The sequence below is a fragment of the Centruroides vittatus genome, unplaced genomic scaffold, assembly GCF_030686945.1.
Source record: "Centruroides vittatus isolate TY-2023 unplaced genomic scaffold, ASM3068694v2 scaffold_324, whole genome shotgun sequence".
NCBI classification, from domain to species: domain Eukaryota; kingdom Metazoa; phylum Arthropoda; class Arachnida; order Scorpiones; family Buthidae; genus Centruroides; species Centruroides vittatus.
The window spans coordinates 3,922,519-4,066,697 of NW_027122701.1; the positions used below are offsets into that span (position 1 = coordinate 3,922,519).

Consider the following 144,179-nt stretch of genomic DNA (forward strand, 5'->3'; position numbering starts at 1 on the left):
GATGAAGCTTACATATTTCTTACAGTCAGCAAACACAAATGTATATAGAGAAGCGATGATATGTTGTATCAGTTGGTGTGCTAAGAAGCAAAGGTAGCATTATGAATTAAACAATTTGTGCTCTGTAAAGGATTCCATAAGACATTAAGGTAAATAGTCAGCTATCTTAATATATAAGATAGCTGACTATTTACCTGCTTTTGCTTTAATGGTAGAGTGGACATTCCTTATCCAGTGTGTTATGTTCATGTTTAGCTAGGCCGCTCCTCAAACAATTCGCACATTTAGGCTTTTCATTTTTCTTTGTACCTGTACATGTCTTAAACAAATGATCACCACCACAATGGCTACAAACTTTCTTCGGTGATGGGCAACTTGCCGCCAAGTGTCCAAAAACAAGACATTTGTAGCACTGTCGTACAGATTCAGTATCTATTGATAAGTAGTTTTTGAAGTTAATTATAGGCTAATTAATTTTATGTTGATATTGCTATAAATCCCCGCTAACTCTGACCAAGAGCGGGATGATTACCTGAATTTGCGAAAGTCCGATTTAGTGGGACGACATAGACAACGAGGGTAGAGAGATATACAGTACAGTAATTTATTACGATTTACCCTAAACAAGTTTTACTGAGCTTTATTACAGGAAATAAGTTTTAAAAAATTCATGGCCAATGTACAGTATCGCAAAGACTGCAGTAATTGAGCGGAGTAAAAATTGATTTATTAACATAATTATACAATTTTTATGAAATATGTGAAAAAAGTTGTTAAATAAAAATCTAGATTCAGTATCTTACTTTAAGTATAGTCCGAACCTATCCGATGTTGAAATTTTTCTCCATTGCGTGTCGCTTCGCGTTGAATTTTCGTCGATTTTAAGCCTAACGAAAATTTTTATAATAATAATCGAGGCTATTGTATCGTTAAAAATGATTTATTTTGTACAAACAAAGTAAATATATTGAAAAATATAAAAATTATACTTTAGAAGTCAATCTAGTATCAAAAAAGCTCGATTCAGCACGACAGTCCAACTGGAAAGCGTTCGGATAAACGACTCTACTGTAATGCAACTCGGCAAAACCGGAATTATGAAATTCGATTTATGGGCTGTGGTCCGATTGCCGGTTATAAGTTTGTCGCACGTATATGTCAATCGAGTTTCTGATTACTGTCAATTTACATCGATCTTTAAGATTTTTTTTATTTTGATCTTTGCGGCGAGAGTTTAAAATGCAAGGCCTGAGGCTGCACAAGTGCGTGTTTTTATCGGTTATGATTTTGGGGATGTATGTCCTCCTCGAACCTGCATGTTTTAAACTGTTTTATAAAAGTATGTGGCTCTATATACTTAGTGTAGAATATTATATAAATTACCAATCAAAAGTAGAATATGAATGAAGATTTGTCCTTTGTTTATATAGGCCGAAAACATCACTAACACGTCTTTCTTTTAGACTCCACGTCATCACTAATCACTATCACTTAATATCTAATAATACAGTCTGAACGACGGCCGGATGGCCGAGTTGTCAAGGTGACAGTCTACAGCTCTGGGGGGCGGAAACGACTCCGGATGGTTCGAAAAATACCCAGAAATTTTTCAGGGGGGTGGTCCGTTTGAATATGTCGGGCCCCGTCTCTCATCACCTGGCCGAACTCATAATGGGCTTGCTAAAAAGACGACGCCTTCTTAGTGCCCACAGGACAAAGAATTGGGGGGAAAAAAATAATAATAATACAGTCTGAACTCTCGTCATCCTGCATTTACCTATTTTATTTGTCAACTTCTAACTCCTCGTCCTCCAATTACCTCTAAGTTATGTGTCTCTAAATAGTTGGTATTTCCTCGTTTTCCTTAACAGCCTATATTTGAGATAGAGATAATCGTGTCATATCTTGATTGGATCAAACTTAATGAAAATTTTACTGGATATTGGCATTTACAATTTTTTACAAAAATCTCTATTCTCAAAATCAAGCCTTTTGCCTTTTTATAATAATATAAAAGTTATTTTTAAAAACATCTCATAACAGGCGGTGCAACACAATTTTAACTTTGATAATGAGTCTTGGTATTTCTTAATATAACATTTCAGCAACGTGTCGCATAAGCTGCTGAATATTTTTGGGTTTTTTTTTTTCATTACGTTGCTGGAAATAACCATTATTTAGATCCAGAGCCGGCACAGGAGTATTTTACGCCCCTAGAAAAAGAAAATTTAGGCGCCCCATATATTGCTTATATACAGTATATATGAGGAGCTGATTTCCAAAAGATGCCAAAATTATTCTGCCAAAATGTATGTATATTTGTGATACTTTATTTTCATATTTATGTCGTTTATTTGTATTATTCTCACCCGATGGATTTGTAAAACTTCACATATCATATACTTATTTCTGGAGGCAATAACTTTCTTGTCCCATCAAGTAAGCGTCGAGTAAGTCCGACCGTGCCATTGTTCAGAACGCACCCTGATTGATAGAAAAGTAAAGACGACGATTGAGAGGATATAAGAACGAGGAAAACAGCCATCTTTTTCCTCGGGTTTTTCATCTATTCAGATCTTACCATTGAGCAGACTGTGGAGAACGTTGAAGGAGGACTAGTGAACAAGGAGAGAATACGTGCGGGAACAGGAAGAAAAGAATTCTGTATCCCTAGGATCGCACACCACTAAGATATATATTGAAGGCCGGATGGCCGAGCGGTCAAGGTGGTAGCCTACCGCTCTGGGGGACCCGGGATCGAATCCGAACGGGTCGAAAAATCCCCAGGAATTTTTCGGGGGTGGTCCGTTCGGATATGTCGGGCCCCGTCCCTCACCACCCGGCAGCCCCATTGTGGGCCTGGCCGAACCCATAATGGGCCTACTAAAAGAGGCCCTCTTAGTGCCCACAGGGCGGAAAGAGTTAAAAAAAAAAAAAAAAAAAAAAAAAAAAAAAAAAGATATATATTGAAAGGATCGGCTTCTTTTTTTTCTTTTTTTTTAAATAGCATTTCGAAGACTGTTCCAAAATAGTGAAAAGGAGACTAAAATTACGGTACAGTCAGTCTTCACGCGTTTAGTATTGTTTATATGGAAACACTCGTAACACTCGGAGATGAAGGACGGGCAGTGAGTTTTTTTTTAACTCTTTCCGCCCTGTGGGCAACTAAGAGGGCCTCTTTTAGAAGGCCCATTATGGGTTCGGCCAGGCCCACAATGGGGCGACTGGGTGGTGAGGGACGGGGCCCGACATATCCGAACGGACCACTCCCGAAAAATTCCTGGGAATTATTCGACCCGTTCGGATTCTATCCCAGGTCCCCCAGAGCGGTAGGCTGCCACCTTGACCGCTCGGCCATCCGGCCCTGACCTTTACATTATTGACGATTAGGTCTACATTTAAAAAAATTTAATTAACTTAAATTTAAAAAACAAAAACAAAGGAATCAGATTACGCATTAATTAATGTAATAGGTTACCTTTTTCATTTCTAACTTTCCTTTCAGTGGGCACTAAGAGGCCTTTTTTCATACAAATTATGGGTTTGGCTAAGCAAACGGGGTGAGGGATGGAGTCCGACTTATCTGAGAACATCTCAGAAAAAATTTCCGAGGTTACTCCTCCGAATTAAATTCCAGATTTCTCAGAGCAATAGATTGATGATTTATTATTATTATTATTATTTTTAAACATACTCTAACGTCAATTTAGAATATTATCGTTGTTACTTTAAATCTAGATATAAATGATTTAAAATTAACTTATCTGACAAGTAGTATACCAGACTGAAGGAGGGAAAAACTATAACCTATCCTCACTCTCTTATATTTCATTATTAGGAAATATATAAAACTTTGAAAATAGCTCTTTAAAGTATTAATATCATTTATTTAAGCACAAGTAATATATAATACTTGTTAGAAAAATTAGCACAAATTGTACTTGCAACGTATAATAGCATTGGTTGAAAATTGAACGTAGATACAATATGTACTCAAAACTAACATTTTTACATAATTTTACTTTCCTGGTTACTATAGAATATAAATAGCAGGGAAAGTATGACGATGGAATAAATTTTGACGCTCCTTTTTATATTTCTCGACATTTGTCCCAAAAATATAAAAAAAAAAAAACTCCGTAATAAAATTTTGTGTGTGGTATTGACGCTTATAACAATTTAAAATACAAACATTGCTTCTTAATAAAATCTCATAACAAACGGTGCCACACACAATTTTATCTTTGAGCTAGTATCTTAGCCATGATGTCACACGATCCAATGTTTGTTAGCCATTGCAGTAGACGGCCGGATGGCCAAGCGGTCAAAGTGGCAGCCTACCGTTCTGGGAGACCCGGGAACAAATCCGGACGGGTCGAAAAATCCCCAGGAATTTTTCGGTAGGTGGTCCGGCCGAATATGTCGGTCCCCGTCCCTCACCACCCGGCCGCCCCATTTGGGCCTGGCCGAACCCATAATGTGCCTGCTAAAAGAGGCCCTCTTAGTGCCCACAGGGCAGAAAGAGTTCTTGAAAAATGTCAATGACTAGCTAGATTATATACCTCCATCTGCTGCAATGGCTTTTTTTAAAACTCTTTCGCCCTGTGGTCATTAAGAGGGCCTCTTTTAACAAGTCCATTATGGGTTCGGCCAGGCCCATAATAGGGCGGCTGGGTGGTGAAGCACGAGGCCCGACATCAACATTCCCGAAAAATTCCTACGAGTATACGTTAAATCCATATAAAAAATTCGACTTAACTGCGATTTAAAATAAAATTTCAATGCTGATTATTGAATTTTAATATTAATTGTAGTTTTAACAGATAAAAAAGTTACTGTTTGAATCTGTTTCTTTAAATTTTACATTAGATGCTTAAAATCTAATTTCTTTAAAATAAATCAAATTTATTAGCGCCGTCTTGTAAATAATTATTAAATTAACATATCCTTTCTTCATCCATTTTTTGGGGCACTAAGAGGGGCTTTTTTCAACCCAATCGTGGATTCGTCCAGGCTTATAATGGGTGACAGGGTGGTGAGGGACGAGGCCTGACATCAGAGAGAAACCACTCTTCAAAAATTTTTGGAGTTTTTTCGACCATCCAGATTCGGTTTTGGATCCCTTTGTGCATGACGAAAAGTGATCTTTGTGCAACAAAAAAAAAACCCAACCAACCAACCGAGAACAGTAGGCTAATGCGTAAACCGTCTTGTTGGCTATTTGAGGAAATTAAAGCATTAGGGGGTTACCTCACTGTGACATCACGTCCCTCACCACATTTGTGTGAGGGACGTGGTGTTATCCCATTGTGAACCTATCGAATCTACGTGGATAATTAAGGCCCTGTTAATGCCCACTGGGCAAAAATATTCGGTTTGATGGAATACGACAGTGCAACACGCGGGCGATCTGCCAAGGAAGGATGCCTTCCGTGAGGATTTTCTATGGAAACTGACTCCTAATTAGGTGTTAGACACGTGAAGAAAAGCGGAAAACTCTACTTGGCCAGCCCGTTGGTGAGGTGTGAAATCAATCAACTACTAGAGTTCAGTCGTTCTATCCACTCGGCCACTAGTGCCAAGGCAAAAAGAGACAAAAAATGAAAGTACTTACTTCCTTTGTAAGTTATAATTTCTCTTTGAATTACATAAATATTTATGTAAATTTTTGGATAAAATACTGTATGTGAATAATATTCAATTTGCTAATTTAAATATTTATATCGTTAAGAAATTAATTCGAATTAAATATTAAAAATGTACTTAATTTAAAAGTTTGTAATTCACATAATCCAAATTTTTAAAAATATATTAACGATTATATATGATTCATATCTTTTACAGTATAAATAATTAATTAAGAAAACTTTTAGGTGTGAGAATCTTTATTAATGTTATTATTTAAATTATATATTTAATTAATTCAATCAATGATTATTTTATTAAATTAAATTCTTATGTACGATATAAATAATTCAAATTTATTTTGTGAAGAAAAAATGAAATTATACAGCAATTGTTCTTTTTCTTCATTGGTTTAATATTACACATTGGTTAATAATAAGGTTATTATTATTATTTTTTGTGTACGAAAAAATCTTCGAACCTTGTTTTTAAATAGGACACAGCTGCTACAAATTGGCACGAACTTTGTTTATGAATGAGTTATATAAAATGCTTTTGAAAAATTTCGGGTCTTGCTAGATTTATTTTGCAATAAAATGAAATATAAATAATTATGATTTTGTGTTATTTTATTTTCTTTATTTATATATTGATGCTGGCATAAATATATAAATTGTTATTGAAGTTAATAATATAATATTAATATTAATTAAAATATTTATTAAATTATAAGCGAATATTTTACATTCTCGTGCTTTTACTTTGAAACAAATATACTATTTATATAGGCCTATTTATTAAAAATTCATCTATAAATTATTCATCTATATTCTATATTTTTCAGTTTTATATTGTTGAATTAATTTAAAAACATCTGATTTTCTACTCTATATAAACTGTTATAGTTATCGATAAGAAATATTGATTTAGCAATTCTATACAACAGGCCAAAAAAATGTTATAGATAATAAATATAATAATGCATTATTTGTAATTATATTCATATTCCAGACAGCCAATCAGATAAATTTTTCTCAGTTTGCATTACAATCAAACCTGTGAAGAACGGTCATTGACTGGAACAAAACAGACCGTTGTTTGAAGATTATTTTGTATTCATTCTAAAGCAAAAAAGTTTCTGGAAAAAGGCCCTCTGTTTAGAGGTGACGGTTGCCGGAAGGTAGCCGTTATTGGAGATTCGACTTTCGATTGGATTTTTATCGTCTAATAAAATAAATTAAAAGTGAAAGTATTTAGAATGATTTATTTCACAGAAACAACTTTTTAATTATATATTAACATAATTATTGAACCGAAACTGTAATATAATTTTGTAATTTTGTTAATAAAGATAAATGTTTAAAATATATTATTTTTGTATTTTAACGTTCTCTTTCTTTCTATTCTCGTTTCATTTTTTTTATCTTTTATTACTTTGTTACATCATAGAAAAATATCTATTTTCAACATACCAAATTAGTTATATTTGGCTAACAACCAATATCTTATAATAACAAAGTAACGCTATCCTATTACGATTACTTAAACAATAATTTGGAATAGGATTTGTTTCGATTATAAACAAATTTTACTTTTCCCGTATGTTAGGTATTTTCTAGATCTCAATTGAAATTAACAAATTAGTAAATTGCATTTATATTAATAATATTGGCCTATATCCAGAGGGGCTTCTCAGTATACGTTATTAATATAAATGCAATATGCCGGGAGGGAGCTGAAATCCGGAAAAATCTTTAAAATTGCTTTTAATTAATAAAGAAACATTCTGTGTATTACATTTGTCCAAAAAATGACAAAAAAGACCCACTTTACTCGGGCTTCATAGAAGCTCTTTCTGCATATACTGTACCGTATTCGCATTAAAATTATTTATTATAATTGGTCTACAAATAATGTTAGTCATTCGTAAAAAAATTCAAACTATATTTTTGAAAGATAAATAGGAGAAGTTACTATATTATTTTAATGTTTATTAAACCGTTTGTTTTGACGCAACTAGTAGAATATTTATTTATGTGCTAAGTCATGTAAGTTACTATTTCCCAACCAAGTGACGTCATTCAAATAGCAAGCGTGTTTTTCCAGCATGTGATCAATTTTAAAATGATATATTATATTATACTTTATTCAGTAAGTGAAATTATACACACGCAAGATTTATGTAATATTTTTCCATCGATTTCGAAATTAATTAATCTGTCTGAAACAATTATAATATAACGAAACGTTCAATTCGTGAATGCATATATTTTACCTTTAGCATGAATCATATCATATTTTGTTTCAAAAATATTGCAGCAAAAGTTAAATATATATATATATATATATTTAACTTTATATATATATAATGTATATAATACATACACATATTAAATATTTTAATATATACGTGTGCAGGCTGATAAGTTTTAGGTCTAACATAGAAGCAAACACCAAACGTGAATGATTATTGCATATTATTCAACATAGTCCTACGTTGCAAAGTTTTTATCTCATTAAAAAATATATTGAAAATTCTAAAAATTTTAAAGTTTGTAGAAGAAAGGACTCTACTATTACTAAACGTATCAAGATTTTTAGTAATGGTTGGTAGAGTCCTAAAGAACTTGAGTAATGGTTAGAATTCAAAACTTTTAAAGAAGTAAAGTTGGAGAACTAAACTTCTTTAGTTCTTTAATTCTTCTTCTACAACTTTAGTTCTTCATCTATCCTCCGTAATGGATGGCCGAGGCGGTTAAGGTGCTATCCTAACGCTCTAATGGACCTCGGATCGAATTCCGGTGAACAACTGCATGAATTTTTGGTGGTAGTCTGTCCCGAATATGTAGGACCCTGTCTCTCGTCACTCGGCCACATTCGTTGTGGACCTGAAAAACTTCTCTTAGTGCCCACGGTGTAGAAAGAATAAAAACAAAAATGCTTTTTGCTTATACGGATAACATAAAAATAGTATTGAAATCTTTTTCATATACTCTTTATTTCTTTAAATTTTGTTGTTTAGGGTTCCGCAAAAGTAATACTCAAACATATGGGTTCAGTAAATGTTAAAAGTTTTATGACCACTAATAGGCCTATAAACTATTTTTAATCGATTGATTTTAAGTGCAAAAGTTACTTCTTAGCTTCAAATTTTAAAAAAATGTTAATATTCCAAGCAATGAAAATTTAAAACAATCTATAAGATCTATCAAACAATCTCGTATTTTTATGCCGGATAGCCTAGTCAGGGCGTCAATCAGTTGCTCTGAGGGACCCGGGATCGATCTGGACGGTTTTGAAAAATTCCAGGAATTTTTAAAACTCGGTAAATCCCAAATACTTCGGATTCCGTCCCTCAGGGGACATCCATTAATTACGTTTACAGTTTTTGAGCCACTTTAGACCCCCCATTTCCCTGTTGTGTACAACAATGTACTTTTTACGACCCCTCCCTTAAACTCTACATGTTTAATGGACGGTCCCTTACCACCCGATCGTTCTCATTGTAGGCTAGGCAGAACCCACGATCAGTATGAAAAAAAACCTTTATTGCACACAGGGAGGAAAGAACTAAACACGAGAAAAATTATTTTCAAGCTATTTATTATAATAATTAATAATCAATAAATTATTTATTGATACATAAATAAACTGATAAATAAATACTTATAAAAGATAATAATCATAACTCGCCCTTATTTATTTTTATTAATAAAAGAAGTGTTTTAATTTGTTAATGTCAGCAATTTTTGAAAATTAATTCGCAATTATTTGAGAAATTTTTGTGTGATGTCATAATTTTTCGAAATATATTGTTACAATATAACTAAATATTACAGAATACAATGACATATTTAAAATATTTTTAAGACTATTGGCTAATTAGAATTGTATATATTATTTCCAGGCATTTAATTCACATTTCAGTAAAATAATTTGATTGGAATTCGGCTACAATAGACTTACTTCATGAAGGAAGGATTTCGATGGTCCGAAAATTTTCACGATTCGTTAATGAAGCGTTTCTCCCTTTAAGACATTTAAATTAAAAACAAAAAAGACGACTGACAGCAATGTTCATGCCTAATCGTTATATTAAATGAAAAATTTTCTACTATTCTTTCCATCTTGTATTCATTATTAATTATAGACGTTACATAAACATATGTACAGTACATGTGCTTATGTATATTATTTTTAGCCTTTCATCTATCTAATATAAATTTTGGTTTTTCGATACGATACAGAAATGTAGAACAGCATTTATTTTAAATTGTTTTCGCCTCGTGGGCATCTAAAATGGCCTTTTTTTTTTTTTGTGGTAAACTCATCATGGACTCATTTGGCCCCACAACGGAACAGCTGAGTGATGAAGATGGACAACTTCCGGAGGTTTTTTCGAGCTGTACGAATTCGCTCCCAGCTCCCCTAGAGTGGTAGGTATCTCACCTTAACCGTTCGGCCATCCAACCGTTTAACATGTAGCTATATTGAACATTACACATACCAACTTAATCTAGCCTATATATATATAATAAAACTGAATACTAATATATTCTATTCTCGTAACATCTGTGTAAAAACTTAAAATATTATTATAGTAAAAAATTAATTCTGATGATAATAATTATTTATTATTAAAAATTATTTATTAAATCTCATTTCTACAAAAACTAATAAAATACCATATTTCTTAATCCGACAATAGATTATCTATAATTAATGATGATAATGCAGAGGAAAAACACGTTTTTACGAAGGAAAATGTTTGAAGGCATATTTTATTTTTTAAATGTAATCGTTCATAATTAACTATTGCAATTTGTCACAGAGGATGATTCATGTGATTTACTCGATCTTATAATGGAAATATAAGCTTGATACTAATACTATAAACACAAAAAGATTTTTGTTAATAGTTTAATATATGACAAAAACATATATTAAACTATTAGAACCATATACAAGTACTGTAGTTGTATTATGGATATTGGTTTTCGATATTCAAATTCATTTAAAAATAAATAAACATTTTAAGAGGATATATGTTAAATTTCTCTGATAAATCTTACATCATATACCTTGTACAAAATTAAACACTCTGCCTTTATTAATTCTGTCGAAAAAAGTTATCGTGAAAATCACAATTGTGCCTAATACACAATATAATAGAAAAAAGTTGTAAATAAATAGATAAACTATAGCCCTACTGCAATAAAATTTACCAAAATAAAAAATGGTTGTCTTTTTCAAATTTACAACTTTGATACTTGAAATACCAAGAATAAGATGTAACTGTTATCATTGGTGTCCGCAGAGAGGGAAACGGGGCACTTGCCCTCCCTGGAATCGAGTAAAATATTCCACAGATTATAATCGTAAAAATCTCGCTAATTTTTACGCATTATGTAACCTTACGCCCTCTACTATGGAACGCTTTGATGCAGTAGCCTATTGTATTCTATACCTAAATGTGAAAAAACCAAAAACGTAAATAAAAATTTATCGATGTAATTATTTGTCTTCAAGCTATGCCCCTGAAAAATTTTCTCACACACCCATAATTGTTACAGTGCTACATTTTTGAATGACACTGTTAACTGTTGTTATTCAAAAATAGTATCTATATGAAAAAGGATATTAGATATTTATTATAGTTATTTTATTTATAATAAGCAAATATTGTTTAAAACTAGAAACTAGCTAAACAGATATTAAAGCGTTCTACAAATCGACGTAAACTTATAAGGGGCGGTTCATTAATTACGTGTACAATTTTTGTGCCATTTTTGATTCCTTCCTCCTTGTTGTGTACAATGATTTAATTTACTTCTGGCAAAACACTCCCCTTCAATTACGCGTGCAATTATTCGTGGACCTCTCGACATTGAAGAAATGACTAAAAAGTTCTGCAAATATTTTCTAACCGATAGTTTATTCATACGACTAGCAAGTAGGCTTGTAAGAACAAATTCGTATGTCACTAATACCATTAAAAAAGTCCAGGTAGAAAATGCCTCGATCCTATCCCTCCCCATCGTGTGTCATGATTTACTTTCCGCGACCCTCCCTCCCTTATACCGTAAATATAATTAATGGACGACCTCTACAGGACTGCATATTTATTTCTATTCATTAATTATTACACTATTTCCAAAAATGATCCGATGCCAAGTTTTCCGGTCTCTGAAGATTTTTTGTGGGTTTTTCGGGTATGAGTATTGTTCTCCATTCCTTATTCATACTGGCCTACTGCACTGTCAACCATTTCCATCTGCAATGGGCTAAATTAAGATCGGCATTATTGGCATCATATACTGATGCTATGCATTAAAAAACAAAAATAATATATTTATTTTTTTAATTAAGTACTATTTTATATTATAACTAGCAGGTAGACCCGGCGTTGCTCGGGCAAAAGTAACGATAGCGAAGATTAAGATTATTACGTTATAGTCAACCTTACCCGTTTTCACAGAATGCAAGAATTGGGTCCCCTGTTTCCAGACTAATTAGAGAATTTTTAGGTGGGTCTAAAAATATTTCGATTTCCCGCAAAAACGAAAAAAAACTGCATCTGCGTCTTGCACGTCGCTTTCGCTTTCTCTTAACACTTCCATTGTTGATGGAAATGTTAAGACTTAATCCTGTCCCTCTCTCCCGTGGGGAGGAATTTCGAAAAATCCCTTCTTAGTGTGCATTCTCGTGACGTACCCTAACTGTGTACCAAATTTCAACTTTCAACTCCTAACCGTTTGGGCTCTGCGCTGATTATTATTATTATTATTATTATCATCAACTCGTCTCGATTATATATATAGATTGCCCTATTCAAATATATATTTATTATATAAAATAAATGTTTTTTTTTAGTAATGTTTATATATCAATATTTTTATCAAAAATAGATTCAATTTCATCGCTTTCCACGAAATTTACGTAGTACTTCGTTTCGGAATTAAAATAATTTTTAAAACAGTTCTAATTAACAAGAAGCTGAATGTATAAAACACGAATTAAAATTTATCTAACACTATATTTTGAAATGTCTATGAGGTAGCTTTTATTATATAAGTGAGCTGTAAGACAATATTCTTAGTCAGCATAAACTTTCCTCTTTAATTATGTTTAAAGTTTTCAAAAAAGCTGTTTAATATGATTAACATAAACTAGATTCGACATTATTTTTAATTATTAAAATAACTGCACTGTAAAAAGCAGGTTTGTCTTTTACTTAATATTAAGGAAAATAAACTAATTTCGTAAGATTCTAGTTAATTTTTATCTATTATATATTTGTTTGTTTTCCTTTCTGTAGATCTTTATGAATTTAGCAAGCGATAAAAAACACGATTTACCGTATTTACCGTGGATAGACTAAAAATGCCTTTGAAAAAAAATTATATATATTTACCGGAGTACAAGACGCACCCTATTTTCAGGCCCTATCTTTTGGGGGAAGTGCGTCTTATACGCTGAAAAATATGGCAATTTTTTTAATCATTTACAATATATCATTATTTTTATAGATGCGAAAGTTATTAATGTAACAGATTAATAATAGATCGAAGGTTGACACGCCATTATTTTGAATGAGAATGCTTTGGATAGTTGCCAGTCTTGGACGTGAACACTATGAATGAGACTTAAAGTATTTCCAGAGGTGCGATAGATGCGTATTTGTGAAAGGTCACGAATGTTTACTCACTGTTAGTCATTCATCTAGTAGAAATTTTAATAATGTATTAAATTACACATTATTATAATCGTTGTAGATTAATCATTAAAGAGCACAGATTATTTAAAATCAAATTTATTTGATCGTTTATATCCATTCATAATGACAGTTTTTTGTTAGAATTTGAATATAAAATAAAATCTTTTTTAAATAAAATAATAAAATTATACATAATTTTAATAATAATAATAATAATTTCATTATAATTAATAATAATAAATAATAATTTTATTATAAATAATTTCCTTATAAATTTCACGAATGCGGACGGAGTTTATTTTGGTACTGTGTTATGAAGTATTATGTTTCTAAAGTAAGCACAACTAAAATTAGTGTCATCTTCAATGTTTCTCTGATAACAAATAAAAAAATGTTCTTTAATTAGTTCAATACGAAAACTTTTCGGTAAGCTATTTTGTTTTATTTTTAATTTACTATAAATTGTATACGCAATTGAATCGGTTTACATAATAAAAATGCTTTAAGACCATCAAAATTAGAGAATATGTTAGATATTAAAAATTAAATATAAGTTAATATGTAATTTTTAATATGAATAAATATTAATATAGTAATATAAATTTAAAAATTAAATATAATATATAATTTTTAATACGAATATTTTACTTTAATGAAAAACAGTTTGATATTTTATCTTTTATTAATTTTTTTAATTAGCACAGATAACATGAATATAAAAAGAATCGCAGAATATGACATACTAATCAATCTTTGACAATAAAAATTGATTATAAAAACTATAGACAATGGATAATTTATTTTAAAATGTTTAGTTTAAAACTCTATTAATTTATTTTCATCCTTTTTTAAAGCAATTTTTGTTAGTCTTACTGTAGTTTGAATTAGTCAGCTAAATACTGCAGTACAGTTCCTACGTAGCGCTTTAAGAACTAGAGGGGCCATCTCGTAGCACGTGAATTGTATTTAACTTCATTACAACATTTTGTATCTCTTTCCATCCTGTGGCCACTATTTTTTCCAGGTCCATCGTGGGTTTTACCGGGCCGAAAGTCGGGATGACTGGATAGTAACGAGAGAAATATCCAGGGCAGATCATGGATATTTTCTGAGGTTCTTGACCGAGACTCGAACTTGATTCCCCAGAGTGGCATAATGTAAAGGCTACAAAATACCTTTGCTTTAAAATTGTTATTCTTAAAAAAAGAAAAATATTAAAGCGAATCTCAGAAGGAGCGTTTGTTCCTTCTGCTCTTTCCCTATGGGCGTCCCTAATCCAGGGTCTAATGTGTCTTTTACGACCTATTAAAATGTGTTAGACCTGGCTTATGAAAATAAGAAAGTACTTCTGTATGAAAGGAATGTTAAAAAGGGATGTTGTTTTTTTCAGCTAATTCAGACTAGAATTTTCGATATAAAAAATACTGTCTTAATTTTATTAATATAAGAACAGCGTTATACAGTATCAACAAAGACTGGTGTTTCTTGATAATGTACAGTGTAATTTATTTGTTGATAATGTAAATTTCTTTAAAAATTCTTTACTTTTAAATACTATGATACGTTTCTTGTCTAGTCTTGGTATAAACTTGTAAGTACTATGTCGGTCTTTCTTTATTACTACATTTATGACACTGTCACTCGACACAAGACCATCCTTAGAAAATCACTTTATTTCCAAAAAGAATGCATTTCAGACCTTAAGTCTCTCATCAGCTTTTTATAATGTTAATATTTATGAAATTGATACTACACAAGTGATTTTTAAGGCTGGTCTTGTGTCGAGTGACGGTATAATAAGTCTTGTAATAAAGGCCGACATAGCGCTTACAAGTTTATCTTTACTTTTAATATGTAAATATAAATATCAGGGGCACATTGGCGTTGTTCATGATCATATGCTAATTAATAAATAATAATATTAATTTTATGTTTTACACGTAAGCTTTTTTGTAGCTATTGATTTATAATAAAAAAACAACATTTGTTTCAACGATATTTACGTTTTAAGCAAAAATAAATAGAAGAATTCACTAAAAAATAGTTCAGTAATTAATAATCTGCACTAAATACTCTAAATATCCGAAAAATAGTTTTGTATGAAACATAATGGATAATGGGAGTAAGTATATTAAAATTAATTAGATAAAATTTAAAATTTTTACAAAGTTTCAAATTGCTGCTTACATAACTTTAATAAATAATTATAATTTTTCATTGTAGCAATTAATGAATGAAAGCAGTATAGTGATTTGATAAATTATTTTGTGATTTATTTATTAATAATATTTATTATTAATTAAGGTTATTGAATAACTTTCAGTTTTTTAAAAGTTTTGCAAGAAAACAGAATTTTTAAATACTTGTAACTTTTCATTTGTTTTTATATACTTTTGACGGTAATCATTTTTATTCTCTTATTAATTACTTTCTCTAAATGAATATTACTGAAGGAAATAGGTTAGAATGAATTTAGGCTATTTGAATGAAAAGTATATGGATTGTACTGTACATATACAGCACAGTATATACTGCATAGTATGTACTGTATACACAATCGAACCTCCAATACCTATATACTGTATTACTTTTCAAAACATAGTGAATTATAAATAATACGAATCACGGGTATTATTGAATGTTTACATTGAGAAAAATTTAATTTTTATGTGAGAATGAATTAGTTTAAATAAAAATCTAATACAAGTACATGGCCGGCGTTATTTACATTTAATAAATATAAAAAATATAAATACGACTTTACAAAGATAAAACTTTGCATTTTGTCCTTCCTTTTCGCCTAAAAATTAATTAGTTTTTGACATTTAATTATGTCAAATATTTTAGTCATTACATCCACGTTTTAAATATTTAACAATAAATCAATAGCAATAAATTGCATAATATTTATTTTGTAAAACATTATAAAAATATTGAATCAGCTCTCAAATTTTATGCTTGCTGTAATGTAGAAATTTTCGTGTAGTACCTAAGAAAACAATCTATATACTATTCTCATATACAGGGTGGGCCAGCGAAAACGAAACGGCAGAGTGTTCGTGTTCGTCCAAGCAAAGCGCTCGGACAGGTCGATTTTACTCTCGAGGGGACATCTTTTGCAATAAAGTTTTTGCAATTCTGAATACAAAAGACAACAAAAAATTTTAAAAACTCATTTATTTTGTATTAACTAAACAAACATTTATTTCGAAAAAAAATGTTTGTTTAGTTAATATTCAGAATGGCAAAAACTTTATTGCAAAAGATGTCCCCTCGAGAGTAAAATCGACCTGTCCGAGCGCTTTGCTTGGACGAACACGAACACTCTGCCGTTTCGTTTTCGCAGGCCCACCCTGTATACATATATTGTACATTAAAGTTATATTATCTAATATAAACAGAATATTAATGTTATAAAGTTTTAAATTTTTATATATTCATAATAACTTATGATAATGAACTCGAGAAAATCGTAATCATGATGACATAAACTTATTTTTTAAAAATTCCATAAAATTATTTATAATGAAGATGCTTAATATATCACAAAAAAGTAAGTTCTCAAATAAAAAAAATTAATATATTCCTGCAAAACATTAAATGAGTGAAATAAATGGAAAAAAGGGTTTGGGATGCTGGGATAAGGCAATGCAACACATTGGCGAACTGCTAAGGGGATGTCTCCCGAGAAAACTTTATTCGGGAAACTGGCCCATATTTAAGTGTTAGACACTTGAAGAAAATTTGGTAAATTCTACACGGTCAGCCCGTTGGTGAGACATGAACCCTCAACCAACTACTAATGTTCAGTGGTTTCATCAGCTCGGCCATTAGTGGGCCTAAAAAAAAAAAAAAAAAAAAGTAAATTCGCTCTTTGTCAGAGTATATTGAAACTACAGTTCTAATTTAATAACTATAAGGGAGATAATTTTTAAAAAGTTTACAAAAATTATAAATTAGCCTACACTCTCAATGTTTTGAACATCAGATTTACAATTTTTTAAAACAAAAGATTATTGTAATTGGAATGCAATTGCATCATAATATATACTTTATATTGATAGGCTTTAAGTTCGCTGATTCATGCGAATGAACTAAGCATTACCTTAACGAAAAAACAAAACAAGAGAATTGCACTTGTCATGTAACAACGTATGTTTTTTACATTTATAATTTCGAATACTATAGGATTTAGTTGGGACACTTATTATTGCCGAATTGTAATTATGATTTAGTTATAGGCTATTTTAAAAAAAGTTCGAAATGCAGATACAAAATATTTATTCCAAAATTATGATTTTTACGGTTGATTAATGAACACGATCCAGCTCCAGCGCAATTATACTCATTTTGACCAAGCCTGACTCTCAATAGGATTAGCCAACTTGCATATGGGGTGGAAAACGATACACCTACCCATGGGCGTTTGCAAAGGGGGCAAACAGGGCACTTGTCCCTCGCTGGGATGGAGTAAAAAATTCCACAAATTATTATAATCGTAAAAGTGATTGAGATGTGAAACTTTGATAATGGGATACTTCGATGCAATACTGTATTCTATAATCTACTTGTAAAACCCACAAAAAAATAATTAAATAAAAATTTATTGATATAATTATGTCTCTTAAGTTTTGGCTCTCCCCTGAGATATTTTCCGCAGATGAATACTATGGGTAGGAGCATGGACAATATAATTTTATCCAATAAATTTTTGGAATTGGATTAGGTCCGAACCAGATCCTCAGGATGTAGGTTGACGGTGGTAGACTTATAGCGTGATTTTACAAATTGACTGTTAACTTAAATGCGATTTTGATTACGGTACAGATAGTGATATGTAATCTGTTACGAGCGTTCAAAATAAACTTTTCTTGATGAGTTCTTTACGATTCGTTCGTAAGTGATCAACAAACAACTAACAAGTAAGTTACGCATTTAGTCACACTATTCATTTTTCACAGCACACAGCACTTAGGCTTAATTGGCTCTGTACAAAATGATCTTTACATTAGTGAATAATATATTATAATGTATTTTAAAAACTGACATTTTATCCGCTAAATTATACGAACTCGTACAAACGCGTTCGTCATTCGTTATCAACTATACTGTGCCATGCACAAGACACGTCTCATTGGACAAAATACATTTCAACGAACGACATGATTCGGAGAACACAATAAACTATGCTGAACGAAATGAGCTATTAGTTTGTTAAATCGAAAATTCATTAAATTTATCACTATTTCACTATTGAAATGTTGTTTTAAACTGTAATATAGATTTTCAGAAATTATTATGTAACATTTTAAATTCTAATTACTCATTAAGAACATTTTTCTTAAATATATATATTTAAGATTTCCGTTTTGTGGGCATGAAGAGGGCCTTTTACTATGTTCATTGTGGGTTTGGCCGGGTGGTGAGAGACGAGGCCTAGATATAACCTGAGCAGATCACTCCTGAAAAATTCCTGAGGTTTTCAACCGTTCGGATTCGATCTCGGATCTCTCAGAGCGGGAGGTTGACGCCTTAACTGTCCCGATCATCGGACTGTCGCTGTTCCTGGAATATAAACTCAATATAGGTTGCTAGTGCTTCCAAATTTTTTATAGATTATATTGAAGTTTTGTATTGGTTTCATTTGCATTTATAACCAACTAATATCAGATTCGATTCCAGTTTTTCAACATGCCATTCAAATTACACGTTACTCGTTAATTTACATCGTAGCGATCTTCGAGCGTTTTAATTATCATAAACTATTCTTATTACTGTAATTTAAACTTGTCTCGTCTACTAGCACTTTATCAATTAACAAGACTTATTATACTAGATTTATGGATGCAGCAATTAGGTCTTACAGATCAGAAATAATATTGTTTCTTTAAATCAACTATTCTTATTACTGTAGTTTGCACCTGTTTTGTAACAAATCTTAAAAATCGCTTTTTCTTTAATATGTTTTTCTCTATATTTCGTTTCATATTCTCACTAAAATAAATTTTGTTATATTATTCTCAGCACGCATGAAAAACTTTCCAGTTTTTCGGTTTAATTTAAATTTGAGAAAAATCTCAATTGACCCAGAGATAAATTGAGGTTTCTAGTAAGTTTGAAGAATATTTAAATACAGCATCTCATGTAATTAATACATTATATCTATTGACCCATTACCATACTGGTCCAATGAAATTTTTATCTGTTCTTATTAGATTACTCTGCATGACGGCCGGATGGCCGAGCGGTAAAGGTGGCAGCCTACCGCGCTGGGGGACCCGGGATCGAATCCGAACGGGTCGAATAATCCCCAGGAATTTTTCGGGGGATGGTCCGTTCGGATATGTCGGGCCCCGTCCCTCACCACCCGGTCGCCCCATTGTGGGCCTGGCCGAACCCATAATGGGCCTACTAAAAAAGGCCCTCTTAGTGCCCACAGGGTGGAAAGAGTTAAAAAAAAAAAAAAAGATTACTCTGCATAGAATCCAATCAAATTCCAATTAGATTTAATTGATTCTGCTCAAAACTAACCTGATTTGAAAATCTACGATTCTAGTCGAGCTCATAGCAGAAATTTCGGTGATGACTGAAGCAGTTAACTCTTTAAACACGAAGTCGGCCTAAATCGGCTTAAGATGTCATCCTACCGCTTTGCGGTTCGGGGATCGAATCCAGACAAGCAGCTTCCAAGCAGCAATCAAGCAAGAGATTTTTCATAGGCATTCTGTCCTGGATATGTCGGACTTCGGCCTTCCCCATTGAGGATTGGATGAGATAGGACAACTTAAGACATGGGCGATATTCCAAGTGACTGCATTCTATAGGAAACCGGCCCCTATTTAGGTGTTAGACACGTGAAGGAAACCTGGAAAACTCCACGCGGCCAGTCCGTTGGTGAGGTGTAGTCCGCTATCGACTATCAGTGTTCAACGATTTTATCCATTAGGCCATTAGTGGATGCTTCTTTAGTGGGCCTGAACGCACTCACGATGGGTATGGAAAAAGATTCTCTAGGTGCATACAGGTCAGAAAGATTATAAAATATATACTGTATGCATATATATACATATATATCATATAGGCAGATAGCATAGTGCAGAAATGAATGCGTAACAATTTAAATTTACTATATATAATTATAATTTTGATAAAGGATGACCGATCCTAATATAAATTAATCTGACATTTTCTTAAAAATTATTTTTTACTATTTACTCTTGAAATGAGATGATTTTTTAATTCTGTATGCAAGTCTCCATAGAATTTATGTATCTTACAAGAAAGAGTTTGGCTCGTAACCAAAAATTTCACATTTTATTTGGAATATATCCCAGACTTACTACCTCTACTCTTGGACCTATCTTAATTAGTAAATAAATTTAGATAAAACATGAACAAGTGTCAGTTTTTTTTTTCTAATTAGAAAACAATGTTTGGAAATTAGGATTATCCAATTTATAAAATTGAAAAAAATAAAAATAAATATAGGAAAAATTCAACTTGGAAACAGAAACGTAAGACAGCATGGATTATCTTATTCTTTCCGATCAATGTTTTTGGTTGGTTGGCCAAGGCGGTTAACCTAACTGTAGAGGATCCCGGATCGATTTATGGCGAGCAATCCAGAGACTTTTTTGGGCGGTCTGTCCCGGATTTATAGGGCCCCGTTCCTATCATCCGTCCCTCGTTGTGTGCCTGGTTAAATTCACGATGTGCTTGATTAAAAAGCACTCTTGTTGCCCACGGGGTACAGAGGGCTTTTATTTGGGTTTGCGTATATATATATATACATATATACTTTATATATATACATATATATAGTATATATATACATAAAGGGCGCGTTTTTTTATGCAGCGCTCGAGAAGCGCTTTACAGCTAATCCTCTGAAACCCGTTTCTAAATGGCCAACGCTGCTCGTGACGTCATTTCGCTACACTTTCGCTGCATAAAAAAACGCGCCCATACATACACAAACCCAAATAAATAACTTGATAATTGGAAACAGAATCCGGACAAGAATTAACTAATTTTTATTCAAACAAACAAAATATAGTTGTTTTATTAAAATTGATTTAAAAAAATTTTATTAAATTGAATTTAAAAAGTTTTTTTTTACATTTTTTTTGCCAAGTTATTATTTTGAAAAATATGACAAAAAGTAAGATTTAATTTTACGATGAAATAATTTCTAAATATTAATCAGTTAATTGATAAATTGTAAAATTGTTTAATTTCTACTAGCGATCATATTTTAAAAACATTTTAAAATATGATCGCTAGTAAAAATAGATAAAAATATTTTAAAAATATTTTAAAATATGATAATACATCTCAAAGCCCGATGATATGTTAATAAACCAACAAACGCCTAAATAATCGGGCTATTATATGGCTATTTTAAATTAAACATTCTTGAAACGATGTTGTTATTTTTTTTAAGCGAGATTTTTACAGTAGGTGGCGTAAAGGTCTGTCTCCAAGGAGATAACAGAAACGACGACGGACGATAACACTCGACTGCGAAGTCTGAGCTGTACTTCTATTAGACATTTTATAAAATCTCTTTTAAGCTATCGAAAACAAAAACATATACAATGAGTTATACGTAAATCGCCGAAATTTTTATATCGTAAGTAAATTATTTAAATATTTAAGCATTGAGTTTCATTAACCCTAAATGATCACTCAATGTTACTAAATTTATATATCGATCTTTAAAAAAAAAACATTTAAAATGATATTTTTTGGATGCATAATACACTCAAAAGCGACATTTGTGCCGTTTTGATGACTAGTAATACAAACAAATCATGTTTGATATCAAATATTTGTCGACTGCGATTAAATATCGATCTTCTTCTGACTTTTGTTCGTTTTTCTCTTTCGAGATTTTCGTTTTTAATGAAGAATGTTCGTTTGGATACATCTTACGATTCGAAGATCTGTCGATGGATGCTTCTGTCAGGAACCGATTTGTGCAGCCAGCATGCAACACCAATTGCAGTAAAAGTATGTTGGATTTTATTCAATTTATTCACATTTCCTATAATGTTATTGTTTATATTTATGCAGAAATTTACATATAAACCTTGTTATAGAAATTAAATTTATATAAAAGATTAATAAAAGGGCTAGGATGATAAATATATTTAAAAATTGATGAAATAATTGAAGAATACACTAAAATAAAGTAAAATATATAAAAGAATTTCTACTCTTGTCATCAATAAAGCTATGTGACTTTTTTGTGCCTAGATGTCTTAAATAGTTACAAAATTTGCAACTTATACAGTTTTTATAACTATTTGTATGATTTTTAGTGTCTAGATGTCTTAGCCTAAGTTAAAACACACAAAGTTATAAGTTATAACTAAGGTTAGGACATCTAGACTCTAAAAATCATATAAATAGTTATAAAAATCATAACTTATATGATTTTTAGCATGTAGATGTCCTAGCTCTAGTAATCAACATTTAAAGCTATATTATAAGGACTACATTAATTAAAAGAGAATAAAATATTTTAAAAACAATATTAAAATTTTTGATGTAAATTAGAATTAATATATATTATTTCCAATATACGAGTAATAAAATAAACATTATAAAATTTTTTTTATGGATTTAAATTTAACATAATAAGAAATACATAGTTATTAATATTTGTTACGTATTGGTATTTAATCATTTTAATGATTTTGTTTTTGTTTTTAATCAAATAAGTTATTTAATGTTTCTTTATTTTCAATTAATAGATCTGTAATATTAAATTTAGTAAGATGAATCAAACTAATAACAGTAATATATAAATAATTTCAACACAAAACTTGGATATTCATTAGAATCTACTTACCGTAAATACTTTTGGTTTTGCATATACTGATAACGTTAAGCAGAATAATTAAATTAGTGAAAATTCTGGTTTTATTGACTGACATTAAATCAAAAAATATTTAAATAAAAGATTTATTAATTATTACTATTAATGCAACAATGATTATTATTGTCTTAATTATTAGCTTAGATGTTTTCAAATATGCTAATTTTAATAACATTAAATGAGTGATAACAATATTCATGAATACAATAAGCAGATTCTACTGTATTTATATTATAATTCTTGCATTTAGTTGTTATACCTGAATAACTTTATATAATCTGCATTATATTAACAAAATCTTGTTTTATATTCTCATTATGAATACACTTCACAAATATATTGAAAAGAAAAATTTATTTTGATAATTCAATCATTGAAACATTGATTTTTGTAGTTTTTCCTTTTTATTAGTATTCAATTTATTATAAATGACTTTTCATTAATCACAATGAAGAGAAACAGGAGATAATTGATTATATAAGCACCCTTATACTATAAATATTACAATTCTTCTATACACTTTCATTGAAATACATTTATATAGTTTCTTTATTTTCATATAATAATACCTATGTATGTAGAGAATAGATATAATACTTGTTTATCCATCAGTTTAGCATTTAAAAAATCTTAGTTCAAAACAAATGTTTTTAATTATATGAAATTATAAATTAAGTTAAAATGCAAATTGTATATATCTTATTATATGGATAAATTCAGTAATTGCTTTGCAAATGTTTATTGTATTAAAATAATACATAATATTTATTATTTCCAAACAAAATCTGATATTAATGAATCTTCAAAATCCAAAAAACTTAGTCAGTTTCAAAATTATAATTATATTTTATGGAAAATGACTGATTGTAAATTAGATAACAGAACTAAAAATGTTTAAATCGTCAATTCTGTATAGTATAAAAGTATTAGAAATTAAGATTATTTACAGCTCATTTTATGAATCTTTGCCAGGCTATAAAAATGCATGGTAGCAAGGACCAGTCTGTTTACTTAGTAAACAGAAAGAATTTCTTGACAAGTCTTTGACAAAAATTACTGTAAATTACCAAAAAAAAGGGGCTCTTGAATTTTTTAAAACTTTCAGAGTGCCACCCAAGTACCATGCATTTCTCAACCAAGATATGTGAAACAATCTGTACAGAATAGAAGGAAAGAGAGAGGGGAAAAATAACAATGGAATAAAAAGTTTATATCAGTATTAAAAAAAACTATTTTCTTAATTAAGTATTGATAGTATTGAATTTCAGATATAGGCTACTTCATAAACTGTACAGAATACTCTACAAGACACTACTAAAAAGCTGTTAAAAGTGATAAAATATTTTGAGAACAAGTGAGCTGATCAGATGAAAATGAGTTCACTTATTTATATTAGAAAATGTCATTAAAACATAAATGCAAAAAGAGAAGTCTAAATTTAAGATATCTGTAGTCACTTAAACTCAAAATCTTTTCTATATATCATACTTTATATCTTTCATTTTATCATATTCAAAGAGAATACTATTAATGACAGTGTATATATATATATTATATATATTTTATTCAAGAAGTTTTTATATAGAAGGAAAAATTAATGTATTATTTTAAAAAATGATAAAATATATAAAATTTAAAAGACTTTTAAAATTTATTATTATTTTTCAGGAATACAGTGAAACCTGCTAATGTGACCACTGAAGGGACCAGCTTAAAGTGTTACCTTACACAGGTAGTACCTTATGCAAGGGGCACATTAGTAGGTTTCATTGTATTTAGAAAATATAACTAAATTAAAATAATTAAAATATAAAAAGAAGCATTGTATTTCATAAATAAAAATATTGTTAAAATATGAATATTACATATAAGTGAAAAGTTTAATTCATTTTTAAAATATTTTCTTAGTTTGTTTCTTTCAAGTAAACTATTTTTTGATGTGACAGTTTCATAGCTTGAACAAATTATTGAAGTGAAACAATCTATGCAACCTATGCATGTTTATAAATCACATAAAAACAAATAGCATTATAAGTTATGATAAAAGTTAAAATTAAGTTAAAAACTATCATATATGTGAAATTTCTATTTATGCAAATTAAAGTATCTAATAATTAATAAATATAAACAAGTTAACAGTGGTGGATCAAGCACCTTGAGGCCCCAAGTGCAAACCTAGTTTTAAGACCTCTTGTTTTGAATACTAAGTAATGCTATTTCATCAATTTATTACTTAATAAGAAAAATACTAATCAATCAATTTTAATATTTGTGCTATGATTCTAATAATTGACTAAAATGCAGTGGATTTTACTATTTTGAAATGGTCAGGCTGTAGATTGTAACAACCAGTGCTTACTGAATTTAACATAAACAATAATATAATATGTGACTATTTACTTTATAACATTTTCTTTACAAAAATGTGACACTAACAACAACAAACATAAGCAGTTAAGAACTTTTCTATTTGTTCTCACAGTTTGCAATTTGCAAGAAAGATCAATTGTGCTTATTTGACTGAATAGTAGGTATGGTACAAAGAATGCACAAAGGATTTTTAATCATTATTTATTAGTTATGATATTTTTTCAAGTTGGAAAAGAAAATTTTATTGGTCAATTATTAAATAGTAAAAAATTTTACTATATTGTTTGTCATTCAACAAACAGCAAATAGTCTAGATAAAGATGGTATCTGTGTCTGAGGTTCACAGAATGCATGTCTTCTTTTGAATTTGTTAACTGTTTGAGGTCCCTGACAATTTGAGGCTCAAAGCATACATTTCCTGTGTCTGTATAATGATCTACCATTGCAAGTTTACTATTGAATAGAATATTTGAAAATAAAAGAGTATCTGTTAACAACATATTGAATATATAACCAGCCTGATAATTTAAATAACAAACATCCATATTCTTTATCAGACTACTTATGTCTAATTAATTATTAAGTAATTTAGTTGAGGGATAATTAAGCTGCCATCTTGTGTTAAATTTAATAATTAGGAATAAATAATTTAGAATATTCTGGAAGAAAAAATTAGTTTGATGCAGGACTTGAGCAGATGTGCTACCAGTTATGCTACTCAGATTTTCATCTAATCTTCACTTTCAGAACAATGAAGTAGTTTAGATATAACCATACTGGTCACTTACAGCTTATTTACGTATGTAATATTAATATGCTAGTATTGTGATATTTAGTGATTTTTTAACGTAAACCCTCCTTCAACTCTATGTTAACGTATAGATTGCAGTTTTTGAGATCAAAGGTTATTGTATTATGTTCATGAATATCAGTCAAACCAGTATAATGAGATTTTTCTATTATCTATATTTTTGATTTTTTAGTTATGATTATTTAAATTACTAGAAGAGAAAAGAAAATTTTAATCATTTTAATTTCTCAGAATTAACTTTCACATTAGTATTTTTATATATGTATATGTATATATTAAATAGTAGTTATTTGCTTTTTTCTTTATGTGATTTCTGGACAAAACATTAAATGGCAAGATATGATATATTATACTATTAAATTATTTTACTGTAAAAATATAATAAAATATTTTTATCTATAGTTATTATAGTTATTTAAAATTTAAAAACAATCTCTATTAGTGTAAGCAGTTTCCTTTAATTTTATTAGAAATTGAATTTAATTAAATTTAGTCCAGTAAATAATAAAATTATTTGTCTATTCATGAGCTTTTTCACAATAATTTAAGAGACTACAGTATATACAGATACTTTTACTGATATTATTTAATTCAAACTCTATATATACATCAAGAATATATCATATGAAATAATTCAAATGTGATTTAACTGTATCTAATATATTGTCTGTCTGTCTGTCTCTCTCTCCTCTCTCTCTCTCTCTCTCCTCTCTCTCTCTCTCTCTCTCCTCTCTCTCTCTCTTCTCTCTTCTCTCTCTACATCTTCATCAACAGATCAATATGATATATGTCACAAAAAATAAAAAATATGGCAAGCATGTTAATAACTTAATTAAATTTTTTTCATATAGATATATACAGTCAAACTTAAATATAGCATCTTCTTAAATAGTTTCACTCTCATAAAGTTCTAATGAATACTTGTGAATGGACTTTTTCAATAAATATTAAATAAGGAACCCTTCAGTACTTGTGAATTATTAAGTGTATAATATTTCATTGTAAGTGAAATTGCTTTAACTAAATTATATGATTTTCAAACTTAAACTTCTATATAGATTTTATTACTATTTATAATTATTATTGTTTAAGGTACTTTGCTTTAGTGCTCTATTCAATTTTGTGTCAATTTCAGAGGCAATCAAATGGTTGAACTAAATTGAAGTTTGACTATATGTGAATGGCTGATTTTATTTGATTTTTCTATGTGTTTTTTTGAATATTACTGTACTGCTAATAAATATTCAAATCTTACGTTTTCCATCAAGTTCAGTAATTTACATGTGATATAAAGTTATATATACACAAATTTATTTTTCTTTTTGTTTCTAAACTAATTTTATGGATAGACAAACTAGTCATTTATCTATTGAATAAGCATAGTCAAATTTCTAATGAAATTAAAAATAAATTGTGAATAGACCATTATATTTATTATCACAGATAAATAATAAGTTTAATCATTTATTGTCACAATGTCATTTTCTGAATTAATTTTATATTTTTTTTATTAAATTTTTGAAAATCATACAGTTTTATTGAAAATTTTATCAAAGTTTATACTCAGTTGTTCAAGAGAAGAATATATAATATTAAACTAATAGCTTAGAGATATTTAGAATTTGTTTCTACAATTTTTATATTTTTGATTTAAAAGAAAAAAGATTCAGAAAAGTACAGTTGTAAATCTCTGCTCTTTTGAAATAATTTGATAATAAAAATAACTCCTATATCAATCAAAGTTTCATAGAATTATAGACTTACATCTGTCTTCTTTGAAGCTTTTTGATTGATTTAGAAATTATTTCTGTTACATTAATATTTTCAAAGATTTAAATTTTTTAATTTTATAATTTGTAAAAACAATTCTTTTTCTTAGTATTTTCATTCAAATTGATCTGATAAAGTAACTTGTATAGTTTTCCATTTCACTGTTATCTGCTTTTACAATTTTTTCTATTACAAAAGTAATAGATTTGAAACAAAATTCATACAACACACATTTGAATAACAAAATAACTTGCGAAATTTCTTACATTATGTTTATCTTTATCGAATATTTTCTAGTCAATTTGATGACTATGCAGCTTTAAAAATAACAAAAAATTTCATAAAGTATTTTCTTTTATTGAAGCTTAAAATTATTTGGTTTGTTTAAAATATCATTTAAATTTCATTTATATTGATTAAAATTAAACAAATAAAAGTATTTAATTATTTTTTTTATTTTGATAAAATAATGTATTAATTTTTTAAAATTAAAAAATGGTTAATTAATTATTTTATTGATGATGTCTTTAAAAAATTAGAATATATTTGACACATTACTGTTATGGAGAAAAAAATACAATAAACTGAATCATTGCATAGTATATTAATTTATTATAGTCAGTTTATGTTTAATAATTGATAAATTAAATCATTTCTAGATGAAATTACATTGTTTTTTTATATTAAAAAATCATATGTATATAATCTATTCATAATACTTAATTTATCCCAAATATTCTGTGAATGATAGTTAATAAGATTTTTAAAAAATCAATATTTTTTCAATTTCTGTCTATTTTTTCTTTGGACTTTTGTGTAAACCATCAATAAATATAAATATTTTAATATATTTGAAATAGAAAATTCTTTTTGCACTTTTATCTTCATGAATGAGAATTTTTTTTTGTGGTGAATATTTGATTTAAATTTTCTACACATTAGTCTGTAATATTATCCTGTAGCATTATATTGGTTTCTAAAAATAAAAATTGCTGTGATGCAAATGCTATAAAAGTTTGAGAATTAAGTTATAAGTTCACTTATCAAGCACTTGATTGGGAATTTAATTACTAGTAATTTTCATAGATTTTATTTAAAATGTCAAAAATCAAATAATATTGCGCACAAAGTTTATATGGTGATTTCAACAGATCAAGTAGTAGTAATTATTACAGGTTTAAATCTGTGGAGATTATCAATTTATTTATATGCATTCTTCACTGAATTTAAGTCTAGTGTGTGTTGGACTATATGTATATATATGTCACTGGCAAGGTCTAAAGAATCAGCAGTTCTAGAACTGCCAACAGTGTTTCACACATTGACCAAAATGAAGTTTTATTTTGGACTTTGCCTGAAAACAAATTAGGCAAACTTAAGATTGTCTAAGGAGGTCTTGGTAATGTCTGAATTTGGTATTTTTGTTTGCACATTGCCTACTTTACCAGGCAATGTGCAAACACTACTTTATAAAATGTGATATTGAAGAATGAACCTTACTTATAAAAATACTTACATGTGTGACTGCAGGGTCGGCACCTCTTTGATTCCTTGTCAGGACTGACACCACCATGTCTTCCGGACACAGAAATTTTGATGGCTGTTACATTAGTTTTTGCGCGAGAGGCCATGTCGTTGGCTTTCAGACTCGGAATGGAGGCAGGTGAAGACCTGGAAGAAGTACACTCTACAAGATAGCATTTAACAAAATACCCATTTATTAATCGATATTATTTACACAGTTTTTATTGTCATTACAGACCAAAAAGGGTGCTTAGCACAACTGCTAAAGATGGATATATCTTATAAAGGGAAGGGGAAGCTTATCATGACCCTGACTGAGAGAGAGAGCTCACATTCACTTGCAAGACAATAAATACCTTAAATCAGGCGTGGCCAACAGTTTTTGCCCCCGAGCCGAATTGGAAAGAAAACAAAATATTAAAATTAAAAAAACGTTAAATACAAAAATGATTCATTTAAGTTAAATAAATGTTTAAACATATTAGTATTATATTTCTGTCAAAGCACACGAATTACTAAGTTAAATTGATTATCACCTGTATATCTTGAATTAATGTCTAACGTACATTATTTTATGATAAATATTAATATTTTAAATTTATCATGTTTTTTAATTCTGGCACTATCACACAGATGAATACAAAAGTTGTAAATCTCTACAATGGAATTTTTTTAAAAAATAAAGAAATATCGTGAATCCATTCGACCAATTATTGGAAGTTAAGTAACTAATATTGAAAGATTAATTGCAGACTGCATAAATTCATTAAGTGGGCCGGATCCGGCCCGTGGGCTGTATCTTGGCATGCCTGCCTTAAACACTTCTTGGTCCTATGACGTTATGACATACCGATGTCCGTTGGTGGGAATCTCAGCAATTTGGTCTAGAGGGAGATATCCTTTCAGCTTATCCTTCTTCTGTTAGTTCGGTGAGGCGGCAATTGGTGACGACTGGAACACACAGTTAGGGTAGGGTTGCTGATGACTCTTTGTGATTGCCATCACCCCCCTCCTGGCAGTGCAATGTGGAACCAGGGCATGTACTGATTTTGTACATAATAAATGATATTGACTGACTGACTGTCATCATCCCCTCCTTTTTTATTAGGGGGCTCCTCCTGAGTTTTTCCCATGACTTGGTTAAAGATTTTTAGTACTTTGGGACCAATAGTCAAATATTCACTCGTTGGTTCCAGGTGACACATTCAATGTATCATTTTCAACAAGGAAATAAGTCCGTGGGAAACAGTTTTAATTGTCTTTAACACTTTTTTTCCATTTTGTCTTCTTAAATTTTTCTCTCGAAAAACAAAAATTAAACAAACTATTTTCACCAATTTCAGCTCTCATGCATGTCAGTAAATGGAGAACAAACAAAATTTCAATGCCTTATTAAAACATATGAATAACTTATTCTAACACTTACTTATTAGCACCAGAGTTTGAATTATGGCATTAAAAATTACATAGCTACTTTGCCTCTTTATGTTTGCATGCATTATTGTGCAATGAAAAAATACAATGACATCCAACAAATCTTTGCCCACTGAAAGTGGAATAATGATTGTTAATTTACTTTAGCGAGTATTCTTTGTCAGGAATGTCATCCATTTTTAAAGAGTTTTCTTGGATCTAGTTTCTTGAGAAAAGAGAGGGGATTTTTTTCCCCCCTCAACTTTTCCATCATCAGCTGACTCCAGAACCAGTATTGCGATATTTCTAGCATCCGCTTTTGATTGATCAAAATTTGGTACTGACAGTTACAGATTTACTCACATCAATCTTTGGAAATTTATCAGAAACTGATATAATTTTTTTTGTTTTCTAATGCCAAATATGTTGTAAGCTTATTGTTTTGTTGACATTGCTTTCAGGCTCATAAAAGACACAAAACTGAGCTCTGAACTCTTACCTATAACATATGCAAGACAGCAAGATACCAGCAAAGTGGTTTCTGCAAAATTGGGACCAAATTATAAAAAATACCACCTTTTTTAACTATCCAGCAAACTATTTAATACTGTAAATACTGTTATTATATTTATTGGGACCAAAAAAAAGAGAAAAATTTTCTTCCTTTTCAGATCCAAGAAAACTTTTTAAAAATGGAAGGCATCTCTGACAAAGAGTACTTACTAAAGCCAATTAGCAATCATTATTCCAATTTCACTGGATAAGAATTCGTCAGATGTCATTGTATGAAAAAGTGCATAATGATGATTGTAAACATAAAAAGGCAAAGCAGCTATGTAATTTTTAACGCTGTAATTCAAAATCTTGTACTAGGATAAGTCATTCATATTTTTAGTAGGGCACTAAATTTTTGTTTGTTCCTCTGCTTTTACTGACATAGCAATTCTTATAAGTAAGGTTCATTCTTGAATAAAGTGGTCTACAAAACTCTTTTTTTTTTTTTTAAATCTCATATCTGCTCAGCCCAGTAAAGTAGGCAATGTGCAAACAACAATATCAAATTCTGACATTGCCCAAACCTCTTTAAGCAATCTTAAGTTTGCCTAATTTGTTTTTGGACAATGTGTAAAATGTAGTCAGTAATCTTAATTTTGCTTATGCAATCCTATGATTGCTGATCCTTTGGACCTTATATATGTGTGTATACACATATGTATATTCACACATTCTCGCAAACAATTAATTTGCAAAAAAAAAAAGCCTGAAAAACATATTTCTTGTCATAAATAGAAAATTTTCTATTTTATTTCAATTATATTGTAGAATTTATATTCACTGATATACAATATATCATATTAAATATATATCTAAAATTTTTACATTTTTTAATTTTATTTTTTAAAAGTCATAATTTTTAATATCTTGAATCAGCATTGTAATTTTCATGGCAGTTGTAATAGCAATTGAAATTTTATTTTCTTTGAAATCTGTTTTGCCATAAAAATCAATGAAATGTTTTCTGATGATATACAGTATCTTTTTCCTTTATTTTAAATTGTTTTAACAATGAGAATGATTTAGTAATATTTTATTAGAATTATAAGTTACTTCACATCATTTCCAATTAAGGAAGAGTAAAAGAAAAGATAATTGTTATCATAAAAGAGTATTATACATATAAACAAAAGTGCCAATCCTTTTTCCTTTTCCTTCTGGCTATATTTTGTTATAACTCCTGTTTTAATTTAGATAGAAACTTCTAGTTTTTTCCTATTATTATTTTAAGATAATAAATGGCATAATTCTTAAAAATTATGCCATTCATTAAAGCATACATATTAGTGTCATTGTATTAAATTTGTATCATTAATGCTAAAATAATCATTGGTATGTTGAATAGCAATGTAATTATACAGTACTGGACCAATTATCCAACAATCTTGAGACATGAAATGGTCCAGATTTCTGGATTGTCCAGTTTTCTGGACACGGGCTAAATATATACTTAAAATATAAAATAAACAATGGAATGTAAAGAATAAAATTATATTTAACAAATATAAATTAATATGCTTCTAAAGCAGGGTCTGTTTGATCATAATTAATTCTATTAAAATATAGAATACCATGTATGGTGTAATGATAAAAATTAAATGAAGAAAAGTAACGAATGTAACAAGCAATTATTTATTGTAATTATATGCTGTAGATCAGTGTCATTAGCATATTAAGTGGTAAAAATATGTGATGTTCATTATTATTAAAAATTCAATAAAAATTTAAAGAAATGAATTATTTAATTTCTAATACTTATTCAGGAGTTTGAAAGGTTTTCTTTTTTACTGGATGTTGAATCTATCAGCTAATTTATGAACTATTTGTCTTATCAATAGATTATATTATTTTTTAATAAAGTGAAGTACAACTATTAAATATGCTTTCAATGCTTAAATTTTAAAAGAATATTTCTTTAATAACAAAATTAATTTTTTTATACCAAAAAAAGTAATTTGTATTTTAGAGTAGTGATGATTCAATTTTTCAATCAAATGTATAAAAAAAAAATTGATATTAATTATACTGATTTTAAATGTAAATTTTATTTATTTTCAGAAATTCTACATGAAAATTTCCTATAATGAAACTCTCAAAAGGACAGTCCTACATAAAAAGAAGTAATGAGGTAAATAGTTATTATTATTATGTTTTAAATAAAGAAGTTATTTTTAATTATTTACTTTTTAAAAGTATTCATTAATTATAATTATTTTCTGTTTATTTGGAAAGTCATTGATATGTCTTATTTCAAAAAACTTTCATCTAAAATTAGACTGACTTATAAAAAAAAGGTAATAAATGAATGTATTAATTAATAAAAAAGCATTTTAACATTTTTTTTTGATGGAATTAAGAGTTAATCAAGAGTATCTTATTAATATGATTTGTTATTAACTTAGTAATCATTTTAAAACTTTATTTAAATAAGTGAAAGTACAAGTTGTGTAAAAACTTATATTAATTAATGAAACTATTAGAATCATTCAACATTTAACTTTTTTACTATCCTAAATTGAACATTATACTTGCTTAATTAGGAGATAAATATATCTTAATACAGTATATAAAACATTATAAAATAAATGTAAGCTATTGCTTATTTTAAATTTTAACTTAATGATGGAAAATCATTATATATAAGTTAACTGTATTTTTTGTGGAATATTAAAATGTAGAATTTACTGAAACATGTCTGTTCACAATTATTGTAACATTTATATGGTTTTTATTAAAATATTTTACAGTATAACAAATTTATTTGAAATGCATTTGTGAAAAATTCAAAAATTATGCTAGTGGAAGTAGGGAGTGACTATTCTTTTAGTATATTATTGTTTGTTTCAGTAACATTGTGCAGTTTAGTCATTTTTATTACAAAATTTCAGTGCATTATTACTAACTTATTTTTAACAATTTATTACAATAGATTTACTATTACATTTATTTTCATTATTCTGTTTTTATACATTAATATTTTAATATAAAACATACAATATCATTAAAAAATTTTTTGATGACATTGCATTTTTTTAATATGCAACAGTGTATTAACTCAGTGTGCTATTAGTCCTAGTGGATCTCTTTCTACTATTGTCCTGTAGATTCAAGTAAATCTTAGTTTGACCTGTTTCTCTAATTTCATTTTAGGCTGTATTTATCATGACAACAGAAGAGTGTATTTGAGCATTGACTATATGTATAAATTTATTCATAGGATATAGACAACAATTATTTTTTGTGAATTTTATGTTCAATATACTTTATACTGATACTGGAATCGTTCATTAGTTACTTGGATACAGGGGTCACTGTGGAAAATTTAAAAATATCTCCAACTATTTGCCAGTTTAAAATTTGTTTCATCACTTCAAATTATTTATTGCTACCAGTTTTACTTACTAATTAATGTGGGTGTTGGTAGCCTTATCAGTTTGGTGTCTGGAAAGCAAAAGTAACATGTTAAGCTGTCAGTTAAAAGGAGAGAGCCAGACATTTGGGTCTCCAATTCCTATGAAACCTGGTGAGCACTTAGTCTTAAACACTAACAGTTCTTTGTCCAAATGATAGGACCAACTTCTCAAGCATTTCCCAAAAACAGGTCTCTGAAAATTGAATGATTAGCTTATAAGGCTTTGAACATTTCATGTCTCTGAGTGGCAATGACCAAGTAAATAAGATGCTGATGTGAGTCTGGGCTTGACGAAAAATTTTAGTCAAAAAATTTTTTGTCAAGAAAAATCAGAGATGATGATTAAAACTTTTCCCATAGACTTGTTTCCTTGTTTGAGGTGACACATGTGTCCCCCAGAACTCACAATTGAAATTCAACAATTGGACAGTGGTGTGATGATTCCTGATGAAGTCATGGGAAAAACCCATTAGATACCCCCCAAATACAAAAAGTTTGCCACCCTTTTGAACTGGTGTTCGTGCCCAATTCTATTTCGGATACTGCTCGAGTTATCGCCAATCCTTTACCCTTCTCAAGACATCCAAGACTTCCGAACCACCTGGCAAACCCACAGTACACTGATTCTGAGACTCCAACAAAGGATTGATTTCTACTACTAAGGTATTTACCAATGTGCAACCGATTTGTAAACTCTCTCTCTCAGTTAGGGACTATAATTGATATCTAAAATTAGCACTTTGCTAAGTGACTTCACTACGTACCGAATTGTAAATAGTATCGATAAATAAACGGGTATTGTTAAATTCATAGTAGTGTACACTTCTTCCAGTCGTCTCTCAGGCCATCTTCAGCCTGAATCTAAGTGCCTACAACATGACCACTCGCGTGCAAAAACGAAATTAGCGGCATCAAGGTTTCTGTGTCTGTCCTGACGAACTAGTCATTGCAAACTGGTGTCAATCCTTTGGTCCTGTGATGCCGAAGCATAGAGGGTGCTCTGGCATTGCCATGCTAGATACTGGAGCTAGACAATGTAGTTTTGAACCTTTGGAATTTTAATTTAATTTAATTTTTTTTTTATGTGTAACATTATTATTTTTTGCATTATTAGCATTATTATTACTATTATTATTCCTCACGTTTAAAACTTCTCATAATTTTTAATTTCTTGTTTTATGTCATTTCCTGCTGAGCAAACACAAGCCTCTGTAAATTTAACTCTTTTATGCTGTTAAATAAAATTTTTATTTCTTCATATTTATTTTCAGATAGGTTGATATTGTGATATCTGAAGTGTAACAAACATGAATGCATGAGGAAATTGTCCAAAATATTAACAATTAAAAAAATAATAAAATGCTATGATTATGCTACCCAATTTTCATATCACTTGTCTTTTTCATCCATGTGTAGTAACGTCTGAAGCTTATTCGCTTGTGAAGACATAGTATGTAAAATATGTAAAAATAAATGTGAAGAAGTAAAAGTCTTATTTAACAATGTAAAAGAGTGAATTAAATCTACAGATTTGTTTTATCTAAACAGGATATGATGTCACAATTTTTAATCGCTTGTTTTATAAGCTTGAAACATGAGGAATAATAATGGTGATGATGCAGAAAATAATAATAATAAAACTGAAAAACGGACATAAAAAAAGAAAAACTAAATTAAAATTCCGAAGATTTGAAAATACATTGTCTAGCTCCAGTGTCTAGCATCTTATCTGCTTGGCTATCGCCACTCAGACATGAAACGTTAAAAGGCTTATAAACTAAACACTTAATTTTCAGAGACTGGTTTTTGGGAAATGCTTGAGAAGTTGGTCCTATTATTTGGACAAGGAGCTGTTAGTGTTTAAGACTAAGTGCTCACCAGGTTTCGTAGGAATTGGAGACCTGAATGTCTGACCCTATCATTGTTAGCAATAGGAATTATCTTTGAATAATTTTTTAATGAATAGTTCTGAATAATACATTTGATTACAATGTTAAAACAGTATTTCACAGGTTCTGTCATGTCAAAATTTTTGTTTTAGTCTACTGAAAAAAGATCAAAGTGAAAAAGGTCACCTCAAAAAATTTCCCGAATTTTATGTCGGTTAATAAGAAATCTCCAGTCTGGAAACACTGGGCGGCATTGCACAAAACTGCTTTTGGTTCTCAAAATCACCTGCTTTTCTGTTGAATTTGCCACATGACATCATGAAATCACTAGGTGTGTGGTGCATGGCATTCCCATTGCACAGAAGCTTGACATTTTGCTGTTTTTCCTGAAGTGTGCTTTGTGATTCAATTTCATGTTGAATGTTTGAAAGAAGCAGACTAGGACTTTTATCACCACTTTAATAAAAATATTGCCAAGTGGCAAATTTGGCTTTATGCAGTGCAACTCCTATTGATATGATATAATTCTTGAACATTTCAGTTTAAGCATTTTTTTAGATACAGATAGACCTCTACTTAAATAAATTTGATACCTAAATCCATACTTACATAAAAAGAGTTTTCAGCATAAACAGAATTTTTGAAGTGTGAGGTAGTGGATTTAAGGGTGTGAATTTGGGGGAAAATGCTTAAAAAGAATGTTAAATCATTTGTTTCGAAGTTTAATGTAAACATCCATTGTTAGAAAAACCCTCATCATGGAGAATCAGATTGGATGTCACCTCTTATGTCAACAATCAAGTGGGAAAGTTAACACATAGTTGTGAAATGAAGGCAGTCCATTACGTAACTACTCTTTGAATAATGCAAGTCATCATAAACAACAGACCATCACATGACCCATTTCCCATGATAATGATATAAAAGCTGGAGTCATCGGAAGTTCAGCGCAATTGACTAGAAGTTGTGCTTATCATAGTGGACATTTTAGCCTCCGCATCCCCACTCCTGCCTGAGATGACAATGGATGAGGACTACGATACTTCCATACAGAAACTGATCGTCGCATACAGCTCTCCATCAATGCATAGTGGTATTTTGTTAGCGGTCTGTAAACTCTCTCTCAACGGAAATAGACTTAGCTAGTAGATTAGCCCTTTTCATAAATAATATACATTGTAATCGCATTTTACCGTATAGCCATGTATAGTCCGTATGTGTGTTAGCTTTAGATATTCAATAAATGCGTTGTTTTTATGTTAAAACCTGTCAAACTGTCTGTTATTTCTAATCCAGACACCTATCAACTTACTTGTGACCTCCCCACTCGAAATAGCCCTTCTAAAGCCATCCAACAGACAAAGTGAGCAAGTTCCACCAACTCTACAAGTAAGTGGCATTTAGCGAACATCCCTGTGTCCCCATATTCTCACATTAGTGCTTACACAAAGCAAACAAAGTACTGTACATTAGGTGCAAGTTTGCATAGTCAGGCAAGGTAGGCAGATGCATCGTCTCAGTTCAATATTATTTGTATAATTTTGCTATATTTGTGTTTGAAACAAAAACATTGGCTTTATAAGGATATTCTAAAGCTTGCTACACACTACATTGGATTAGATCAGAATGGTCAGAATTTTTTAATAACAGTATTGAAGTGGAACTCTGCAAACTAATTTGGATCAGATCAGAAAATTTATATGAGATTGGACTGAAATCAGTTTTCAGGGGAGGAATATTTTCACTGATTCAAAATGGTGCACAGACACACTGACAACTTTTTTTTATTGCATTATTCATTGCAAATGTGTCCTTGCTTCTGTTTGCTGGAAATTTTTTGTTGCAATTGATTGTGTTTTGTTTTTATTCAAAATGATTGATGACAAGATAATGCAGTTAATTCAGCAGTACTCAATTATTTACAACATTTCACACAAATATTATTATGACACTATCAGGTAAAAATCTTATGGATATTGCTTTGAAGTGCCAAGCTTATCTTTACCAAAGAGAAACTGCTAAGAAAAAAATTGACTGTTGGTAAATTGTCATAAGTTTTTACTTTGCACAATTTTTTTTTACATTTTAGATGTTTTTGTTTGAATATCAATTGTTTTTTGTTTAATAATTGTATTATTATATCAAGACATAAGACAATAATGTACAATTTGGTTGGCACTTGGCAACCACTGTGGCAATCGTTGAACTCTTACCAAATGCATTGCTGACCAATGTGCTGCTGACTGAATGAGCTGCCAACCAAATGCTTTCAATATTCATTTAGGTTGGCATTGATTGACTGAATGCCAATCAAACATGCTGCTATGACTGAATGCCAATCAAACACCTTTTGATAAAGTTTTAATTTGCATTAATTTGAGCTTTTGTTATTCTGAGTAACAATTTGAATAAAATTTTTGTTTTGATGCAATTTTAGCCTTATAAGATAAAATTAAGCCATAAAACTGAAATAGTTCTATGGGAAACCTTCATGAACTTTGACCTATCAACCTGGAAGTTTTTTGAGCACCTCACTGATAACAAGAAAGACAAGTTTAAAATTTGAGCTTTCTAGACCCAGTAGTTATTTCTTTCGGAGTGTCTACAGTGCCAGATGAAGGAAAAAAAAAGAAAATATAGCTTTTTTGGCTATTTTTGCACTTTTTAATTGCTTATATTTTGGCAACTGCTTTATAGAAATTTTGCACACTACGCAAGAAAACAATTACCTTTTGAACAAGGTATTTGGAATTACTTTAGATGTTTGGGAGGACAGAGAAATTGACCCCTGAAAATCAACAACTCTGATTTCTGTAAATGTAGTCAGTCAGTGACTTTTTTACTTAGCAGGGAGTCACTGGTGTGACTCTTGATATTTACTTTTGATCCTGATATGTGGACAAATTTTGTTTTTTGCTTGTAAGAAGGGTTCTGGTGTGAGCCAATCTGGTGTTGTGTGCAACAAGCTTTCATTTGTGTTCTGATCCAATGTAGTGTGTGACAATCTTAAGGTAGGCTAGGTTAGGCTAGACTACAAATGGGAAATCTGATATAACCAAAATTTGACTTATGTGATGGGTTATGGAATGATCTATTTCCATAACTTGAATACATATAAATTTATTTAGAAATATTTCATATTTAAATAATATATATCATGGACATCATATACAGTGGAGTGTTGTACTTCAAACTTAATTCATTCCAGGAGGTCATTTCAACTTTGAATCAATTTTTTCCATTAGAAATAATGGAAAGTGAATTAATCCATTTCCAGACCCTGAACAATACCTGTTTTGATAAACTTAAAACAGCAAATACACTTAAGGTAAAAATAACATAATTAAATGCCTTAATAATAAATTAAAATATGAAAACTATAAATAAAATATGTAAATAATGTATAATAAAATGAAAACTGCATTTATTGGTAGCACATTATGGACTTCCTCATCTTAACATACATATGTTAAGATTGATTTAATTATAACAGTTGTGAAAGTTAGCATATATATGTGAGATTTTATTCTTTTTTTAGAATCTTACTTTAAACTGGTTATTTCACATTTTGTTTGAATAAAATGAAGTCAAAATGTCTTAGAATAAAAAGCAAATCAGACATATTAAGTTTTATGACTTTCAAATAGGATATAATGCCATACAAACAGTAAAAACAATTGTAATGTCTATGGGGAAGATACTCCTAAACTTCAAATATGCCAAATTTGGTTTAAAATGTCTTATTTGGGAAATTTTTAATTAAAGGATATGAAACATAAAGGGTGCCCAAAAGCTGTTCACAAAGAAAAAAAATCCAGCAATGAGTTCCTTAACTCTCTCAGCAACATTTAAAAGTATGTGTGTGGTGCTATCTGTTATGATATTTTATTATTAACAAGTTTTTATATTTTTAATTATTATAAAAATTCCAAAATGCTTAATTTTGAGGGTAGGGATGTGTTTTATAAAAAAATTTTAAATGCTAATAATGAGTAAAATTGTTTGAAGTCCAACCTTACTCCAGATATGACACATGACCCCCATTATTCCCCATCTCTTTGACCTTTAACCACTAAAATTTATTAGCATCAATTTCCCTAATACTCAAGCCTCCTTGCAAAATTTCAGAAATTTTTGACAAAAGCACAGGAGTTAAGCTTCAAAGAGGGTGGACAAAGTCGTGCCCCACACACGCACACACACACACACGCACACATCAATACATACAGAAAACCTTCTGATGTCATTTTTGGAGACATTTGAACTTAATCAAGTTTAAATACTATAGTTTCTGCCTGCCATCTAATATTTTGTGCATGTGCTGCATATGAGTGTATTTAAGATGATTTGACATCATCTTAAATACTCCACACATCAAATCAAACCAAACTGTGGTTGGCACAGTGAAATTGGGAGGTCCTGCAACATCCTCTGTATAGTCCAAATTGAGCTCCTCATTGGATTTTCATTTATTTAGAGCTTTAAAGAAATTTTTAGTGGAGAAATGTTTTGCATATCAGGAGGGATTGGAAGACATCGTTCTGGACTATTTCAAGCAACAGTACCATGAAAGGGATGTTCAAACTAGTGTCACGCTGGAATAAATGTCTCAACGTTTAAGGAGATTATGTTGAGAAATAAACAAAAGCCTGTAGTTTTGTGAAATGTATTAAATATTTTCTTTAATTATAAATGTTTGTGTAATTTTGGCCTGTACCTTTAATATTGGACTCCCCTCATACAATGAGTAAACAAGATGTCTGGGAGTTTAACATTTTTCACTTAATGAAAAGATTCAAATGTCTTACTAATTAAACAGTTCAAATCTTCTTGTTAAACCTGACACAGACCTATGAAAAGGGATTGAAAACATTCTTTGAAGTAAATTAAAAGTGTTGCTGAAAAAGCATTTAAGGTGTTGTTCAAGCTAAATTAGTTTCAGCCTTTATAGAAATGTTTTTTAATGATAAATCAATTTTCTCATTATAACTATGAAAGTTTTTGTTATGATTTACAGATGATGTTGTAGTACATTAAATTTTCAAATGCGATTCATGTGATTCTAAGTAAAAATAATTGTTTGCACTAAGCTTACTGCCATTTTGAGTTTTAAAAATTGAATTTTTTTAAGATGAGTTAGTCTTGGCATTCATTTTATTCTTCTTTTCTTTGAAAAAAGTTCACACAATTGTCCATTTAGGAAAACCTGGCATAAGTGAATGAATTCAAAACTCATGATGATGATATTTGTTCAGCTCATTGCATTATTTGTCAAACATCCTTTAATGTTAAATACAATGGAATTAAAGCATTTATAAGGCATGCTAATTGTGAGAAGCATTAAAAAAGAAGTGCATTCTCATTTACCTTTCCTCTGGTCATCGTGTCGGCCAACAAAGCATAGTGACCTTAGTGGTTCCAAAGATGGTGACCTTAGATGACATGATGGAATAGTTTTTTTGAGTAATACAGAATTAGCTGTAATTTTTTTTGAGGGTAGTGTTGCAATGTTAACTTTATCTGAAATAAGATTACAAATTTATTTCGTAGTACACAATAAAAGTATGCACATCCACATATAAATGAAGAATTTTCAGGTTTATTTTGAAAGATTGATTCTGGCTTTTTCATTTTTAAGCTTGATGTTTATTAATTTATGTACTGTACATACCATGCTTATAGTGCAAATCATTAATTTTTCTAAAGTAAAATAAACTTTAGAAAGTATTCAAGAGAATTGGAATCGGGAATCATATCAGAATCAGTTTTCAGCAGAATTGGAATTGAGAGAAATCTTGGTATTGTCCCATCACTAATAAATTGTGCTGATCATTTGAATAGAGAATTTTGATGGAAAGCATTAGTGAACAAATACCTAACAGTAATTCAAATTGTACTAGTGACATATTAACAGTGAATGTTGGATGACAGTTAGGTATTTTGTAAAAAAAATGCTGAATTTTCAAGTTTTATTTAATAATTTGAATAATTTTTTGATTCTCTTTCATTTATCTCTGCCAGTCTCATTGTGTCACATTCCAATGTCATATAATCTCTCCCTGCAAAACTTCACTGTCAATGTCAAATGAATCAGTCGTTTTAGCTAGTATCTTTACTCTTGCAGTAGCTTTAGAATATATATCAATGATAAGGCCAAGAAACTATTTATGCCCATTCTTTCTAATAGAGACATTTTATGATTAACAGTATCAAAGGAGATCTAAAGTCCATGAAACCAGCATAAAGTTTTCCAATTGTTTTCTGTAATTTTGATTGAACCAATGCATTTAGTACAAATATTTTGTCTTGAGGAGATCTTGCTCCTGACACAAAATATCATACTTAAGGATCCAATTTTCTAGTCTTTTAATTAATAAAGATGTAAACAGTTTCCCAATTACAGAAACCAAAGATATAGGGCGAGAATTTTTGAGATCATACACATCGCCTTTCTTATATATTGGAACAATTAAAAATTCAATTCATGATACTGGAAAACTAGAATTTCTTTTAATAGAGTTAAAAACCTTCACAATTGCAAAAAGGAACTTTTCTGAAAGACACTAAATATTCTGTTCTAATAAAATCAAGTCCAGTTGAGATACCAGCTTTAAAATGATGGTACATTTCTGCAGTGGCATGCAGTGACATTTGATGATAGGGAAACTGTGCTGGCCCTGGATAGAATTGGAAGCATTATACGATATTTTGGTGTGTAGCATCCACGAGCTATACTAGATGAGAAAATAATGATAAGATTGCTTTTGTATATTTGAATATAAATTCATATATGCATATTCACAATGGAAGCACTGTATTGTCGAATATGGGATAGCTTTCACAGTGAAAATATTTGAATTGTGTAAAGCAGCCAGATTATACGCATTCTAGCATGCACTTTATAGAGCACCAACCTCACGCAGTTCAGAAATTTGTAATAAGATATATAATGAGGTTATAATAAAATATTAATTTTAATTAATTCAAAGTATGTTAAAATATGAAAATAATCACACAATATGTATTTATATTTTAGAAAATACAAGGAAAATGGCATTTCCACAGCTTCCATGGATGGCACACCACTGCTTTTCTGTTAACAGAATGCCAGTTTTTACTTTAATCTGATGTGCAACACCATTCTGCATGTTGCTTGCTAAGACTATCATGTTTAAATATTTAGTCCATGCAACTATACTGGCTTCGACTAGCCCACTTAACTGTTTGTAGAGTACTTGATGTTATATAGTTTTAGGAGGTGTGGGGGCTTACCTCACTGGATGCTGAGGTGTAAGCGAAAATAAACACTGAAACATCACCTGACACTCCATATGTAGTTGTAACGATAGAAGCCTTGACAATGCAGAGCATGGAAAATAGGAAGTATACTGATAATGTTAAAAACTGACTTTTGGAGGCAAATATCCCACAAAAGATCACATGTACAGGTATTGTTCCTTTGAATTTTTTGCTTGTATAGGGGGGTCAACAATTCTGGGGGTGCAAAACCCCTCACTCAGAGCTTGAATCTTACCTGTTGCTGTACATATTGATTGGTGTCTTGTTAACAGAAAAGTACCAAAATAATTAATTGCTCCTTTTATCTCCTCCAATGTGAAATCTGTAAAACATTCTGTTTCTAATGGAAACACTTTATAAACATCCATTGACAATTGTTTAGCAATAATAATTAAAGAATGTTCTTTAGAGAATTTAGCAGAATAAAAATTGAACCATCTTTCCAAGGTAATTCTTAAATTATATAACTCAATGCACTTTTACATTTAAAACTGTTGTTTGCCAAAATTTTTCAGAATTATTGCATGACACCAATCTCCTATTTAAATTCCAAAAATAAGACTGTTTTTTCTTTTGACATAATACTTTATACTCTTTCAAATAGTTTTTATAGAAAGCATAATGTTCTACTGTATTTAACTTTTTGCCTTCTTAAACAATTTTCACAGATTCTTTTCTCATCGTGTAACATTCACTATCTTACCATACATTTCTTATGTGGCTTTTATGAGGAACCGATTTAACATCATGAATTAGTGCTGTCCAGAGATAGAGAATCATTGCTGCTTTAACTATACAATCCACTAGATCATTAGATGTAAGGTTTCCTCTGTATTTTTCTGATAAAACTTTATCTAGTGTAACAGTAAATGAAGATTTAAATTCATCCCTCCATATTGCACATTTACCAAAAAGTTGTCTTTTAGTAGCTCTAGATGATACCAAAGGGATCACTGATAGTAAGACAGGTGAGTGATCAGAACCTATCTCTGATAAAACACACAAGTCATTTATAATATGAGAATATATTTTTTGTGACACTATCACAAAATCAGTTAGAGTGCCTTCCTTAGTTGTATGGTAGGTAAAATTACTTTCTTCATCCCCTGGCAATAAACCATTTAAGCAAACAAGATTATTATCCTCACAAAAATGGTAGAGAATTTTTCCTGTATCATTAACAATGGAGTCTTTTGAAGCTCTCAAAGCAGTTTGCTGACCACTAGTGAAACATGACAAATAATCAGAATGTTCCACTCTAGCATTAAAATCTGTGCATAAGATCAAATTATTTTCATGTAATGAGTAGTTTTCTATAAGCAACAAAATATTCTTGAAATCATCATAATTATTGTTAGACAGAATATATGACACTATTAGCTGAATATTGGTTAAGTCTTCAGTATCTAGTTGTAAAATCAGCACAAACTGTGATTGAAATATCAGTTTAACTTCAGAGACTGCATCTAATCTAAGTCCAACAGTTAATCCACCACTGGGTCTTCCAGGACCCTCACAACTATATGCTACCTGATGATAAATTTTGTAATTATTAGAAAACATTGATTCAATTATGAGAGATGTATGCCATGTTTCTACCAGACAGAACTCATCTGTTCTATATATCAGATTCCAGAAATTAGGAAAGCAATATTTATTATTTAAACTTCTAATGTTATAAAATAGAAGTTTCATATTATCATAATTATCCAAGTACAGAATATATGTCATCCTTGTCATAATACTGTTTATCATTATAAACTATATTACTAAAAAAGATTGTTCTCTATCAATCTGGAAAATTTCACCATTGTAATTACATGTAAATATCTTATCATCTATAATTAATCTGTTATATCACAATTTAACATTTCTAGCTTCTTTTGAACACATTTCTTTACCATAGTCTTAATTTGTTTCTGATAGTTCTTGTATTCATCGAGTAACCATCATTAATGAATATATTTAAAACTTTTAAATTACTAACTTTTTAATATACTTTTAATTTATCTTCAAAACTGATAAACTCACAAATAATTAATCTTTTTCTATTTGGTTTAAATTTTCCAATTCTAGAAGCATGCTAATATTCACATCTGTAACCTTTAAGTTATTGTTAAGAAGTTTCTGAATCTTAAATAAGCTATTGTCTGTTTTATCGTTATCCTCTATGTCTGAGATTACAATATTATTTCTTCTTTTTTTTATCTTCTAACCTCATTAACTTTTCATGCAAATTATTACATATTGCATCAATTTCCGTAATTGATTTGTCATAAATCAATATTAAACAACTCAAAGCCCTATATATATATATATATATATATATAACCAAACAATAACCAAACAATTGCCTTGAATACTTGGGCTATAAATTTGCTTATTTTAATAATTAATACTAAATAATTTGCTACTAGAGGCAGACATTAGGTGCCATTTTTTTTATCTAAATTAATAATTATATTTTTATTAAATAATTTAGTATCATCTGGAAGAAAAGAACTGGCCCAGGCCTGGGCATGAACCTGCAACCTCTGTTTGTTGTGCTTTTCCTAGCTGTCAATGCTAGAAATTGTGTTTGTCCTTAAGTTTTGGACATGTGTATAATTACTATCTATTAAAAGTCAAGACATTTTTTTGGGGGTGCTGCAGTTTTGAAATGTTTATCATGAGCCACCATTGGGAATGACAAAGGCAAATTGCATTAACATGTCAAATAAGGAATTTAAAGTATGCAAAAATTAAAAAATAAATAAAAACTATATTTCTAAAATTTTAAAGATATATACAGTCAAACCTGTTTTTATGCGCTCTTTTTATGTGCGATTTTTATTCGTGCGATTTTTTTAATGCGAATTTTTAATTTGTGCGGTATAGTTGGCGACTAGTCTTGTGCAATTCGTCATGTCTTACGTTGACTTATTATAGCTAAATAAACTTATTATAGCATAAATGCACTTATTACAGTAATATTATTGCATGAATATGCGAAAAATGAAATAATTTACTTTTTAAGTCAACAAAACACCACCTGAACAAAAATATGTAAAACAGACGATAGACCAGACGATGCAGTCAAGCGCTGACATCTGTTGTCAATAAATTCTATTTCGTACGGTTTTGAGTTATTTTCTATGCGAGACTTTTTTTATGCGGTCCCTGTTGACCGCATAAAAAAAATATTTTTTAATTGTGTTGCGAAAACTATTATTTACAGCCATTCGTGAAGTTTCGTGAGATTTTTTTTAATGCGTTTTTTTTAATGCGGTCCCTATCCTTCGCATAAAAACAGGTTTGACTGTATTTTAATTTTGTATTTAATATTAGCATTAAGTATTTTTAAGAAAATATTTATTTTGCAAATAATCCACTATTACCTGTTGATAAGCATATTAGTTCATCAGTTTAGTATTTCAGGTTAGGCCTACTGTTGAGGAGAATGATGTATTTGTTCATTATATTCAGGAGTGGATCTACATAGGGACTAATAGGGCTTAAGCCCTGGGCCCCCAAGTGTCAAGGACCCACAAAAATTGAATTATCATAAATTTTTAATACTTGTTCATTAACCATTAATGAGCACTTATTGTATAGTAAAAATTAGTTACTATAAATTATCATTATTATTATATTATTAATAATATTATTTTTATTAACAAAGAATGGGGCCCCATTAGATTATTTCCCAGGGCCCCATCTAAGTTTTTCGGGGCCCCTAGGCCCTGGAAAACTTAGATCCGCCTCTGACTACATTCAGTTTATAAAAGAATGAAGAAGAGTTTTGTATTTTGTTGGAATATGGTATATTACATTCCTAGCATTTTTCAAAAAAAAAAAAAAATGTAATTATGCTAATTACATTCTTTCTTGGCTCTGATGCAAAATGCCACTAAGTGACATAGCATAACATTCAAAAGCAAATATGTGATGAAAAACTTGTGGAGATAAAACAGAAAAGTACCAATTTTTCTAAAGTTTTTAATTTTTTATTGTTCAACTCATAAAAAATGTCTAACTGTAAAATTTATTACTTTAGTATAATTTTGATAAAAATTTTGGAATTAGAATATGTTAGGTATTACTTAATTTTTCTTATAAATAAACTGAACATTAAAAAATATTTAGAAAAATAGATTTAATTTTTCAAAAGACTCTAGTTGTTATAATAAATTATAGATTGACAGAAAACATGCTATTTTTTCATCATATTTATGATTCAATATTATAAAGTTGCATAAATTGAATCTAATATTAACAATAGACAATTAATTTTTAATTACCTAACTCATTTCACTAGTTCACTTTATTGAAAATAAATAAATAAATTTTTCATACATAGAAAGAAATCTTTTTTTTAGTCACATTTAAAATCGTTTTATATAGCTGATTTGTGTGATCACTTTTAAGTTTATCATGGATAGGAAAACATTATAAAATATGATTAACCAAATGGGATAATGAATAATAAAATTTTTTTTCAGTTAAATAGTAATTATCTTAGCATTTAATAGGTGAAACACTGAACTATATAAAAATCAAACAATTTCTCTCCTTAACATATTTTCTTCTAAAAGAGGCCAAAAATGTAATAGCCTATCTTATTAATGACAAATGCAATTACTACAATCAATAAGGTTAATATATAATATCAACCTAATTAATAGAACTAATCAATATTGTGTCTGTTTTGTTTTTCACAAACAAAGGATTAATATGGAAAAACATATAAGTTAAATATTTGATAGATTATATATATATTATATAATACAGATTATAGTTAACAAAGGTGTTGAGGTTAAACGTGAAAATTGTACAAAACTACTAAAATTTTAGTAGGTTTGTATTTCTAGACTTTTAAGGAAAGAGAAATATTAAAAATGTTAATAATGAAAAACTAAATTTATTAAAACAGATTATAAATAATTTGAAGTAGTTAACTTTTTTTGATATTTTATTTTATAGTTTTTAAAATTTATTATTATTATTATTTTTATTTTTAACTGAATTATATTTAAATTGTAATTTTCATGCTGGATTATTTACTTTAAAGTTTATATATTTAATTAGTTATTTTTGTGTTTTATTATTTTAATTTACTTCAAATTATGTATTTAAGTTTATCTTTGTATTGAAATCTATAATAAATTCTCTCAAAATAGATGATAAATATTGGCTTTTATTTAATAATTTATATTATTAAAACAAATTATCATCAGCATTATTATAAAATATAGAATTGTTTTATTTTCAGAAAACAGAAAATGAAAATGTATATTCAGAAGCTGGTAGTCATTCAGATCGTCCTAATCCTAGAACTATATTATTACAGAGAAATGATGATGAATTTGGATTTACGTTACGACATTTTATTGTATACCCTCCCGCAAACTTACAGGTAGAATTAATATTTGTTTAAAATTCATTAATTTTTTGTAGTGACAATATATTTATTGTACATAATCTTATAAACTTGTAATTATGATAATGAAAATTAGTTATTTTGAATGGATAAATTGATTATTGGTTAATAATAACAAAGTAATATCTTCAAATCTATTAGCTTTTTGAAGTCTGTGTAATAATTATTAGAAATGTTTTTAAACCTTGCCCCATCTTCAATTAGTGGAGAAAAGTTTGAAATTTTGTAGCTTAAATTCTTAGAACAATTTGTCTGACTTTGTGTATAAAATATCATACTTTAATCTTAAAAATAAATAAATGAAGAAATACAAGATGATAGATAAGATAAAATATGGTAAACACAAATTAATTATAAAAAATTCAAAATAAAACCAAACAGAAATGTTTTCCTGTAGAGAATATATGAATAATAAACTACTGTATAGCAACTGCATATATACTTGAAAATGAATATAGTTTTTGTCATTAATTTAGGTAACTTTTTATTACTAATCATTTTTAATTAAAAATGAATAAACTTCAAATAGCTAATAAATGTGAAGATTATTATTTTTAAAAAGATGTCGGGAAAAAATTAGGATTTTAAGTAATCAAGTAAATAAAAAATACCAAGAAAGTAAATATTAATGATTAAAAAGAAACCTTGCTAACTGGCAAAAATGTGTTCATTCAACAAGTACTTTCAGGATGATCTATTGAAAGATCAAGAGTACCCATTAAATAAACATATTTGTGCTAGTTATTAAGGTAAAACAAACCTCATTATAATATGAATAAACCTATTTATGCTAACCGAATAAAGTAATCATTCATTAGCAATAAGTAATAGTTTATATAAAAAATGCCTTAAAATAAATATATAGGAAATTTTTAAAAGTAAAAAACAAATATTTTTTACTTTTAAAAATTATGTTGAAAATTTATTTTAATTTTTAAAACTAATAAATTTCCAATCACATCACATACAAAAAACTTTTTGTAATAGCACAAATGTTGTAATCAAGACATTCTGGTAAATCTTTTTATATTTAAGTGTTACTAAAATGATTTTCATTCTACATATCAATCTGTAGGAAGATTTATATGCAACATTACTTCATTCATAACAAAATGATAACATTACATATTCAAATTAAATATGATAAATTTTTACTTAGAAAACAAAATATATAATAAATGATATGTAAACATTAAATTAAAATTTTTGTAAAAAACAATTATTAGATACTATCAACTTCTAATATTAATCAGAATATGATCTGATGTAATATTACAAGGAAAGATCAATAAATAAGGTAACAAGTGGATTTCTGGACATACCTTTGTTAATAAAAATGTGAAACTAACTTTGCGTATATAGGGGGTATTGTGAGAAGGTGACATTCTTTTGCATCTGGGCAACAGATGATGGTTAAAAATGTTTGCATACTTAGCAAGCATACGATTTCATGTATAGTTTTTATTTATTTATTTATTTTTTCTGTAAATATTGGTAAATTATATATGAATATAAATATGGTTAAGCCTTATGAAGTAAGCCTTATGGTTATGACTTATGAAGTTACAAACTATGAGTTATGAGTTATTTCTACCTAGGAAAAGGAAATGTTTTTGAATAATGTATTGTAGCATCATTAATTATTTTGTGTCAGAATGGTTAACAAAGTGCATCGAAGAAAAGCAGTTCTTTGAAAATAAATTCTTTTGAAGAACTTTTATACTATTTTGTTTTAATTTATATTGTATTTAATGTAAAATGTAATGTATTTTTAATTTTATGTAATTGTCATCTTTGTTTTTATGTAAATTTGTTAATTTTGGGGATAGATATCAACTGTTCTTAAAGACTTTTCTATTTATTTCTAAAAATAAATAAATAAATATGGTATGTAATTGTATAAATATGTTTGTTAATTACAAAATCATTCTTCTAAATTTAAATAATATTTTCAAGAAATGGTAATAGACCTAGAAAAGAATGGTGATTTTTATAAAGAAAACAAAAAAATTTGTATTTTGTCTATTTTTCATCTATTTTGTTGCCTGGATGTCCGGCACCCAGTTAGCAGTACCCACTTGACCATCATCCAGTTATCTGTCGCCCAGTTGATGGTGTCCTAGTTTTAGTACACTCTCCTTATAGCCTGGACCCAGCAACTTCCATCTGTTTGGGTCCATGAAAAAATATATCTATGGACAATGATTTCTGACTGGAGAGAGTGCAATTGGCAGTCATTGCCCAGCTGGAGGGTCTTGACACAAAATTCCTTTTCTATGGAATGGATGCATTGATTACCCAGTAGAACAAAAGTGCTTGGACAAATTTGATGATTATGTAGAAACAGTGTGTGTGCAGAGTTCTGATGCAACCATAACACAAAAGCTAAATTACACCAAGCACAGATTATATGTTTGGCCCTATAGTGTGATGAAATAAAGGTCTTAGAATCTATGGAAGGTCTTTTTAAATTTGAATTCCACTCATGTTCTTTGGAAGTATTCCATTCATTGAACTATTGTAGCCTGAAGCAGGATTCAGGAGGAATCTGAAAATATTCTCAAACATTTTAATAAATTTTCATCACTGACTGGACTGAAGTGAGGTTTGTGGTGTGTTTTGCTAAACTAGCATATGTGCTCATCAAATTTCAGTGGACATTTTGTAATAAAAAATTTCTCTATGTATTACCTTTTCATACATATATGCATGAAAGTGTTTTTGTATTGTTGTTATAATTTTAATTACTGAATGTGAAGACCAAAAAGAAAAAACTAACAAAGTTTAGCATAAAACCAAAAATGAACCACAACCACATCAAACTATAACTTAATGTTTTCTCACCAGGTTGTCTGCCATTGTGTATAATGAGGCTATTATTTAATCTGTCTGCATTTAATGTTTTAATATAATTTTATATATTTAATTTGTAAGTATAATAATTTCAATTGTAAAATTGGAAAAACAGTTGTGAATAGAAAACCATTAGGGGTACTGTACCAATGAATGTTTTGATGAATTTAAAACATTACTTATGGTGTTGGTTGTAGGGATTGCAATCCAGCATTGTTTTGAATCCAGCTGGATTTTTGCTGGATTGAAATCATTCCAGCTGGATCCAGCGCGGATCCAGCGTGGGTGTATTTTTGGTGCAATAAAGTGTTATCTGTCTATCTATCCTGCAATTTATGTTTTTTTTAATGAAATAAAACATTTTTAAAAAATACTTAAGAAGCTTTTATTATTTAGACTGGTCACTATAAATCAGTAAAACTTCTTACACATTTAGGTAGTAAACTTAACTTTGGTTCGGTTTAACACTTGAGATAGAGATAATTAACTTTAAATGTTTAGTTAGATTATAATTATAATGTAATCTTTAAGTTAAATAATAGCAAAGGTAATTCTACTGATTAATTTATATTAATATATTAAAATAATGTAAGGACGGATAATCAGTGGCTAAGTGGCTATCAGTTTTACCAGTTTTCATATATAGGCTCTACATATTAGTCTGTCATTATTTATAAGTATATAAAACTGTGTACTGGAAGTAGAATAAGTTAAATAAACTACACCTTTATCAATCCAGCAAAATTTAATAAAATAATAACGTTTTCAATCGTTTTTAACGATCTTCCTTGGTTACAAAAAAAATAGAACATTAAATATAGAACATAAAATGTGTTCGGAATAAATATAAAAATTAACGGAAAACGCCCAAACGGACAAAATATAGATAAATAAACAAAATAAATAGCGGAAAAATATATACAGGGTGTTTTTTTTAACTGACGGTACTCAGAAACGTCTGTAGAGCAATCTAACAGCCGGACTGTCGCCAAATTTGGGAGAGTGACTAAGGATGACATGGAAAAGAGATAGAATTTAGGTACTACTTTTTTTCTTCGCGGAAGATTCCGCGAAGAAAAAAGTAGTACCTAAATTTGCCGGTAGAGGAGGATTTGGCGCTGTTGTAGCGAAAAAGCTACCAGCACTTCACTGAAGAAAGGGTCATCAGTCGCTTTTTTTCCACTTGCATGGCCGCCTCACTCCCCGGATCTAACCCCATGTTACTTTTTCCTGTGGAGTTACTTAAAGTCCAAGGTCTACCTTGGTAGTGTTCCAAACTTGATGACTTTGAAGGACAATATTTCTCGAACTGTGATGAACATTCCTGCGAACATGTTACGTTCGGCCATAGCGAACACGGTGTTCAGGATGCAATGAGTTGTCCAGCAGGACGGTGATCACATTGAAGAAGGGAGAAGGTTATTTGCTGATTAATTAAACTTTCGTTATTACACTGAAACCGCTGTCTGATTATTCATTCGTGTGTTTGTTAATTGCAGCTGGATTTCATGCAGATTCTTAGCTGTTTTGCTACAACAGCGCCAAATCCACCTCTACCGGCAAATTTGGGTACTACTTTTTTCTTCGCGGAATCTCTTTCCCATGTCGTCCTTAGTCACTCTCCCAAATTTGGCGACAGTCCGGCTGTTAGATTGCTCTACACATGTCTCTTAGTACCGTCAGTTTAAAAAAAACACCCTGTATATAAGATCCAACGAAACCAGCATTGTCTGTTAATAACATTAATTAATGTAAAAGGATCTCCACACGGTAGACAATGAGTTCGCATCTCTATGGTTTATACAACCAGTTGTCATGTGCGCCTTGCAGATTTCCAATCTCTCAAGATGTTTGACCTATTCGTCGTCATTTTTATAATTGCCGCTTGATCCCATTGGACGCTAACATCCTTCTGTCTTGCGTATGATGCCAGCGCAGTCTTGTCAAGGTTCTTACTGATTGTATATTTGTGCTCTTGAGCCTTTGTTTTAAACTGCGCATCGTTGCACCCACATAAACAAGCTTGGAATTGAAACGTTGGTTGTGTAAAGGCATTGAATATATACCCGTTGTTGAATTCCGATCCTCTTTCTTTTTATTGTTTCTTAAAAGTTTGAAAACAGTGGGATTACATCGGTATACAATACGAAAATTATCAGACCTGGCAGTACATCTATGTATCTTGTTTAAAAAAAGGGATGTAATTAAGCACTATTCTTTTTATATTTATTCCAAACACATTTTATGTTTTATAGTTACTGTTGTATTGTTTTGTAACTGAGGAAGATGGTTAAAAGCGATTGAATACGTTATTATTTTATTAAATTTTGCTGGATTGATTAAGGTATAGTTTATTTATAAGTAATTTAATTATTAGTGTTAGTAAAGTAGTGAGAAATTAATTAGTAGCAGTCTAGTAGTTAGCAAAGATGCAACGCGACGACGTAGACTTTTGCGCCATTATTTAGAAAGTTAATTGAGAGAAAGTTAATTAAGTTTTTAATTGAGTATTTGCGGATCCGCAGCGCTGGATCCAGCACCAAGTGTGGGATACAGCAGGCCGAAGAATGCACTGGATCCAGCTGGATTGCTGGATGAGGGATCCAGTAATTGCAATCCCTAGTTGGTTGATATATGAATTGTCCATTTTTTATCAATTAAGTAGAATCATTTGATTTGTGCTTCAAAAGAAATCATTTTACATGATAGAAAGGTTATTTGAGAAATAAATTAGACTTTGCAGTGGAAATATGCAGTTAAATTTGAAAATATTGGATAACAAATTTGATTGAACATAGAAATCATTTTAATACTACAGATAACTTTTTGACTTTGCACATGAGCAAGAAAAATAATGTTTTAAATATAAAGTTAATTTTTTTAAATCAGTTAATAAGTGAACAATAGGTGGTGCTGAGATCAGCATTATCATTTTCATGTCATAGACTTGTTTATACAGTATGTATGTATGTATATATATATATATAATTCTTGAAATTTCTTGAAGTTTTTAATTTGTTGAATGTAAAGATTTATTTTATTTAAATGTCATCTGTCAGAGTGATCTTTTCAAACTGTTCTTAAAACTGTATCAACAAAGCTAAATTCTGTTTAAAGCACTTTAAAAATAATACATTGAGTTTAGGAATGTGGATATTTTCATATTCAGTTGGCCACATAAATGAGGATAAATGTCACTTTAGGACACTCCTATCTTGGTGAAATGGCCATTTAATTGAGGTGGCTATCAAGATGGAGTTTGATTTATATTAAAAATTATGCCTGAAATTCTCTTGCAGTTTTGCAAGAGAATTTCAGGGAGCATCACATAAATGAGGTTTTATTGTATATAGATTATTTATTATAACTGTAAAGATTTGTTTTTATAAATGTTAAAAGTATCTATCCAAAATATATTATCTATAGATACATAAAATTAAATTAGATAAATAACAAAAATTTCAACATTTTTAGAAAGATGTTTTGCAGTTTGAAATAATAATAATAATAATAATAATTGTTTTGTTGTATAAATCAATGTATCTTATGTGATCAAAAAATTGAGAGATTTCTGAACATAAAGAATTTTACTTGATCTAGTTAATTTTAATAAATTTTTTTTTTTTTTTAGAATAGATATTACAAATTATTTTAATCTGCAGTAGAACTTAATTAAGAAGTTTCCCATGTAAAAACAATATTCACTTCATGCTGGGAATGATATATGTGAGAGAAATCATACTTAACTGATGTTAAAAACATGTATGTCTTTGAAAGTACTTGCAATTTTTAATAAATACATGTTTTAACACCTGTTAATTGTGATTTCTCTCCCATATTTCCCATGTAAGAAATTTAATTTCATAAGTCCCAATTTTTTTCCCATAAGGGACATATAAATTTTCCCTTATAGAATGTTTCCATATAAGAAAGTTTCCTGCTTAAGTGGACAGAAATCCTTGTCCATAACTGGAAAATGGACTTGCTTAAGAAGTTTTTAAAGTGCATTCTATTGAAAATTTATATACATTTAATTGCATATGGTAAAAGAAGAAAATATTACATTAGGAAATGCACAAAATTTCATTTATGTTCAAAGTAGCACAACTTTGGGAAACTTTGAACACAAATTTTAAATTTTCTTGCAATTATCTGGTGTCAATGTTTACAACAAACAGTAAGTTCTGACAAGTACTATCACTAATTCTTCAACAAATTTAGTGTATTTGTAGATCTGTGGTTTTGTTTGTGGGAATCATAAAATGTATTTCCTTTTTACATAAGGAAATGGATGAAGCATGCTACATTGACAAATATCTAAATAAATAGTTATTGTATAAGCTAATTCACTGTAATGTAGAACATTGTAAATAAATACAGATTATTTAAAGTTAAGGTATAATATTTTTATTTCTGCTTAAGATTTTTTTAAATAGGCCTCTTGAAAAGCTTCTTAATCAAGTTCTACTGTATTACATTTGTTGTAGTTATAATAGAATGAAATTATTTAATTCTTATAATAATATATAATTAGTTATTCTTTGTTTTTATCATGAATTTAATTTCTTATATTGTATAATTAATTAATTAAAATATTTGATTATTTAATAGGTTTCCCAGTCTAAAGGTCAAGTAGGTGCAGGTTAGTATTTTTTTATATTTGATTTTAATTCTGATTAATTTTTTATTTTCAAATTTCATCAGCTTATTTATGGTTTAGAATCTGTATTGTTACTTTTATTAATCAAACAACTATCATTATTTGATAGTTTTAATAAAATATAATTTTAGATAATTGACATATATTTTTGTGTGATTGATAAAAACTTACAAATACTAAGTATCTATTGTAACTAAAGTGTTTATATTTGGCACTGACTAGATCTCTTTAGTCAGTGTTGAATATATGAGTGTTTACCTAATTGAATTTTCTGCAACCAAATCTGGTATTGTGACATTTCAGAACATGTGGAAGACAATTTCATAAAAAAATGTATGATTATGTTTAATAACATATCTTGGTATGAATCCATTTAATCTTTAAAAATAAAAATAAATTGCATAAGCATGTGTTTTAGCCAAATTCTGGGTATAAAAGTGACAAAACTGTTGAATGCCATTCTTATCAGCTATGATGATCATCTTGCTGGAATATGCATTTATTATGAAGCTGTTTTAGAAAACAACGGCAATGTTGTGGCTTTACTTTAGGAATTTTATTGTTTTAAGACTTTACTCCAAGACTTATTCATTCCACAAGCTCTTTGAAGAATGATTACTTACGTCAAGAAAACTGGTTGCCTGGGAGTTCAACCTGGTCAAAGGTATAAACCTATCACTTTACAAGTCATTGAAGATTTTGCCACAACTGTTGTTGAAGAGTCAATGAATAATGTTGCAGACTCCAGTAGTGCACATGTAATGTCAAGACAGTTGGAGTATCCTAAAGCACAGTATGCAAGGTGATGAGAAAATTAGTGTGTAGTTATCCATATAAGATCAGCCACAACCAGCAGTTTCTTGCCATCAACAGGGAAACCCAGATAAATTTGCATTGACCTTTTTTGCCAGAATAGAAATGGATATGTCATGGCCATGGAAGATCCTTGGAACAATAAGGCACATTTTCACCTCAATGAAATAGTATATATCCTTAATTGTTGCATTTGAGTTTAGGAAAATCCTTGTATTTTCCAGCAGATTCCATTGCACTTTCCTAAAGTTACAATTTGGTATGGATTCATAGTTACATTATCCTTGGACCATTCTTCTTTGAAGAAGCTAGTAGACTTGTAACATGCTCTTTGATGGCTCAGAGATACTGAGAGATGCTTGATGCTTTTGTTGTATACAACTATAACAGTGACAATGCTTTGAGTCAATCACTTTCATACAAGATGGAGCATCTCCACATACAGTTTCTGCAACATTTCATTGATAAGAGTAATAAGTTCTGAATTTCTTCTGCAACCAAAAATCACATGAGAATCAGAGAATAAGGTGGTTACCTTATTCTCTGATTCTCATGTGATTTTTGGTTGTGGGGACACTTAAAAAATGTGGTTTATTGTGGATTTATTGTAAATTTGGCAGCCAGAAAAGACAGTATCATGCTGTATGTGAAAAGCACAGAAGATCAATTATGGTTAGCAGTTGAATACACCATTTGCCTTCAGGTATTGGTGGCCACTTACAGAATGGATATTGCATTGAGCAGTATTCTACACATTACTAAGGTTTCTGTATAGCATATGAGTTTTGAACACAGGTTTATTGTTTACAGTTCCAAAAGTGCCATAGTGGTGAGCTTTGCTGCTAACTTTTTTATGGAAATGTCTTCTGCATGTCCTAAAATGTCACCATACAAGATTTGGTTGCATTTGGACTGAAAAATCTCTCTCTAGACAGCATTGAATGGGACCTTACTAATCTTTTTCATTCAAGTCTTGATTAAAAAACAATGAGAGTCTTTGATAATCACTGTAGATCTCTCTTAATTATTTGTGATATAAAGTCATATATATACTATAATAAATTTATATTATATAATATATAAATTTTTAACCTTATTTCTGAGTAAAATAAACTTTTATTAATTATTTTATAAAAGATGTTTCTAGGAGATAGTCTTTGATTCTTTCCTGATTGTATTGTAGATTGCTTTTCTTTTATTATTTAAAATATCAAAGATGTTAAGATTTTTGACATTGATACATCTTTGATATTTTTTTTTATCTGTAAAATTAGTATATTTAAAAAATATTGATTTTTATAGATGAGTTAATAGAGAAGATGTATTATACTTCTGTAATTAAAATATATAAAATGTATATTGGAAATAGATATGAATATTTATGACAAACAAATGGTTTTCAGTTTCTTCAATGTTCAATACATGAAGAATTATATTTTATTCAATGAAAGAAGAGCTGCCTTATATGGTAAAAGCCTGATGGATTGTAGTGGCTGGGACAAACAATAAAATGCTACAATTTTGTGTTTTTCACCAACAGTTACTTAGAAAACTTTACATGGAAGTTTTAATTTCTTACTGTTTTCTAACATAAACTTATTTAATAATAATATAAATGTTGTACAAAATTTATATTAATTAACATAAAACAAATTTCAATTCAGTAGAGCTAAAAAACAGAAGAGAATAAATTAAAACTGTAATGATGTCATTTTCAATTCCAGTTTTGATTTCTCAGGGAAATGGAGGAAAGGAAATGTTATATTTTTTAAATAAGGTGAAACATTGCACACTCAAGCTAAAGTTATCATCTTAAATACCCTAATTCCTCCACTCTTTAAAATGCATTATGCAAACATAACAAATCATTCATAACAAAACTTCAAAATGTGCTGGTGTATCTCTATTGACAGCCAAAATGATTATCACTAAAAGTAAGAACATTGACTGACAATATTGACAAAATCAGATTAATTAAAAAAAGTTTCAACTTTTAGGAAGAAAAGATCACAAAAAGCTCCAGTTATAGATTTTGATGATTTCTATTTGTCAGTTGTTTATATATAACTATTTCATAAATTTTTAGAGAAGGTAATTATCTGACACTTTCTATTAAAGAAAAGTTAAATGAAAATATTTAATTTGTGGGAGGTAAGTCTTCACTAAATTATATTTTAGCAGAAAAGCTTCAATTAAAATATAGAAAAATAAGTTGTTATTAAAATATACAGAGGGTTGATCACGTTACATAATGTCGAATTAAGAGGCCTATAAAGTAACCTAAATGCCATGGCGTCAGTTTCAGTTATGCTTGATCTGATGGTAATGTTGTGAAACTATAACCATACATCGAAGTTTCCACTGTAGGAAAACTTCTTTGAAGAACATTCATGTCCAAATGGTCCCATTCTTCCTTACAGGCTTTCCATAAGCCTGCCATTGTTTTTGGACGACAGCTTCCCGGAGCTCATTTCAATAGACCAAATGCACAGTAGTCCATTGGAGCTGCGTTGGGTGACTTCACGGGAATGTCATCAAAGGGATGGTATGGTTTCCGTTGCCTGTTCCAATACATGGATGAAATCTCGGGTCGATTTGGAGGTATGACTGGAAGTTTTGTCTTGATGCACCCATACATTTGTTTGGTCATTTCCGTACAAAGCAGGGATCTCTTCACGGTATAGAGGTTTCAGAACATCAAATTAATTTTAACGATTTTTTTTCAACTTTTCTGATGTTTAGTTTATCACAATAACAATAACCCGCAATGACCATAAAGCCTGACGGAAAACTTTCGCGATGTTCCTTGAACCATTTTTGGTATGGTCTCCCATCTGATGGTCTGTAGTAAATTGCCCGCGATTTGTTGCAATTGTTCATGTACACTCATGCTTCATCTAGTGTGACTACAAACTGCCACTTGTTTACCGAAAGATACTTTTAGTACAGTTTTCGGCAGTTGGTCTTTCGTTCTTGGATGTGACGAGAGAGCAGCTTGTGAACTCAATCTTTATGGCGTTTCTCCAGTTTCAAATTGTTGTGAATGATGGCATGAACTGTGGACTGGGCTATTCCAACACTCTGGGCAATACTTTGTTGGGTTTTTGGATTTGAACCACTGATCAGTCATTGCACTTTTGCTATCACCTCTGGCGTGTAGCTTGGGGCATTTCTTTTTCTAGGCTGAATTGAAACACTTGTCGACGATCCTGGCTCTTGCGAATCATTTCTTTTGAGAACTGACTGTATTGCATATCGTGAAATGTTATAACCACGATTTTTGCTCATTTTAATAATTTGAGTCTGCGAATATTTTGCATTGGAAAGCACAGTTACATAACCTGCCAAAAGTCTGAAATTTTAGGTAGCATATTTGCAATAGATAAACCTTACTTATCAAAAGTGAAACTCAGAATATACAGCAGCATGTGGGCCAGTTGCTTTTATTCTACTTCCTATAACTGGAACTATGGGTAATAATGCAAATCGGCATTATGGAACACGATCAATCTTCCGTATTAACCAAGAAACAAGATTTATTAAGTTATGATGAAATTAACTTTCAAAGACATGCTATTTTAAGATCACCTTCATTGTGATTCAAATCCTATAGAATTAATAATATGTGAAAAAATTCATTCAATCAAAAATGTTTCATTTAAACTTACTGATGTGGAGAAATTCACATTATCTGCCACTGAAAGTGTTACAATTTGTAACTGGAGAAATGCAGTGAAACATATATCTAATATTGAACAGATATATTAGGAATTCAATCATTTAATAGAAGAGCATGTTGAGCTATTAATTATCATTTTTGAAGATGAAGAAACCAGTAATAGTGAAGATAAACTCAGAGTTATGGATATTATTGAAACTCCCTAAGCTTGACTGTGGGATTTTTTAAAAGTCCTTTTAATTAAGGATTATTTTAAGTCCTTTTTTAGGACTTAAATGGTTAATAAAGAGTAGCCAAATCACTAAAAGTCTTTTGAAAATAAAATTTGAAACATAAAATCAGAAAAGCATATTAGAAAATCAACACAAAAATAAAAATAAGAAAACTGAAATCTTAACAAAATATTTAATATTAAATATTTAGAGAGTATAGATTTATAATAAGTGTTTAATCAATAGTCAAAACTATAGTAAATAATAGTAATATTTTTGTATAATTTATTTTATAGTTATAATAATTTTGTATATATATTACTATTAAATTCTATAAAAAGTAATATAATATATATATGTATTACTATTTTAAATGTTTTTTGAAATGCTAGCTAAACCCTTCATCTTTTGTTGGACATTAGTGTACACAAGTAAATAAATTACATTAAGACCCTGCTTAATGCTGATTCAATATAATACGGTCTGCTTGAAGCTTAAAAAATGCTCAAAATTTACGCTGATTCAAATTAGCGCAGCATTTCATTGATTCCTATATAATACGATTATTCCTAAACATGAACCAATCAGCAAAAGGTGGCAATTCGTTGTGGTGCTGTACTTCCCTTAGATCTATGTTTGTTTTGTGCGATTTTGGAAAAAATATAACATCATAGATGCCATAGGAAAATCGACTTCTCTTGGCAAGAATTAACGGATAAATACACGAATGAAGTGTGGAAGAAGTTATGGCTGTAGGTATCCAAGAATTCTCAACAATAAGAGCCTATCGCTATAGCATTAGGTTGACCAAATTGTCAACCTAATCAATACAGGACTAGAAGATGTACATGAGCAGGATATTGAGGAGTTACTGCAGGTTTCTGGTGATAACCTTACCAATGACGACCTTCAAGAACAGGAAGAACAAGGAATTTGTGTAGAACTGGAAAATAGTGATTCTGAAAATGAAGAACCCAAAGAATTTCTAGAGATTTCCTTAGTAAAAGTTTGATAATGATAATTGAAATCATTGATCAAATTGTAGCGAATGATCCAGATTTTGAAATGAGTGCAAAAGCAAAATAAGGCATTTTGGATGCAATCTTTTGCTACCAATATTTGCTTAAGGAAAGAAAAGTGACAAATGAAACTACATGACTTTATCACAAAAAAACAAGAATTTCAGAAAAGCCAGGACCTTCATCATAAAAAATGAACTTTACATTTCTGTGTGCATATGTTTGTGTTATTTAACATATATTATTATGCAAATTAATATAACAACAACTTAAAATTGAAGTAAAATTTGTTTATTTTTGGTTGTGTTTTCCCCTTTCTCTATTTACTCTTTGTTAAAATGATCTCATTTAACGCTGTTATGCTTAAAGCTTTGTTGTCTAGGAATGCATCCCCCGCGTTAAGCGGGGTCTTACTGTATTAGTATAATGTGAAAGGATTTTTTCCTTTTTTCAAACATTTGAATTATATTATTCTGTTTTCTGTTCTTGAAAAATATTTATAAAATTGGTATTGAATTAAATCAGAAATAAATGACACCAAATCATAGAAATAAGTTGTCTATTCTAATTCTATATTAAACAGAATCCATCTACTGAAACAATTTTATTAAATCTTTTGTTTTCAGTTGATGCTCACTCTGTCTGTATACATAAATTTTACTTAAAATCAAATTTCTGCCTTAAATATATAGTGACTAAACTTTTTTCAATATTTATATTATTATGATATTTATTGAAAAGGTGTATTATTAATATAATTTATTAATTACACTAAAAATTAATTAGACTAAAAAGTAATTTTTATTATATTTAAAAAAACATTTTAAAATTTAACATATTTTTTCATTATAAGAAGCTCCATGGCAGAAAGATAAAATAGAACCAATGGACACAATATTTGTCAGAGAAGTTAAAGAAGGTAGCCCAGCTCATAAAGCAGGATTAGTTACAGGTGACCGAATTATTACTATAAATGGAGAACCTTTAGCTGGAAAAACATATTCAGAAGTAATTGATCTTATATACAAAAGGTGAATTTCAAAATATATTTGTCAATTAATACTATAAACTTTTTATGTTACACTCAAAATATGTATAGTATATATATGGAATATCTATGACTGTTGAGTCAGAAGACTTAACTCCACCTCCAACTTTGACTCAAAAGAATTTTAAGACTCAGATTTCAACTTGTAGAATTTTAAAATGTTCAATTCCAACTCAGACTCCTTCCTTTAAAGAATAGTTTAAAATATACTTTAATTATATTAACCCAAAATGGAATTTTATCACTGCCAAGTGAATATCAGGTTACTTTTTAATGCATTTTTTAAGTGAATCATCAGACATTCCAGGGATGTTGCTGCAAGAGATGATGTTTCCTACACTAATACTCTTCTGCCAATCCCTATTGCCACTTCACTTAAATTTAAAACTAAACAATGTAAAAAGAGAATATCACCAATAATTGACTAGTAGATGAAACAGAAAACAGGTGCATTGGACTCAAATGCTAGGCTACATAAACAATCATGAGGTAAAGAAGAATAAAATTCAATGCTTGTTCTTGTTCAGACTTTTCTTTTTTATTGAGCATTGTCATGTGTATGCCACTGGTTTGCATATGAGCAAAGAACTGCCATATTGACATGGCAGTCCCTGCACAATAATTTGTTGCTAGTAATTGTAAGCTATTTCATTTTTATGGTAGCCTAACCACTTATGTTATGACTAATCAAGTCATCATCTATGCAAGTGATCCACACAAATTTCTAGCTACCTCCTTGCATTTTTATCAAAATTGAAAGTACTTATCTTTTTTTTTATACAAATTTTTTTGTTATTACCAATATCATCATCATTATCATCATTTTCAACCACACATTGACACACAATTTTTTCCATCTATAGTTATAGTAAAGTATTCAAAAACACTAGATTTAACCTGAGTCGTCTTAGCCATTTTTTATGAATTTTTTGGCAATAAAAATTTAGAATTAGCTAACACAGAATGTATTCAAATGTAAATTTCTGAAAAGAAAATCAACAGTAATTAGTGACATGCAAAGGAAGATCATGAAATAGGGGAATAATCATAAAATTAGATCTTGTATTACAGGAGTCTCCTAAATTGCAAGGTAGAGGTAACATGCCTACTAGGAATGTAATATAAAGTACATAATAAAACAAAACATGAGTTAGAGTTGGTCCATTTTTACTGATTCTAACTCTTCCAGTAATGAATTTGCTTCTAACTGATTTCTTGACTCCAGCTCCACAATTCTGGTACATCACTGGTTTTCAATTCAAATACTTGGGTTGAACCTGGTCTCCTAAGCTGGTTGAATTGAAAAATCAATGTTATAACATATTTCTTCAATTTTAAATGTTACCTATTTTTAATTGTGTAAACTAAGACAACATCACACACACATTATACATGTTATAATGTGTGCGTGATGTTTATAATATAAGAGTTCATATCACTGATTATGTATTTATGAATTATATATAAATTAAATATTTATTTTATTAATAACTTATTTTTGTATTAAATATTCAAATTATATATTTTTTGTTTTTAGTGGAAATTCATTACAAATGTTAGTTGTTCCAAAAGAAGATGATATTTTGCAAGTGGTAAGATTAAAATTTTGTTGTTTAACTAATAATAAAATTATTCATTAAATTAATATTTTGTGATTACTTTAACTTAAAAAAAAAATGTTTTTATTTTATCTCTAGTATTTTGCAAGTTCAGCATATCAGCCAGTAGAACGAGAACCAACATCATCAACACATCCTCAGTTACATTTTACACCTTGGAGTTCTTTAAATGATCAAAAAATCAGTGAATTACAAACATCAAATGTTGATAGTGTGCAAAATAAAAATCATTTGGAAAAGGATGAGAAAGTTTCTTCAAATAAACAAAGTGAAGTAACTGAAATACATCAAAAGTCCTCAGAATTTCCAGTAGCTGAGAAAAGTAGTGATAATTGGGATGTGCAAGAAGATCTTTCTAAATTACAGTTGAAAGATGTTTTATGTTGTAGAGAAAGTGTTTCTTTGCCAGATACTTCTAGAGAACAAGCAAAGAAATATGTATTTGATGAAACTGCATCTAGTTGGGAAGGATCATGTAAATCAGTTGACATTGGTGGAAGTCATACAACATTATCAACTTATTCATCTGCTAGACCACATAGATTCCATGATACTCTTTCAAAATTACTCTATGATATGTGGTATCATCCTGATACAAGGCAAGATACTTCTCTTAATTTAGATAATTCTTTTGATTCTCATAAACATTATTCAAGTGATTTAGGAGATAGTGATGAAAAACAAGATCATAAATCAGGAGGAATTGCTACTTTAATTTCAAGAACAATGAAAGCATTGGTAGCACATCCTTCAGATTTTAAATTATTTTCCTCAGAAACTCAGTCATCTTTAAATCCAAGAAAGGCTAATAGTGATTCTAAAGTTAATATTGTGTCATCTAATGGTAGCTCAGAAAAACTTTTACCAACTACTAGTTCAGAAACATTACATAACTCTCATAGTTCAATTTATGCTGGACATAAAACTATAAAAGGAAAATACCAAAAAGTGAAACCTCATATTCATCATAAAATGATAAAAGTCAACAATCATTCATTTGACAGTATTGATTCATTAGATAAAAATAAATCCTCAGGAAACTGTACAGATGATCAAATTTCTTCTTTGCATTTAGTAGCGCAGCGCCTTCATTTGTTTGAATCTGGACAATTAGCAGAAAAGTCAATGGAACGTACTAAATTTTATCAAAGTGAACTAGCTCGTATGAGTGAACAAAGCCAAACACCTATTGTTTCAGTTAGAACTGCTCAGTTTGAACATTTTTCTCCAACTTATAAATATAGTGATAGCAAATTTTTATCATCATCATCATCATCAAAAGAAAAACATATCAATAATATAGAGCAGCAACCTGCATCTCTTCCTAATCTTTCTACAACAGAAAATAAAATTGTTGGTAAGTATAAATAAAAATTATCATTATTGTTAAGATGGTTGTGTAAATATGATCTGGTTGATACTGGCTCCAAATTGTGAGGTGAGAACCAGAGGATTCTATTTCTGTTAAAGAAAAAAATGATGTTTTTTAATCTGTTGTTTGGACAATCATCTTTTTGTTAACAAAGTTTTGTCATTTTATGAGCAGTAAGGGTGAGACAAGTTTTTGACCTGAAAATTTGGTTCTAATCTACAAATGCTGGCAAAATTTTAAACTTGAAATGGTTTTGCTATAAAATTCTCTCTTAAGTTAGAGAACTCTGGTTCTCTCTTCATGAAATATTGTCAGACTAAGTTCAAAGCAAAACTACTTAAATATACAACTGTTAACTTTTTGTGTTGTTAGTATGCGTTTAGTAAGTTTTAACTTTATGACATATATTTAGTATTTCCAGTTTCTGTAATATGGTATAAAAGTTATGATTTAATTAATATTTCTATATTTTTTTATAATTGATATAGTGAAACCTCTGTGGAATAGACAACTGCAGGAACAATAAATATATTATCTGTTTTTCCAAAATGGTTTACTAATTGGTCAAGTTCTGTATACTTGATTTTTTTTCTGATGTAGGTATTTTATATGCTGTGAGTGTCTGAAATAATAATTTATCATGTATATGATTTTATTTTGTTTACTAACCAATGCATATGTCTGATGGGAAAAAAACATATATCCTGTTCATAATACACAAATACACTCTTTGTCAGAAAAGTTCCAGGACAAAGCTTGTAAAAAATAGAAAATTTCAATTACTAAGTAATCATCCTAAGTAGTCCCCTCAGCTATCTATACACAGTTGCCAACGTTTCTGGAGGTCTTGGAAGCAAGCAGAGAAAGCTTCAAGTGTGATGCTTGTTAGCTTATTTGTCACAGCTCATTGGATGTCTACGATATCTTGACAAAACATCCCTTTCAGTTGCTTGAAATGTCCCTTTCGGTTGCAACCCTTTGTCAGAAAAGTATATTTTCCTGTTTCTGTGAGTGAAAAAGCAACTGAAAGGGACGTTTTGTCAAGATATCATAGACATCCAATGAGCTGTGACAAATAAGCTAACAAGCATCACACTTGAAGCTTTCTCTGCTTGCTTCCAAGACCTCCAGAAACGTTGGCAACTGTGTATAGATAGCTGAAGGAACTACTTAGGATGATTACTTGGTAATTGAAATTTTCTATTTTTTACGAGCTTTGTCCTGGAACTTTTCTGACAAAGGGGGTATTATAGGCAATTTCTGGTTATAAAACTTTCCTTGGAATGTCAAATGTCATTTGTATTATTGCAGCATAGCTGTGATGGTCATGACCTAACCAGAATGTTTTTTCTTGTGAAGCTGTTTTATAAAAACAATACTGTGGGTAGACTTAGAGTTCTGATGACTTAAGAAATTGAACAAAGATCCTTTTTTGCCCTCACACAAATCTTGTAGCAGTTAAGTTTGAACTAAATTTTCCTGTAGAAATTTCTTTCACATATCTTGAAATATTAGCATACAAAATTTGGTTGCATTAGGATTGCTATGTATCCTTCCAGGCAGCAGTGAGTAGGAATACTTTAATTATGAAGAAGTTTCCCTAGGAGACACTATTAACTAGCCAGCAATTTGTCACAGTTTCATTGAAATAATCTTGATTAATCCTTTGACTAGAGTTCAGTAAAGCTCAGCTATTTGGAAATATTGAGCTGAGGTCTTGACAGACAAGCTGTGAGTTGAGCTGTGAATTTGGACCAGAGCTTGTAAAGTACTATTTTTAGTATCTTAGGAAACCGACACTAACTGCAGTTGGTAAAACTTCCGTTAACCTAACGGGTACTTTACGTGGATTCGAGATTAGTTTGCCAGGCCTGGGCTTTTAAGCGTGCACCGAAAAATTAGTAATAATAACGATAAATATCAAGTCAAATCAAAAAGTTCAAATATATTTAATTAGTAACTAGAATTTACTACGTACAAATGTCAATAATCCAAACAAAATTTATTAACGAAAATCAACAAGTCAACCCGACAATAAACTCAGCTACTTAGCTTAACTTAATATTAATTCCCCTTTGAAAATTAGACAAATCAAATACTTAGAAACTATGAACAAAATCTCTTACAAATTAAACGTCTATCTGTCACCTCACTATACGAAGAACCTATTTCCTCAATCCTTTCGATATCATCAAATCGTCAATCGAATTCCTCTTTAACACCTTGGATCGTCCAATTATCAATCTGGACTTCTATCAGAAAATACTTCGCTTTCGAATTCACCTCGCTCTCAAAGTCGCCTTGATTTGGAAATCACCTCTTCGGAAATTCACCTTCCTCTCTGGAATTCACCTCTCTCTCAAAGTCGCCTCGATTTGGAAATCACCTCTCTCTTCTTCGGTTAACGTACGGGTTTTATACTGTGAGGTGACGTCACACTTCAGCTGAGTTACTCCCCTTATTTACATACTTAGTTGCTAACATTAATTTTCTTTTCTGGCAGCTTTAAGTTTCCGACAAAGCTTATAAACTGTTTACAAAGTATTTATCATAATTTTCTGGGATGTTAAGACGGTTTATCAAGTATTTCTTTACTAGTGAGTGTGGGGACTCCCCCCTCCATTTTTTTTTCTGCGGACTGTTTACTTCTGCTGGGCAGCGCAAGTGCGCAAGATTTTTCCTACGGCGCTTATTTCTCCGTGAGTTGTTTTATCTTCTTTTTTTTTCTTTACTAACAAGAGAGTGGTGGGGAACCTTCGTCCTAAATAAACATAAGCCCCAAACAAAATATAATAAAACGGAAAAATAATAATAAAATAAAATAACGCTCGGACTCACTTCCTTACAAGCTGAGATCCAAGTCAAATGAAGCTGGAATGATAACTGTATGATTATAACAGTTTTTCATGGTGAAAACAGTTTTATATTGCTAGAGCTAATGTTACACCAAGCTATGTGTATTTATTGTATTTATATGTATATTTTGTTTCATCATTTATTATTATTTGATTTTGGTTTTGTGTAATGTACACTTTATTAAAGTTGTTTTGTGTTCTTTTATTCATATTTAAGTTTGTTGTATTTGATATTTTGTTAGAATGTAATTCTACGCTTGACGATGGTTTATAGAACAAGCCAAAAACGTTTGTGATTATTAAATGCTTTCCTTGGCAAAATAAGCTGTTGTATGTGATTTACACTAAGCTTTTTCCAAAAACAATCTACTGCATCTAATAAAGAAATTACTGTTTTATTTATTATCAATATCTTCAATATTACTAATAATTTTTCTGTATTGACATTTAACATTTCTTATAATTTCTTGATCCATAGGTATGCTAGTGCAATTTGGAAGAAGAAACACAAGCCTAATGTTGTGTTCCGTGATGTGCTGAACAATTATCAATAATGATTAAAACTTTTTTCATTTTCCATTAAGTTCTCTGTTCCCTTTCTGAATCTCAATGTCAGATGTCATCTGTGACATTTGGTTGGCTTTGAAATGTACTGGTGGTATTTATATTTTGAAACACCTTGGATTATTTGATTTTCCTATTTCAAGAAGTTTTTTTTATCTGTGTCAGTTATATTAGCACATATGAAAGTGGTTAGTCTTTTGCAAGTTTTCCACCTACACACTTTTTATTTTTAAACTCAAATGTTCTATCTGATAGAAGTTTGTAAAAGAAAAAATTTCCAGTTGCAATGTTACAAATGTCTTTGTATGTGTAACTTTGACCACATCAGTTTTCGGCATTTTGTAGATTTACACTTCTTGCTTCTCCATGCACTTTTCAAAAATTTATGACATGTCTTTGTTTAAAATGGTCCAGCCATCTATTAGAACACTTAAAGTTAGCATTGCTTAGTAATCATCCAAATTCTGCTTTTTGCATAAATATTGGTTCAGTTACCAATAAGTTGGCACTTTTGCATTGATTAAACCACTGATTAAGTATTGTTAATATTGGTTTTTCACAAATCTTGATTTTTTTCACTTGTTCCTTGCCATCTTGAAAACATTTCAAAATTTTCTGTTTTTGTTATCATACATGCTATAGAATTTAAGTCCAAGTTTTGATACACAACTGCTTTTCTCCCCCCCCCACTGTCAATGGCTAATTATCACTACTTTATAGTCTGATGTTATAGTTTTCTTTTTAAATTTGCCATTTTCATGCACTTGATTTGACACTACTAAAACTCAGCAGTCCTTGCAAATCTGTTGTCAATTAGTAGTGTGCAAATTCTACATTATATGGAAATATGACACACCAACAAGTCATTCTAGGAAAGGTCAAGGTCAGTGGCTGCTAAGTGGATTCTGACCCTATGAATTGTACATCTACTGGAATATTTCCTTTGTTAAATAAATTTATGATCAAATTTTGAAAGTTCAGAAGTTGTTCAAATATGATGTTAAAACCAGGTTTTTTAACATTATGTAGCATAGTAAAATAGTGGGACCAATAAAAATTTGATATTACATCAGGATCATCATTACATCTGATGTTGTTAAAACTGAGTTAAATTATATATTCAGTGAAATTTTTCTTAATGGACACTTTTATAAAGTAGATACCCCATAACAGACAATTTTCAAGGCTCTGTATAAAAATGTTTGTGACTTCAGTTGACCTCTTTTAAACAGAATATTATATCTATATTTATTGCTTTCTTTAAAAATTTTTATTGCTTGCAATTTATATTTTTGATTGTTTTTTAACTGTGATATTAGTTATTTCATTTCTTACCAAGTGAACTTTCAATGCTAATATTCTGTATTTCAATCTTACTTGTGGATCAACAAGCAGATTGCATGATATTTCATTAGTCTATCTGCTGTGGGGATTTCAGTTTGAACCAAATGTAGACTCTCATAATTTATCATGGATAGTTCAGATGTGGCAACATATCATATCTCCCTTACATACTGGCTTCACTATCATTGGTCTGACCCATTCAGAATGGACAAAAAAGTGACTTGGATTTGCCACAGAGCATGTAATGAGTTAGTTGCCATATAAAACAGTGATGGCTTAAGTGTGATGAATACTTCACAATTTTGACATCACAAATTGTGTTGCTCAACATTGTTTTTCCAAAGTTTGGAAAACATGACAACTTGTTGCCACTAACAAGCAATCAGCAAATGTCTCTTGATGGAGGTATCCATTTTTGTTTGGAAATGCTGTATCTTGTGACTGGTTGATGGAAGAAAATGTTGCCTCCATAAACATTGTTAGAAAACAAGCCTGTCCACCAATCATGGTTGATCAGTAAAATCATGTAGGTTTGCCCTGCTTTATATAGCTGTGAAGAACACATCAACTTTTTCAACAACTAATGTCAGGATCTAAGTTCTGTCTTTATTTATTTTTTAAGTAAATCTCTCTTCTTATTCATATAAAATCTGATCTCATCTATTATTCTGGGCAGACAGTATTTGTTGTAGAATAATGGGTTTTGAAGGCAACTCATTTAATTTTTAACAACTATAGTTTATAGAAAGAAACAAAATTTTTGGGAACATTTAAGATTAAAAATATCAATGATTTCTAGACAAGAATGAAATTTTTCAATTAATTAAAAATATTATGAGCTTAAATAGGATTTTTTTTAAATATAAAAATGAAAATTACATGTTCTAGATTTTTTTTCTAGTTATAAAAATTTATTACATCAGATTTTTTATCATTTGTTTAGATTAAAATACAAAAAAATTTTTTATATTTAATAGTATTTAAAAGTAAAAGGTAAATACAAATTTCTTTCTGAACTCAGCATGTCAAAATTTTGTTGGTGAAAGATTTAATTTTCTCTAAGATTATTTTAAAATTTAAATAGACTAGATTTTAGTCTATTTAAATTTTAGATAATTTTGTTACATTTTACAATAGAAAAATAATTAAATTAATTTCAAGTTAATTTTTTATTAATTTATTTTAAAAGAATTATATATATTGAAAAATTCCAGTAACTTTATCACCATATAAATATATAGTCGTCATATAGTGATGTCACAAGAATTTATTGTCGGTTTGTAAAAAAAATTTTTCTAGTGTTATAATATAAAAAGCATTTATTTTTTTTCATTTCCTTAAACTATTTCCTAGGTTTTTTTAAATATTCAATATTCAAGTAGATACTTTGAATTCAAAAATAAATGTAAAGGGGTTTCATTATGTATATGTGTTTATATAAAATAAATACAACTAACACAATAATTATTTTGAATACCAATGAACAGTCAGATTCTTTATTGGGCTATAAGGCTAATTATTATATTTAATAAGAGGTGGCAGTTTGATGATTTGCCTCATGCCAAATTGCTTAGTAATTGTTTAGCCTTACAGCTCCATAAAGAATTCAGCTGTTTGTTGGGTATGTGTATTTAACAAAAAGTAATCTAAATTACATCTAATTATAAACAAATTATTGTCCAATTTATTGAGATTATAATTTTATGATTTACTATAAATTTATAATTATTGCAATTTAGAAGCTAGAGTTACATAGGTATGTTAACAATTATACAATCCAGATCTCTATTCTAATCTCTGCTTCTGAACATTAATTTAGAATAATTTATATCATTGTTTTCCAAACTTTCCAGCTATGGACTGATAGTTTCCAATAATTTTTCTTGAGGTACAGCTCAAAAATACAAATACAATTGACTTGCCTTAAAACAAACACAGATAAAGCAAATTTTGCCATTACCCTGGCAAAACACCATTGTTACAACATTAATTTTCATGTGATAAGTCAAAGTAAACAAAAATTTTACCAGAATTTGTTAAACCGAACTGTAAATTACCTTCACAATCTCCAAGAAATAACTCCATTTCCAATAGTGGTTACTTTTTACACTTTTCAATGGGAACAATAAAAAGTGGTACTGTAGAATGTTCCATTTTGAGTAGAATAGATTTTTCTTCTCCTAGTGTGAGTTTGCCGACAGGGTGCCGACTATGTCAAGAAGGTCGAGCGGTCGCGAAGGGTCGTATGTGGGCGATCGGCACTGAGACAGACTCTACGGTTACAAGAAACCGTTTATTTGACACGAAAGAAGCTTACAAGATTTCCGCGATCTTGGAAGTTCTAGGTCGGCAGCAGCCTCTGGGTCTTCCTCTCCTTTCGAATATAGTCTCATTTTGAAGGAGTGTCCCTAGGTCGCGAATGGCCAGTTCCCTCGACGACTCCGCGACTCCAGGACGATGCGGTCGACTTCCGTTGATGGAAAGATGTCGATCCGAGGTCGGGAGACGGAGACGAAGATGGGCACCAGACACACACACAACAATAGATCCGTCACTTGGAACTTTCGGGAGAAGAAGCCCTCGCGTCCTTGAATTCTCAGGTTTTATCTGTTTTCCTCCGATTCCGCTTTCCGATTGGTCTCTTCTCGTCACCTGGTGACAATTCGAAACCTTTCGGGGGCGCGGGAGAGGTCAAAATCGAAGTTTAATTCGATTCCCACTCGGAGATAGACGATCTACGTTTCCCCATTGTTCTATTGTTTAAAAGTTCGCGTCGTTTTCTTTAAGAAAAACTATTTCTAACTTCTATTTTTTTTCCTCTAAAAAAAATAATTTTTTCTAAAAATAAATGATTTTAACGCGAATTTCAGTGAGGTTCGGACCTATCCAGAGCCTCACAGAGCTTCCCGCCAATTTAAAATGTCGTAACGAAATAACGACATTTTAGCTGGCAGCTCTGGAAGCTGACAGTCCTTTCTCCCTTTGTTTGCCAAGTGACGTAACAGCGATACTTGTCTGAGAATCCAGCCTTCTCTGGCGCGCGTTCGGTTTCGCGTTACAACAAAGTTTTTTTTTTCGATACATTATTGAATGGTATAGAATATCGTTTACAATTCATCGAAATGTTTGTGTAACATCACATGTCTGTTTATAAGATTGGTTACAAATAATCAAATAACAATCACGGTCCTCGAATAATATTTTAACAACATAAATGATCGACAAACTATTTTCTAAAACATGTGAGTTTTTTTTTTTTTTTCGTTTTCAGACTGAGCAATTCACACAATCTCAAAATTTTCAGAAAATGGTCTGAAACGGAGGGGGGAGGAATGGAATGTATTCGTGTTCCCTTCCTAATTTTTCGGAACATCTGATTCAGAAATCTGATAACAGGTTCAACGTTTAGTTTGATTCGCCTGTCTCAACCAGAATTGGAACTTGGGAACTTCATAGCCATTTCCGGTGCACGTGTAGCGCGGAGTTCTCTGGATCTAAGTTGAAGACACGTGCTTTTCGAAGCTATGCATCTAGTTCCGTTCCAAGTTTTCTGAAAAACTTCGTCTTTACCATGGGGGTCGAATCTTTTCCATTTTTTTTTTTTTTTTGTACTGGACCGAAAGAGGATCATGGAGCTTCTGCATTGACGGTGTGCAGTTGTGATCTTGCCAATGTCTTTACGGCCATAACTTCCGGATGTCAGTCTCTTGAACCAGTGACAGTTCTCTATCATCGGTTTTCCGACGCAGATTACCGCTAATCAAGGTCACGCAGTTCAGAGTGTTGTTCCGTAACTTCCGTTTGATCTGGTCAGAGTCTATTCGCAGTCTCGACTGTGACAGGTATGATCAATCATCATGTACGCAAAAAAGGAAAAAATTTTCTGACATTTTGACTATATAAATTACTCAATCTATAACAGAAGTTTTCATCAATGTTTTGATCACGACAAAATTGTTTTCCGATGAGCGCGAATCAAATAGAAGATCATCGTTAAGTTTTCTCGAGAGTGATCAAATCCTCATTCTCTCTAGGACGGACAAAGTGACAATTTTCTGTCATCTATCCTAAGTATGAGAAAATTTTGGAAAGGCGTTGACCAAGGAGATAAGTCGCTTCCCCGACATGACTCTCTTCCCTTGACCAGTGTAGGCTCAATCGTGAGCGCTTCGTAAGGGATGGACAGAACAGTTTACACGAAACAAAAACAATACTATGGCTCCCTTTCGAAATGCACCACGCTCACATTGACTTGAATTCCGATTCGCGACAATTTTAACATTTAAGCACGTTTTTTGCATACATTTTTTTCAGCGACAATTTTTATTTTCAGAAAACGTGAATTCAATTAAAATTAACATTCGCTTTTGTTTTTATGATGATCTCTCCTCTCCAGAATGAAAGTTCATCATTCACAGTTCGCAAAACCGGACTGATAGAAAATAGAGAGTAGGATACCGTAATCGCTTGTAATCTTGACCTTAGGTTAAAGTTGCTATATTTTTTTTTTTTGCAATTGACAATCTGCTTGCTTTGCGTCTACCTTGGGACTGAGAAAAGCTAAGCATCTAGTTGCGGTCGCATTGGCCTGTTTCCGGGCTAATACTGTCAGAAAATCCTCTACATAAAGTGCCTGTTCTAAATTTCAATCGACTTCGGATTCGATTTGCCTATTCTGCGATTGATGAAAGAGTATCTACTGAAATAATTAGCCTATATCGCAATGAATACGATGGATTTATAATCGGAACCTGCAACGCATTGGCCTCGATCTCCACTCGACTAGAGATGGCAGAGGGACGTCCTTTTCTCCGTACCAATCGGGCGACAGTGGTTGCATGTTATGAGGTTGTGAAAAGCATTGCAGCGAATTCGGATAGGGGTGTGCGTTTCCTACTTCGCTATTCCCTCGTTCCATGGGTTGTCCTGTTTGTTTATTCTGAATATTATCTTTGCGCACCAGTTATCGGTACTGACAATGTTCGATTATCTAACAATTTTTCCTAAAGTTTTAAACTGTTTAAAATTTTGACCCATCTTTGCACCGAACGCAGATTTCTTATGGAGTTTCACTCTTCCCGAATCCATTAGGTTATTCTCTGCCGTTTCAGCTTCGCGCATGACAAAACTGTGCATTCTGCTAGTCAGTCGTTTCTTCCCTAATGGTTACCTTTAGAGCTTTTGTGAATGAAGCAGTGTCAAGCATCCTGACGCTCAGTTTAATGTTCTTACTTATTTTTTGAAAAACTGACCTCGGAACATTTTGCCTAACTCCGCTGCTGGCACTATTTTATAGTGGCGTTTTGTTGCTCGGTCAAGCCTATTTATTCTATCATTGTCGCACCTGCGAGCTTGCGCTTGGTTAACTAAAGCATTTCTGCGGGATCATCCAGCTAAGCTCGATATTTTTTTAAGGAATCGAAGAAGTCATAATACGCTTACTTTCACCGAAGAAAGCAGGTATCATTCCTCTCAAGGCCAATGAAAGAGAACTGCTAACTAACTCGCGAGTTCGCGCCGAAGTGTCTGTCTCAGCATCTATCGTTCCGACCCACCTTTAACTTAATTTCGGGGCGAAATTTTGATGTCGGCATCCTCAACTATAGTGTGGGCCCGCTGAATTTGTGCAAATTCTGCATTTAAAATCCCACTTCTCTGACACCAGTGTGAGTTTGCCGACAGGGTGCCGACTATGTCAAGAAGGTCGAGCGGTCGCGAAGGGTCGTATGTGGGCGATCGGCACTGAGACAGACTCTACGGTTACAAGAAACCGTTTATTTGACACGAAAGAAGCTTACAAGATTTCCGCGATCTTGGAAGTTCTAGGTCGGCAGCAGCCTCTGGGTCTTCCTCTCCTTTCGAATATAGTCTCATTTTGAAGGAGTGTCCCTAGGTCGCGAATGGCCAGTTCCCTCGACGACTCCGCGACTCCAGGACGATGCGGTCGACTTCCGTTGATGGAAAGATGTCGATCTGAGGTCGGGAGACGGAGACGAAGATGGGCACCAGACACACACACAACAATAGATCCGTCACTTGGAACTTTTGGGAGAAGAAGCCCTCGCGTCCTTGAATTCTCAGGTTTTATCTGTTTTCCTCCGATTCGCTTTCCGATTGGTCTCTTCTCGTCACCTGGTGACAATTCGAAACCTTTCGGGGCGCGGGAGAGGTCAAAATCGAAGTTTAATTCGATTCCCACTCGGAGATAGACGATCTACGTTTCCCCATTGTTCTATTGTTTAAAAGTTTGCGTCGTTTTCTTTAAGAAAAACTATTTCTAACTTCTATTTTTTTTCCTCTAAAAAAAATATTTTTTTCTAAAAATAAATGATTTTAACGCGAATTTCAGTGAGGTTCGGACCTATCCAGAGCCTCACACTAGTAAGCAAAGATGGTTTGATCTCTAATTATATAGTAATTCAAACATCTGGTTTTAGCAGACTATTCCACTGTACTGAGAAAATAGGGGTTACAGTTTAATGACTCCAACCCCTTAAAATGGATGGAGTCTATGCAAAAATCTAGTTTGCAATATTGGGGTGCATATAGTGATGCCAGGTTTGGCTGCTTTGTGCCAAATCTGGCTCCTTTGTTACTCTCTTGGCACCAAAAATATTTTCTACTTTTTCAAACAATCTTCAACAGAAAAAAAATTACAGATTTCTTTTAGCTTTGTTTTGGTTAGCCACTTTGACATATTGCTCCACACTTAAATGGTGAATATCATCTCTTCATTTTATTTTATTTGAAAATCATTTAGATCATTAATTTATTTTTGTAAATAAATTTAATTTTATTTAACTTTATTTATTAAATTAATTAAAAATATAATTTACAGATTTTGATTGTCTATTAATCCTTAACTTCATAAATTATACAACCTTGACCCAAAAAATTGTTAATGTTAATTTTTCAATAAAGCAAACTACTGGTCCCCCTATGGCCTAGTAATTTGTATTAATGCATGTTGACTGTATATTGCATGTGTGTGATAGTTTTCATTACAACTAGTATCTTACCATTCATGATTCTTGTACAATATTATGTAATAAAACATTTCATTTACATAAAAATGTTTTAAAACATAAGCTTATTTTTTAATTAAAAATGTATTGCTTTTTTGTAATTTTATATTCAAATTTTTTTTCTGTAGATCAGTATCAGGCCATAGACCACACTTTGAAAAACCCTATTATACATTCACATAAGTCATTCATTGCATGTAAAATTTAGAAAATCATAACCTTTACCTTAGTTTATAGAAACTGCATGGTTTATTCCCACTCTGTGTTGATCTAGTGTAATTAATTATTTCTATTATTAAATGTAATATGAGATATCAGCATCTTTATTTCTAGTTACCAAATTATAACAATAATTTACATAATAGTTAACAATTAAAAATTGTAAACTTACTGTTTGTCTAAACTTATATAAAAATTGTATAATGATTGTAGAACTAACATTATAGTTCACATATAAATGAATAAAAATTTTTTAAATGTTAATGTTTTTTTTTAAACAGTTTTTTTTTTTTTTTTAGACAATTGTCAGAATTTAGAGACAGATTTTTATAATTGTATAATTAAGGGTTTCTCAAATGAATCATAGACAGGACTTTATAAAACATGTGATGTCACTGGTCACCATAGTAGGATTATAGTGTATACAGCTTAATGACAAAGTTGCTTTAGCTACTATTGGAAATCACCTCCTGCACTTAGACATTCCCCAACATGATAAATGTTTGTGTATACATTTATCATTTCCTCCATAAAGAAAGAGGAAAACTACTGGATGAACCATTCAGTTACAGCTGTTCAGACTTTGCTGTCAGACTGGAATCTGAGAACTTGATAAACTTTTTTAAAGGTCTAAAAACATGGAAGCATCAAGGCAACATATTGGGGCTGTAAGACAGATGCTGCAGAACTTCCCATCCAAACTGTTGATGCATCCACCTTAAAGTCCCAATACATCATCTTGCTACTTCCATATCTTCAGACTGGACTTTTAAGGAAATTTCTGAAAGATTGTAAAGTCTGAGCTGCTCTAACTGAATGGTCCTCTACAGCCTTCCTCTCTCTTTGTGGAGTGTATACACAAACTTGTACCACATTGGAACACATCTGAACACAGGAGATAATTAGGACCTTATAGTAATAGACACAACTTTGTCATTATGCTGTATAGACTCTAATTCTGCTATGGTGACCATGACACCATTTGTTTTATATGGTTTGGTCTATATTTTATTTGAACAACATTTGTATTTTTACCAAACTTTAGCAAACTTTAATGTTGTTGTTTCTTTATTACTGCAAACATGATGTGAACAATTCTTATTATATTTGTCAACATGGACTTATTTATTAATAGGACTGTTAAACAGGTGTAAGCAATAACGCAGGAAGCTGGGTACTAGTTCTCACGGAAAAACAGTCTTTCTTTATTTAGCCCTGTTTTTCCGTGAGAACTAGTACCCAACTTCCTGCGTTATTGCTTACACCAGTTTAACAGTCCTATTAATAATTTAAGTCCACGTTGACAAATATAATAAGAATTGAAATAAGGACAACAAGGCAATAACAACTATGATGTGAACAAGTTTGTAGGAAAGAATTATTAACTTGCTTGGTTATTGGAATATACTGAATTATGTTTATAAATTTTAAAAGCTTAAATTGTTTGACAGTTAAGTTCTGCAATTATTATATTTTTATTTATTATATATAAATTGTTACTTTTGATATTATAAAATAAAAAATGAACTTTATATAATTTTTTTTTTACTATGTATAGTGCCATCAGTTGCATCTGTTTCTGTTAATACTACAACTGTTACTACTACTAACGTAACATCTCCTACTGCATCATCGGGGGTTGTATATAGAAGAAAAACAATTCCATGTATGTTTTATTATTATCATAATAAATTATACAGTAGATAATATGAAAAATTATAATTGTAAATTTTTAAAATAACTTTACAAAGTAATTTAATAGAAAAGAAAAAACTTTTTAGGTGATATTTAAGGTTTAAATAGAAAAAAAAATATTTGTTCTGAATTAAATACATCAAAATTTTTTCAATGTATGTATAGAACAATTCCTTGGAATTCCTTAGTACTCAAACTTATTTCATTCCAGGTTGTTTGAGTGCCAATCTGTTTCGGTAATGAGTGAATTTTTTCCCATAAGGAATTATTTAAATTAGATTAATTCATTCCAGACCTGCTGAAAAGACACTTATAAAAGCATTTTATAAGTGTCTTTTCAGGACTAGAATTTAACACAAATTTAACAAGAAGTTTACAATCCCAGCATGCATAAATTATTTTAAAAAAACTCCTAACCACAACGAATAGATGAAATAAATGCAAATTTATTCTTACTTTCTTGTAACTTTGGAAAGTTGATGGTGTATATTGAAGGTGGTGAGGAAGATAAAGCAGAAGAGAAATGTTATTGTTTGCAAGACTGTATTGCATATAGATATTTCCAGCCAAAGCAAAAAAATGAGTCAGAGTGGCAAAATACATCTATTAATTTTAGCAATAATTTTGTCTGACAAAGATAGGCAACTTTATGGTTTAATTTTATTTTTAAAGTAGTTACTCATTTTTATCATAGAAATATTTGTGTCAAAATTAAAGTTAAAATAAAAACATTTATTATTAATTTAAAATTAATTCTAGCAATTCGTCTTTGTTTGGCTGAGTGCTGAGCAAATGGATGTTTACAGATTGATTTCTCCCCCTTCTAATCCTAACATGTTCGAATACCAAATTCAAGTTGAGCATGGTTTGAGCACCAAGGTGCCACTGTATATTGTATATTGCATAATGATTATTTTAAACAAATTTTGCATTGTAAACAACTGAAAAATAGATTAATGTGTTTATGATTTTTATGATATTTATTACAAAAAAAAGTATCAATTTGATTTAGTAAAACAAATATTCAGAAGAATAATAAAAAATAAAGAATATAAAATATTTTCTAAAAGAAGATGGTAATATTTTGATTAGCACTTAAAATGCATTCCTAGCAAATGCAGCATTAACCAAAATAGTACTATACAGCATCATTATGATATTAAATAAAGCAGATATAATTCTGATTAGATTATTTTTCATTTTTATTTATAATATTGTATAAGATATGAGAGATCCTAAATTTTAAACTTGGATTAATACAGCAATATACATTTATTAATAAATACAGTAAAATTTCATTATAATGAAAATACCAGTATAGTTAATTTATTTTCAGTCTCCAACTAATTCACTAATAATGTAAAAATGTAATAATATAATATAATCTTAATGTAAAAATACTTGTGATAACTAGTAATTATTAATGTAAAAATATTTCAGAATAACAAATATCACAGTAACAAAAATTTCATTTAATACAATAAAATTTCAACCCTTTATAAAAGAAAGTGATCATTATAACAAAGTCTGTAAATATCTTTTTTTTTGTCAATGGATATTAGTCTGATATATATCTGACAACACAAATTTTAATCATAATTGTGAATTTAGTTCATAACATAGTGTTATTTCTGTGTCATACAATTATCAAAATTACTAATCTTGACTTTATCTAATACTGTAGAAGATGAAGTTGAAATTATCATTTTGGGCACCATTTTATCTATACTCCAAGAATAGTGGGAGACATGAGATAAATGGAGGTGGGATAAGGGAGAAGGCAGAGGTCTTCTACATGGAAAAATTTGTAATTGTTTTGTAAATGGTATAACATTGGTTCTCTAAAGGACCTAAAAACTCTACTACAGATTTCATATAAAAGTTACATAAATGGGTATATTAAAGATTTATCTTTGTTTCACTAATACAAAAGTCATATAGGGTTCTACAACAAAGTAAGTTTTTATGTATAGCACACATTGAGGACAGAAACTAATCTTTGTTTGCTAAAGACCAATAAAAAAACCATTATTCAGATTGCTGTTTGTCCATTGACTTTTTTTTCCTATGTTTTATGCTAGTGCACTTTCCTCTACACAGACTTATCAAACTGGACTGCTACAGAAAAGAATGAACTTGACACATGATTTTCTTCTATGTATCTTAGGGTTTCTCATTTCCCGGTCTTTTGCTTGTCTCGGAATCCCGGGATAAAAGTGAACTGTTTCCCAGGATCCCAGGAAATCCCGGGACAAAATTAATTATTTTTAAGATATACAAAATGTCATGAAATCAAATGATTTAATTATTTTTCGTTTTTTAAAGTAATTTAATAGGTTCTGCAACCTCCAAAATCATATTAATAATGCTGTATAAGATATATATTAAAAATTACCTTTGAATTACGTAGAAATTTTCACAAATAGAAAAAATTTATTAAAGTTTGCTGGAAACTGCGTACAGTAACAACAAAAAATGCCTTTGAATTGAGTTGAAAATTAAAAAAAATAAACTTAGATCAAACTTCTAACTTAGAAGGTAATTTTTGATTTTTTAAATAAAATATAATACAAAATATTGTAAATTTTTATAAGATTTTAAAAAGCAAAGATGGTCAATACTCTGATCACTCAATCTAATTCTTATTTTAGCAATGAAAAGTTTCGCTACCGAGAATGCATTTAAGAGAAGACAAATATTGTGTGTTTTTCACCTGTATCCTGAAAGATTTCTAGTTCGTTTTTGAGATTGTAGTACTTCTTTTGTTCCCTAGTATTCTTGATTTGTCTACCTTGGCTGCATTAATAGAAAGATCATAGCCCAATTAATTTGGCAGTTCATTTGTCTTTAATAATCAGGTTATGAAGAAAAACTTCATACTTGCAGACTTCGTACTCGTTTGTATCCTTGCCCAATTTGCACAACTTGGCATTACGCAGTTATTGAAGCTACTAAGCATGGTTAAAAATTAAGACAGCATAAGCACAATTATTCCAGATATTACAGGTAAAGAATTTTGAGAGTCCTGCCACAAATAAGCAACGTATTGATTATTGACCATTTTAAGTGCCATAACGAGTAAAAATTTAAAAAAAAACTAATAAGTAGGTTTAAAATTAATAAATACAAATGTATTCTGACAGTTTATGAGTTAATGATACTTTATATTTACAAAATTTCCTTAACCTTAACATAAAATAAGAGAAAAGTGAATTTTTAAAAAATTTGCGGGATTTCCCGGGATAAGAAAAATTTTCCGGGATATTTCCCGGGTTAAAAAAACGACCGGGATCCCGGAATCCCGTTTGAGAAACCCTAATGTATTTATTACAAAATGCATTTTGGACCTAACAGGTCCCTCCTCAATCATGATACATAGATCTCTTTGTGGATTTCTAGGTATATGCACTGCACATACATTATTAATTTTATAGTAAAGACTTCTCAACACATGTGCTGTACTTGTACACGACAGAATACATCAAAAGGACACATTTATTCTGGACAGATAAACTTTGAAAGAAAATTCTGTACTATTTGATATAAAAAATGTGGAACATGAGTCCATACTGCCTCACGATTTTATACTACTGAAATGTACTGTACAAGATACATCTCACTTACATGTCTGCATTAACTTTGCCTTTGGGTGTGTTTTCCTTTGTTTTTATATGTTTTTATATTATATGTTTACATATTGAATAGTACAGAATTTTCTTTCCAAGTTCAGGTGTCTAGGATAAAACGTATCCGTTTGATATATTTTGTCATGTACAAGTACAGTTCTTACCGAGTTCAGGTGTAGGTGTCTAGGTTAAAATGTATGTATTTTGTTGTGTACAGTACAAGTACAGTACATGTGTTGAGAAGTCTGTACTAAAAAAATTAATAATTTATATGCATATACCTATAAATCTATCAAGAGATCTATGTATCACAACTGAGGAGAAACCTGTTGTCTGAAATGCATATCATAATAAATTTGTAGAAGAAAATTGGAAAAAACAGAACAGAATGACCTTGAGACACAAAAATTTTGTGTCTCAAGGTCGTTCTGTTTTTGTAGCTTCTGTTTTTGACAGCTTCTGTTCTGTAGCTGTTGAGTTCGATAAGTCCATTTAAAGGAAAGTGTGCTAGCACAAAACAGAGGAGAAAAAACATGTAAAACCTGGTCATGATGCTAGCATTGGATTTTGTTTATATTGACAACTGAATTTTACTTGAATGTATGTTGTGCTATGTATATGTTACTGTGAATGACCGATATCTGGTGAATGTCAGCATTCACACAGTCGTTTCGTGTATGTACGAAATATTTGCTAAATATCATTATTTCTCACTTACACCGGCAAATGTTGACATTCATCATGCACTGATGGTGAATGTTGAATTAAAAATATTCTTATTACGTTAAGACAAAAATGCAACTTTTTAATATGTCAAAATAGGAGAAAGCTTAAGTAACAGCACATGTAAATAAACCGTTGAACCTAAAACGAACAGTACATTCTAAATCATTAAAGAAAATATATGCAATAATAAACTTACACGTAAATTATGTAGATTAACGTTATACAATCTTATTTATTGCAACAACTTAAACTGTTATGGCACTTTGAATTGCACAAGAGTCCCTTGCTTTTACAACTGCATTTATTTGTGGAACACTTCTTTTTGCAATGACGCGTGTATAGCCTTGCCCTCCACTTTTTCGAATTAGCTGCAGCTGCTTCTCTCAGCCATATTTCTTGAGAAGAAATCTCATCTATGGAAAGTAACTTTTCTTTACAAATTACGAACTGATTACAGGTATAAAGCTGACAAATCAAATCCCCACCTCACGGGATCAAAAGAACAAAAACGCCATCCAGTGACAAAGTGGGCCGTTTCCACCAAACCATTGCCAGGAAAAGAGGTACGACCTTGTCCTACCTCTGGCTACCCACAAAGGATTTGGTGACAGACTGTCACCTCTCTGTCGACATTGACTTCTCAGGTGTCGTTTCGATTTCCACCAAAGCTTATTCTGTGCTTGTTGACATACACCAGCGATTGTTCGAATGTAACCAACAATATAATATAACCAAATATTCAGTCTTTCACCGACGTATTTTGTATGTGTTGACATTCACCAGAGAATATCGACATTCTCTAATTTTGGTCTTTCACAGTAACATATACAGTTTCTGAATCTCAGCATCGCTCAGCTTAGCAGGATCTTCTGTAATGCTTCTGAGCATGAGTTCATTTAATTTTGAGCATAGATTTTATGAGTGCTTGCTTGGAGTGCTTTGGGGAAATTTCTAATCTTTGGAAGGGTGATATATAAAAGTTTGAATTTAATTTTTTATTGAAAAATCCTAGCACATTCAATGATAATCTTGAAACTTAATAACTGTTATATTAAATACTTATTATGACAAGAAAGGATTTTACTAGTTGATTTTCTGTTTCACTGTAAAAGGAAGAACAAGAAAAAATACTGATGGTGACAAATATAATTTTTTAAAAATTTTCTTGTCTTTTTTATGATCTAACTATAAGAAAACTTATTTTAATTTATATATTTATGTGGTTTTTAAAGCTCTAATATGAAAACAATTTTTATGTATTTCAGCTGGAGATAGAGATGATCATCATATCGTACGTCGCATATCTTATTTACGTGCAACTGCAAGAGATCGTATACATATTGACTCTGATTTTAGTGATGATGAAGGAGTAACAGAGAGCTCTGGGTTTGTTAAATATATATTAAATGGTTATTTTAATTATAATTCAATTACAAATATTAATTTAATAAATAATAAACAAAGATATAATAAAGATTGTATAATATTAGCTATGTTTTCACCAGTAACTAAGACTTATAATTAAAGATTTGCCACTAGATGTAATTAAGAGAAATTTTACAATTATACAAATATTGTATTTAGATCCAAATGAAATAGATAAAATGAACAAGGCTAGGGTCTAGACTTATAGGGCTGATTGCAGAGATAAAGTCTTTTCTAAATCCAGTTTGAGTAAAAATGGCATCTGGCCATATGCTTGTTATGCCACAGTTTAAGCTTTGTTTGAAAGACATGAATCAGTGACCTTTGAATGTGATCTAACTGATGTTTGGAGTAACTTCAGCTATTATGTTTACCACTGTTACTCCCAGCTTTTAGATATTGGTGAACCAGTTGGGTTTCTTTTCATTACATTACAAAAATGAGTGTGTGTGATTATTTATTATGAATATTTAAAATATATATTCAACTATTTATTATTGAAGATAAATAGTTATGTATAATTTATAAATTATAAACAAATTATCATATTGTATAGAAAATTTAAAAATAGGATTTGTAAATTGGAAACAATAGATCATTGTCTTAATTTTATGTTTATTCATATTATGCACATACAAAAGAAAAAAATTAGTTTATGCTTGTTCTAAATGATAAAAATCACAATTAGTGATGATTTAGATCATTTTCATTGTTGATATTTTATAGAGGGCCTCTTATTCTTCTCTAGTTTATTTATTGTTTAATTAGCTTAACTGTCTATCTTAGGCAACTTCAACAAAAAGCAACACATTTGTATCTTGTCAGAGTATTAATAATTTAATTTATAATTACTCTTCAATAATGGTTACAAACAGTAAAATCAATGTTATTTTTCAAAAATAATTATTTTATAGGTTTTCTCAAGTAATAAACATTTTTAGTCTAATAACTTTGGGTTATTTTGATTCCATTTTAAATTGTCAAACATTCAATAGATAACTTTTTCCACAGTTAATAATTGACCTTCCCTCAAATGTTTGATTTTGTATCTAGTTCAGTTCAAAATAAACATCAATCCAGACTTGGAAAATATTTATCAAATTTGAAACTCCTAATCAGAATATAACTCTAAAATATTATTTAGATTTTACATTATTCTTTCCTTTTGTCCAGTTGTCTAGACAAATATTTTCTTTGTTGCATTAATAACATCTACACATGAATGCTATCCAATCATAATCAAATTTCTTGTGACAGCAGGAGACAAAATAGCAATTTCCACTTCTGAAAGAGAATGTCTTGGTCTAAATCTGCCAGTGGCAGATTAGACCAAAGAAGGCTAGGAAGTTGGTTTTTAAACCGAGTTTTATTTCCAATAGCAGTGACATAACTGGTGAAGTTTTTTGTGTTTTACTTTAAAATACAAACCGTGACAATTCCCATTCTTGATCTCGCTGCTTCAGTTCTGGATTTAAACTTTTATTGTACCATTTCCAAATGAATTGTTTAATTTTTTTCCTTGATTTGAGAATATTTATTTTTAATTATAAAATGTTTGTATAAATTGCATCATGTTGTTATTTGTTTTCCAGCATGTTGGTAAGCTATTTTATCAACAGATAATTATCCTTGCAGATTATAGGCAGGAAATTACAGTACTATTACTAGTATTTATTTGAATCTGAAATAATATTTAATCAATTTAAATCAGCTGCAGTGACTGAATTTCCCATTTACATAGAAGAAAAATCTGATATGTTTTGGTTCTCTTGAAATTATCACTTTTCACTGATAAGCCAATAAAGAAAATGATTTGTTTATCTAGAAGACATTTTTCAAACAAATTTCTTATTTTTATTGCAAAAAATGTACTTTTGGGAATCATTCTATAAATATTATAAAAATACAATTATAACAATTATGAATTAATTGTTATAATTGTATTTTATATATAATTTTATATAACATAATTTTATATTATTTAATAATGCTTAATATATTTTGCTAATAAATTGTTAGTTTGTATTCCAATTTTGTTGTTACAGGTTTTAATAATGTAAACTATTTGAATCTTTTAAATTATTCTAAATATTTTAAAATTACATTCCACAGAACACCAACTGAACAAAGAATCAAAAAATTAAAAGCATTCTTTGGAGAAAAGGTAAATACAATGCATTTTTCTGCTTAACAATAAAAAACATTTTATGATATTTTGAGAATGTTTGGTATAGTGAAAAGAAAAACTAATTATGAGAATAAGTCAATAATTATATGCAATGTAATTATAAAATTTATTACAATGCCATAATGATCTTACAGGAATAATTTTGCAATGCACTCAGCCATTGTTACTCAAATTCCTTAATTCAAGAAAAAAGTTTTTGGTTAAGAGATGAGCAATGCACAAATCACTTCAGTTCATGGAAAGTTGATAATGACATTGGTGCAACTACTTATGAGAATAGACATTCTCTATATCTAAACAATATTTCTGTATTGCACTTTGATGAATTTTTGGCCCCTCATATATTCTCAGCCTATAAAAAAACCAGCTTGTTACTCTTTCAAAGAGTAGCAAGCTGGGTTTTTAGGCTGTTAGTATGTTGTTAAATGTATATATTGCTCTTCTTTTTACAGTTGAAAAGAAAAATAGTAGATATAGTTAAACAGCATACCAACAATATAACTGACTTAGTAAATTTGTATCAGTTGACTAAGAAATAACATCTAATTGCACGTATGCGGTAAAAGAAATTATAGTATAGTAATAGAAATCACACTGCATGTAATTTTTGACTTACTCCAAATATAAAAATAATTTCCTAAGTAGCAACTAAGACACTCCCAACCTTATTTTAAGCAGCAAAAACTTTTTAATGACTAATGTTTTTATTTTTATTGAAGACCATCTTCAGGTCTGTAAAATTACATTGTAAATGTAATGATTAATACACAAGATTTACAATGTTTGATGGAATCATGGTAAGATAGTCTTTCAATAAGACCAAAAATGTTAATTACTAAAAACTTTTTGCTGTTAAAAAAAGTTGTGTGTGTCTTAGTTTGACTGTACATTTCTTTTATTGAGTTAATTTTATTTCTTTTTTATATGAAAAGCTGTAACTGTGAGAAACATAATTAACATATTTTCAGCATCCTCATCCTTTTTCTGTATGTCTTTTTCTCAATGAATACAATTAATTAATATTTAAATTAATGGTCTCTTTGGAATTTTGAGCATCACTAATACTTTTGACTGTTAGAATATCTTCTCTCTCTAAATAAATTTGTAAATCCAGTAATTCACCATAACAGTCTGTTTATAAAATATTTTTAATATTAAAAATTTATTTTTGGAATTATCAATTTTATCATAAGAAGCTCATATAACTTATTACAATTAAAAAAAATAACAAAACATAATTTTAAGAAATAGACAAAACTATTTAAAAATGTTGTTCTACTATTTTTACTTTCCTGGCTGTTATATATGAAAGAGGGAAAGTATGGCAATTAGTCAAAAAATTACCCTCCCAGATTTTTACAGTTTTGGATTCGGGAGCTTGAAATGTCAAGAAATGCAAAAACATTTGGGAGTAATTTCTGTGTGTGGGGGGCACCATTTTGTTCACCCTCTTTGAAGCTTAATACTTATGTGCTTTTTGTTGAAAATTTCTGAAATTTTGCAGTGAGGTTTGTTTATTAGGAGGATTGATGCTATTAAATTTTGGTAGTTAAAGGTTGAGGGGTGGGGAGATAATGGGGGTAGTGTGTATCTCCAGTAGGGTCGTACTTAATGATGATTTTACTTGTTATTGATTGGGCTACAATTTGAAAAAATTGTAGACCTATAAATTTCCACCATCATTCATTTGTCCATCTGTTGTTTCTTAATCTCGAGAACAGAGTTAGATAAAAGACAAGACCACATATGGAAAGTTTAGGAGCGGGAGGCCTCAATTAACTATATATGAACTTCCAATGCAAACCAGAAGTCATGTTATTTCAACACAAAACTTTTTTCCTGAAAGCAGTTAAGCAGTTAATAGATGTCTGGCATGACTCTATTGCTAATGGAAACGTATGTTGTATAGGGGCAAGACACTACTAATTAGAGGTGGAGAGCATATATTTTAAATGAAATAAACTATAAATATGATTAAAAATTGCAGCCCAGCATTATGATGATATCACAATAAATAATACTTGTTAGCATTTACAATTTTTTTTATAAAATTCATCCCTACCCTCAAAATTAAGCTTTTTGCCATTTTAATAATAGTTTAAAAAATTAAAAATTTTAAAATAAAATATGATAACAGATAGCACCACAAAAATTTTAAATGTTGCTTGGAAAGTTGAGCAACTTATTGCTGATTTTTTTTTTTTTTTTTTTTTTTTTTAATAGTTTATTAATCAGAAGAAAATAAGTTAAGCCATTAAATTTGTACTTCTACTTTTTGGTTGTTATAACATAACATGGGAAAGTATTGTAATTATGTCAAGTTCAACCTTCTGGGTTTTTTGCTAATCTAGGTGTCTTGAGACCCTTGAATCCCAAAAAAGGGGAAATTTGTGTGTTGGTTGGTTGTTGATATCTATTTCAGTTAATATCTCAGGATGAGGTAAAGATGGTTAAGAAATGAAATTTATGATGGTAATTTGTATGTAAGGAGCATTGATGCAACTTGGATGGGGAGATGGAAAGAGGGTCACATGTCATATCTTGAATAACTTAATGAAAAGTTTACTTGTTATTGGCATTTTTAAAAACTTGTTTCTACCCTCAAAATTAAGCCTTTTTTCACTTTTTTACAATAATTAATAAAAAAATTTATAATTGAGATTGGGGCAGTAAACCCTCGCTCAACTAAACAGGATGGAAAGTTTATTGAAAAGGAAGATTTGTGAGAATTCCTTTCCTGTCAGGCTCCTGACACTAGTTAGAAAAGTTTATCATGTTCTAACTCTCATTAAAATGAATTAGTTAGTTTAAATTTGTCTGAGTGGTTAAATGCAAGGAGGTGTTATAATTTGATGATGGAGTTAGGCAAATAAACAAAAATATAATAGGAAATTAAACATATTTATTTAAACTACTATAATAATGTCTATACAGGAAAATAAACATGTTGCATGAGAGAGTTTACTTATACTATTAAATCATTACCTGATACAGTATATAATGTGGAAGTGCTGTGAGGACTTGTAACATTTTGGAGACAGCAATGAAGACTTCCACAGACTTACATTTCTGTACTTGGTGAGAGCATCAAAAATAAGCAGGAACTTAATCAAAGGGCTAAAGAGTATCTATAACCTATGACTAGAAGCATGGCTATACAGTACATGACCAAAAGCATTCATTGAAGGTGAAGAGTCACCTTATATACAAAATGGATGGACCAATGAGGATGTCCACAAATTCTTGCCCTTTCTGTTACTAAGGGAAATTGGATGCTTGTGAGCCGATATTCAGATGTTGACTATCATTTTTGATGGAACAATTCACTTCTTCCCACAAATCACAGGAAATGAAAGATGGCAAGAAAAGATAAATTTTCTCTCTTTTTAAAATGAAATATTATTTAAAATATTAATCAAAATCTTCTTTAAAATTCTAAAATGTTTCCCTTTTTAAACTCCCGGTTCTCACAATAATTAATAAAAATAAATATTTTTTAATAACCTTGTAACAGGTGGTATCACACGATTTTTTAAATTTGAGCTGCTGTCATTGTATTTTTTTAACATAAATATTTTTTAAATGAAGCTTTGTACCATAATTCAACAAAATTACTCTTCTTAAGCTTTCGTTATTACTTAAATTTTTTATCTTAGTTTAATTCAAAATTTTGGACTTCCTGTCTCCTTAACTACCTGTTTGAGTGCTGGGAAAGTCAATCAAGATCTCTTCCTAGATTTTTTTCTTTGTAAATTCCAGAATGTAAATTATATCATATTTTTATAGTATTATTGATGTGATCTTTATTAAGTTTAAATAGTATTGTTAACTTTTCAGAAGTTTTTATTATTATTATTATTAGCTTTACTTTCCTTCAATTATGAGCTTTTGATGGAATCTTTTCTGAATTCACTAATGAAATTGATACTCTGAAATGTTAAAACACCTATTTACATCTCTTTATTTAAGTTTATATTATTTAGAATTTGCATGTTATGACATCTTAAAAAAATATTCCTTATATTCATATTCTATATCTATTCAAAAGTAGATGTAGAGATAGCAAAATTATTTTTAATAAATAGTCTTGCCATACAAGTTATCTGATTTCCTTAAAATTATTATTCTAAAACATAATATTGTTTAATTAAAACTGTAATTGAAACTTTATTTGCAAATCTTTGTTTTATATATATTATAAACTTTTCTGTGTTTATAATATAAATTGTAGTATAAAATTTATTGAACTTGTGCTTATTGAAATGAAATGATGATAAGTTTATGTGGTGTTAACATGCAAATAGAAAAATCATGTTCTGTTAACTGCTCTTTTGTACGTTGCTGAGAGAAGCAGATGAGTTGAATGGCAATAATTTCATTAATTATGTTTTAAAATTAATATTTATTTTTGAAATATGGTTTCAGACACCAAAAATTAAGCAAGCTATTGATCCTGCAGTAAGTTCTGAAGAAAAAGATGATGATCCTTTTGTTCATCAAGGCTGGTTCATATGTAAAATTGTAAATTTAGAAGGAAAAGTATGTTTTTCTTTATATACATTATAATTAAAATAAAATAAAATTTATTTATTGTAATACTTGATTATTTTTAATTAAATATTATAATCTGTTATCAAATAAATAATGGTCAGTAACTTTGACAAAGCTGTAAATATAAACAAAGCTGTTAGAAGTAAAATTAATTATCATTTTCAAATTTACTAATCTTAAATTAATTAAAATAACTTCATAAAATTTAATATTATCATAATAAAAAAACTACATAATTGTTAATTTATAAATTTAAATATTATTTCTCCATATTGTCATAAAATGATGCTAAAAACTTTTTAGGGAATAGATTAGCCATGTGTGCAGCATGATAGAAAAACAATTTTCTCCTAGTCTGTATTTTATTTATAAATATTTCTTTAAATTGGCTTTATCAATAACAAACTTGCAGCTAGTATATATAAATTTTTCTAGACAAGAAACTAATATTCTTAATATAGATGTTATAAGTAGATTCTTCACATGCTTACTTTATTTCCAAAATCAAATATTTTTGAACTTTTCGTCTTATGAAACTTTAGTTTCATTTGATAATAAGTGCAAATAGAGACATCTAATTTTTAAATTTTTTTTAGTAATTCATTAAGAATTAAAGAGAATTATTTTAAAGGTAGATTTATTGTTGTTTTTAGGCTTAAAAATATTTTTTAGAAAAACTTAGTAATACACTTAAATAAAATAGCTTCTTTTAAGTATATTTTCTATTATCCTTTTATACAAAAAGATAATTTTTAGCTTACAATGCAACTATAACAGAAAGAAAATACTTGCATTTTTATAAAAATATAGATTATATGATTCAACAGAGTTTAATTTAAAGAAAATTGTCTGAATAAACTTGAAGAGAATTTGTAATATCATTATCAGTTTTAGTACATTTGGTGTTTTTATTGTTTGTAAAGGTCTTGCATTAATTGAAAAGGAATAGAATTTTTAATTTCACAAAGTTGTTGTAAGCAGATTTTATTAAATTATACAGTATTTGTGAGAGTTGAAAAAATTTTAACAAGTTTAATTTTAATTAATATATTTAAAAATTTTGTCACTTTATTATACAGGGCAGCCTAAACTCAGTTAACCTTTTTAAAATAAGAATTTTATTACAGTTTCTATTAACAAAATTAAAAAAAAAAAAAAAATGTTTCAAATAAGATCCTCCATGTTCAATAAATAATTTACAGCATTCTAATATATTATTGTAAATTTTTAATTATTTCTATTTTTTGATTATCTTAATCTGGATAAATTATTCCTGTTCTTATTTCTTTCAAATTAAAAATTTTAAGTCACTCAACAAGCAGGAAGGTTAACTTCAGAAACTTCACTATTATTTCTTTCATTATTGCATAATTTCTATTATGTTTTCACTAGTTTCATAAAATAAATATGAATCATAAACTTTGTTTCATTTCATGTTTGTAAAATACTAATTCAAACTATGTAATGTACTCATTTGTTTGAAACTGAATCATAGAAAAAAATTAACAAAATTATTGTGACATCACAATGCTAGGCTACAATTTTTATTTAAATGAATCAGGATCTCTGGCCCCTAAGCTTTCCATATTTGGTCTCGGTTTTCATCTAACTCAACTCTCGAGATTAATGAACCCTGACAGACAATAGTGGGAATGTATAGGTCTGCAGTTTGAAAATTGCAGTCCAATAATAAAATCATAAAATATTCTTGGTTGACTGAGTTTCGGGCTGTTCTATGTTATAAATTAGTAGAGGTGTTCACTATAACATTTATTCAGGCACAAAAGAGATGTTTCCAGTTTTGCATGAGTCTATGCATATGGTGCATTAGTTCTGCTGCAATGTTTACAATAAAATAAATTCATTCAAAAAAGAGATGCTTGTAAATAGTACAGTATTTCTCCAACAATATTTAAATTTTCTGTCTCTCTAAAATGCAAAAATAACAAAGGAATCATTTTAAAAAATTTAGCATCATGTACGTACAAAGAATTTCTTACTGTAAAGGATAAAAACCAACATTACATGAATTAATACAAAACAGTTATATTTATTTTGCTATAGTACATTGTTCAACATGACTGCCTCCAGTAGCAATAAGAAGACATAGATAGTGGAAAGTGGTATTACATATGGCACATAGCATATCTTGTGTCATTACCCTAAAGGCTTCTCATTTGCCTCTGCGGGAAACAATCCAATGAGTAAAATCCATGGAATGCCATAGCCATGGAACAGGATTACTTGATTTTATACTGCTGATGCTGAACTACTCTGAACCACTGTTGCATTTCTGTCTAGGAATGAGCCAGTACACCCATTCTGCTGATATCAAATCTTCTGTAGTTGTTCCAATTACAAATCATCAAGCCATTCACCCATCGCATTAAGACAGAAATCACTAATCAGGATGTTGTAGATGAATATGGGGCCAAGACCTTGCTCATTCCAGATTTCACATATGACATTTAGTGTAAAACATACCTGATGTCATGTATTTTGTTTTTATTGTGAAGCACATTAATGTCAATTACACACTCCATTTTTGGAAAAATGTGCCTCATCAGTTACAAAATGTGTTCAAGCAGTTGTGGTTGTTCTGGTATAAATTTGACATCATGTTGCACCAAATTACTGTGTTGTTCCCTACATTTTGTGCCAGTAGTGCATACTATAGATACAGTTGAATGGTGCATATCATAGTAACATAAAATTTGATGTATTTGTGACTGCTGCAATCCACATTGCTTCATGTGTGCTTGTATGTGGGTAAGCTTGGAAGTACACCAAAACTTTAATTTTGTGATGAGGGCATTTGGACCATGATTTTGATGATGCTACCAGTTCACATCAAGCAGTGTATTACATTCAGAATCATCATATGTGCACCAGATAAATGTTAAAGTGAACACACTTCATATTTACCATACATAATCTAAACCAATGTTTCCCAACATGGGGCCCACGCCCCACAGGAGGGCAATTCGATTGTTAAGGGGGGCAATTCGAAAATGTCTAGAGTTTAAGTTAATCGTATAGGCTATACGATTAACTTAAACTATGGACATCTTTGCTATACGGTATAGCTGCTGTACGCCATATTTATTGTAAATATTGATTTAAATTAGTTTTAGTTTTCTTTGTTCTTTGTTTCCCTTTCCTTCTAAAACTTTGCTTTATAACCCTTTTCCCTTGGGGTGGGATTAACACTTCTGGGAACCACTGAGAACAAAGAGATGAACGAGGCCCTGAGCCCGGTGAAAGTAGAGAAAGGACATTCTTTGCCCAGACCTCGAGGTGGACAGACGTGAGTTGTGGTGTTCCAGGTTGCGTTTGGCAACAACTGGAAAGTGCAAGAGACTTTGATGAAAGGATCGGGTGTTATCATGGTTACAATGAAACAGTTTGGCAATTAAGTGCAAGAAAAACTTCAAACGAACACAACGAGAGACCTTCCAAAAGAGTTCAACGTATATGTTAGGGGCATAAGAATTTTAGAAAGGCTTAGGTGGGACATAGCACAAAAAAGGTTGGGAAACACTGATCTAAACTATTGTCATTCCAATATAATAATAATAATTGTAATTTTTTTGAAAGTATGTGTATAATTTTAGCGTGCAAGTGATCGTTCTTGGAGACCAGTTTGGGTAGTTCTGCAAGGTGAAACATTTTATTTGCTTAAAGACAAAAAGGATATATCTCAGGTAATATTTTAATACGAGGATACTCCCAAACATAAGGTCTCATATTTTTTTAAAAATACGAAGAAATGTTTATTTTCAATAATGTTCATATCATTTTAAAGCTTGAACATTTATCTATTCTTCTACATAATCACCATTTTGGTTGCATTTTTGTAGGCACTGTGACAGTTTTTGTATGCCCATGTCATACTAGCTCACCTCCATGTTGCGGGACTCATCTTGAGCACACCTTCCAATATTGCAACTTTTCCATTAAAATCCTATGAATGGTGCTTTGGCGAAACCCCAAGAACCAAAATGCAGAGATAATCCAGAGTGATTCGCCGATCTTCATGCATGGTTTGCTCAATGTTCGTGACTGTCTTGTCGGAAATTGACAGTCTCCCACTTCTTTCTTCTTCGTGAATTTCAGTACGATCAGCTGCAAACTCCCTACACCACTTGAGGACATTTATGACATCTATACATGACTTGCCATACACTTCTGTCAATTGGCGATGAATTTCAGTCAATTTAACATGACATGGCAACAAGTTGGGTATGACATGGGCATACAAAAATTGCCACAGCACATACAAACATGCATCGACTGAAATGGCGATTATGTAGAGAAATAGATAAATGTTCAAGCTTTAAAATTATCTGAACATTATTGAAAATAAATGTTTCTTTGTATTTTTTAAAAAATAGGAAACCTTACTTTTGGGATTATCCTCGTATATTAAATTTTTTCATTTTTTGTTTTTATAATGACAAATTCTTAGTGTTTTCATAAAGATTATAAATTTGAATGATCCCAAATAATATACCTACAGTGGCCAAACTGCAGGTCTTCTAGACCCTTAGTTCAGCTCCCATATAATTTATATATATAACTTATATAAAATACAGTTTCAATAGAGAATGCAACTGTTATGTTTCTTATAGGCAATATATGGCTCCTGTTGTGACAAGGTTTGGCTAGCCCTTTAATATACATTACTTAATATCATTAGTTGGTGATTATTAAAATATAGAAATAACAATTTCAAACATAGTCTGTAAATATTAGTATTCTGAAAATAGATTAAACTTAATCTGAAATATTTTGTTAATATCAACTGAAACCTCCATCAAAGAACATACTCTCTTATTTGAAAGATTGTCAAGACAGTGTTTCATCTTAGTGGTACAAACTCCATATTTTTTTCTAACTCTAAAACCATTGATATTTTACCACCATAGCAATAAAATTTAAACAAATATTATAAATTTTATAAATTAATTTTATACTTCAAAAGTTTTCATTGCTTAACAGTATTATAGTTGTATTTGTTGTGACTATCACCAGTTTGTGACATTATATTAAAATCTTTTACAGCATACTGTTAACAGTCTGAGAAAACAAATATTTCTGAAATGATAATAAAAATTTGATAACTAAACAATATATATAGGCTATGAATTATAATAAAATACTTGATGAAATAAACTACATTTCAAGCATTATATTTTAAATTAATCTAAAGTTTTCAAAAAGTTTTGTCCTAAATTTTACATGTCAATAGTAAATAGCTGAATTGCTTATAATTTCAATATATAAGGTATTATTTAAAATAATGCCTTATATTCTCACAACATTCTAATAAAGCTTTTCATAATTTGATCATTGTTGTATGCTAGAGCTTATTCACATAGCCTTTGGCAAACTTGCAATAAGGATATGAGGATGTCATTTATATTATTACCAACAAAATAAATATATGTAATAAGTTATATTATTCTAATTTTAATATTTAATAGATCACAAGTAAAATGAATACAAATGATAAAATTAGATTCATCTGAAATTTAGTATTCAATGTAGCATTTTATGAATGAATGTATCAGAATGTACAGGATGATAAGTTACATAAATAAATATAAATGGATTTAACTTTTCACATATATGCATTCAGTCTTTATTTTATATTATATTATTTTATTTTATTTCCTGTTGTTTGTTTAGTATATATATACAGTGGTGCCTATACTTTGAATTTAATTCATTTCAGGAGACTGTTCTAATTTTGAATTATTTATTGTTTGAGTCAGTTTTCTCTATTATAAAAATGGAAAGTGAATTAATTCAATCCCAGATTCGAAACATTATTCATTTCAATAAACTTAAACAGCAAATACACATAATTTAAGGTAAAAATAATACAATTAAATGTCCTAAATAATAAATTAAGACATGAAAACAATAAATAAAATACAGAAATACTGTATAATAAAATAAAAATTGCATTTATTGGTAACATACCGTTGACTTTGGCAGCTTAAACATGGACACTAGATCTGTCACACGTGTACCACTTTCATGCTTCACAATAAGTTCCTTTTTCATCTTAGCTTTTTTCAAGTCATTCTCTTACTAGTTAGACTTCATTGCTTCCTCACATTTCTGGGATCCATGATTAACAAGTAAAGGTTATATTGGGGTTGAACAAAGATTTTATGTATTTTTAACAGTTGTTAACAGTAGACAATTAGGCCATGTTACTTAATAATTATATGATTTTAATAGCTTGATAAAGGAATCTGGTTGTTCATTTCATATATATTTTATATATAAGAGTTAAATATGTATGCATTTATTTAAAAATTTAATTTATATATATTAATTCTTAAAAAATTTCTTAGCAGATGTCATTTGATGATGACGATCAAATTATTGATTTAAAATCGTCAAGTGTTAGTATTGCACATGACTACACGAAACGAAAACATGTATTACGTCTTCAACTTCAAAATAAAACTGAATATCTCTTCCAAGCTGAAAATCATTCTTCAATGATAAAGTGGTTGAACGTCCTACAAACTTATTGTTTGGAAAATGATAAGGTATTTATTATTAATTACAGCTTTGAACAATAATAAAATTTAATTTTTAATTATAAAAATTCCTTAATATTCTTATATTAAAACTTTTTAATAATAGAATATTCATTAAAAATTTAAGAATTATAAATAACGTTAGATATTTAACAAATTATACCAGATTACTATTAATTGACTGACATTTTATTGATGATTAGATGAAATGTCTGCTGCAGATTATTCTATTGTTAAACATTGACCATTAAATAATTTAGTTTAGCTAATGAAGTTTTAAAGTCTAAAAAAATAATTTATTTTTACTGTGTCTGAAACATTACCAGTTATATAATGCAAACATATCTCTCTTACAGAGATTCAATTTAGAATATTAGAAAGGTATAACCTGCAGATTTACTTACTGTGTGAAAAATGTGAAAACAGTGTGAAGTATTCTTGTGCTTTTCTTTAATGTGTTCTTTTTCCAGATTTTTTAAAAATTTAATTGATATATCAGTCTTTTCTAGATTATTTTTTAATCTAAGAACTGATAGAACTGATTTAGATCAATTAGATTTTTTTTTAAATGTGGAAAAAGAACACATTGAAGAAAAGCATGCAAGTACTTCACACTGTTTTCACATCATTCTAATCATTAATAAATTTTTTAACTGTATTGTTAATCAGTGAAACCTAGTATAATTCATTGAATCTTTTAATGTTATGCATTTTTATAAATATGAAAATAAACTAACATTAAATAAATAAAAATTAATTTATGTAAGATATTCTTATTTAAACTACAACAATATTTTATCTTTACTTTCTTTTATTTATCTATATGCTAATAAATAAAAGAAACCAAAATGGAACACGCATTCATCTGTATTAGAAAAAGCAGCAGCATATGAACAGCAAATTCAAAATAATAAAGGTAGAATATCGCCGTTAACTTTATCCAAAGCTGGGAAAAAAATGCCTTTCCGACACAGATCACCATCAGGCCATTCTCCTGCAATTAAAACAAGAAGAGCTTCACATGGTGGTAATATTATAACCTTTGTTTTTAATTGAATACAATTAATATTTTTAAACTTTTTAAAATTGTGTTTAATGAATGCATTGATTGCTTTTGAAGAGTTTGAATTTATTTAATGTTATACAGTATGAAAATGATGATAAAAAGAAAGCAAAATTAAATATAGAAAATTTCAAAAATACCGAGTCTAGTTTTATCCACTTTATACTTGCTATATTTAAATATGTAGTACATTCAAAAAGTTTGTGGAAAATGTGTGTAGGTGGAGTGAGAATGACTCAGATTTTTTTTTAAATATTTGACAACTATTACTGAGTCATAAGGTGATGACATCACAATCAGTTCACAACATGAATTTTGTGCATGAATTTTGTGACATGGTGAAGGTGAGATTTTGAAGTATGGTTTAACATGAAAATATTCAGTATTGAATAAAGAACGTCAAATTTTGTTCTTTTGAAGAAGAAACTTCATCAAACTCTGAAAATGTTATCTGCAGCTTACAGAGTTCACTTCTTTCTCTGCATGAAAACACATACAAAAAGCTGAAAATTTGTCACTGCAGAAGAGGTGATTGCCACTGCAAAAAGTGCACCTCAGATGGTCATGAATGAGTTCTAGGACATTTTAAAAAAAACTGTACCACCACTGGATGAAAGTTGCAGAAGATGAATACTTTGAGGTAATGTTGCTTAAATGTATATAGAGTTGATAAAAAAAAGTGATAAAAATCTTTTCCATGAACTTTTTGAACATACCACATATAATTATATTAATATGAAATAAATGGTATTAGTTATTCATTCTCTTATTGTTTGAAGTTTTTATTTAACATGACCATGTTGTAGTAGTGATGATACAATTTGCCAGTTTTTCTGATTTTTTTTAAAGCTTTATAGATACTAACAAATTAATTTTTAATAGCTCATTTAGTTTTCCAAACTTGCAAGTTAATTCATATTCCAAATTACTTTTCTGAATGTTTGTAAATGATAAATAAGTCATTTCAATTCTCACTTAATTAAAATTATTACAAAAAACTTTGCTAATTCATTTTTGTATAGATTAAAATTAGTCATATAAAATACAGTAGTTTATCATTAATTTTTTTAAAATAAAAGATAAACTGTTTATGATCATTATTCTTTGTACAAGATGATCATATTCAAAGTTATCTGCAAGAATATCTGAAAGCTGAAATTCAGTAAAACTAGTAGAAAAATTTGATGGTTGTATGGTCAAGCAGTTAAAGATGACAGCTTACTACTCTGGAAATCCGGGATCAAATCTCAACCAGTTGACAAAATTACAGAATTTTTCAGGGAGTGGGCTGTCCAGATATGTTGGGCATTATCCCTCGCCATCCAGTTGCCCCATTGTGGGCCTGGGTGAACCCATAATGGGCTTGCAAGAAAAAGCCCCTCTTAGTGCCCACAGGAAGGAAAGAGTTTAAGAAAAAGAAAAGTAGGAGTACTTTTTGGAACATGCAGAAGCAGGTTCTGTGGGGGAAAATACTTCAGAAAACCATCTCTAGAAGGAATTTGACACTTTGAATGGAGAGGAAGCATTGATGATGTGTTTTCTGTGTTCTCAAAAAATGCAATTGTGAAAGAAATTACTCTGAAATCTAAGTGCAAATTATGATTGATAAAAAAAGCTTTACCATGCCATTGATTTACATAAGGGGCTACCATACATTGATGCTAAAATTGGTGGAAGCTACAAAACACTGCTCAGTTTGCTAGTTAAACTTGTTTTATTTTATTACAAGTCAGTATAAATAAATACAGTATAAAATGTTGTAAACTAATAATTGTTTCAAGCTAGAAGTCAATCTTTTTATTTTGAAAACATTTTCAGAAAATCTTTTCATCATGCGATATGTAAAATTCAATAATTATTTTACAGTTAAAGTGATATTGAATCAACATATAAATACTAACAAAATAAAAAATATGAAAATTAAGACTTTAATACAATGAACCTAAGTCCAGATTCACAAACACTTTGTATCATAAATAACAACAGTTTTTCACAAGTTGTCAGATACAAACCAGTTGACAAAATTATTGACAAACTAAGATATCATAGTATTTATGAGACTAAAGTCTCATAAATACTATGATATCTAATAGCTCTTATAAGCTGATGTATTGGTGTATGAGTATTTGGTTCTATCAATAGATAATTGAGTCAATTGTTTTTTCTCAACTTTTCTGATTCAAAACTTTTAAGATGTTATCAAATGACAAAAAAATTGATAGAATTCTTCATAGTGAAATTAAAATTGTTTGTAGAATGCCCTGAAAAAATCTCTTTCATTATAATTTAATGTTATCTTTTTTCTAACCAAAAAACACTTAGTTTGTCAATTTATTTTATACTACTACAACATTTCTATTAATATAACTACCAGTATCATTTTGGGTAGATTTTGTTCTAGACCTAGATCAGTTACATTTTTAGATATCATCTATTATACATATAAATGATTAATCTAAAAGTAACTAATTTCTATCCATTTTAATACTAAAGAAATGAAATGTTACCTTTTCTCAGACAACAGATTAAGTACTATGCTCAGTGAAAAAATTCTAAAAGAAACGGCTCTATTGGCTCTATTAAAACGGGTCACTAGTGACATAAGACATATTCTTGTTACCAGTTTCTTCTGTTTTCTCATAAATGCTGCAATGTGTTTTGTGAATATGAAGTATAAAATATTGTTAGTTTCTCATAACTTTACAATATTGGAGAGACCTATGTATCTAATTAGAAGTTCGTGAATCTGGGCCTTGTTTTACAGCAACCTTTAGGGGCCATGTCAAAAATGGATATTTTCCAATTTTAGTGAGAAGATGCTGACTAGGGTTTCTCAAACGGGATCCTGGCTGTTTTTTTAACCCCAGAAATATCTCGGGAAATTTTTCTCATCCCAGGAAATCTTGCAAATTTCTTAAATTCACTTTTTCCTTATTTTGTGTTAAGATTGAGGAAATTTTGCAAATAGAAAGTATAATTAACTCATAAACTGTCAGAATACATTCGTATTTATTGATTTTAAATCTACTTATTAATTTTTTAAATTTTTGCTTGTTATGGCACGTCACAAATGGTCAATAATCAATACGTAGCTTATTTGTGGCAGGACTCCAAAAATTCTTTACTTGTCAGAACCTGTAATATCTGGAATAATTGTGCTTATGCTGTCTTAATTTTTAACCATGCCTAGTAGCTTCAATAACTGTGTAATGTCAGATTTTGCAAATTGGGCCAGGATACAAACGAGTACAAAGTCTGCAAGTATGAAGTTTTTTCTTCATAAACCTGATTATTAAAGACAAACTGCCAAATTATTGGGCTATAACCTTGATGTTTCTATTAAAGCAACCAAGGTAGACAAATCAAGAATTCTAGAGAGCAAAAGAAGTACTACAATCTCAAAAATAAACTAGAAATCTTCCAGGCTACAGGTGAAAAAACACATAACATCTGTTTTCTCTTAAATGCATTAAACACAACTCCACTCACATCAATTGAATCGAAAAGGGCATTCTCAGTAGTGGGACTTTTCATTACTAAAATAAGAACCAGATTGAGTGATTGGAGTATTTGACCATCTTTGCTTTTTAAAATCTTATTATAAAAATTTACAATAATATTATGTATTGTGTTTTAGAAAGTAATTTTTGTTATTTAAATAACTTAAAGGTTGATCTAAGTTTATTTTTGTCTTTAAATTTTTAACTCAATTCAAAGCATTTTTTTTGTTGTTGTTGTTGTTGTATGCAGTTTCCAGCAAACTTTAATAAATTTTTTCTATTTGTGAAAATTTCTATGTAATTCAAAGGTAATTTTTAATATATATCTTACATAGCATTATTAATATGATTTTGGAGGTTGCAGAACCTATTAAATTACTTTAAAAAATGAAAAATAATTATATCATTTGATTTCAAGATATTTTGTATATTTTAAAAATTAATTAATTATATCCTGGGAAACAGTTCACTTTTATTCCAGAATTCCAGGACAAGCAAAAGACCGGGAAATGAGAAACACTAATGCTGACTATGCCATGCAATTTAATGTCTGCATAAAAAAATACTATTTTTATTATTTAAAATTTCAATATTTCAAAATTGAGTAAAAATTAAAGAAAAATATCACTCCTTTTTTTATAATTAAATGACTGTTTGTCTGATTTTTTGTTCTTGTGATTAGACAGAGACAATTGTTGTTTGATTTTACAAATGCATATACATTTTTAACTGGATTCACTTGAGGCACAGCTCAGTTTTGTTAATGCTTGTTTTCTTAACATGTGTTATAGTTACACATTGTCTACTTTATTTGTGCTGTACATGCTCTTAATAGTAGTGTGTGTCTATTGCGAGTTACCCAATTATAGTGAATTTTGGATATTTCTTGTCTTTATCTCATGTTGCAAACTTGATCAAGTACATTATGTTAGACAGTTGTCGGATATAGTCACATACTTAACCAAAAGTATAACAATTTAACAACAGAATTAACTAAAATATATAATGGAAATAATAAATAACCTTGTTTTTTTTTTCAAAGTTTTATGTTTTGGAAACTATTTTTTAATAAGATTTTATTTTTGGATCATTTTTATAAATTAATATTTTTGAAGTTATAAATAAATTCACTTGTAAATAAAAAAGTTTTCAAAATAAAATCATTGGAACATATCTTATATTAATTAAATTAACATGCATAATCTTTGCATGTTAATTTAATTAATGCATCAATGCATAAACTTTTAATTAAATTATTATTATTATTACATATATATACAGGTATCCCTCATATAACATGGTAGTTACATTCTGAAAAACTGTCGTGTTATGCAAATTCTTGCTATACGAAACAAAGGACTAATGCAAAACATAGGGTTACATTCCAGAAGTTAGCAAAAGTATACTTTTCTTTTTCATTACTAAGAGAGATATGTTTAGTAAAGCAAGCAATAATTTATTTCCAATCAATAATTAATTAACAATCCCAATTAAAAGTACTGTATTACACATTAATATTAATTTTAGTTAAACAAGGATGTTTTTTATTTTTTTTTACAAAGTATCGTTGTCATCTCCGCTTTTTTGTTGATCTCGATCAGAAGTATCAGCAACATTTTTCATATTTTTTTAATTTTTATTATAAAAAATTTTTATGGATGACAAAATAAAAATATTTTATTAATCAAAAATTTGTTTTAATGGGTCATGTACAGTACCTACAGTTAGAAAAAGTTTAATAACACATTACATAAAAATGTTTAAGTAAACTTTACTAAATATGAAGATTAATGTATAATGACAGTCTTAAGGGCTAAAGTCTGAAAGTAAGGTACAGTGACACTTGGTTGATAGGACAAGAAGGAAAAAATTGCACTAACTTTCCTATCAGTTTTCATTAAAGTAAACATGATGAAAAGCACAAAATAATTGAAAATTTCAATATTTTAAAATCTATGAGCAAATTTGAGACAACACATGTGCTTGCTTGAATAAAAAAGTAAAAGTATAGAATAACAAAGTTTACACTTAAAAATTGTGAAATTTTGTATGGAGGATTTCCAAAACCATGTTAGAGTGAAACAGGAAGTTGTGTTGTATGGGGGATATCCCCAGTTTTCAAACTGTGTTGTAGAAGTATTGCATTGTATGAGGAATACCTGTATTAAATTATACATTTAAATTAATTAGATATAATTATTTCTATTTAAATGTTTATTGGGAAATTTTTCATAGATGAACTTGCTCTTCCAAAATTTGGCATGATATGGCGTGACAGAGTTTCACAAGGATGGAAAAAAGTTCACAGCACATCTTCTATCCCTCCGAAAGGAAGCAGTTTTGGAGTAAAATTGGAAGATTGTCCTACAAGTGAAAGTAATGAAGTGAGTGATTATTATATTACAGTTGAGTCCAGATGACATTCTTGCAGAAACAATGTATGGAAAATTTTATCCAAGTTGTCTTAACTAAATTTTTTAAGTAAATAGAATACTATCAATCTGGAAGTAATCAAATCTTGCTTTACTTCATAAAAATAGTGATATTGGAATCTATACAAACTATTTAAAATTATATTGTAACGTTTTTAGAGTAATCTGATTCAAAATGTTAAGAGAATAAATTTAATTTCACTCAAAATATAACAGTAAATCATATTTGAATTTAAACAAGTTGTAGAAAAATTGTAAGAATCTCAACTACTGTTGACTTGTTTTAGTCAACAGTAATTACCTTTATAGACTGTGGAAAAATCTTAATGAAAGTCTTTAAATTCAGTAGACACTTTAAATATAATTTAAAATTGATGCAGTATTTTGAAATATATAAAGATAAATTATTAATGTATTACTAAAACAACAAATATGTAAGAAATTTTCTATTATATTAATTTACAGCTTGTTATTTTCACAAATGTTGATTTTGTGATGGGATGTTTTTCATTTTCAGCACGTTCCATGGCTAATAGAAACATGTATCAATATAGTGAATTCAAGAGGGCTTGACGTAGTTGGCATCTACAGGATACCTGGAAATAACGCTGCAGTCAGTATGTTGATGGATACGGTCAATCAAGGAATCGACAAGGTTAATCTTGAAGATTACAGATGGAAAGATGTCAATGTTGTATCTAGTTTATTGAAAGCATTTTTTCGTAAACTTCCGGAACCACTTCTTACATCTCATCTTTATCCTAAATTTATTGCCGCTAGTAAAATAGAAGATCCCTTAAAAAAATTAACAACACTTAAAACATTGGTTAGTGGATTATATTTTTTTACATTTTCTTTTATAAAGATTGATATCACAATAATGTAAGGGTGGATCAATAAATAACTAACTGAGGCAACTAGACATGCTGTTGCTTTTAGTTGGTTATTTATCTACCTTTATAATTATATTGATATATTCAGTGATTAGCTTTAGAAATTTTAAATCTTACTCTTAAACATTGTTACATGCAAATTTATTGGGTAAATATTAATATGCTTATTTCTAAAGTAAAGTTTTCTTTTTTGAACATGTTGCATTAAATCTTAACTGATTAGAATTAATACTGTAGAATTTTGTAAATGATGATTGTAGAGTTCATCTTATGCCATAATTCTGCACAAAATTGTTATGAAACTTTTAAATTTGATACATTTATTAAAAATAAAGATTGAAAAGAGGTTTGTATGGAAAGAAAAATTAGTTTTAAAATTCATCACTAGATAAGAAATGTGTTATTCAGAGACAACATAGGTTATTCACTATAATTTTTCCCTTCTTTTTGAAGAATATTCTTAAATTCTGTGATTGTCTTGTATACCCTTATCATTAAATACTATATTTTAAGACATACAAGATGCAATTTTTGTCCAAAAAAGGGCTAAAAATCACCGAGTTTTAAATATCAAGTTGTAATCTCCCATAGGCTAATTAATTCCCCAAATAGCCTTTGGAAGGCTACAGGTAACTTTTACTTAGCCCAACTCTTTAATTAACAATAACATTTTTATTTATTATATTAAATGAAAAACTCCAAAACTGGATGTAATTATTAAAATTAATTCCAAAAAACTTAAACATTCCATTTTCACTGGATTTAATTAACAGTAAAATGTTTTCAACCATGTATCAGAGCCATCTTTAGGTTTTAGAATGGAATGTAATAAATAGAACAAAGTAAATTTGAAATTAAAAGCATTCAAGAAGAAAAATATACAAATTTATATAGCAAGTCATATATGCAGGAACCTAAATATAGAAAATAAGATTAAAAATTAACAAAAAATATTAAATGCAAAATAAAATAATTAAGTAAATACAATGAAATATACAAATATTGTGAGGAAAAAACATAAAGAATACTATAAAACTTCAAATGATGCTAGCTAAGCATGTGACATTACTGCAGAAGTTAATTGCAGTCTCTTTCTTGATAGCTTTATAAATTTCCAGACTTTCCAAATATTTAAGTCATGTCTTGGAGCAATGTGCTATATCAAAAGAAACATCAACATTACAGTCACAAGCAAAGGCTGCCAAGGCAGTTATACTGTACATAGGTGCCTTCTAATTGTGTTTTGATGCTCCTTGATTCTAAATGCCCAAAGATCTATATGTCGCTCCAACATATTCATAGCGATGATCCACTGTTTTATCCTGTAAAAGAATTGAGTAAATCCTAGGTAGATATTTCTCATTAGCTGGATCCTTATCATTACTGAGTAATGAGAAGGCAATAGGGCTCCTTTTGTATGCATTTCTGAAATTGGAGAGTTCTGCTATTTCCTTGTAGACAAATGAATTCCAAGTGTGATAGTAGACTTTTTAAGACTGTCACCTACAACAAAGTTTTGTGCAATGTCTAGATAAAATTTGTATATAATAATCAATTCCATATTTTTATTAATCTTTAAAAAATTATAATTTTAAGATACAGAGTGTAAAGATTGTTCTTTGCAATAAAAAGTCAACTTGTTATTTTCTTATATTAACATATACAAAAATCCTAAATTTTAAATAATCAATTCTTTCCAGGCATCACAACTTCCTCCTCCTCATTTAGAGACTCTAAAGCTACTTATGAAGCATCTGCAAACAATTGTCAGTCATTCTAATGTCAATAAAGTAAGAAATTTATAAATTTATTATTATTTTGAAGAAAAGTTTAGTACTAATAATTTTATAATGTTTAAAATTAAAGATGGAGGCAAGAAATTTAGCCATCGTGTTTGGACCGACATTAGTGAGATCTGCCGAAAGCAGTATGTTAACAATGGTTACAGACATGTCTTATCAGTGTTACATTATTGAAACTATGATTACTTATGTAAGTATTTTAATTATTATATCATCATTTTTTAAAACTCGTATTTATATTAAGCAGAGTTTTTCTTTGGCGTGTTTCTTATAAAAACTGAACAGAAGACTAAATGCTTTTAAAACAATTACAGTGTGTCCAAACAGCCAGCTATCATGCTGTGAGAAATTTGTAATGACATTAAAGTTATAAGTACAGCTTTGTATACAAGGGCCTTAAGTTGCATGTACTGCATTTCCACTTTATGATCGATGGCATTATTACTTGCTCATAGGCATTCTGGTTTTTGGAAGAATTCTTTGACAATTGCATATTATCTCCCATGGAATCTGGCCTGCTAGATCTCCAGGCCTCATTTCCCAGATTCATGTACAAACATACATTATACAGAATGATGACAAGCGACACATTAAGTATGCAGAAGCATGGCACATACACAAGACCAACCAAACAGGACAAGCGATAAACTTTAGAGAATCAAATAAAGTTTTAGTGGCATGGAAGCATGCTTAATATGTTTATATTAGTAAGAAAAAATTCATGTACAGTAAAAGTAATAGGCACAGTTTTGCCTTTTATGTTATTTTTATTTTATTTGTATTTCTGTATGTTATGTTATCCCGTGTATTGTAATTATCTATTCAAGTGTTGACATGTGCATTAGATGTAAAAGAAAGTTTGAAAACATTCCAAAATAGGTTTCATTTTTTATAAATTGAAAGTTTTTTGATTTTTCCTGAAGAAGGTCAATCAACTGACTGAAAGCGTTAGAAGATTTAATAAAAAGACTGCACATTAAAAGCTTTTTTATGGTTTATTGTTTTATTCATATGTGGAAAAAGACCTTCCACAAACCTTATGGGAAATGGGTCTTGGTGGATTTGGCCAAATCTTTGATATTTTGTAGTTTTAGTGATCCTAATCAAATCTCTCTAAGCGCAAAGTAAAAAAATGGAACAGTTTGCGTTATCAAGTGTCCACAATGCAAAGGCATAATTTGTACACATTGTGAACTAAATTGATTTTGTTTCAAAATATAAAATGATGTGTTTTAAAATGTTATGGATATTCTGCAATAGAATAATTGCAGTTTGTACATTTTCTTGTCAAGTTTGTTACAATAAGCAGTGATCTAAAAAAATCCCTAATGTCTTTGAATAGTTGGAGATGAAAATGTTGACAAATGTAACATCACCATTCAATCAATTTGTTTGTCATGGAAGAAATACTTTTTCACAAACATAACAATGAAAATAATTTCTGAAAGCCATATCAAGCTATTTCAGAATTATGGAAGTTAAACATTAATGTTAATAAGGAAGAATTATGAACTTTTTTCTCCTTTATTCAATTTCACATAGATGATTGCAAAGTATTTTTTATACAAGTCTCAGCAGTTACTTTCTTGTCATAAGGGCACTCATGCACCATATCTATTGTTATGAACCAAAATAACAAATTCAAACTTGCATGTATTGTATAATGAATGCTTTCCTCACAAAGAAATCTGGATAATGTGCCAAACATCAATAAAATTTGAAAACATATCTTTTTTATTTTGAAACAAAAATGATTTAGAGCTTTGCAACACTTGTGCAAATTACACTGCTTTTTGCACCTTGGATGCTTGATAACTCATTTTTTTTTACTTTGTGTCTATGAAGACTTTTGATCAGGACCACTAGCTACAAAATATCAAAAATTCAGCCAAATCCATCAAGACCTATTTCTTTTAAGATTTGTATGGGAATCTTTTATTTTTGAGTTTAGAAATATTAAAAATTTGCTCATACATAAAATTTCAGTTTTTCAGATATTTAGTATAATATAAAATTAGAGTAATTTATATTAATCTATACTTTATGTATAATAGTTTGTACAATTATATGTAATAATTTTTGTAAATCTTAATATAATTTAATAGGCAGACTGGCTGTTTGGAGAGAAATCTTTGGAGAAACTTCCCAGTGATTTGAAACTAAATGCTAAAAGCCAACCTCCTGTTATACTTCACAATGTCCTTTTAAACAATATTCATAAAATTGATGGGACTCAATCAGGTATGAAATAGAAAAGTTATTGGTTTCTATTAAAATAATAAATTTTTAAGACCTTGTTTATACTATTTTTCCTAATAAGAATTATTATTCTAATAAAATTCTTTTTCTGTATCAGTAACAATAAAATATCTTGGTAAAATGACTATTAATGCATATTACAAAGTTAATAGTGAGGGTGAGTGATATGGTTCAGCTTTAAGTTGTTTAGACATTACCTTGTGTTATACTGGCACTCATTCCTAATTCTGCAGCCCTGCTTCTGATGGAATTTTTGGGACTTCTGAGCACCAATTCAACCACTTTCGTGCTGGCTCAAGGTCTACCACTATGTAGTAAATCTGTAACATTTCCAGTTTCTTTGAAGTTATAAAACTATCTTTAATGCTCCTGTCATCTGGAGCATTTTTTTGTGAAGTTTTTGGAACTCTGCACACTGCAATATGATTTAAATTCAGCAACCACAGAACACACTGCACCTTCTCCTGAACAGTTGCCATCCTAAAAACAACTGACTGCTTTGAGAGATACTGATGTTAGTGTTGCCGATTCCAAAATTTTAAACAAACTTACACTTATTTTGCAAGTTATTTCATGGTGATGATACAGTGCTTTGAAATCTGGTGGACTTAAAAACCCCTGTACATTCTGACATCATCAGTGACATTTTGTAACAAACTGTTTAATACTAAATGCTTATAAAAATTAAGAAGTACTCCAAAAAACAGAAGGTATTTAATTTGCATTTAGTTAAAGAACCTGTAAGTTATCAAAAAAAGTAATTTCCAAAGAATTGTGCAAAAATTGTCATTGAATCCATCCGTAATCAATGTTATATTTTAGGTATGGAATCAGACCATCAATTTTAGTATCTTAATACTAAATATTTTAGCAACAAAATTGAATCACTTTGTTTACCAGAAACTAGGTCCCTAGCTGCTGTAGGTGGCTCAAACTCCATCCCATAAGTGTTATCCACTTTTCCCAATATAGACTATTCATAATAAAAATGTTAGTGTATATACTATGTTGCAAAAAGTGATTGGATGCTCTTGCAAAAAATGGAAATTTTCCACCAAGGCATGTGACACATGTATTTGCAAGATAAAATGCCTGAATCAGTTGTTCTGATAGTAGTACTCTGTGTGAGAATACAGGGGGTCATTAACACATCTAGTAAAACATGTTCACCCTGTTGGAACTTTCAGTCCACTCACTGCGTTGAAGGATAGCATTTCTATGAGCGGTAATGGATGATCAAGATCGTGAAATCCCGATCAATGTCAGGAAACTAACACCAGATAGTTGATTTATCGTGGACTAACATGTGTATATTAGAGATGATTTCTAGGAGGGCTATTTAACATTAAATGCCTTAAAAATAAAGAAAGAATGGAACCTCAAATATAATATATATAAATCTTATTTATTGGTAGAGTATATACAATATACCATAAACATTATAAACAGGCAAGAGTATCATATCAAAAGGATCTAAAACTAACTTATTCTTTACATCTAACATGGATGCTGCACGAGAGAGAGAGAGCTTACAATCATTCTAAATATTATACTACCTTCACTTGAGGTTTGATCTTCTTAAGTATCGATGTGTTGATAAGTATTCTGGAGAATGCGGAATGGGAGAATCAATCTTCTATGCACTCAGTATACATTATGGTTTATGTCTTCTATATGGTGCCTTCAAGACTCTGGAAGACTGCCTAGTTATTATGACAATTTCTGTCTTCTAAGAACTGCACTTATGTGGCCAGTTTGGGTCTCATTGAACCTCCGATGAACTGCACGAAAAGGCGGGAAATCTACCCCTTTTTATAGGGACAGCTGGGTAACTGACTCATTGTCATAGGACAGTAAGTAGTATTTAGTCAGCCTAGAAAGGAAGTTCATTTCCTCTCTTTCTCGGAAACAAAAAATGTACATCCTTTTGTGTAAAAATTTATCAAAGAAATATTTTGTTATAATATTTTATAATAATTAATCCCCTAATTTGTGGATCTCACATCTGTGATTCACATTGATGCCAGAACAGAGTTGTCATTGCATGTCATATTTGGGCTTTTGGTTAATTTTGGATGAGTAAGCATCTCTATACTTAATAATAATCAAATGGAAGGAGAACAGTAACTGAAAATAAGTCAAGGTTGGATTATAAGAGAAAATTGTCACCTAGAGATCAAACAATACTTAAGAGGATGAAATGGTAAAGCAGATCTTTATCAATGCACAATATCCAGGAGTAATAACCAGCAAGCACTGTAACCACATGTGTTTGCAATGTGATGATGTATCAAAGAAGGGGAAGGGGGAGAAATGTCCTAATCTTTTGCGAGATGCAAAAGGTGCAACATAGTGTGTTCATTTTGTTTTATTTCATACCCCAAAATGTATACCAAAGTTAGTCTTGTGGGGTTTTGTGGACAAAGTATTGATCAGCAAAAATAACAAAACAGGTTGTCTCCAGTGGTCAAAACTGAACTGTAGAGCAATGGAAGCAGGTTCTCTGGAGCAATGAAAACCAAATGTAACCAATATATGAACATCCTAAGCATGACAGTGGACAAATGACTTGCCATTGGTGCAACTACAGAGTCAATGGCAAGTCATTTGTCCACTGTCATATTTAAGATGTTCAGATATTAGTTTGGTACCAGCTAGATGGCATTCCACCTCATTGCTGGTAGCAGACTTGCATCATGCCTTGCAGAGTGGATTAGAGAACACAGCCTCCACCTTGACTCCAAACTGGATTTTTTCCTGAGAAGTCATCTAAAAGTATCAATGTAAGATGCATACAAGTGGTCTGTAAAACAGTGGTGCTAAGAATGCCATGCTCAACCATCTACATCTTTGTATTGTTAACAAAGGCAGTCGTTTTGAATATGCTCCCTAAAAAGATAAAGGCCACTTTTTTGTATCAATTTCTGCAATGTTGTTTTTATCCTTTGTAATCAGTGATTATTTGTTTGCTAGGCTAAATCATCATAAAATAAATGGAAAATCTATTTAACACTGGAACATGCATCTGCTCATGCAATGCTGGAAAGATCTCTTTTGCCCCTGATAATGTTTAAGTAGGTACTCCATATATAGAATTGTCTCATATAAACTGAGAGGTAAAACTAATACAACAAATTAAGACAGATAAACATAGCCCTCACTTTAAAGAGCATTATTTAGCAATACAATGAATGTCCAAATAGTTTTGATAACAATCCAAGTAATTTCTGAATAAAGGATGTGTGGATGAAAACAAAAAATCTTAATTATTTTGAAGTATTGCTTGTCCTTATTTTATATCAAACCTGACTTCTAAATTTATTTTTTATTTTTTAGCAGAATCCATTGAAGAGCCTCCAATAAGTTCATCCATTAATCAAATAAAAGCAAAGACTAAAGATAGTACCGAAAAACAGTTCCGAGAACAATTACAAATGAATGGCGATACAAAAAATGACGTAAAACATAATGAAACAGATAACGAAGAATCGTCCGTCAGTAGTTATAATAGTTGTTCAAGCTTATCGTATGCCGCTTTGTGTTTTAAACATAAACCGGTTACAACCAGTACTACAAATAATGTACATTCTTCCAATGTTAAACATCGTGCAAGCAGGGACTGGCCTTTGTCTTCCTTTGAACAACATATTTCTCCAGAAAGAAAAGAAGAAAATTTAAGTGACGAAGTAGTTCATAGTTATGACGAATTAAGTGCTATTACTCAAGAAAGGATACGGAATTTTGAAATGGAAACCAGGGCACTGCTACAGAGAGACACTCAGTGGCCAAAACAGTCATTATCCAGCAATAAAGTAGAATGGGAACAAATTGAAAAAGAATGGCAGAAAGCAAAAATAGAAATGGAACAAGATGATATCTTTGATCACTTGGCTGATGATCCATCAAATTTCATCACAATATTAAATGGAAACGAAGACTGTGAAGAGTTTCTAGATAAAAATTATAGTAAGTGGTTATATCCTGTCAATCCATTACAGTTATATTAATGTTATTTTATTGCTAATATTTTCTTTTGGTATTTTAATTTAGGTCAAGATTTAGAAAAAATCAGAGTAAATTTAGACAAAAGATTACAATTAGATGGCGAAAATAAAACTTCCTCCAGTAAATTATTTAGTGAATCCGATAATTGCTCCCAATCGGATCAGAAAAGAGCAGGGTGCGAAGAAATGTCTTCTGAAGACGACTCTTCCTTTCCTAACAGATCGGAAAACACCGACTCTAGTAAAGGGCAAAAATTGCCAGCGTGTAAAAAATCAAATTCGTCAAACGAAAAAACTAGTGTTACTTGTGATCGGCAGAGCGTGGCTCTACCAACGACCATGGTTTGTTCAACAGGGTATAACACTTTAACAAACCATTTAAACACTTGCCAAGAAGATTTAAACCATCAGTGGAATGCTGGTAAACAACATTACGAAAATGTAGTGATTACAGCAACCATTTCACCCTCTAAACAAACAGTTAGCACAACAACCATACCTGTGATCAGAGCGACAGTGATTACTTCCAATCAGTCTTCGGAGCAGAACCATCAAACAGACTGGAATCTGTCTACGGATTTAAAATCCAAAAACACATTGCAAGCGCAGAGTCTTCTCCAACGCAGACACACAATAGCCAGTCCTAAAATTGTTAGTCAGTTTTCCTGCCTAAACCATCCGGAAATGGTTAGGTCTCAAGAGGACGTTGTGCATCACAGCTGATGTAATATTAGATGAAGTTTTGTATAGTGTATGCTTGGTTCCTTAGCACATCCGGAAGAGTCTTATTTAATATAACATTAACTAACAAATCTGCGGCAAAATAAATTTCTCTTGTAAATTTGCTCGAAATTAACAAAGATGGAATATTTTCCCTTAATTTAAATGTAAGTTTGATTACGACTTTCAAATGTATCCATTTATTATTTTTTATTCTTTTTCAAAATTGTTGTAATTTAATATATTGTTAGCATAAAAAAAAAGAAAAAATTATTCATATTACAAATGTATTTCAATGTTTATAAATTATACTAAATTAATATTACCTAAATTTTTCAAACAGACGTGCAAAAAATATCTCTAATGTATGTTGTTATTATAATATAGGAATTACTATACTTATCAGAAATTTAATGTGCAGTGCTCGCTACTGTTAGAAGCTGGAAACATTAGAGTAGATTGGACTTGTTATAATACTACTTAACATTTCTGAACAAATCGAGGCACAAATGATTTGCATCAAAAAAAAAAATAATAATAATAAACTGCCAAAAAAATTGTCACAAATTTTCTACTTAGTCTATTTTCCAAGATGCAGTTATTAAACCCGATATCATTGTTGATAATGATATTTTTTTTAATGCTACGCTAATTAAAACATATCAATTCTAAGCAGCAGTTAGATATATTCTAGCAAGCTTGAAATTCAAATCTATCTGAAGCGAAACTAAAAATAAATAAATTTATGCTTGCATTGAATGCTGAAAAAATGAGCATTTTGTTAATTCGGATGATTTTATTGTAAAACAATTTATTGATAAATACAAAATTAGAATTATACCGAATAATTTTAGAAATTTTGTGTGAATTTCATGTATATTTACAATTTTTCACCGACATATTGGTGAATCAATAAATTGTTTAATAGTAAGATTTATTTGTATACTGTATTTATTTAAATAATTAGACCATTCATGAAAAATAATAGAAAATAAAATTGTTTTGTTGTTTTAATTTCTGATTTGATTTACTTTTTTTTGTTTTATTTCAATGTCTAAAATCAACGTCGTAAATTGAGTTTAATGTAAAATGAAATATATGCCTCTATAATAGATAAACACTGCATTTGGATTTGAAGGAAAGTAAAATTTTGATATAAGTACCTGTGCAAACTGAATTAATTATTTGGTTTGTGCACGTACGTTAACCCAAATTAAATTGTGAAAATATCAAAATTTTCACCATTACATAAAAATCATAGAAGACAGACAAAAAAGTAGAAGAATTCCCAGAAAGCTTAGAGAATATTTGCACGAATCAATTTTATTCTGATAATTAGTGATGGGATGATTAATCAGAATCGAGAAAATCTCGTCACTATTTTTGATTCTTAAAAATGATTCTTCCACATTTTATAAGAAAATTAATTATTTGTTTCAGCCGAAGATTTAAAAATTTTTAAATTACAATATTAAGAATTAAATATTAGTTTATTGGAAACTAATTGTTGACAAAGCAGAGAATGTGTGACGTTTTTCACAAAGGACTTTTCTTTTGTGTAGGCCAGTGCTTCTCAAAGTGGGCAATATTGCCCCCTGGGGATATGCATTAGGCCTGAAAGAAGAGTCCGTGTACACATAAGAGGGCATTACAACTAACAGTCACAACCAAGGGGAGCAGTGATCCAAAAAAGTTTGAGAAGTACTGGTGTAGTTGGAGTGACGAAAAGGCCAGATGGCTGAGTGGTCAAGGTAGCAGCCTACAGCTCTGGGGGACCAGGATTTGAATCCAGAAGGGTCTATAAATCCCCAAAAATTTTTCAGAGGGTGGTCTGTCCGGATATGTTGGGCCTCGTCCCTCACCACTTGGCCGCCCCATTGTGGGCCTGGTCAAACCCATAATGGGCTTCCTAATGGAGGCCCTCTTAGTGCCCACAGGGTGGAAAGAGTTTAAAAAAAAAGAAAGAAAAAGTTGGAGCAACAAGAGATTGCACTCAGTCGATACTAATTGTTCCCATTTCAGCGGAGATAGAGTGACATTAGGGTTGCCATTCGGCTGGCATTGGGCCTGTTGACCGGTAATCTGTATGTATATTAAAAGCAAAATGTTCCGTTACCACCGCACACAAATAACGCAAATTTTAAAATTAATTTGATTTACAATTTAAAAACTTCAAAATAACTTTTAAACACTTTTTAAAACATTGCTTTAGTTTTCGATTTATTTGATTTTATTTTTGGTTTTAGTTTCAATGTAAAAGACAAAAATTATTAAAAATAATTTAAATTCTATTTATATACTTTTGTCTGCATTTTTGAACCATTAATTGCAACTCTGTTTTTTCTTTCATGACTATAGAAATTAATTGTGTTGTTTTGCACAAAAGATAATCAAATTTTAATTTATTTTAATTTTTTACAGGGCTTAAAGTGACACTCTTTTTTAGCTTTTTTTCATAGCTCCTCTCTTTTTTTAGCTTTTTCTGAGAAAAACGCACTTTTTTAGCTTTTTTCACTTCCCATGTGAAATTTTTTTTTTGTAAATGCGCTCAGGAGCGAAATAGCAACCAGCACTTCCCCGTATGCCTTATGGACCGTGCGCGACATGTTAAGGCACTGTCGTATACACATGTAGTGTACTACATTTATATAGACTAACAAAACGAGGAGCTTCCCAAAGCTTGATACTCTGCACATGCTGTAGGAATTTGCACGTGGGTTCTCCTTGCTTGTATCCTTGTGAAATACCGATCTCCGCAGCGCTTCGATATAATCACGCTGCATTAAGTCAAGTACACTTCTAGTTCGGCGTTAAGAGTGATTTTTATACAGCATTATTTTTAGCATTTGTATTTATTTAAGCGCAGTGGACAAAAGAAAGAAATAGATTTTATTTAATACTAACAGTAGAAACTCATGTTTTAGCAACGGAAAATCGTATAGAACCCAATACTTTCTGAAGTAAGTTGCTAAGCAAACTTCTTCCCAACCGCCTGCTATTCTTTAGCTTAAACGATGACATTTACTCATTTTTGACTACCGTAGAAAAACCGAAAAAATAATTGTTGAGCGATAATAAATTTGATTTCTACTGTTATTATTAAATAAAACGTTGTAGGACACTCGTTTCAAAGCTTGTATCTTTCTAGCACTCTGTAAAATTAAAGATCGAGCGAATCTCGTGCCAGGAAATACAAGATTTTAAACTAATATCCTAAATATTAATAACTTCTGTAGAGACAATCTTTAGACAAAGACAAAAGTTTGGTTTTAAGTGGGTGCTTATATATTTGGCATGCACCATGGTTTTCTGCATTCTAACGGTGTCCTTCATTTTCCATTTCGACAAACTATAAAACTCTTCATGCACGTGCGCATTCGAACAGCTGCGGTCAATCCGGCACCAAATTAAAAAATTAATTTGTAAATATTTAGCGTCGAAAAACCGCTATTTTCACTTTAATCTAGCTTTTCGATATGCTTCTAGTCGAACTCAGTCAAAAAATTAATTTAATTATAATTTATTGAAGATTTTAATAGTTTAATATTAGAAAGTAATTAGCATAAATTACATGGTGTCACGTCTCATCTTCGCTCTCGTTCAAGTTTATTGTCCTATACACGTGCCGATGTTTGTTTTTACTTCTGCTGGGGTTTTATTTCAACCTCGACCATTTGGTTTCGCAAAGTGGGGAGACGGGCATCATGTGATCGCGTACCTGACTTTTTACAAGTTTCCTTACCTCAAAAGAAACTTATATTTTTTCTCAATTTTAATTATTATTAATTAACTTTTTTGATGGATTCTTATATCTTTGTATTATCTAAAGTTGCAGATATAAATGCGTAAAACTTTATTTAAAAAATTGTTTTTCTTATATTTTAAAATTCAAAAATAAATTAAATATCGGAAATGCTAAACTATAAGTACAGTGTGTTTTACATTATCATTGCGAACAGATACAGCCAATTATTTTATAAACGTATTTATTATTTCAATTTTTATAAATTATTTAATTTGATGCAACGTAATCAATTAATTACTGTGGCGCGTTAACATGGGCATAGCCAGGAAAGGGCATGGGTGGGCACACCCCCCCAGTTAACCTGGTGCCCCTCCCCAGAAAATTACAGCTTCTACTAGGCCCCCCATAACAACGTGTTAATTAATATGGAGGCGAGACTCGATTCAATTACTTTTTCATTTCAGACGTTAATTACAGTATTATTTTAATGTAATTTTATACATAATGTATGTTTATTATAATTAATAAATCTATATAGGAATAATATCTGTGTCTAATAAAACAAAGCGATTATAAAAATGAAAAGCGTGCGTTCCATCTCGATCTTTTGTAAGCGAAATTTTATGATTTTAATTTTTAAAAAGAGATTTTTATTTATAATTTCTGTAATTTGATCTATAAGAGCAAAAAACTAAACTTATCAAATATCAACTCTCTGTAAATAATTTCATCATTTACTTATTAACATCAGATTTGTTAAATTTCATGGGATTGTATTATTTTTCAACTTGAGGGTAGTAGAAAGCTTTGTATATTTTCTCCCGTGAAAGTAATAGACTCTGCCGGTTCCCCACTGTGAAGGACAACAAACTGCTAAATGTTTAATTACATTGTTTTCATAAACTCTCTTCTCTGTCAGTTGTGGGTCGAATGACTAACAAATTGTTTTATTGTATTCAGGGGAATAGATTTGGAGACTAGTATTACCAGTAATGAATGCTGTAATTTTATTTTTAATCATTTAAAAAATATTGATAAAATTACCAAATAAATGATTGGGTCACAATTACTAGTGGTATTGCTATATAACAGACATGGGCAAATGAGACTCCGAGAGCTGCATGCGGCTCTTTTTGAATTTTATGTGGCTCTTGCTGAAAGTGTTAATTTCTGCTTTTTATTATTATTTTTACAGTTTTATTTCCACAATTTTGTGAAAATATGTTTATTAAAAAAATTCAATACTTGTTCTATATTATATAATAAAATCCAGGTACAGAACTGCAGTACAGAATAAAAAAGTACAGAACTGTGGCTCCCATGCATTTTGCAAAACCTACATTTCGGCTCCCACTGAACTTTTGCTTGCCCACCCCTGCTATATAATGAACATGCAACCCACTGATTCTGCCAGAAGTTGTTTTTTTTCTTCTTTAATTACATTTTTTTTATGAAGAAATCAAAAAATGTACCTTGAAATAAATGGCATTTGAAATTTGGCATGTTATATGGAAACACATTCTGGTAGTTATGTTACTATTCCATTTGCTTTGCTGTGTAACGGTGGGAATTCTGTACGGGGCACATGAAAACTTAATGTGGGCCTGTTCTGGCTTATTGCAGTCTTACTGGTCACTTTTTCTGGAGTATAAACTCAGCCTAACTATTTTCATATTTAATCTTATCAGTCCACTTAATAATTAATCTAATATCATATGCAATGTTATTGATACAAAATATGTGTTCGTTTGTGTGTTTTTTTAATAACGCCTGTTTTCGTTCATTTTAACACTATTAGCTTTTTTTCAGTGTGAACTCTCTTTTCTCACTTTTTTTTATTGCCATGACTGCTTTAAGCCCTGTTTTTTAGTAATTTCATTAATTTTTGATTCATAAATTTGCCTGATTTAAAAAATTTTTAATTATAAGCAAGTTAACATTGATTGAACCAAGATCTATAAACATAAGATCTGGACAAGATACCATGATGCATTGTGGCAGTCACCATATTGGGTCCTTTGAGGTGGCATGTACGGTGTTTCTAGAGCAAATTTGGTTGTTTTTTTTTCGATATCAATTAGTCAAATCTTTCGTTATCTATTTTTTTTTTTTATAAATGGTTTTTTAAAATGGTTAAAATGGTTTTAAAATTTTTACAATTCAGCACCAAATTGTAAAAATTCATCAGCCAAACGTGCCATTTTCCCGCTGACAGATCCAAGAGAGAGATGATTTAAGAGTTTGCCCTGGGTCTGTTACTCAAATAATCAGGAAAACAATTCCAAAAATTTGCAAGAAACTAAGTCAAAAAGATTTTAACATGTGGAAGGTATTGTTTGTGTAGTCTATTTACTTTGAAAGTTTATAATATAGTAAAAAGGGGAAATATGGCAACTTAATTTTATATTGCCAGTGAATGCCAGTGGTGTACATCACCATGTATTTGGTATGAGATTTTTCTTAACCAAAATCATTATTAAATTAATTTTCTTTCAGGCATACTAGTGAAACAGCAATCACTTCACCAGTTTAAAGCAATTAGTCCATGAAAATAAATGGAATTACATTCCTAAGCTAATATTTCTGAATTCAAAAATCTGTGTTTAATTCCTTGTTGTCTTAATAATAATATAGATTAAATATTTTGGAATAAAATAACAAAATTTGAGCCTTTATTTCAGAGCATTTTTTTGTACATCACTGCTTCCTAGAGGAGGCAAGACAACAGCAATGTATCCTTCAGACCAAGTCTGGAATAATAATTGGAATAATCATAAGTTATGAAATTAGTTTTAGAATAAAATAAATGAAGAAATTCAAAAATTTACTTTTTCTGTTAACAAATGAGGTTTCTCAAGCAAGTTTTCATTTACTTCAACAAGTCTTCCATAGACACAACTATAAACAACATAGACTGAGTTGTCATTACAATGGATTTCACATAATGGTGAATGTTGCTTTAATTGTTGTCCCCCCTTTTATATAAAAATTAAAATAAATAAGAAAATATTAATTAATAAATCTTTAATAAACTAAATTTTAAACTTTTTTTAAAATATGAACAATTTTTTTTACAGAAAGTCTAAGAAGACACAATATTAGAACTTGTCAAAGTTGTTTAAAGTATGAAAACAAACATCATCATCAAACTCAATATATTTTAAAGCTATCCTCCAACTAATGCCAAATATTATTGAGCTAGAAATGCTATAATACTGATAATTTATAAGATAATTTGGCACTAGAGTTAGGTGTTAGGCACCATCTCTTGATAAATTTAATAATTATAATTTTAATTAAATAATTTGAAGTACTGGAAGAAAAGAATCAGCCTGGAGAGGGAATCAAACCCGTAACTCCTGCTTACCGTGCAGATGCATTGCCAATTACACTACCCAGATCTCTTCCAGTACATATAAACTTACGTTATAACCATCATCGGTTATTACAATGCCAGTTGGGGACACATTTAGAGCCCATGTCCAGGAAGCATAAATGGCAATGCATCTGCATGGTAAGCAGGAGTTGTGGGTTGGAGTCCCACTCCAGGCCAATTCTTTTCTTCCTGTACTTATAATTTTAATTAAATAATTTACAATTATTAAATTTATCAAGAGATAGTGCCTAACACCTAACTCTAGTGCCAAATTATCTTATAAATTACAGTAAGTCCTCTACTTATGAACTTAATCTGTTCGTAGCAGTTGTTCACAAGTCGAAAAGTTCGTAACTCGAAAAGATGATGTTTGGCGCAAAAACTCAAATACAACGTTGTTTTTACAATTATGTAATGTTTAGGCTACTTGAATAATGTTGAATTAAGATTGTTAAAGGAAAGTATAAATTCAAATTAATCACACGTACAGTACATTATTTATTAAAATTACTCATGTACATTTGTAGTTGTTTTAAATATGTATGTACTGTAAATGTTTTAACATAAAACTTCAAAAATAAACTTGACTATACATAAAAAATAACCGACTGCACTTTAACCCGCCATCTGTCGGCTTTGTTCGTAACTTCAAAAGTTCGTAAGTTGAATGTTCGTAAGTAGAGGACTGCCTGTATTAATATTATAGCCATTTCTAGCCCAATAATATTCGGCATTAGTTGGAGGATAGCTATGAAAACAACAGAAGTAAAGTCAAAAACTTGATAATAATCAGAGTAAATCTATTAAACTCACCCTTTTCCATTTCCCTGATACTTGATTTTGAAGACGACTTACTTCTCCAATTTTAAAATCAACTGAAGTAATTGTTTTCTTTTCAGTCAGAATAGGATGCATTGGAGCTAAAGTTATTACACATATCCTAAATTTTGAAATCCTTCATTTACACTAAGAAATTATATATATATATATATAATTACATTTAAAATTAAATAATTGCAATTATTAAGGTTCTAAAAAGTAGTCTGATAATTCACATTGACAAAGCCTTGTATGTTGCTTGCATTCAATCAATATGAAAAGAAATCATATATTATTCATATCCTATTTAATTTACTGTATAAATAAAGGAATCAAAGTTGATGCATTTTTATACTGTTCTACAGCCCTAGTATCTATGATGCTGACAACTAAGATGGAAGACTTGTTATGAAATTTCATATTTTTACACAAATAATTTTAAAATAAAAACATCTATAACAAACCTATTAGAATGAAAAAGAACATATTCTTCAGCAAGTTTTCCTTGTATTTCTGAAAGAAAATATATTTATTTAATAAATATACTATATAGAAGACATCACCACCAGGCTAGAAATTAAAATACAAATTAATAAATGGCATACTATCTTCATAATTTTTTTTAAGTTTTTGACTCTAATTTTCATGAAAAAGTTATTTAAACATTTTTTGATATATTAATCCTATTAGTGTTCAATATTAAAAAAAGAAGCTAATTTTACAATTTTATATCTTAGATATAACAAATATAATTGTTATAAAATTTAAAAAATAAAAAAAATTAATTATCAAATTCATTTAATATAGTACAATAATTAGAGTTCAGGAAAATTTTGTAACTTTTCAGCACTTGTTAAACTTAAAATCAAATAGGAAATTTTATTTTTCTTTAATCTTTTAATTCATTAAAAATACAATAAATGAACATATTTTCTTTTGGCAATTTTAAGAGAAAATTGATTTCTTATAATTTCTATTGATTCTAAAACATTTCATTGTTTTAGAATCAATAGAAAATACATTGTTTTAATTTTAAAAAAATTAGCAAATCAAATCGACTTGTAATTTTTTGTTTATAAACAACAATGCACTGTAAATATAATGTCAGAGCCAAAAGAAAAATAATTGGGGAATATTGCATGTGCTATTAGCCATGCTGACACAATTTATGTCTCACAAATAAGTGGAAAGCTTATGAAGTCAAATATAGGAAAGAAGAAAAAAGTTCAGCAATAGAGAAATGAAAGACATTTCAAAAAAGTTTAAATTACACAAAACTCCTCCAGATAAAAGGACATATACCAGGCATGGGCAAATGTGGCTCTTTTTGAGTTACATGTGGCTCTTGCTGAAAGTGTTAATTTCTGTTTTTTATTATTATTTTTACAATTGTATTTTTATAATTTTGTGAAAATATGTTTATTAAAAAAATTCAATATTTGTTTTATATTATATAATAAAATCGCGTGCCTTACCATACTATCCGCCACGACAGTACAGAACTGCGGCTCCCATGCATTTTGCAAAACCTACATTTCGGCTCCCACTGAACTCTTGCTTGCCCACCCCTGGCATATACTATTGGAAATGTTACCAAAACTGAAACTGAGGAAATGAACGTAGAACAAGCAAAACTTATTGTGACATCATCACAATGCAAGGTTGCAATTTTTAATCATATTCTTAATTTATTTTCAATTTAAAATACAGTAGACCCCCCCTATAACACGGTAGATATGTTCCATGTTACATGAATCCGTGTTGTACGAGTCACTTAAATACATGAGCCAATCACAGCCTGGCACACGGGCTGTGATTGGCTCATGTATTTAAGTGACTCGTACAACACGGATTCATATAACACGGAACGTATCTACCGTGTTATAGGGGGGTCTACTGTATACGTACTCACTCTCAAATTCACAGTGTCTTGTCCCTGTACATCATACTTTTCCTGATAACAACAGTTATGCCGGTTAGCTATGTAACTCCATTCAGGGAAAAACTTTTCAATTGAAATCAAATGACTTCCAGAGAATGGAAGTTAGTAATAGTTAATCAGAGCAACCTGCCCCTAAGCTTTTCATATCTGGTCTTGACTTTCATCTAACACCATTCTCAAGATTGAGGAACAGACAGATGGATGACATTGTAAACTTATAAATTTTCACTGTTTTCAAATTGCAGCCCAGTAAATGATATAATTTATGAAAATTATGATAAATGATAAAAGACAATCAATATAGAATAAGACTGAACAAGAATTAGATATTTTAAAAAAAAATGTAGTTGAAATATTCAATAAATTACATAAGAGAATTGTTAAGATTGAACAGTTCAGTAAGATATCAGGAAGTGATGATGAAAGAATAAGAAAATGTTAACAAAAAAGTGGAAAATGAATAGAGAGAAAATAATTTGCTGTAATATAAAAAGTGTTTGATAAAACTGAAGTTAAAAACTTTACTGAGAACCTGTTAAAAAATATTTTGAATAGAACTATTCAGCAAGAAACTTGTGTAATAACAGGTAAAGATAATAGAGAAGTGAGTACTGTACTATTAAGCATCATATATTTCATGTAGAATAAGAAAAAAGATATTGAGAAGTTGGAGAATAAGTTAGAAAAGCAAGATTGGTGGTTTAAGGTTAAAATAAAAGAAAAACTATAGAAGAAAGGTTGAAAAGAGTTGAAACAAGAGCTAAAAGACATAAATCTGGGAAAAGTAGATGTGAATGTGTAATACTGACAATCAATCAAATGATATTTTAGAGATAAATGAAAGCCCTGAGAAGAGGGTCAATTTTGAAAAAATCTTATTGGAATATTGATGGTTGAGAAAATAAAAAGCGAAATGACTTATTGAACAGAATTTAAAAAAGTACAGTACATATTGCTTGTTGAATTTAGACTTGATTAGGCTGTTTACATAAAAATAATTTGTAGTTTACACCTCCCCCAATCAATTTTTATAATAATGCCTTAAAATTTGCAAAAAAAAAAAAAAAAAAAAAAAAAAATCCTGGCTGTTCATTTAACTGTTAAAAATGTAATGCTGTAAACTTTCCAAAAGCTGAAATGGTTTGTAATAAATAACTAACACTTTTTCTGCCTCTTCCAGCACAATTTTTATTAGATTAATGTTTTCAACTGCTTTAGTGGCTCTTACCAGTTTATAGAACTTTTTACAAAATTCAAATGAGCTTCCAAATATTAAAAAAAAAAAAAAATTCTTTAAAAAAAGTTCTATAACAGTTATTAAACATCCAAAAATGTTAGTTTTCTCTTATAAAAATTCTGTGATGGAAGAGATACAAAAGGCATTAGTTTTAAATTTAAAATGCAGGATTAATATTTTAGAAGGTTGGTTAATGAAAATAAAATGAGAAAATAAAAATTATTTTATTTGAGTATATTAAGTTTCTTGTAAGTAGTTTTAAAAAGTTGATTTTGTTGACCTGTTTAAAATGTTCATAAAGTGAAGAAAAATTAAAGACTGAAAATCATTAAAACTATATACACCAAATCAAGATTGTTTGGTGTAAATACAGTGAAATGTTGGTATAATGAAATTGAGGAGACCATTGAAATATTTTCGTTACACTGAAATTTTGGTATATTGAAATACAGTTGAAAATGCAAGGATAAAATAAATTTATTAATAATAAAAAAAATTGCTTATATTTTGAAATAAAGTTTTTAAAAACACAATTTGTCCATTAGTATTTAAGGAACCAAATTTCACATTTTCAGAATGTAAGTTATATTAAATTAGAATAAAAATTAATCTGTAATAAAAAAAATAATCAAAAAATATCATAAGTGAGCAACTAAAATAATGATATAATAGTACCAAGTAGTTGGAATCCTGCCTCTTTAATTGTTATTTCTGCTTGAAGCTGTTATTTTCTGGTAAAAGAAGTTAATTTTTGTGTGTTAATCAAAATTTTTTCAATAAAATCCAGTATTGTGACACAGCATCCCAGTAGGCCATCAGGCACATCTTTTTGTTTACTTCCTTTTTGCACATTATCTAATATTTTATTATTCTCTTCCAAAGAAAACTGCTTTCGTTTTTTGTTTTTTTCCATTTTTTCTCATAAACTTAAAAAGAAATAAACTGTAGAGTAATAACATCAAAACAAAACCATAATTAAGGATTAAAATTAGTCCTGTTGACAGGTAATATGACAGAGACCTTGAAGATAGGACTTAGCGATGGACCTTAACACATCAGAATTGTAATGGTCATTGTCCAAATTTCCAGCTATGCAAACAAGAGGTGACCAGGGTGTGTACCCAATAGCACCTCATACCATCACTCCAGGTGCTGGGGCCACATGACAATGACAAATGCAAACTGACAATGATTGTTCCCCTCGGTGCCTCCACACACAGATACAGCCATCATGATGCTGTATGTAGAACAGACCTTTGTCTGAGAAGACAATGTGATGCCACTCCTTCATCCATATTCATCATTGAACGCACCATTGTAGGCGTGCCTGTCTCTGCTGCTTCGTTAAGGAAAGCCACAGCAATGATTGCCGTACTGATAATCCATGTTGCTGCAGACATCATTGCACTGTCTGTGCAGACACTTGTTATTCTGAAAACAACTCAAGTTCCTGACTCAGGATATGTGATGTGGCTGTATGATCCCACAAGGCAATGCAGACAAAGTGTCTGTCTTCTCGGGTGTTAGTGACCAGAAGCTGCTGAGATCCTGTATGGCATTCTGTGTGCCCCTCCTGGACCCAATAATTCCATATTCTCATGACAGTCATGGGATCGTGACCAATGCAAGCAGCAATAACACGGAGCGATAAACCACAGTCCCAGTGGGCTACGATTCTACAAGATCAAACTCTGATGTGCTGGTAGGCATTCCTCCTCCTTACATGAGGCACAACAAAACCTTTACACAAGCAACCAACATGCAAATCCAATTTCTGTATGAGAAACCAGCTTTACAATCTTCTCTTTTATAGATTGTAGGTGTCCTTATTCCTACCTGCTTTGCAAGTATACATTGAAATGCTAATCATTTGCATAACTCAGCATGTTGTACCTTCCATGTAAATTTCATGTTTGTTGCATTCTGCCTTCATGGTGTAACAATTTTAATAGTCAGCAGTGTGTATGTATATATATATAGTGTCATAGCAGTGATGTCATTCATTTATATATATATATCAAAATCTTATTACACTCCGCGACAATAGTATAACCCACCCCTCTAATTTTTTATATTTACGGTAAAACTAAATATAAGTAAATAAATTCCTAACGCGCCAGCATTGTTCACTTGATTCTAGAACTATGGTATATACAGTCAAACCTGTTTTTATGCGCTCTTTTTATGTGCGATTTTTATTTGTGCGATTTTTTTAATGCGAATTTTTAATTTGTGCGGTATAGTTGGCGACTAGTCTCGTGCGATTCGTCATGTCTCACGTTGACTTATTATAGCTAAATAAACTTATTGTAGCATAAATGCACTTATTATAGTAATATTATTGCATGAATATGCGAAAAATGAAATAATTTACTTTTTAAGTCAACAAAACACCACCTGGACAAAAATATGTAAAACAGACGATAGACCAGACGATGCATTCAAGTGCTGACATCTGTTGTCAATAAATTTTATTTCGTATGGTTTTGAGTTATTTTCTACGTGAGACTTCTTTTATGCGGTCCCTATTGACCGCATAAAAAAATTATTTTTTTAATTGTGTTGCGAAAACTATTATTTACAGCCATTCGTGAAGTTTCGTGAGATTTTTTTTAATGCGTTTTTTTTAATGCGGTCCCTATCCCCCGCATAAAAACAGGTTTGACTGTATATATAGTTACGTTCCGATGTTGCTTTGTTACGCAGCGGCGAAGTTATTGGTTTGATAGCGCGACAAAAGTATAACCCATTCGTCTCATTGGCTCAAGCAGCTCGGTGCACTGGACATGTCAATTCATGTTTATACTTGTTTCGTGTCACTCGTAAGTTTTTACGCATAAATAAATTGTTTAAGTTAATAATTGTCTATTTTTTATTTAAAATGCCACGGGGAAAACACTTAAACGAAACTGAAATTGATATAATTAAAAAATTACATTCTGAAAATTATTCTAAGGTCAAAATTGCAAAAATCATCAACAGAAGTCATCGTGTTGTGCAAAATTTTTTAAAAGATCCCGAAAACTATGGTAAGAAAAAAAGGACAGGTCGACCGAGAGCAACTACACCACGAGAAAGAAGATCAATTTTAAGAGTTGCGTCCAATTCTACGCTTACCGCAAGACAAATCGCAGCGGAGGCTGGTGTTGATACGAATTTAAGGAATGTTCAACGTATTATACGTGAGTGTGAACATTTAAAACGTAAGAAATTAACAAAAAAACCGCCGTTGTCTAATAAACATAAAGTAGTTAGATTACAATTTGCAAAAGATCATGTTCAATGGAAAAAAAAGTGGCGAAAAGTTATTTTTTCTGTTGAAAAGAAGTTCAATTTAGATGGACCTGATGGTTTTAATTACTATTTTCACGATTTAAGAAAAGATAATTTTATATTGAGCCGTCGACAAGCCGGAGGTGGTAGTGTAATGATATGGTCTGGTATTGGATACTCAGGTAAAATGGATATTAAGTTCTGTTCTGGAAAAATAAATAGTAAACGATATATAGAAGTAATAAACGAGCAAATTAACTCTCATGCAATGCGAATTGCTGGTCCTAATTTCATTTTTCAACAATATAATGCCAGTATCCATCGTGCAAAGGTAGTTAGAGACTACTTTACTGAAAAAAAATATTCAAGTTCTTGAATGGCCAGCGTATTCTCCTGACTTGAACATAATTGAGAATTGTTGGGGAAATTTATCACGAGCTGTCTATCGTGGATCAAGACAATTTACTTCTGTTGAAGAGTTAAAGAAGGTGATAGTTGACGAGTGGCAAAATATAAATCAAGACATAATTAAAAAGCTATATGACAGTTTACCGAACCAAATGATTGAGGTGATAAGTAAAAGTGGTGGATCTACTAAATATTAATCTATATGAATGATTATTGTTTGTTATATTTTTCTCGAATTTTTATTTAAATTTCATTACCTGGGTTATACTTTTGTCGCACTGCAAAACTCAATATCATTTGTATTTGGTTAATTATGCATTTAATAAATAATGTATTGGTAGTATAATAAACTTACTAACACCCAAATTTTGTGTATTAGTAATATATTAATATAACTATAATTCTTTATCAGATATGAAAAAATTAGGGGGGTGGGTTATACTTTTGTCGTGGAGTGTACAATAGCCTCTGTAAAACAATACTATTTTTCTGGTCCCCAAACATACTCGCTGCGTTTCGTAGCTATTAGCTTTAATTATTGCTAATCAAACTTTAACATAAATATTCGTTTCATACCTTTTACGTATCGTCCATCAAAATATCTTTCTGTTACTGTAGGCAAATCGTTTAAGATACGCTTCGAGCGCAAAACGGATTCAAAATCCACAGCATCCACCATGTTGCTAATTACAGCGCTCCCTTTCGACGAGTAATTTCGTTATTTTTGGTCGTCTGCTATCGAAAAATTCGTCTATACTGCGTTTCACTCTAATAAAAGAGGAATTCATGGAAAAAGAGTTATTTTTTATTTCAGGTTTAAATCTAATTATTTTGCAGTATAAATAAAACATTTATTCAAATGATAAGATAAAAACCATTTCCATTGTTAAGGTTAAGGTCAGTCGGCCGGATGGCCGAGCGGTCAAGGTTAGCAGCCTGCCGCCCTGGGGGACCCGGGATCGAATCCGGACGGGTCGAAAAATCCCCAGGAATTTTTCGGGGGGTGGTCCGTCCGGATATGTCGGTCCCCGTCCCTCACCACCCGGCCGCCCCATTGTGGGCCTGGACGAACCCATAATGGGCTTGCAAAAAGAGGCCCTCTTAGTGCCCACAGGGCGGAAAGAGTTAGAAAAAAATAACCGTTACTTTGTTAATAAAGAAATCTATTAGTCAACTTCCAAATTAAATAATTGTAATTAAATTTGTTTAGTAGCTGTATTTATGTTTAATAGGTGGTTGTCTCTTTAATCCGAAAACATTCGGTAGACTAACTTACAGCTAAACAGGCTTAAAACTTTTTTATTGGTTCTTCATCAAATGCATTTCGGACCAGTTTTATGAGTTCTGGTCCCTCATCAGTGCTACAGGAAAAACAAAGGTTTTTTATAACATGGGTGACGCGAGTACGTAAATAATAAGATTTACAAAAATTCCTTAAAAAAACATTTTTAACTAAATACATTTTTTTATACCTTTTTAGTTCTTCGTATACTCCTTATTAACTATACATTGCTCACTGGGTTCTGTTTTCATATTCGTTTTTCAATTCCTATTTACCCGTGTACTTACAGTAGTACTATAATTATAAAGTTTTCTTATATAAAAAAAATTTTTACAAAGATCTGTGTAACATATACAGAGTTTTCTAAAAATAAATACGTACTTACTATTTTTTCCGGATGTATTTTAAACATTTTACAGCAAATTTTGGTCCTATAAATATACCCTTAAGACTGTTCGAAAAGCATTGCGCTTTTTACAATACTAGAACGTTTTTCACAGTAGAGTGCCACGCATAAAACTATTAGTCTGTTGCGCCCTCTATTACATAATACCGCTGTTGGTCGATTTGCATTCCATTTGACAGATTTACTAAGTTACTATTATTGCTATGTTTTTTTATTTTTATGTGTTCTTTAAACTTACGTTTATATATATTTTTTTCGGAATGTAAAATTTTGGTGTTATTTTTTTTTTTCTATTTGGCAACTATTGTTTATTATGTGGTTAAACCAAGGGGAGGTGTTATGTTTCAACCTGATGGCAGCCATATGTTCATTGATCCGTGATTCCAATTTACGCCCAGTTTCACCTATGTAATACTGTGGGTGTTGACAATTGCAGCTGATTTTATAAACGACTCCTGTTTTTTCCCATATATTATTATTATTTGGTTTTTTAACATTACAGATTTGCTGCGATATTTTGTTTGTTAACAAAGGGGCCAAAACAATATTGTCATTTTTTAGGGATTTGGAGCATTTTTCATAAATATGTTTAGATATATAAGGGAACGGTTTATGGCTGGTTTCTTTCTTATTTTTTATATTAAACCTGTGTTTGTGATATTGTGTTTGCCAGTTATTTAATAAGTGCTTGGGGTAGTTATTAAGGATATATTTATGATTTAAATTTTCAATCATAGTTTGACGTTCGTTATGTTGACTCGTCCTAGTGTATATTTTCTTTAAGTCCATAATATATGTATTCTTTTTTATGGTACCAGGGGTGTAGGGTAGGCCGGATGGCCGAGCGGTAAAGGTGGCAGCCTACCGCTCTGGGGGACCCGGGATCGAATCCGAACGGGTCGAATAATCCCCAGGAATTTTTCGGGGGTGGTCCGTTCGGATATGTCGGGCCCCGTCCCTCACCACCCGGTCGCCCCATTGTGGGCCTGGCCGAACCCATAATGGGCCTACTAAAAGAGGCCCTCTTAGTGCCCACAGGGCGGAAAGAGTTAAAAAAAAAAGGGGGTGTAGGAATAATAATTGATTGTTTTGTTTACGTCCGATGGTTTTTTGTAAGTTTTAAAAGTGAAACAATCTTTTCCTTTTTTTATAGTAATATCTAAAAAGTTAATTTTTTTATATTTTTCTAATTCTGTATCAAATTTTATGTATTGGTTTATGCTATTAATTTTCTCAAAAATTATTTTTTCATTGGTTAACTGATGGTTAAAAATTAATAAGTAATCGTCCAAATATCTCATTACTCTTTTCACACCTGGAATATTTTGTATCTTGATATCGAAATCTTTCATTACTAATTCAGCCAGCTTTGGTCCCATTTTTGATCCCATGCTGATCCCATCAGTTTGTCTGTAAAATTCATTAAATACTTCAAAATAATTGTTTTTATAGGCAAATTCTATTAGGGTTATTAAATCATTATCAACGGTTTCATTTAGGAGGCTGTTTTTTATTAGATCTCATTTTATGTTTGGATACATGTTTTTTACATCAAGACTGATTAAAGTATCTGTTTTATCTATTTTTATTTTTTGAATTATATTAATGCCTTCATCGGCATTTTTAATACTATTTTTTGAATTTTCAAAATTTTTTAATTGTTGTTTAATGTAATTTTCTAAATTATATAAAATTGAGTTTCGAAAATCTACTATTGGCCTATATTTTTCACCAGCTTTATGTGTTTTTAACCTTATATTTAATTTAGGAGTTCTATTATTTTTGAAATTTAGTATGTAATTTTTATCTATTTCCTTAATTTTATTGTTCAGATACATGTTTTTTACCATTATAGTTAAATCTTTTTTAATTTTTTCGTATGGGTTTCTATTTAATTTTATATATTGTTCGTTGTTAATTTGTTCTTTAGTTTTTTCTTCTATGACTTTATTGTCTATAATTATAAGTTGTTTCGTTTTGTCAGCTTTAATGATTGATAAATTATTAGTTTTTAAAAAATCTTTTGTTTTTCTTAAGTTTAAACTTAATTTATTAACTTTATATTTATTTTTCTGGTGTGATTGTTTCATGTCTTGTATTACAGAACCTATAAGATCACTTTTCTTTTCTTTTTTAATAGGCATATCTTTAATACTTTTGTCTATGTCAGCTATTAAATCAACGGTTATTTTATTAGTAGGTAAGTTAAAGTCAGTACCTAAAATAAGAAGGTTTTTGACAAATTTAGGGATTTGTTTGTTAGTTTTGTTAATAATTAAACTATTTTCCCATTCTTTCCTTTCACTGGGGTTTTGGTTTTTTTTTTTTTAACTCTTTCCGCCCTGTGGGCACTAAGAGGGCCTCTTTTAGAAGGCCCATTATGGGTTCGGCCAGGCCCACAATGGGGCGACCGGGTGGTGAGGGACGGGGCCCGACATATCCGAACGGACCACCCCCGAAAAATTCCTGGGGATTATTCGACCCGCTCGGATTCGATCCCGGGTCCCCCAGAGCGGTAGGCTGCCACCTTGACCGCTCGGCCATCCGGCCGTCTTCACTGGGGGTTGGGTAACCAAAAAGTTTTTTTTAATTTTACATCTTTTTTATACTTATAGTTGTTAGCAATACCTTTATATGGATTTTCTTGATAGTTATGTCGGCGTAATACCTTACGTAATTGGTATTTTAGATTATTTCACTTTTTTGTTTTTCTTCTTATTACTGCTTTTATAATTTTTCTTTCGATCTTCCAAATCATGTGCCTTGGTATGACTTCTCTAATAGTTCTGCTTAGTTTTAAGGTATTTGGAGTATACTCTTCCCTCAAAAAGCATCGAAAATGGTTGATGTCGTGTTCCAGCGTTTCTATCTTCTTGGTAAGGGTTTTTAGCCTGTTTGTTACTTCCATTTTTTTTATTTCTTCAAATTTTAATTAAATTTGTTTAGTAGCTGTATTTATGTTTAACGTTGTTCTGAATATCGTCATTCTAACATCGTGGCTATGAGGGCAGAGGTTCGTTAACATCTCGAACCTCTGCCCTCATAGCCACGTTTTCAGTTCAGGAAAGAAGTGGAAGTCTTCACACTTTAAAAAGTTTTAAGCTGGGCGGAAAGTCTGAAAGGAGGAAGTCTTCGCTACCTTTAAACACCCAGTGTATATCTCCAATTTAGCGCCGAGCGACTTCTACGTCTTTCCTGAACAGGTGGCTAGGAGGGCAGAGATTCGAGACTAATGACGATCTTCAAAACAACGTTAGGGCCTATCTCAAGTCATTGGCGGCAACATTTTACGAAGAGGGAATTGCAAAGCTCGTCCTCAGATATGACAAATGCCTCAATTTTCATGGTGATTATGTCGAAAAGTAACCATGTTTGTACTTAACTTTTGGTAATAAATTTATTTGTTATTTACACTTATATTTGTTTTATAGACCATCGGAGGTTGAAAGGAAACCGCCCTCGAAATTTTTATACTCCGTCTTGGCAACATCATTTGTTGCATAATTCGTTGCAATCTGCATTGTGTTCTCGACATAGTAAATTACAGTTTATGTTTGTATTTTGAGTCTTGCGATCCTTATCAGTTTACAGGTCTGAAACAGGTCTGTAAATTTGCCGAAAACGTTTGTTCTGTGATTAAAGTTATTGCTTAAAAAGTACGAATGGTGTGTTTTTTTGATTTTATCGTCAAATCTTGGATTATCAAAACGGAATTTTTTGAGTTGGCTACTTTTGGGCTATTTATAAAAAATTTTTGGCTACAAGAACTAAACACATCTGGCAATGCTGGTCAGTTCGTTATGCGACTCGATTTTTATTATATACAGTATTGGTAAGTGAAGTATTTATTTTTGCTTATAAAATAATTATGTTAAGATATATAAACAGACTTATATTCTATGTGCATTCCAGATTATAATCAAATAGAAGACCGACGGCCGACGTTTATGTTTGGATGGAAATGAGTTATTCGTTTTTAACTAAATAATATTCTTTTGGATTACTTTCAATTAGAAACGTAAGTGAAAATTAAAGTAAATTTAACCAGTACAATGAGTGAAATGTATAACATACAATTCTTGTATTGTTTGTTACACACAAGATATGCCTTACATGTTTGGTAATAGCAATTCATTTCTTTTGAATAAATGCAACTATAAATAAGACAACTAACTTATTTTAACGGTTAATGTTACCACAGCCTACAATAAGAAACAGCCTAGTCAAATGGGGGAAATCCCATTGAAGAGTTGTGTCCAAACGAAAATATTTTCTCCCGCTAGATGGAGCCACACAACGGACCATAACAACACACACTGATTAAGTTATCCTAGCTACATGCTGTCATATGTTCGTAAAATAAAACAGTAATTCAAACAGGATATAGCAAATTATTGATTTTTTTTAATTAAGATTTTGCCCGGATTTCTGCAGAACAATCTAAAACAATAGACATGTTATCAATAATTATCTAGACGGTTAAATGCGATAATAATTAATGGGCTAGATGTACTGTACCTATTCTGGTCATATTAAAACAATTTTCAACTTTAAAAAATATTTTTATATCCTTACAATTTTTTAAAGCAATGAAACAGTAAAAATAATGCAAAAAACATGTTCTCTTTTACTTTATTACAATAATTTTTATTAATTTTAACATTTTATAAACAAAATTTAAATTTTTTAAAATATACAAAAATCACGAGTTTTCACCAGGCCTGTACCAGTTGTGGCCACCCCATGTTTATAGAGGTGCCACTTTTATTATTTTTCTTGATAAAGCTTTATTATTTGACGTTTTGGGTCTATGATTCTCCCGAATATAAGTGTCGTTCACAGTTCTTATGTAGTTGGAAATGTAGGGTCTGATGAATTTTCTTAGAATTACATTACACAGTATATTTTGGTGTCCATCTTTACCACACATAAACAATGGATTTTTCTCCATCCAAGGAAGAATAATCTTACATAAATTATGCATCACAGCTGGTTGCTGAATTAAAAATGGTAAGCCTGCATGAATAGCCTTCTCCAGTTGCTGCAAAAACCCAATAAACTCTACTTTTGGATATAAGAGCCCGCCTAGATCATTTAAATTTATTATGCCCATGATAGGTGCAGGGGATTTCACTGATGCAAGTATGTCCAAACAGTCGGAACATTCAATTTTCTCTTCGGTGATACGTACTAAGTATCCAGCAATGTATGCCATTGTAGCAGATTGAATGTTTGGCTTTATAATATTGGAAGGTCTAATCTCTAGCTGTTTCAGTTGTGGCTCAATATGCTTAGTAACTTCCTTGATAGTATAGTTCTTATCCATGCATGCCTTTAAAAATAATAAATTATTATTATAATGATTACTTTATTAGGTATATTAAATTAAATTAAATTAGGTCTATTAAAGTAATTTATTAATCAAAATATAATACCTGATTTACAATAATGGACATGTCTTCATTAGGAGACATCCATTCCTCACAATCTAAGCTTTCTGCATTGCTTTCAAGGGATGCACTAATTAGTCCTGTTTTAAGAATTGTATGCAGTCCTTGCATTATGCTGCAGGCGTTTGTCTGGTCATTGAATCCAGACATGGACCGCAGTCCACTAAAAAGGTTCTCTATATCATCTGAATTGAATTTTCTGGTTAATATAAAATCAAAACCATTCTCCAACAAATACCTGATACACAGAACAGTGGATCTGGTTGTGAGACAAGCAGCTTCATAAGTTTGCTTACTGATAAATTGAACATTGGGACTGTCACAGCTATCTTTCCAGGACTGTAAATATCCCAAAAACTCACCATCCAACCAATTGAGCCTTTCATCATTAGCAGAAACAAACTGCATCACTGTTGCATTTCTGGAATGAATGTGGTGTTGAGTATTGCTGATATTGTGAATAGCAAACCATTTTTGCATCATTTCCAAATACTCAATTGTGCCCTCGGCCTCAACAAAGTTCAAGTTCCCAAACCTGTGTCCGTGCTTCTGTAAAAACTTCAGTGCAGCAATTACATTTTGGCTGCATATGTCCACTGCACGCTTAACCTTCATCTTATCAAAATTTGTTGGATAGACATGTTTAAAAGTTAAGCATCTTACTGGTTTAATAACATGATCTCTCTGTAGGTGAAACAAGTTTCGGAGAAATACACCACTAATATGTTTTCCATGATTCACCATTACCCTACTTGGAGAAAGAAGCAATGACCAGAAATTTTTTAATATATGACATGGATCATATGATAGGAATATTGAACGATTATTATCCATTGGATGTGGAATCTTTGGAATTGGAGGGTTAACAGCACTAAGTAATTCAAATAACTTAACATTTTTACTATGGCCATCAGCAACTATCCTGAGTACTTTTAGACCTGCTGTCTCCACTGAATGAATCACATCTAAAGTTAAAGTATAAAGTTCCTGACCTTTTAAATCATTGATAAAAAAATATGCAACAGGAATTCGAAAATTTTTTGATAATCCTGAAAACACAAAACACAGGAGACTATTTGCTGTGACATGTTCAAGTCCAAGTTGTTTTTCCAGGCCATTCATTTTTACTGTTCCCACTACTTCGTCTGCTTGCTTGTTATACTGTTGATTAGGTTTAATGGTCATTTCATCCAAAATAAGTGAACCTAATTTTTCCACTTGTGACAACTTTTTTGCCTCCTGAGTTAATCGTTGCTTAATTAGGGAACCCACACTAACCCCAGAAACAGAGCCTATATATCTTTTCAATGTTGATTTTGATGGTAATGATAAAAGTGGAGTTTTCCTAGCAAATGTATATGCCCTAGAAGACTTTTTGCTCCATAAGACACAGTATTTTACTGTGTTGTCACTCCAACGAGGCTTTTGTTTATTGTAAACAACCAGCTGTTCAAGTATGAAATCTGCTTTGCAGTTACCTAAAAGTACAATATAATTTTATTAGTCACTAACACAAATCTGCCAAAAAAGTTAAACAATCAATAGCAGATTACATAAAACCAATTTTGTGTTATAATGTACTATATTGATATAATAGGATATTAGGAATATTAATATGTTATCACATGAATTATTGTAACATACCTTGGGCACTGTCATTCTCTAAGCTTTCTATATGATATTTTTCAAGCTTTCCAGCTAACAATTTATTTTCTGCTTTCAATCTACGTTGTTCTTCATACAGGCGCTTGATAGTGTAATCTTGTCTCCTGCATTTCTGCTCCAAAGTTTTCAGTCTTCTCTTGTCAGAATTCAGTTTTAACATTGTATAACTTGTCCCTACAGAAACTTCTATACCAGATGCAGAACTAGATGGCCTTATGTCACAGTCTGAAAGTTCACATCTGGCTGTGGAACTAGAGAACCTGCTTTCATAGTCTAAAAAAACAGCTCCGTCCACAGGACTCATTAATGGAACTTGATCATGTACTTGTTGCTCAGATTGAACATGCTTTCGTTTGGTACCAGTACAAACTCCTTTCTTGGGACTAACCTTTTTTACTTCTCTTCTGGCTTCTTTACAAACAATCTGCTTATAGGATGGGTATTCGGGAAAAACGCTTGGGACGGCATTTCGAATCAATATTCTCTTTTTCAATCCTGGTTTATAATCTGATTCTAGAAAGTGCTTACTGCAGACAACTGACCAGTCACTTGGCTTCCAAAGTTTGGAACTGTTTTCATCTGTAAATTTTAAAAAGAGTTAGCTTATACAGTAAATCTATTAGTTATACCATCTATAAATAATTTGTATGCATAAATAGATAAATTGTACAAAAATTTAAAATGCAATTGCAATATAGCCTAATCTCATTGAAGTTAGGGGTTGTGCAAAAACCGTACTTGTCCTCATTAAGGGGGAGTATATGTATTTAATTTTATTTGTATTTTAAAAAGCTGAAATTAAATGCTTTTCAAATACACCCATGTAGTTTTCAGCAATGTCTTTCTACCGTTTTTGAAATATCCGAGAAATTTGATAAAAGGAAGTAATATATAAATTTTCGAGGGTTGAAATTTTCCATGTGCTTTTTTAGGGAGGTTTTATAAAAGCCACAAAAGATCATAATGGGAAGGGGAAGTAAGATTTGGGAAATATGGGGACACGTGGTTTTTGCACGAACCCTTACAGCATATAATAAAATAATTGCAAAAGTGTAGCATCAATGGCAAGTAGCATAGATGTTATAAAATTATTCGTTTTTCCTACATTATTTAATTATGGAGTATTAAATAAATCTTACCTTTTCTACTGACAGCTTTTATCCATTTTAAACGTAAACTCTCTTCCGCTGGATATTCGTGAAAACTTGTTCCATCTTTTTTTGATTTATTTGATGTACAAAACGGCACAGAGCAATGAACCATTTTAAATCAAACTTTATAAAAATTTACCAATATCTTGATGTAAAATATTTTCAAAATTTTAATTTTTTAAATATATTATAACCACGTCTTTACAACAGAATTAGCATTGATCACTTGATCGAATAGTCCGGTCATCAGCGCTCCTAGTGAGGACTATGTGCAAACCGCCTCAGGAATCGACACACGTGTTCAGAGCAAATGACTAGGCTGTTTCTTATTGTAGGCTGTGATGTTACCTATGGTAGCGAACATGGCGGCTTGTCTCTGAAACAGTGGGGACGCATGTTCTAACCTAACCTATTCTAATAAATTACCATAATTATTGCCAACCAAATTATTAAAATAGGAGTAATTTATTAGAATAGGTTAGGTTAGAACGTGCATCCCCACTGTTTCAGAAACGAGCAGCCATGTTCGCTACCATAGGTAACATTAACCATTTTGACTAAAGATTATGGTGTGGATGTAGAACTAGTTAAAAGTAATGTGTTTTGTTTTTTCTTTATTCACATTAATCAGGGACTCAGACTCACAGCCAAGAAAAATTTCAAAAAACCATTTTATTTACACTACAGTAGAGCGTTGATAAGTGGAACCAATTGGGGACTGGGGTCCTTCCAATTAATGATTTGTTCCAGTTTCCGACTTTGTACGAAAAAATACATTAACCTGTCCGATGTTCAAATTTTTCTTTGTTGCGTATCGCTTCCTGTTGAATTTTTCTCTGTTGCATGTCGCTTCGTGTTGAATTTTCGTCGATTTTAAGCCTAACGAAAATTTTTATAATAATCATCGAGGCTATCGTATCGTTAAAAATTATTTCTGCATTTTGTACAAACAAAATAAATATATTAAAGAATATAAAAAACATGAAAATTATACTTTAGAAGTAAATTTAGTATCAAAAACATTCGATTCAGCACGACACAGTCCGACTGAAAATCGTTCCACTTTCCGGCCATTCCACTTACCGACGTTCCACTTTCCGGCCATTCCACTTACCGACGTTCCACTTATCGACGCTCTACTGTACTATGCATTTTGGGTGACAACCGTATTGGTTACTGTCCTCAAGCTTTTTCTCAAGATGAAAAACGTTCTTAAACCGTTGACTGTTTGATTGGGAATGTTAAATCTGTCCATGGTTTAAGAATACCTTTTATTAATCATGATCAATGCAGATAGTGGAAAAGAATGATACAAATACATTGATGTTTTTAACTGAGGATATTAATCTTTACATAAGTTCAAAGTACAGTCAAACCTGTTTTTATGCGGGGGATAGGGACCGCATTAAAAAAAACGCATTAAAAAAAATCTCACGAAACTTCACGAATGGCTGTAAAAAAATAGTTTTCGCAACACAATTAAAAAATATTTTTTTTATGCGGTCAACAGGGACCGCACAAAAAAGTCTCACATAGAAAATAACTCAAAACCGTACGAAATAGAATTTATTGACAACAGATGTCAGCACTTGACTGCATCGTCTGGTCTATCGTCTGTTTTACATATTTTTGTCCAGGTGGTGTTTTGTTGACTTAAAAAGTAAATTATTTCATTTTTCGCATATTCATGCAATAATATTACTATAATAAGTGCATTTATGCTATAATAAGTTTATTTAGCTATAATAAGTCAACGTGAGACATGACGAATCGCACGAGACTAGTCGCCAACTATACCGCACAAATTAAAAATTCGCATTAAAAAAATCGCACAAATAAAAATCGCACATAAAAAGAGCGCATAAAAACAGGTTTGACTGTATATTGAATTAAAATATATAGATTTTGCAGAAATTTTAATCTGATATTTGACTACAATTAATTACAAAATTGTAATAACAATAATGAATAATTTATAGTTTAATTTATTTTTATATTCTCTTTACATTTAAAGATTTTTCTTTTTCTGTTTATATATGACTTCAAAATTTAAATTTTGAGTCATATAAATTTATACTCTAAATGCTCTAAATTTTTAAAAACTGCTGTTTTTTGTTTTTTTTCTGAAGATGATTGTTTTATCATCAAAAGTTCTTGTAAATATATTTGTTTGGGTATACTATAGATTACCACCTATGGAATTTCAGGTCTTTGGGTATATATCTGAACTCAGGAGACCGAGACGAGTTCAACGATGCCCTACTTTTGGACCGGAGACGAAAAATAAGAAAGTTATAAAAAATTTTCCAGCGATCGCACAATGATAGGGAGTCGCATCGCTCTCTCTGCTAAGTCGGCCTCGCTATCGCGATTGGGAGTCATGTCGCTTGCCGTTAAAATTGCTTTTAGTAGACGTTTCTCCCTTTTTTTACTTTGTTCAAGAACTACCGTGAATCAATAAATAGTGACGTTTAGCACATGGCGGCCTGCTGGCGGCTCCCCTCCGGGAGGTCAGTCGGGAGCACGAACAGTGGGAACGGCCGCCATGTTCGCTGCCATAAGTAACATTAACTGAAATGGAGATTGCACGATGATCGGAAGTCGCGTCGCTCTCTCCACTCTTGTATCGCATGTTTAACCCTACTGGAGATGACCGTAGTCCGACGTCATGGTTTGCAGACTTTACCGCAAGATGGCAGTACTAGCAACTATGGTGCCGTCTTCATGAGAGCATTAAAAAAGTATGGTAACTTAAAAAGTAGATAACTTTTTTATTTTTCATCTCCGGTCCAAAAATAGGGTACTGTTGAACTCGTCTCGGTCCCCTGAGTTCAAATATATAATCAAAGTCCTGAAATTCCATAGGTGGTAATCTATAGTACACCCATTTGTTTTTTTTAACTCAATTTTTATCTTTTAAAATCAAGATAGTATTTTACTTTTGTTTGATATATTTTGGTGTATGCCTAGATATATTGCATTTTAGAAAATAACATTCTGATTACTAAAAAT

General features: G+C 30.2%; 3 protein-coding genes across 6 annotated transcripts in view; 2 read left to right on the top strand and 1 right to left on the bottom strand.

The window, feature by feature from the left end:
- The first annotated feature begins 21,799 nt into the window (after positions 1–21,799).
- On the top strand, positions 21,800–117,397 carry LOC136988207 (rho GTPase-activating protein 21-A-like). Of its 4 annotated transcripts, none has more exons than XM_067286041.1 (22): positions 21,800–21,974; positions 22,234–22,354; positions 33,727–33,796; positions 49,520–49,663; positions 57,152–57,182; positions 63,777–63,954; positions 65,509–65,563; positions 65,669–66,947; positions 80,528–80,635; positions 86,282–86,402; positions 88,554–88,605; positions 93,055–93,168; positions 96,795–96,884; positions 99,549–99,749; positions 100,581–100,767; positions 106,539–106,687; positions 107,253–107,561; positions 109,329–109,418; positions 109,495–109,620; positions 111,536–111,671; positions 115,026–115,655; positions 115,740–117,397. In XM_067286041.1, the coding sequence occupies exons 3-22, from the start codon at positions 33,752–33,754 to the stop codon at positions 116,414–116,416; spliced, it is 4,722 nt and encodes a 1,573-aa protein (XP_067142142.1). In that variant the 5' UTR covers positions 21,800–21,974; positions 22,234–22,354; positions 33,727–33,751; the 3' UTR covers positions 116,417–117,397. The 4 variants fall into 4 exon arrangements, with proteins under 4 accessions (XP_067142142.1, XP_067142144.1, XP_067142143.1 ...); XM_067286043.1 differs by having other exon boundaries at positions 115,029–115,655; XM_067286042.1 differs by having other exon boundaries at positions 99,552–99,749.
- Positions 117,398–122,808: 5,411 nt separating this feature from the next.
- Positions 122,809–131,971, bottom strand: LOC136988292 (protein Abitram). Its single transcript, XM_067286178.1, has 5 exons — positions 131,790–131,971; positions 124,818–124,866; positions 124,348–124,474; positions 122,987–123,133; positions 122,809–122,908 (listed from the first exon to the last, which is right to left on the bottom strand). The coding sequence occupies exons 1-5, from the start codon at positions 131,890–131,892 to the stop codon at positions 122,831–122,833; spliced, it is 504 nt and encodes a 167-aa protein (XP_067142279.1). The 5' UTR covers positions 131,893–131,971; the 3' UTR covers positions 122,809–122,830.
- Positions 131,972–136,695: 4,724 nt separating this feature from the next.
- The window catches only part of LOC136988261 (RNA polymerase-associated protein CTR9 homolog), a 13,916-nt gene continuing 6,432 nt past the window's right edge, over positions 136,696–144,179 (top strand). Inside the window, 2 exon segments of the mRNA XM_067286119.1 lie at positions 136,696–136,733; positions 136,814–136,919. The gene's annotated coding sequence lies outside the window, so the exon portion shown is untranslated.

What these genes read in the sequence shown, in the direction of transcription:
- LOC136988207 (XM_067286041.1), top strand. Translation starts at nt 33,752, where the DNA reads ATGAAACTCTCAAAAGGACAGTCCTACATAAAAAGAAGTAATGAG. An exon ending in ACAAAAAGGATATATCTCAG is followed by an intron (nt 96,885 to 99,548) that starts GTAATATTTTAA and finishes AAAATTTCTTAG; the next exon opens with CAGATGTCATTTGATGATGA. An exon ending in CTACAAGTGAAAGTAATGAA is followed by an intron (nt 106,688 to 107,252) that starts GTGAGTGATTAT and finishes TTTCATTTTCAG; the next exon opens with CACGTTCCATGGCTAATAGA.
- LOC136988292 (XM_067286178.1), bottom strand. Translation starts at nt 131,892, where the DNA reads ATGGTGGATGCTGTGGATTTTGAATCCGTTTTGCGCTCGAAGCGTATC. An exon ending in TGATGGACGATACGTAAAAG is followed by an intron (nt 124,867 to 131,789) that starts GTATGAAACGAA and finishes ATTTTCTTTCAG; the next exon opens with AAATACAAGGAAAACTTGCT. An exon ending in GTTCTTTTTCATTCTAATAG is followed by an intron (nt 124,475 to 124,817) that starts GTTTGTTATAGA and finishes TTCAAAATTTAG; the next exon opens with GATATGTGTAATAACTTTAG.